Below are 138,871 nucleotides of genomic sequence, written 5' to 3'. Positions count from 1 at the left end.
CGAGGGCCGAGCTGCCCCGGACACGGGGCGGGGGCTGCGGTGCCGCACCGACTACCCACGAGAACATGGTGCCACAGCTGACCCCAGAGGCCCAGCAAGGGGGACGCAGGGAGTGGCAGGCAGGGCCGGACAGGGCACCTCTCGCCGCACTAGGCCAGGCGGCAGGTGGACGATGTGACCCGCTACAAACGCTGCTGCCAGGATGGGAGACTCACCATTGACAAAGCTGTTGATCAACCAGGAATACCAGCTGGAAGGCAAGGGCAGTGACGGGGGCGCCGCTCGGCCTGTCGTGACCGAGGCCCCCCTGGCCCCTCCAGTGCCGGGGCCGCAGCAGGGGCTGCTCTTGGCGGGCTAGCCCGGGCCACCTGCGTGGACGGTGGGCTCCTTAGAGCCCCCACCGAGGGGACGGCAGAGACTGGGCACTGACACACTTCCCCTGACGACCTCCAGTGGGACAGAACCACGCAGCCTGGGGGCGGCCCTGAGCCTGGCCCGCACACCGGTGCCGCTGGGGGTCGCCCGTGCTGGGAGGATGGGGCCACGACAGTGCAGAGGCCCCTGCCCCTCTGGACGCGGGCTGTGTGGCCAGCAGTGAGTCTGCTCCCACAAGTGCTCCCCAGCCTGCTGGGACCAGATGGCCGCGAGGGGCCAGCAACGGGCAGCCAGGACCCAGGCTGAGGGCGAAGCTGCGCTGGACCCGCGGCCGTCAGCAGGGTGCTCTCACCTCTTGTACTTGATGTTGAGCAGTGAGTAGATGGCACCCCCGATGCAGAGAGGGTAGAGCAGGTAAGACAGGTACTTCATGGCCTGGGGGACAGAAGGTGCCCAGTCAGGGCCCGTCCTCCGAGCCGCCTAGACCCACAGACCAGAGGGCACAGTGGCAGGACGTCCAGGGCAGCAAAGCTGGGCTGCGTGGAGGATACAAGCTGGCAAGCATCTGCCCACAGGACATCCGCCACGAACGCGTGATGGATCCACGCCGGCCCTGACACACAGCCAGACTCAGCGTGACTGGGGGCAGGCGGGGGACCAGACGTCCAGCAAAGGACTCTGAAGAAAGGGGTCCTCGATTCCCATCTGGGCTTTACCAAACCCGATGAAGACTGGGATGCGGCCGACGCCCGTGAAACCAGAACACAAAATCCCTGCACGAGGAACGTGTGAACCAACCCGAGAACCACGCGGGAGGGGGCGCCCCACGGCGCGGAGCGGGCCCGGCTCACAGCCCCACGGGCGCCCACGAGCAGGAAGACGCCTCCCAACAGGACAGCACGTGGAGCAGGCACCCACAGGACTGGGACCCGGGAGCCCCCAGCGCCCCCTCCTGGGTCAGAAGACCAGCAGGCAGCTTCCCAGGGTCGAGGTTAAGGCGGGCGGGTCCCACACCCAGGATGGGCCTCCTCCCGGGCAGCCACAGCCCGGCCCGTGCCTGCGGGTGAGCACGCTGCGCCGCCGCTCACCTGGGCGTCGTACTCCTCTGTCCTCCGCTCAGACTCACTGTAAGTGCCAAACTGCAAAGGAGTCCACACAAGCACGTCACCCCAGGGGCCAGGTTGGCGCCCGGGCTCAGCCTGGCTGCAGGCTGAGCGGGAGGAACCCCCGGCCAGGCACGGCAGCCCTGAGCGCACCGCCCGGGACGCGAGGCCGTGGCAGGCCCGTCAACCCAGACGTCATGCGGCACGGCCGCTTCCTGCCCCCGTCCCGCTAGGCTTTCAGTAAACGCCCTGCTCCCCCTCAGCCAGGGCAGACGCGCGGGGTGACGCGGACCACGAGCTGCACCACGCCGTGTGACCCGCCCTTGACCTGCACGCCTGCACCCTCAGTCCCAGGGGTCTGCACGTGAGGCCCGCCACACGAAGCGGAGCAGCCGTCCGGCCGTCACCTCCCACTGCCGCCCCAGGAAGCTCGACACCGGAGAGCCCCTCAGGGTGTGGTCAGGGCAGGACCCCACCCTGCGGGAGGCTGCACTTGAGATGGGACAACCAGCGTCCCGCCTGGTCGTGGGGTGGGGGGTTGCTGCTCCTACGGCTGGGGACGGGGGATCCCAGGGGAATCAGAGCCCAGGGGGCTTGAGGGCAGAGCTGCAGAGGGGTGAGCTGCCCCGCCCACACCAAGACACCCCTGCGTGTCCCCGCGGGCCTACAGGTGACCATGAGACGGTCACCCGCCCTCAGGACTGTACGTGGTGGGGTGCAGCCAAGGGACGCATGCAGCGGCTGGCCTGTCCCACAGGTGGGCTGCGACAGGACGAAGTGACAGGTCCCCGAGAGGACATGGGGGGGCGTCCCCTACCTGAAATGTGGGCCACAGGCCTCTCCAGATGACGGTCATCTTCAAGGCCTTTTTCACTTTCCACAGCTGAGAAAGGAAACCACACCTGAGGTTCCAGGACCCAGAAGAAGCCACAGCCTGCTGCTTGGACGGTGACCGATCAGGACACGGGCCACTCATGCCCCGCTGCACCCCAGCTCAGCCTGACCACTCGGCGGGCCCCTGACCAACGCCCGTCTCCAGCACAGACCCAGCCTGTCCGCCCTTGGGGACCACCAATCCCCACCTAGTTCACCTGTGCCTGGCCACCCCCACCACCTCCAGACTTGCCCTGGCACCTTCTTCCAGCCCCCCAGGCAGCACAGAGTCCCGTGTCCTGCCACGGCTGGGTGTCTCCAGGTGGTCGTCCCCCTGAGGTGGGGCCAGCACAACAGTGAAGTCGGTGTCCACATGACTTGTGGCTGCAGGAGGGCCCAGACAGCACTTCCCAAGGGGTGCCCACAGGCAAAGGCCTGAACAAAGCCACTCTGAGGGTCCTGGTGAGGGTGGTGCCGGAGGCCCAAGGGGCCCTGGACTCCAGAGAGAGGGCATCCTGGCCCATCATTCCCACATCGCCCATTACCCATCCTGCTCCACACAGCATCAGTTCAGCGACAGCCACGGGGTCCACCCACCGAGCTACCACATCTCGCGGGCGGACAGGACAGGAAGCGTCCAGGTGGAGACACACAGGGCTGTGTGAAGCTCCACTGGAGCCAGGCAGCGGCGCCCTTGCCCTAGCCAGGCCGGCCAGTCCCCAGGCAGACGCCAGTCCCGACCCACGATGAGCACCCGGGCCCCACGACCTCTGAGGCAACACGCAGATCAACGCCCAGGTGGGCCACTCACCTCGATGGCGGCTCCAATGCCCGCGGGCACCAGCACCAGGAGGCTCGTCTGCTCGTCCAGCAGGAACAGGAAGATGACCACGGTGCTGAAGCAGCGCCAGAGCACTGGGGACGGGCGGGTGGGGCTGAGTGCAGGGTGGGGCCAGCCAGCTGCACCCCACGCACACCCACACAGGTGCACACACGTGCACACAGGCACTCAGCCCCGGGGTACCAGCACCTTCAAGCGCGTCTCCCCTCTGCCCACTGAAAGGGAGCCGTGGAGCCATGAAAGGCTGGGACCCAACAGAAAGCCACGTCAGCCAGGACGTGTGTGAGCCACACGCACTGACATGACGCACGGACGGGATGCGGGGGACACGGTTCCTGATGGGGACCCTGCGCCGGAGCTGGGCCTGTCTTCCCAGCGGAGACTCAGGAGCCACCATGGCTGTGGGAACGTCCCCTGCAGGGCAATGCCTGCCAGGAACGCAGGCCCAGGCCCCACAAACGCTGCTCACACCACAACAGGAGAGGCCAGCGGAGGGCCTCAGAGGGGTCCTCCCCTCCGAGTAAGTCAGAAGCGAGGACAGAAGACCCCGAGACCTGGGACCTGGACGCAGGGGCCACCCAAGCACCCCAGGCCCCGCCCTCAGAGTGACTCCACGGGAGCTGAAGAGCCACCTCCTGCTGGGAAGCCAGCCTGGCGGCCCGCGGGACCACGAGCCCATGCAGACGAGTGCCGAGAACCGGCCCCCGAGCCCCCTGCCCCAGGTGTACGGGGTGCTCCCCACGGCCAGGAGGCTGCCCTCACCCTCCCAGGTTGCTCTCACGGGGACCTAAAAGCCCGTCCCAAGCAAGAGCCGCGTGGGTCCCGGGCGAAGACCCCTGTGGGCGTCAAAGTGAGCTCATCACCCGCCCACGTGGCCCAGCGGGAGGACACGAGCGAGTCCCGAGCCACTACCTGCTTTGGTGGACATGCCGATCATGCTCTTCTTCTTCTTCCAGAAGCTGATGTCGTTTTTAAACGCCAGGAAATCAAAAAGTAGCTGGAAGAGGACAGGACAGCAATGAGCCCCCATGCTGTGTGGGCGAGCACGGGCTCGACTGGAGACACTGTCCACTCAGGGAGACCCCAGCCCCAGCGCGGCCCTGCCAAGTTCTAGCTTCTCTGGTGGCCGGTGCCCTGGCCTGTGGACCCACTGTTACAGCCGGGAGCCAGGCCTCACCCCCGCCCTCTGCCCTGAGCACAGCTCCATGCAGGCTTTTCTGGCAGTCGCCAGCCACTGCGTCTAACGGGGACCCTCCCGGCAGGACCCGACCGTAACTCTTGGAATCACCGTGCCAGACCTCACACAAGGCAACACCTATTTTGCTAACCTCATTTTGATTTGTTTTCAAAACGGCTCCAAACAGACGAAACCTAGCCCTTCAGCTAGTTAAGCCTGAGTGTAGACCCCTCTCCTGCGGGGCGGGGAGAGAGGAGGCTGCACTGGAAAACCAGGAGCACTCACGTGAAATGCAGCCACGAAGAAGGTCAGCGCCAAGAAATACAAGTTGGTGTCGACAAAGATCCCCTTTACTTCGTCAGCATCTTTTTCTGAGAATCCTGAAGGGGACCGAGGACCCGAGTGAGGGGCGACATGGACCCATGCTACAGAGCCCCGAGGGGTCACCTCGTCTGCAAAGGAGCTCCTCGGACCCCACAGGGCCCAAGGGGGACAGCCTCACGGGCGGACGGGTGCCGAGTGCCGGGCTCCCCCGACTCCCCACTCCCGGGGCACGCCCGGCGGCCTCACCGAACTGCTGCAGTGAGTACACGGCGTCCTGCATGTGGATCCAGAAGCGCAGCCGCCCCAGCGAGATCTTGTCGTAGGACACGGTGAGCGGCAGCTCAGTGCTGGAGCGGTTGATGACCTGCGGGGGAGCGGTGGCGGTCCGTCCCTGCGCCAGGCTGGGACCCCGTGGGCCCGGCACCACACCGTCCTCTGGTGACCTGCAGGCACCTCCTCCAGGAAGTCCTCATTCCTCAAGCTCCTCTCCATCAAATGAACCCTATGTGTCTCTTGTGACCACAGCCCCGGCGCTGGCGCCTCCTGGGCAGGCGCGGGGACCCACGTTGGCAGCTGAGTCGAGCAGAGGCCCACGGGAGTCTGAGCCCCTGCCCGGGGACCAGATGCCAAGGCTGCCCTGAGAAGAACACGGCGGGGCAGCCACACTCACGGGGGCGGCGGGAGCTGCAGGGAGGGGTGGCCCCTCAATAGGGCCCTCGAGGACACTTGGAATTGACGTGTGACTGTGTGTGGAGGGGAGGTGTCCCATGACACCCGACCCTGCGGCCCCCATAGCTGAGCTCTGCCCAGAGACGCTAAGCAGCAGGCCTCCGTGGAGAGAGCACCTCCCTGACCCTAAGTGAGGCCCTGCAGGTCGGAGACACGGTGACACAGCGGTTTGGGTGCTGCGAGGTGCCCAGCACGGTGCCTGCGGCGGTAAGCAACCTCAGGCGTCAGCTGTTAGTGCTGCTGCCAGCCCAGCCCACCCCGGGGGCGCAGGTGACCGGGCGCCAGCCTGGAAGAGGCAGGCTCTGCTCCAGATGCCTCCCCACCAGAATCCCGGGCCCCCGTGGAGCCATGGCCACAGCCACTTGAGGGATAAGCAGCCCTCCCAGGGCTCCGTGCTCATCACGGGTGGGACCCGCTGCCCACTGTATGCAGGCTATGCTGGGGTCGGCGGCAGCAGCCAACTCACCATGAGGTCCTTGACACGGTTGCTCAGCTGGTCAATGAACAGGATGGGCAGGTACTGCACCGTCTTCCCCAGCTGGATCCTGGGGGCAGAGCCGTCTCCAGGTCACTGGGGGGCTCCCGCACCCAGGAGGACGGAAACCCCAAGATGCTGGGTCTACCTCACAGACCGCTCCCCCAACCGTGACCCCAGCGCTTCTGGGTGCCAGCAGGCCCAGGACGCGCATTCCCACGGGGAGCGGAGGGGCCCGTGCGCCACGTTCCCCCCTCACAGCTGCCACTGGAAAACGCAGTGAGGCTGGGCACCGGGCGCTCAGCGGGACGCCATTCAGGACACAGAACGAGGGGCTGTGCGTGCGCCCACATGAGTGTCCGGGGTGCAGCGAGACGTGAGGGCCACAGGCTTGGGAGGGGGCGGGCAGGGGCCTCGCACCCCGCGGCCCTCACGCTCCCAACTACGAACGCACCCAGCATTAAAAAATGAGAACTTGACAGAAGGCAGAGTGCCGTGAGCGCACCAGAGGGGCCGCTGAGAAGTGTGGGAGGCGACAATTCTCATCCGCGTTTCCGGGAGCTACGTGTCGACCTGGGACTGGGCCAGAGTCGGGGTTAGGGCAGGGTGCCCTAAGCCGGCTTCAACGGTTATGCTTCTGATGGCAAGTGATGGAGAGAGGGTGACCTAACAACCAGCATTTAAGCTGAGGGAGTGGCGTGTGAGGTCGCGGGACACAGACAGGGGATTGCCTCGAGGGTGCAGGGTGACTCGGCCCAACCAGGTTCCCCACTGTCCCTCTGAGAAAACACCCGCTGTTCCCTTCTTCCCTCCTGGTCGTGGTGGCAGCTGTGATCAGCGAGACCTCCAAGAGGCAGGATGGCCGGGGCACTCCAGGCAGCCCCCGGCTCCCTACTACGGAGGTCTCAGGGGTGCAGGTGCAGCCCATCTGCTCCTGGACTGTGGCTGGCCACGATCCCGGGGGCTCCCCCACCCACCGGATCCACCCTCTGCTGTCCGCTCAGGGAGTGCACGAGTGGTGCTCAAGCTGGGCGCGGGACCTGCAGCGGGCCTGCCCCGGGGCCTCAGCGGCACCTACATCTTCATGTAGCGCTGCACGTCCGCAGGCAAGGAGGCCCCGTCAAAGACGAAGTTGTCCACCATCACGTTTAGGGTCAGCCTGGGCCTCCAGTGAGAAACGGGCTCATCCAGGGCACTCGTCGGCCTCTTCTCGGCCTCGATCTGCTGCTGAACATGAGCGCTGACTCAGCAAGGAGAGGCCGGGAGGGGCAGGCCCAGTGGGTCTTGGGGGCGGGGTGCGGAACCCTTACCTGGGAGAGAATGCAGCCCCGAGCCGGCCCGAGAGGGACCCTGGCGGCCCTCGCCCAGACCCTCACTCCCCACAGCCTGCTCATGGCAGAAGCCGAAGGCCTGCTGTTCCAGAGCTCGTGATCCTGGGTCTCACGGACTCCTGCCCCGGGAAGGCCGAGCCCTGAACAGTCACAGGAAGCGGGGGCAGTCTGGAGGTAAGAGCCCTGCAGCCTGCAAGGAGCCTGAACTGAGACGCTTCTAAAGCAGCTCTGCCCAGCCTTCTGGAAGGGGTCTGTCCGCGCCTGGGCAACAAGCCTAAATCCACTAAATTCAGAACAAACCCTTCCTGACGGGAAGACCTTAACGTTGGACCTGAGCAGCCCCGTGAACAGACAGCGACGCTCTATTTATCTCCGCCCTCCAGCTCCAGTTCAGCTCTAGCGGTGACACCAGAGCCGTCTTCCCAGAAGCAGCAACAGCTGACGCTGACTCAGCACCCGCACGATCCAGAGCCGCCCTCCACCCTCCACCCTCCGCAGGCCCCCAGGAAGGCCCTGAGGCAGTGCTGTGCGGTCTGCACGGGACGGGAACCCAGGGCCTTTCCAAGGACACAGAGAAGACGACGTGCACACCTCCCGGAGAGCTGCCGCCCCTGGCCGTGAAGGGCTCTCCTTCCAGGGCACACGGCCCCGAACACCAGGCTACCTCTGTTCTGTCCTCCCCTGCGGTCACGGCCAAGAGTGTGCCCACCAGCCTTCCCTGAACGTGTGGTTTTCTAGGTGTACGAGCCACACTTTGTACTCCTGCCTTTCTCCTAATTTAGGTCACATCCTTAGAGTCAACGCCCCAGCACTGCCTTGTCCTGCCCCAGCACAGCGTCACCAGCTCCAAGTCTGACCGTAGCTGAGGTGGGCCACCCCGCACCAACTCTCTGCCCTGCACACACACTCCCAGGGCTCAGAGGCCCGGTGACCTGAGAAGGAATCCAGGTGAAGAAAGTCACCGAACACTCAGACTGCGCACCACTAACTCAACACAGATAACGGCACGTGCAGACGCGTGTGGACCCCAGGGGCCAGCAGGCTGCCTCCCGCTGGCCCGCTCACCTGTGCCGCGGGTCCCCCGGCGAGCAGGCTGACCTCCTCCGGCCTGGGGACCATGTAGGTGGTTAGCGGGCTCACCAGGTGCACCTGCTTCGCATCATTCCAGGGCAGGACGCCGGCGTGGTGGAGGAAGACGTAGGCGTACAGCGTGCCATTGTTCCTCGTTTTCTTGGGGACAGAGACGTTGACTGTCCTGAAACCACATAACCGACGACAACGCCGTAAGCGTTTTGTTCTGGGGAAGTGGAGCCCACGCGAGCACGTCCACAGAAAATGCCGTTTTGAACCCAAACCGATTACTGTTGGCTGAGAAGTACTAAGAGTGAAACCCACCTGCCTAGATGTCACTGGAGTCCCGAACGTACGTTTACGCAACGCACTCTGAGGGCACGGGCAGCTGCTGCAAAGCCTGCATCCCCTCCGCTAAGGTCGCAGGCCAGCCCCAGGCACGCGTGACCCACCCCATCCCCACAGCAGCTCTCCCACAGGACTCGGGCTCTGCCGAGTCACACACCCCAGTACTCATCTTGACGCCTCCCAGACAACAAAGACGGAAGAGGAGGGCTCGTGATGAGCACATCACTTTGAAAATTACATTTCTTCAAACTTAAAAACCTAGAATCATCAGTTACATGCAGCTTTAAAAAGCCGCACTACATACTTCCATATTTACACTGCTTGCTCTTTTCTGTAAAGCTGCACTTCACTTAATTTTGATTTTCTGCTAAATTCTTCCGTGCATCCTTCTCTTTTCCCTTCTAGATGACAGAACTGAATCCCTTCTGTTGGGAAAACACAAGGTTTGCTGTCGGAACTGCGTAAGCTCTGTTCAGCAGGTCTGCACCCATCCCCACCCCTCCGGAAACTCCCCACGGCCGAGCTGCATCCCACAACTGTTAGAAGCTGGGTGAGCTACTTCCTAAGTGACAAAGCTGGTCCTTTCAACTGAAACGAAGTTTGCTGCCTACGTTTCACACGTTTGCAGCTGAAACACTCCACCGTGCACGAGAGGGTCGGTAACGCCACTTCTCTGCGGTGCGCTTCTCTCACACTCTCTCTCTCTCTCTCTCTCTCTCACACACACACACACACACACACTGACTCTTCAACAATCTCAATGGCCACGGGGCTTGCCTGTCACCTTGCCCACATCCGTACCTTTCAAATTTGGACTCCACGTCAAAGTCCTCCACGTTCAAGACCAGATCCACGTTGTTCTCAGAGCCCAGGTTAGACCGCGTGGTGGTATACACACTGAGCTGGAAAAAGGACCGTCAAGAAAATCAAGCCTGCGAGGGCCCTGGCAGAAAGCGCAGGGCGCTGACAGAAGAAGACCTGAGCGGCCGCTGCAGGGAAGGTGCCTGCCGTTCCTCAGGGGACAGGACTCGGCGGTGACACGATGGCTGTGAGGGCCAGGCCTGCCACAGAGGGACACCTGCTGGAGCCTGAGGCTGGCCGCTGGACGGGGCGGGGCACAGGGGCCAGCTGCGGGCCGAGGGTCGTCGGGGCTCGGGGCGGGGAGGCGGCCTCACCTGGGTCAGAGTCTGGCGCCCGGCTCGGCCCGCCCGGCCCGAGGGTGGAGGTCGGGCGGGGGGCAGGCGCTCACCTGCAGCTTGGGCCTCTGAGCCAGGTAGGGCTGGATGCAGCGGCCGTGGCCGGAGCACGGGCGGGTGTAGACGATGCCGTACATGACCCAGCAGGTGTGCACCACGTACACCACGAACACGCCCACGACCAGGCTGGTGAAGGAGCTCCGGCCGCTCCACATGGCGCCGCCGCCGGGCCCGGCGGGCCGCCTCGCAGACGCGGGCACTCCGCCCGCCCGGCGCCCTGCCGGACGCTCCGGCCGCCGCCGCTCACGCGAGAGCCGCCGCGCGCCGCCGCCACCGCCGAGGAACGAACGCACCGCGCGCCGCGGGCAGCCGGCTGCCCCGCATGCTCGCCGCCGCCGCTGCCGCCGCCGCCGCCGACCTGTCGCCGCTGGATTCGCCGCCGCGCCGCTTCCGGGCCCCGCACCGTCCGCCGGAAGTGGGCGCGCCGCGTGGCCCCCTGGGAAGGGTAGTTCCACCGGCCTCGCGCACGCGCCTGCGTCGGGGGCGCGGTGTGACGTCACCCACCGCGCCGTCCTCCCGGCGTGCCCCGCGGTTCCGGCGGGTCGAGGGCTGTCTCGCAGAGGGGAGGCTGCGGGGCTGGGGGCCGGGCTGCGCGCCGCCTCCTCCCGAGGAGCGGGCGAGACACCTGGCCCAGGGCTGGCGCCGAGTGGCGTGGAGCCGCGAGAGAGCGCGCGGTCCCTCAGCCTGAGTCTGGGGTTGGGTGGACGACGTGAGAGGCGGAGGCGGAAAAAAATAGGCGCGCGAAAGGCAGCGACCGTTTCGTGTTTCTTTTCGCTGTCTTTAGACATGAGCCCCCAGATGGGCGTCGTGTGAAGAACGCAGCCTTTCCAGAGAGGCGGGGGCCCCCGTCAGAACCAACAACAAACAGTCTACAATCAGAAAGGGGTTTGGTTTGAGCCAAACTGAGAACCAGGCCGGAGGCCCACTTCCCAGGTTTCTCTGAGAAACCGCTCCGGAGAAGCGTGGTTTCAGCACAGTTTTACATCTTGTCAAAGCAAAGAACGTTAAACAAGTCAGGGATACATTTCTTTAAGGTTTAAACAAACAAAAACAGGCTAGCACGCAGACGGCGTCAACCTGGCCTTGCATCCGGGAAGGGAGTCTTACCACAGACGGTCCCCATCCGGGTCCCGGGAGCAGCGGCTTTTAATCTTTACTTTTAACACGGGCGTTCCTTCTGGTCAGTGTGCCCCTCTCTAATAATTAAAGCAAGTGTACAATGTATGTTTGATAGACCACAAATAGGGCATTTTATTTAGTTAGGATCAAATTCAAGTGAATTGATGTATAAGCCAGAGTGACCTCTTTTATCTCAATATGTGAGCATTGAAGAAATTTTAAAAAATCATTCTCCACTGCGTCCTGGGAGCCGCCGTCGTCAAGGGCTGAACCTGATCCTCAAGAGCTCCCATTAGAACCCACCGCCTGCCGGAGGGACAGTCTAGCTGGGGCTCCAGGGAGGGAGGGAACTTGTCTGGTGTCCACGCTTGATGGTGCTCACGTTTTCCTGTTGAGAGCTGCCCTGATGGCCTCTGGAAGGGCATGTGTTCTTGCTGTTTCCATCTGAGAGCCTGTGGAGTCAGGACCCTTGGTTCGCTGGAGCTGCCCATGCCCAGTTCCCTGTGACAGCGTACCATCTGCGTTCCTGTTCACATCTACTCTCTCTCTTTTCCTTCTGTCTCAGACGATCAAAAACATTGCTAACCATTTACAGAAGTGGTTCGGTTCAATTCAGTTCAGTTGCTCAGTCGTGTCCGACTCTCCGACCCCATGAATCGCAGCACGACAGGCCTCCCTGTCCATCACCAACTCCCAGAGTTCACTCAAACTCATGTCCATTCAGTCGGTGATGCCATCCAGCCATCTCATCTTCTGTCGTCCCCTTCTCCTCCTAACCCCAATCCCTCCCAGCATGAGAGTCTTTTCCAATGAGTCAGCTCTTCACATGAGGTGGACAAAGAATTGGAGTTTCAGCCTCAGCAGATCCCCTTTAGGATGGACTGGTTGGATCTCCTTGCAGTCCAAGGGACTCTCAAGAGTCTTCTCCAACACCACAGTTCAAAAGCATCAATTCTTCAGTGCTCAGCTTTCTTCACAGTCCAAATCTCACATCCATACATGACCACTGGAAAAACCATAGCCTTGACTAGATGGACCTTTGTTGGCAAAGTAATGTCTCTGCTTTTGAATATGCTATCTAGGTTGGTCATAACTTTCCTTCCAAGGAGTAAGCGTCTTTTAATTTCATGGCTGCAGTCACCATCTGCAGTGATTTTGGAGCCCCCCCAAAACAAAGTCTGACACTGTTTCCAAATTTTGGAGCCCCCCAAAATAAAGTCTGACACTGTTTCCACTGTTTCCCCATCTATTTCCCATGAAGTAATGGGACCAGATGCCATGATCTTTGTTTTCTGAATGTTGAGCTTTAAGCCAGCTTTTTCACTCTCCTCTTTCACTTTCATCAAGAGGCTTTTTAGTTCCTCTTCACTTTCTGCCTTAAGGGTGGTGTCATCTGCATATCTGAGGCTATTGATATTTCTCCCGGCAATCTTGAGTCCAGCTTGTGCTTCATCCAGCCCAGAATTTCTCATGATGTACTCTGCATAGAAGTTAAATAAGCAGGGTGACAGTATATAGCCTTGACGTACTCTTTTTCCTATTTGGAACCAGTCTGTTGTTCCATGTCCTACAGAAGTGGTAGATGCTGTTAAAGCCTGGGTGAATTGCTCAGGGTTTCAGAGAAGCAGGTGGATGGGAGAGCTATTTGCTGAATCAGGGGCAGTGGAGGGCTGGAGGCCTCCCAGGAACAAGGCATCAGGGCGGAGCACAGCAGTGGCTCTGAGCCATGCCCCTGGGATACGGGCCAGGGACCCTGAGGACGTCAGAGACTTTTCCCTTTCTCTTATATACTCATGTAGCATCTGCTGGTGGCCTTGCTGGCCTCAGCCATTGGAATAGCATGTAGCCGGACCCTGTTCTCTGTCTTCCCCTCCAGCCTGCTCTCTGTTCAGCACACCCACCCGCCTGTTGGAAACCCTTTGCTGACCCCTGTTGCCGAGTATAAAATCCATCCTCCTTAGCAGCGAGTTGTGCCCCAGCCGTCATGCCCTGAGCTTCTGCTACACTTGGGGGAGCCCCTGCAGAGCCAGGCTGCTCCCCACCCCGAAGCTTTGCCCCCACACTGCTCTGCAGTAGGAGGAGGTACACTGTAGACCTGTGATCTGCGGGGAACACAGACCAGCCGTGGAAGCCCAAGGTGGGGTGGGTGGGAGAGCGGGGCAGGGCTCATGGCCCCCAAAGCCCGGGATGCAGGCGGCCCTTGGGGATGGGCTCTGGGTGCAGCTTCAGAGCCCTCTCCGAGTCTCATCCGAGGTGGAGCTAGTTATTGGCACGCAGGGAGAAGAGCTGTCCTGCACAGCTAGGTGTCCTGATGTCTGTGCGTCAGCTATGGCCTGTGGGAGCTTGGGAGCCACTCAGCTTCCAGACTCCAGGTCATGCCCTGTGTTGATGCCCGGCCCTTCTGGTGAGGATGTGGTTCCCACATGGTTCTCTTTCCCATCCAAGAAAAATGCCCACTGTTGGAAAATCATTCATAACAGCGCTTATGTATCTAAGCATCTCCTGGTGCTGGTTCGTAGGTGATATTTGGAGAATGAAGCTGGTGATATTTGGAGAAGGAACTTGGTGAGCCTGGACGTTTGGGTGGGTCCTTCAAATGCAAACCGTTCTCCAGAGTGAGGCTCATTCTCAGGGCCCCTCAAATGTTGGCTCCGGGTGCTGTGTGAGATCAGAACTCCTCTGCGCGTGTGCCGGCCACGCAGACCATCAGGGGCTGGCGCTCTGCACTGGCTTCTCATGGGGGTGGGGTCACCAGGGAAAAGGGGGAGGCTGCAGCCATCCAGGGCCGCAGGGAGCGCCCTGCTTCCCCAGGGGCCTCTCTATACTTCATTCGCGGTCAGCCCCAAGCAGAGAGGACTCTTGGTGTGATCCCAAGTTTTTACCGTATTTTTTGGCCCCAAGAACTACTCACCACCACCCATGAGGATGAATACCATGGGCAGCTCAGGGTGGAGGCTGTGGACCCGGGCTCCCTGCAGCGGGCGCCCCCTTCAAGGAGAGAAGCCACCTCGGTCCTCACTTGCTTCTCGGCACCCCATCAGTCCACCATCGTTTTTGCTTTCAACAGTCCATTATTGTTGAAGTGAATTTACTTCTGCTCTCTTCGCTCTTTTGCGGAAAGCCTGTCTTCTCGCTGCTGGTTACTCCTTCAGCCCCAGTAACTTCTTAGGGTTTTCTTGTTCGGCAGATCAGCTGGTGGTGAATTCTGTCAACCACTGCTTGAATGAGACTGAATTTAATCTGCCTTCACCTTTTTGAAAGATTTTCACTACGTATCAAATTCTAGGTCGATGGGCATTCTTCCAGTGAGTTGAAGAATATTGTTTTATTATCTTCCAGTTTGCACTGTTACTGATGAGAAATTGGCGGTTATCACTATGTTTGTTTAACTGTGCATAGTCTATTTTTTCTGGCTGCTTTTAGAATGTATATAACAAGTCGCTGATTTTCAGCAATTTGCTGTAGTAGTTTCCCTTGTCTGTTCTTGTAAGGGTAGAGCAAATTAGCCAAGATGGCACGGTCAGGCTCTCCCGCTCCACATCCTCTTCCTCTTGCCCCATGTTCTGTAAATAATGATTATGTAACAGCCAAGATCACTTACAGCACTGCACGTGTGCGTCACGATGTTCCCGCTTGGTCACGGGCAATCTTCCATAAGCATATGTAAGCTCCACCTGGAAAGTCCATGTGGCTCCAGATTGGGAAAGGAGTACATCAAGGCTGTATATTGTCACCCTGCTTATTTAACTTGTATGCAGGGTATATCATGTGAAATGCCAGGCTGGACGAAGCACAGGCTGGAATCAAGATGGCCGGGAGAAATATCAATCACCTCAGATATGCAGATGACACCACCCTTATGGCAGAAAGTGAAGAGGAACTAAAGAGCCTCTTGATGAAAGTGAAAGAGGAGAGTGAAAAAGCTGGCTTAAAGCTCAACATTCAGAAAACGAAGATCATGGCATCTGGTCCCATCAGTTCAGTTCAGTCGCTCAGTCATGTCCGACTCTTTGCAACCCCTGACACTGTTTCCACTGTTTCCCCATGTATTTCCCATGAAGTGATGGGACCAGATGCCATGATCTTAGTTTCTGAATGTTGAGCTTTAAGCCAACTTTTTCACTCTCCTCTTTCACTTTCATCAAGAGGCTTTTTAATTCCTCTTCACTTTCTGCCTTAAGGGTGGTGTCATCTGCATATCTGAGGTTATTGATATTTCTCCCGGCAATCTTGATTCCAGCTTGTGCTTCTTCCAGCACAGCGTTTCTCATGATGTACTCTGCATAGAAGTTAAATAAGCAGGGTGACAATATACAGCCTTGACGTACTCCTTTTCCTATTTGGAACCAGTCTGTTGTTCCATGTCCAGTTGTAACTGTTGCTTCCTGACCTGCATATAGGTTTCTCAAGAGGCAGGTCAGGTGGTCTGGTATTCCCATCTCTTTCAGAATTTTCCACAGTTTATTGTGATCCACACAGTCAAAGGCTTGGCATAGTCAATAAAACAGAAATAGATGTTTTTCTGGAACTCTCTTGCTTTTTCCATGATCCAGCAGATGTTGGCAATTTGATCTCTGGTTCCTCTGCCTTTCCTAAAACCAGCTTGAACATCTGTAAGTTCACAGTTCACGTATTGTTGAAGCCTGGTTTGGAGAATTTTGAGCATTACTTTACTAGCGTGTCAGATGAGTGCAATTGTGTGGTAGTTTGAGCATTCTTTGGCATTGCCTTTCTTTGGGATTGGAATCACTTCATGGCAAATAGATGGGGAAACAATGGAAACAGTGACAGACTTTGTTTTCCTGGGCTCCAAAATCACTGCAGATGTTGACTGCAGCCATGAAATTAAAAGATGCTTGCTTCTTGAAAGAAAAACTATGACCAACCTAGGCAGCATATTAAAAAGCAGAGACATTACTTTGTCGACAAAGTTTCATCTAATCCAAGCTCTGTTTTCTCCAGTGGTCATGTGTGGATATGGGAGTTGGACCATAAAGGAAGCCGAGTGGTGAAGAATTGATGCTTCTGAACTGTGGTGTTGGAGAGGACTCTTGAGAGTCCATTGGACTGCAAGGAGATCAAACAAGTCAATCCTAAGCAATCAGTCCAATGAAGAATATTCACTGGAAGAACTGATGCTGAAGCTCCAATCCTAATGCGAAGAACTGACTCACTGGAAAAGACCCTGATGCTGGGAAAGATTGAAGGAAGGAGGAGAAGGGGATAGCAGAGGATGAGATGGTGGGATGGCATCACCGACTAGATGGACATGAGTCTGAGCAAGCTCTGGGAGTTGGTGATGGACAGGGAGGCCTGGCGTGCTGCAGTCCATGGGGTTACAAAGAGTCAGACATGACTGAGCATCTGAGCTGAACTGAAAGCTATGTGTTTAAGCTTCTTGATAAATTTCTGATGTTTCCAAACCGCTGTTAAGCTTATCTTGTGAATTTTCATTTTAAATGTTATATTTTTTACCTCTAGAGGTCCCATTGATTTTTTTAAAACTTTCTTTAAATTGAAGGGTAGTGGCGTCACAGTGCTGTGTTGGCTTCTGCTGTACATCAACATGAATCAACCAGGGGTATACACATGTCCTCTCCCTCTTGAGTCTTCCTCTCCATCCACGCCAGTGAGTTGTTTTTTCCTGCATCTGGAGAAAACGCCCTACAGCAAATAGTGATAGCCCTTCTATCTCTTCACAGCCACACACGTCTCTGTTCTGTGGTTCTGAATACACCACAGTTTGCCCAATGGTCTCCACGTGTTGACAGACAGTTGGGCTGTCTCCAGCCCTCAGTTACTGAAACGAGGGCTGTAATGTGCACCCGTGAGCCCGCATTTTCTCATGTTTCCTGACTGTGTCTGAGGTGGGTTGTAGGAGCTGGTGGCGTGGATTCAGATGCTTAATGCCCAGTGTTCTCACCAGGCGCAGCCTCATCCCCTCCTGGCAGCTCCCTGCTCAGACCCCCAGCACCTGGGTGAGCCTGCCTGCTCTTCTGGAGCTCCGCCTTCAGGGTCCGGGGTCCCCGTGGGGTGGGCGAGGTGTGGTCGTGCAATGGGAGTTTTTGTGGCTGTTTCTCTGAAGAGGAAGGATGATGCGCTCGCTAGAGCAGAGCCGTGGCTGTTTTGAGCCCCATTCTATGCTGACCTTCGGGTGTTTCCTGAGCTCAGGGAATGCCCCGCCCTGCACCCACTCAGCTCAGCAATTCAGAGAACTGTGCAAGGCCCCAGCAGGAAAAATGAAGAGAAACTCCCAGAAGTGCGGTTGAGGCGCCGCAACGGGCAAACGTGGGAGTAGCAGGCACCCAGCAGTTCTGGGTGACAGGGCGGTGATGGCCTCTGGGCTCCTCCTGCCCTGGCAGTAGGTCGGCTCCTGTTACTGGGTGCGGTGACCTCCAGAAGGGTGAGGCTGGCTGTTGTCGGGAGAGAGCAGATTAACCAAGATGGCAGTGCTCAGGCTCTCTTGCCCCGTGGCCTCTCGCTCTGGCCCCACGTTTTGCAAATACACAGTTATGTAACCACCAAGATTGCTTGGAGCACTGTGAGTGCAGGTCACAAGGTACTCGCTTGGCCATGGGCTACCTTTGTTCTGGGAATGTGTATAAGCTCCACCTGAAAAAGCCCTTGAGGCTATGTCGTGGCTGCATTGTGGTACTGAGGCTGTTACAGCTGTGTCCGCTGGGTCAACCACGAGAGGAGAGAATACAGCGTGTCTGCTGGGCTGACGTGCCAGCCCAGAGAGAACAAACGTGTCTGGTTCCCACAGCTCCTCGCGGTTTCTTCCAGCTTCCCCGCGCGCCCTGCCTGCCCGGGTGCAGCGGACAGTGAGCACAGTGAGACACAGCGAGACAGCTGGCGCAGTGAGCAGGGTCAGTGGGCAGCCGTGCCCAGTCAGTCCCGGATGCTGGGCACCAGGGGAGACATGGGACCCCACCTCATGGTGCCCTTGGTGGGATCGGGGTCATTCACCTGCCTGGGGAGCTGTCAGGGAGAGCGGGTGTCGGACCACAGTTTGTTGGACGGCTGCCCGGGGAGGCGGCGTCAGGAGGGCCTTGGGTCCCTGTGGCAGCTCCAACATCAGACGCTCCTGGGCTGAGTCCTGGAGGCCGTCTGTCACTGTGAGCACACCCGCCCAGCTTTTGTCCCTGGCGGTGTCCTGCCCCCTTCCCCTTATGGTGACAGCATGCAGGCTGGATTAGGGCCCTCCCTGATGACCTGTTCAGCTTGATCACCTTCTCAAAAACCATCCTGAGTCTGGGGGCTGGGGCATCCACGTGGGAGTGTGGAGGGAAGCATTTCATCCCGTGCAGCCCTCCTCCAACTCCATTGCGCATCCTCGGCCAAACTCTGCTGCTTTGGGGCTTAGAGGAGCCGGCACGAGGGGCCTGGGGCCAAGGAAGGGTGTGGGCCAGCGGAGCGGCCGCTCTTGCCCTCTGTTCCTCTGACCGCTGCCTTGGCCCTGGCCCCGGGGGGCTGTCCCCACCTGCGGGCAGCAGGGAGCGTCCTGGCCGGGTGGGGAGCTGGGGAGGACAATGCGTGTCCTTAGGGGCTCGGGGGCTGGGCTGGTTGACCCCTCTGCCCCCAGGGAGGCGCTGGCTGGCAGTCCACTCTGGCTGAACCCTCATCGAGGGACCAGCTTCCCAGGAAGCTGGAAAACCGATGCGATGACAGGCTTCAGCCCGGGTGCACTCAGCTCTGTTATTATCACACAAAAAGCCAGGCGGGCCCCCCCTGGTGAGCGGCTCACACGCCCCGGGTCAGTACTGGAAACCTATTTTTGAGCAAATAATAGATTCTCTTCCCTGGAATGCAAGGGGAACCCAGCAGCTTTTGAAGGCCGAGAAGTTTGAGGGGGAAGCAGGAAGAGGCCGCTCGGAGGTGGCGAGTCTGGTGCCCTGCCTGCCTCCCCGAGTTCCAGCGTTCTGTCCGAGCTCCAGGCCTGTGCCTGGCTGCTGTTTGATCACCCCCCTGACTGACCGAGGCCGACATCGCAGCCCCGACCTTCCTTGGGGAAAGTCTGCCGCAGGGGTGCAGAGCCCGCCCGGGAGAGGACAGGGTGGCCCCGCAGCGGGCTGCAGGGGCAGAGACACCAGCCTGGTGCGTGGGGAGCCGGGCTTGAGTGCAGAGAGGCTGGGGGCCCGAACAGGCACGGCCCTGGCTGAAACGGTATAAGTGTGTCCAGCGACGCCGTCCCCGGGACGTGGGTGTACATAAACGAGCTCAACACCCACAACTGCCCCAGAGAGAAGCAACATGCTGACCAGGAAATGGAAGCCAGAGGTGCCTGGGGCGGCAGGCCGGGCGCTTGCCCACCCCGAGCCACCCACGTGGCTCTCGTGCCGCCCGCCGCTCCCCTCCCCGCCCAGTGTGTGAAGGGCTGGGTGGCGGAGGCCAGGCAGGCCTGCGAGGAAGGCGAAGGTGGGAAGGAGGCATCTGAGGACTTGCTGAGGCAGTGGGCCCCTCAGAGCTGGCAGGCGCAGGCTATGGGCCTATGGGTTTCCCATCTGCCCACAGCCCTGCAGGGCACAGGAGGGGCTGCACGCACTGCGCCCCAGGGGGTGAAGCAACAGGTCCCAGGTCCCTGGGCACAAGAGGCCCTGCACACGGGGCGTCAGTGGAGGGCAGCGGCCCCGGCGAGCACGGCTGGGGCAGCGGCATCCCCACGTGAGACCCCCAACGGAAGAGGGAGCTATGCGGGGCGGGGGGTGGGGGCCTGCCAGTAGAGGACAGGGTGGGGGCACAGCGAGGCCCGCCTGGCAGCTGGAGCAGGGCTCCTGGAGCGGGGTGGGCGTGGTCCTGCACACATCCCTTCCTGGCCTCTGTGCTGCCCCAGGCCGGGCCGGCTCTGAGCCCGTTAGAGCCGTGAGCAGGGCTCTCCCCCAGGCCAGTCAGGCCGGGTCCATGTCCACATCTTATCACAGAGAGGATGCAGCCCTCACTCGACGGATTTTGAGTCTCCAGGGACGTCGGGGTTCACCGTGTGTGTGTGTGTGTGTGTGTGTGTGTGCGCGTGCAGGGGACGGGACATAAACATTACTTCAATCCTTTCATACAACATTCAGAACTTGGAGCCGGAGACAATCTGCTCACGAAATAAACACAATTCTCTCTGAATAAACTGCATCTGTGTGGCACTGTCCCCAGACACGTCACCCAGCCACACCTCCATCCGAGCTTGTGCTCAACCACACGCCTCAGGTGGGGCCTGGGCCTCCAGAAGCACCTCGTTCCGTGCTGGGCCTGCAAGCAAAGAGAGGCCCGGCGACCTGGGGAGCCTCTCACCACCTCCTCCAGGCAGCCTTCCTGCTGTCCGCAGCCGTGCTCCTCCTGCTGGACTTTCGAGGCTGCTCTGTGCAGCCACTCCTAACCAGATGCTCCACCACCCCACCCCCGCCCCTGCACCCAGGCATCTCTAGTCCCCTCCGCTGGCCACGCAGTCCTCTCGTTCTGAATGGTTAGCTTTCTCTAAGTCTCTCTTTCCAGGCTGAGTTGAGGGCTGAGCTTGTACAGTTCTTCCCTGGTGGCCCCCATTTTCACCTCTCTCTTAATCTGACCTCAAGTTTTGCTTCCCTGGAAGCTGACTCAAGGCCCCTCCTTCTTGTGTGGAGCCAAATGTCTCAGATTTTACTGTCTTTCCTCCAGAAGGTCAGAAGCCCCAGGGGCCAGTCCCTCGCCCTCACTTGAATTAACGGAGAATCTGACAGGACTGTCCACACCGCAGTCTCTGTGGGGCAGCGTCTCCGGGTCTAGCACGTAGTGGACACCGAGGCGGTCAGCCGACGTCCACGGCACGGCCTGTCTGGCCCCAGTGAGGTCTGGCCCTCCGCCCTTGACTCCAAGCCCTGGAATGTGCCCCTGATGAGAGCAATTTGTGCTTCTGGGGCCACGTGCTTACAGAAAAACCCTGGTGTCCGGGGCTGGGCCTGGGCGCCCAGGCGTGTCCTCCCTGTGCAGGACTCCTCCTGGCCTCAGGCCCTGGATCTGTCTCCCCTGCACTGCAGGTTGTCACAGGCCAGCTTTGCTGAGCTGAGCCCCTGAGCTACTGCACCTGAGGGGTGCTGGAACCCTCATGCTGCAGAGCCAACAGCTTCAGGGCGTCACCGGGACCCCTGTCCCCAGGTGCCTGGGGCCAGGCCAGCTCCCCCCTCCCCACAGGGAGGGTATCACGTGACCCAGGGGCCAGGCTGGGCAGCTGAGGGCCAGGCTGGTGGCCATCAGAGGCCCCACCGCTCACGGCTCCGCTGCAGGGAGCGGTGTTGAGACGGAGGGGGGTGGCCCCAGGGGTCCCTGGGGAGGCCCTCTCTGTCCCTTGGAGGGGGCCATGGCCCTGGCAAGGGTTGCGTCCTCCCGCTGTTGATGATTGGAGGGTGTGTTCTCACCCCTGAAGGAGCAGGAGACTGGTGCTGGCGAGTCCTGGGGCCGGCGGCGCGCCCCAGGGAGGAAGACCCGGCCCCGGGAACACAGGGGAGGCGCCGTGCGACGCGGCCACGTCTGATGGACTTTCCCTGAGCAGGGCCCGCTGCGGGACACCGGTGGTGCTCAGCTCTCACGTCTCCCGGGCCTCCTCCCAGGGGACGGCTCCTTAACCTCGGGACGGCTCCTCATTCTCCTCACGTCTCGGGGACACCGAGCCTCTCAGCCGGGGCTCGTCGCTGCTGCCCCGCAGCCACACGGAGGACGCGCCCGTCACGCAGGAACCCGTGGGTGCTGCGGGGCCTTCCTGGGCCTCCCTTCTGTGCGGGCACGGGCGAGGGGCGCAGACTGTTCTCCGGGTTGTTCTGCTCCCCTCGAAGCCCCTCCCTCCCCTTGAAGCCCCTCAGCTACTTGAAGCCCCTCCCTCCCGTCGAATCTCCTCCCTCCCAGTTGACAGCCACGTGGGTAGGCCAGGCCGACGCCCATCTCACTTTTCAGTGTCATTTTCCCCCAGGCAAATTGCTGTAGTGTTTGCCAAGCGGTTGCTCTGCGTCCTTTGGCCCCTCTCTGTGAGCCACAGTTCTGCTGCCGGGATGTGGGCTGCGCTTCTCCTTGTCTGGCATGTTTTCCCAGCTGGTATCTGTGAGCCCCGCACCTGTGGGGTGAGGCCCTGACCCCGGGGGCTGTAGGGAATGACGGCGTTAAGTCCTGACCCAGTGGGGTGAGGCCTGACCCTGGGGGCTGTAGGGGATGTGGGTGTGAGCCCCGCACCTGTGGGGTGAGGCTCTGACCCCTGGGGGCTGTAGGGGATGCGGGTGTGAGCCCCGCACCTGTGGGGTGAGGCTCTGACCCCTGGGGGCTGTAGGGGATGCGGATGTGAGCCCCGCACCTGTGGGGTGAGGCCTGACCCCGGGGGCTGTAGGGGATGTGGGTGTGAGCCCCGCACCTGTGGGGTGAGGCTCTGACCCCTGGGGGCTGTAGGGGACGCGGGTGTGAGTCCTGACCCCACGAGGTGAGGCTCTGACCCCCAGGGGCTGTAGGGGACATGGGCCTGGGCAGGCCTGTTGGGGCAGCCTGGGCTGAGTCAGAGGGTCATCGTTCCCATGGTCATTACTGTGGTTCTTCGGTCATCTGTCCCATGTCTGGCCTTCGGGAGCTCTCTGGGGGGCTCTGTCCCTCCCCCAGCCCGCCTCCCCTTTGCAGCCCCACGAGACACTCCCACTCGCTGACGCCTCCTGCGTCTGGACTCCAGAACCGGCAGTTTCTCCAGGGAGCCCTGAGGCCTCTCACAGGACCGGCGCCTTTGGATCTGCAGCCTGAGCTCTGGGAAGGCTCAGGGCCCAACTGGGTGCCAAGCCTTTCAGACCAGAGCTCAGACGTGCGTCCCCCCACACAGGGGCCCAGGTCCGTCCCTCCTACACGTGTGTGGACACACGAGTCTGTGTTACAACCCGGAGCACATGGGGACCCCAGGCGGGGCCGCAGCCTGTCCCCATGCCTCCCCAGGCCTGACTTGTGGCCCCATCCCCAGATTCTCATTATCCAGGCATTGTCCAGGGCCGCATTCGGAGGGACCTGTTCACAGCTCTGCTGATACCATCCTGAAATTCTTAACAAGTTTTGAACACGGGCCCCGTGTTCTCATTTTGTACAGAACCTGAAAATTATGCAGCCATTCTGATTACCCCTGCTCTCCCAAGTCTAGAATAAACGCCAGGCAATTTCAGGGTTGCTAACTCATCTCTGTGCAAAACAAACAGCCTAACTAGGGCGCAGTTCTACGTCTTCTGGTTCTCGGTCAAAACCCCGTCTTGCAGAGACTCGGGCTGGCTGGAGTCCGGTGTCCATCCACCCACCCACCCCGTGGGCTGCCCGACATGCCCTCAGCCCGGTGGACGGTCAGCCAGCCCTGCAGGGAGGGGCGCGGAGCGGGGCTCAGGCCGGGGTCGGGGGGTGCTGGCCCCCACCTGCTGGGGCGGGAGCAGGTGCTGGGCTCCGGGCTGATGGCCGGGCTGCGTACACTGTGCTTCACCTGTACCCGGTCAGCCAGGCCGTTCAGCTTTAACTGAACCGACCTCGCCGAGTGGCAGCAGCTCAGTGGACTGAGGGCAGACAGCAGTGCAGCCCTCCCACACCGGACCAGCGGCTGGCAGCCTGGTCAGGCTCCGGCAGTGCGGCCCTCCCACACCGGACCAGCAGCTGGGAGCCTGGTCAGGCTCAGACGTGACTGCCTGGACGCCTGCCCCGCTGGGCGGCTCTGTGGAGGCTCCCTTGGCCCGTGTGGCCCTGTGTCCAGCCCATTGCCGCGGGCGGGATCTGTGGAAGATTCAGGTCCTCCCTCCTCGTGGGCACGTCCTGTGCAGACTCAGGCCTGGGTGGTCTGTGCTGTCTGCACGCTCCTTGTTGGGGGGGGCACATGGATGTGCGACTGAGCCTGGGGTTCCCCATGGGGCTCAGGGCATGGAGGGGAGCCCCTGGGGGGCGGCAGAAAGGGAGCCGAGAGCATAGTCCAGACTCAGCCTTGGGTGAGCACCAGGTGGTCGGAGGACCTTCTGGGTCTGGCCCCCGCGGAGACGGTGTGGGAGCGGAGGCCAGCGCTTTGGAGCCCCCTAGTCGGCACCACAGTGGTGCAGACACGCGCCCCGCACACCTGCACACGCTCACGTGCGCACCCTCGCTCACACGTGAGCACACATCCACATACGGGTACACACACCCTGCACACTGAGGTCAGCCCTGTGCCGTTGCTCAGGAGGACGATGGCCGTGTGGCTCCAGAGCTCTGGCCCCGCCGGCTGTGAAAGGCTTTGGGACCGTCTTGGGCCCAGGTGCAGCCACTGTCCCAGGAAGGACACGGATGTGTGCGTGAGTCACGCTGACCTGGTTCCTGGCAGGGCCAGGGCCTGGTGGCACCTGCCAGGAAGCAGGTTAGTTCTTAGCCTGGTGCGCGCAGGACCCGCGTGTGGGTAATTGAACGAAGTCTCCTGAAACGACCTTACCTCGTGCACGAGCACACGTGGCGTTTTCTAATTTACTCAAAGAGTCGCTGCCCTCCTGTTGGTTCCCGCACCCACTGATGGCCACGCCTGCAGGCCGGGGCACACAGCCCTCGACCCCTGCTTCGCAGCCTGTGTGTTCCCGGCGGGGCTCCCAGGGTGGGCAGGAGGGGATGTGCCGGCCACACCTGCCCCGTGTCGGCGCCAGCGCGGCCTCTGCACTCCGGTGTCCCTCTCAGTTCAGCAGGTCACTCCAGCATCCCGTCCTGGGCCCGCCTGCTGTCCTTGGAGCCCCCTGCCACCCTGCAAGTCCATCGGCCTCTTTGCACACCAGCGTGAGTACGTGTGCCATGACTGTTGGGCTGAGGGTCTTCCTGCTGAGCCCCGGGGCCTGGCCGGGCCTGTCTGCGGCCCCGACGTCTCTGCAGCTCCTCGCAGGTGCCTGGCGCCTGGCAGGAGGTCGTGTATGTTCCCAGGACAGAAGGATGAGGGGTGGGTGTCCCGTCCCAGTGGCTGGAAGTCCTAGGCCACAGTGTCTGTGCAGCGGCTTCCTTCTGCGGCCGAGGGGGGGCTCCAGCCCAGGACCCCTCCAGCCTCTCAGCTTGGCTGGCGTTGGTGGTGCCTGGACTCGGGGAAGCATCGCCATCTCTGAGCCCTCCCCATGGCGTCTCCCTGTGAGTGTGTCTCCAGTCGTCGGCTTCACAGGACACCAATCCTACTGGACGGGGGCCCGGCCCCTGCAGGGCAGCCTCAGCTTCACCGGGTCCAGCCACAGACGCCCCGTTTCCAAACAGGCCACACGCCCGGGTGCCGGGGGTTCGGTCCTCAAGACGAGTTTGGGGGAACAAGCGCAGCCCCAGGGGGAGGACTAGAGGTGGGGACGGGGTCTTAGAAATCCCGGGAAGCCAGTGTCCAGGCCCCACCTTTCCACAAGGCCCCTTGTCTTTCTTCAGCCCCAGCTCCATACACCCACTGCGTGCTGAGTCCCTGGGCCAGGGGCTCACGTGCTCTCAGGATCCAGCCTGTCCCTGAGCCCACGTGCAGGAAGGGTCGCGGGCCCCCCCTGGGTCCCCTCAAAGGCACGACCCTCCTGCCCCGGGAGTCCTTCCCCTGCTGGACTCGGAGCACCCCAGCTAGCCTCCCCAGAGCTCTGGGGGCCAGCTCAGCTGCTGGTCTGTGGCTTGTCTGCTGCTGTTCAGGAGGGCTGGGGGCTGGGGCAGGAGAGGGCCTCAGGCCAAGGCTTGCTGGGGAAGGACCGTGTCCAAGCCCCCTGGCTGCCCTCGGAGCAGGGGGCTCAGGACTCGGTTTGCTGGTTGCTGGCGCTGGCTGCCCACCAGCCTGTGACCCTGGGCCAGCTCCATTCTCACCGTGGAGGAGATTCCAGGAAAACGGGCGTCGTGGCCTCAGTGGTCTGTCCCTTCATTTTTGCTGTGTCCTGCCGATACAGGAGACACGGGTTCAAGCCCTGGGTCAGCGGGCTACAGTCCGTGGGGCCCCAAAAGAGTCAGGCGTGACTTAGCGACTGAACAAACAACGACCGATCTTACGGGGGTACGGGTAGAGGGGTCGCTCAAGGGCATGAGCTCCGGGAGGTGGGGTGTGGGCATCTTGCAGGGAGCAGGTCTCACGGGCACCTCTGGCCTTCGACCTTGAGCCTGGGGCAGCCCGCTGGTCCCAGGGGGTGGGTGACGTGTCCCCGTCCTGGGGTCGGGCTGCATCTGGGGGCAGCTGACCCCACGGGGTGGAGGGCCGGTGGGCAGCCCTGCCTCTGGGGGGTGTCTGGGAGAGGCTCCTGAGCGCTGGGCCAATGTCTGGGTCCCGCCGTGGACCTCGCGGTCCCCGCCGCCCGCCCTGCCCAGGACGGCTCTGGCCGGGGCGTCTGTGTGGCGGGATGTCTCTGCAAGCCAAACCGTCAGTCTGTGGATCCTCCTGGGGTGGTGGGACCCCTGGGAACAGAGTAGGCCTGCGGTGTGGGGAGGCCGGGCCTGGCCTGCCTGGCCTGGGAGGGTGAAGGCCTCTGCAGGGCTGGGGCGGGGGCTTGGTGGGGGAGCCTGGGCAGTGGGAGCCACTCCCTCCTGGGGGGACAGTGATGAGGCCCCTGGCAGGCCAGGTAGGTGCGTGTCGAGTCTGGTGATGTGAGGAGAAGCCACACAGGGACCCCAGCGGCTGGACGGTGGTCGGCGGCTCAGAGACAACCAGGGCCTTTCCGGGGGAGCTCCGGCTCTCCACCCTGTTTGCTCCTGGGCCTGGGTGGGAGGCCTGTGCAGGCTGGGGGCCTCGTCCGAGGCTCTAATGTAAAGCCTGTTTCCAGGCCAGAGTCGCCTGGAATTTTCTAGTTTTGCTTTCACATGAATCTCATTTTGTGCAGTTTTAATTTGAAAGCCTCCCCCCCACCCCCCGCCGGTAAAAGTCTCTTGTTTTGCTAAAGCAAGGAGGTTTCCTGACTTGAGTCCAAACACAGGGATATTTTCTTCCATCAGAGAACCAGGAGGTCTCAGGTTTTTCCCAGCTGAAGAGTCTCAGCACAGAGAGCGGGTGTTTAAACCCGACTTCAGACCTGGGCCCAGAGGCCTTGCAGGGTGCCTCGGGGCTGGAGACCCAGGCTGGGCTCGCTGCGTCCTGCCCCCGGCGTCACCTCCGGGCCTTTCCTAGTGCCGGTCACGGTGTGAGGGGTGCTCTCTTGGAGGCAAGGCGGTGAGTGGTCAGTCTGCTGAGTGTCCGCGTTCTCAGCACAGGGCAGAGTGGGGGCCGTGCCTTGGACCCGCGAGCACCTGGCCTCACCTGCTCCCTCCTCCTCAGTCCTGGAAGTCGCTGGGGACGATCCACGCATGGGCAGGGCCCTCCTGTCCAAGGCTGTGCCCTCGCCCCCAAGGCCCCAGCCCTTGCGTCCACATGGGCACCACAGATGCCGCCAGAGTGCCCGGCGTCCCCACACACCCACAGGGAGCGGTGCTGTGTTCAGAGGGGGGGGAACCGGCAGATACGGGTTGGATCCATTAGAATTTCCGGCATCAGACAGAACCATAAAAGCGAGCTACTGACTGGATGGAAAACAACTTTTCTCTGTGCCTGCCATAACCGGGAAGCAGTTAGAAAGCGTCGCCTCACCGTCTGGGGTACTGAGAGCTGCCGAAAACAATGCTGCCCACCAGCCACGCTCAGGCCGAGCTCCTCAGCACCTCCCTCATCCTAACACTTTAATCCTTTTGGCGGCCACCCAGCCAGGCAGGGGGAGCCCCTGCAGCAAGTGGGCAGACCGAGGCCCAGGAGGTCAGGACCCTCACCTGGGCTGCGTGGTGGGGCAGCCCTACCCTCACCTTCATCTCCAGCTTCCTCCTCAAACAGCCACGGTCCCTGCCTGGGAGGTGAAGGGTGAGCTGGCCTGGTCCCATCCCCGGAGCTGGAGCCTGGAGCACCCAGGCCAACAGGGTCATCCTCCTGGGGGTTTCGTTGGCTCCGCGGGGAGCTGGACCTGCAGGAGACCTCCGTCTCCAAGGTTTCTCTGTGTTATAGAACGGTTTAGAACTTTACATTTAGTCTGTCTGTGTGAACAAAGGATATCAGAGCATTCAGTAGCTGAGGAATCGTAATACCATCTCTGAATATGCTTCTTGAAAGACTGCTCCAGATATTAACCTTTGATCTAGCAGGATCAAGCCAGTCAAGCGCACTGCTGTGTAAATACAGAAGCAGGTGGCTTTTAACCCAGAGAAATGTCCCCTCTGACAGGACTCTCACCTACACAAATGACTTGGAGAGAAGAGGAACTTGGGCTTCCCAGGTGGTACTCGTGGTAAAGAACCTGCCTGCCAAAGCAGGAAACACTGAGACAGGAGTTTGATCCTTGGGTCGGGAAGGTCCCCTGGAGGAGGGCATGGCAGCCCACTCCAGTGTTCTTGCCTGGAGAGTCCTGTGGACAGAGGAGCCTGGAGGGCTGCAGTCCGTGAGGTCACAAAGAGTTAGGATGACTGAAATGCCTTAGTACATACAAGAGGAACTTAGCTCCTGGAATAAGTAAAATTATTCAAATTCTAGGTAAATGTGTTCAGCGTCGAGTCGATACGGACTCGATTCTTTAGCTCTGTTGTGTACATGGAAGCTGCCCGCCATCCCTCGAGGAGGGCCGCAGAGGGGCCGCAGGGGGCTGCAGACAGGGCCCTCCTGGAGGGGCAGGTGACTGCGGGGGTCGCTACCCCGGCCCAGGGCGGGACCCCGACTTTCGACTCTGGCCTGCGGGGCCTGCCTCTCTCCCCGTCCCACCTCTGTCTCTGATGCTCCATCGGGGAGATACGGTGCACGCCTGAACACGTTTCACAAAGAGGACTCGCCCCTCAGGGGCACTGACTCTGGTATTTTCTATTTTGTTAAAATGAAAAAAAAAACAGTGAAGCCAGAGCCACTAAATTGGAGTGGTTCGATGTCCCCACCCTGTGGAGTGGCTGCGGCCCCATGCGGGGCAGCCCAGTTGCCTGGCCCTGTCCGTCACCCAAGGTCAGAGGGTGGGGAGGTGGCCGGGTGACCGGCAGCTCTTGTTTTGTTTTCCAGATGTGAATGGACCTTCGGTGTGGCCAGCTGGTGCCCGTGCGCGGGCAGGGGTGGGTTTGCTGGACCCGGGCAGCTGGGAGGTTCCGGTGCCTCAGGCTCTGCTGGTGGTTCTGGGGCCCTGGAGGTCCTCAGGGATGAGGGAGATGGGAAGCAGGCAGGTCTCCCAAGGTCAGGACGTGGCAGCATCTTCCGGGGGGGACCACGGACCGTCTCAGAAAAGGTGACCTCTCCTGCTGTCCATGACCAGGAGACGGGTAAAGATGCTGGCCGGGTGCGTCTACGGAGATTAAGTGGGGATTGTGGAGCGAAACCAAGGAGAGCCAAACACGGAGGAGTCTGTTTACCCTTTAAATCACTTATTTCACTGTTGCCAAGCCTTTATTGAAATGCTCCTCTCAAAGGAAAAATCACATGGCTTTCCTGGGCTGTAACACCTAGACTGTTTCTAAAGGTCACTGGGCAAAGAGCATCTGTCCGAGGGCAACGTGCAGTGTGGATGGAGGAGCCGAGGCCCCCATTGACAGACCTGGGGCGCAGGCGGCCTCTTCCCCCCCAGGAGCTGGTTTCCGCACCCGGTCAGAGCGGGAAGAAAACATGCACTCAGGTGTTTCAAAATCAACACGTTTCACTTGTATTAAAGAGTGTGGCCTCCCCTTGGAGAAGAGACATCAGACACAGCATTCCGGTGGCCGCACCGGGTGTGTGAGCCTGGGCCGGAGTCACAGCCTTGAGATGCGACACAAGACCTCCCACCACCTATTGCCACCCGTCCACCTACCTGTCCATCCACTCACGTGCACACACATTATCCACCCATCCACCTTTCCATCCATCCACCCACCCACCCATCCATCCATCTACTCACCTATCCACCACCCATCCACCTTTCCATCCATCCAGCCACCCACCCATCCACCCACTCATCCATCCACCCATCCATCATCCTTCCATTCACCCATCCACCCACCCATCCACCAATCCACCCAGCCATCCATCCACCCACTCATCCATCCATCCTTCCATTCACCCACCCATCCACCTTTCCATCCACCCACCCATCCATCCATCCACCCACCCATCATTTATCCATCCAACATTCATCTATCAATCTAACCACTTGCCCATCAGCCCTCCATCCATCCATTCCTCCATCTCTCCCTCATCTGTCATCCATCCATCCACCCATCCATTTCCTCTCTTCCTTCCTCCTTTCTCCACTTCCTCCTCCATCCACCCATCCATGCCCCTCCCTGTTGGCTCACTCATCTGTAAATGTAACTTGAGTGCCACTGCCCACTGCGTGCCAGCTCTAAGACGCTGGCAGAAACACATGAGACGAGCTCAGCCCCTGCTCCCGGGGGAGCTCCTGCTCAAACTGGGGAGCAGTGAGCACTCTCCCTTCCATGGGAACCTGCTGGGGAGAGTGGGGGTTCCTGAGCACTGAGCAGGGGTGGAGCCCAGAGGCAGAGGTCAGAGCAGACTCCCAGAGGTGGCATCCAAGCAGAAGGATAAACCACAGGGCTCTTCTCTGGGCTGTGGCCAGAGCTGATGGGTGTCTAGAAGGACCTTTCTCCAGAGTGGACAAGAGACCCTTAGGGAGCAAAGGCAGGGAGCCACTCAGGACTCTGGTGTCGTGTCCCCAGAAGAGGTGCTTGGGCTGGGCGGGAGCTGCGGTCAGCCCGCCTGGCCGGGGTCCGGGCCCCCGGGGAGCCTGCAGGGGAGCTGGCTGGGCAGAGGAGGGCTTGAGAGAGAGGAAAGACAGACGGGAGGACTGGGGAGGACACCCAGGGGGCCACGGGTGGGTCGGGCTGAGCCTGGCAGACCTGGGCGGCCGGGGCTGCGTGTGCTCGTGGCGGGCGGGGGTGAGTGAAGGGGGGTCTGGAGGGAGGGGTCTGGGTGCCCGAGGCATCGCCTGGACGAGACACCGTCGGGGAGGAACGTGGCCACACAGCCCCGGCCGTCGCCCCGCGGGTTTCTTTATTGTTGGGGACAAGCACACGAGAGACCACTGTGAATGCAGACGGACACGGACACCACCGGCGTTGTTCACGAGCGCTCAGCGCTCCCGGGAAGGACGGGGGCCCGACTCCTCTCAGCCACACCCGCGCCCGAGCACCAGTCCACCTGTGGCTCCCCTGAGCAGCCGGTTCCACGGGCCGGGCTGAGGGCCGCTCCCAGTGACGGCTGCGAGGGCTCCACGGGCCTGGCCGGCAGCCTCCCGGTGGCCCTGGGCACACGGCCAGCAGGGCGTCCCCGGACCATGGCCACGAGCCCTGCGGACGGCAGCGCCAGAGGCTAATATCCTCTGCAGCGACCTCAGTAACATTGGCCAACGGGCTTCAGAAACCGGCCCCGCCTTCCGAGCACGGGTTTGACTCCCGGGTCAACGCGGCTCTGAAAGCCATTTCCTAAGGAAACCAGAGCTGCGGCTGCTGAGACGGGCGCCTCCGAGAACCGAGATTCCGGCGGGGCCTCCCTCCTAAGGTTGGGGGGTCCAGGCTAAGCCGCAGGGGCACCCCTGCTCCTGGCAAGCTCGCCTTCTCTGTGGCTGGGGGTCCGCGGTGAGGGGACCGTGAGCTGACAGGGATCCGCGTCGGCGGGACCAGTGGCAGCCCACACAGATTTTACCGTTTTCCCTCAGCGACAAGGAAACAGGCAGCACTCTGCCCCCAGGCCGCCCGCCCCGGGGGCTCCACTGGCCCATTTGACGTGGGGATGCGTTTTCACCTTCGGTGTGGCCTCCTCCATTTCACGGCTGTACAAGAAGGCCAAACGCGACACTTGGCTTTTTAATGGGGGCAAAACAAAGGGTGTAGGAAGCTGTTGTGAGCGCCGGGGCTCTCGGCAGAGAACCTGTGACCTGTAATTACTGTTCTCTCTCCTCCACACGCGGGCCGGCGGCCTCCCCGAGCTCCAGGGGCCCTGGTGGGCCGATGCGGGTGGAGGGCAGGCAGCGGCTCTAATACACGGAACACAGCCCAGTTGATTCTACCTGCGGGATGAGCACAGACTAGGGGAGGTACACAGCGACACGTGGACGGTGGGGTCAGCTCCCGGGGCACAGGGGGCGCTCCCGTCCAGGGAAAGGCGCGTGTGTGTCCGGCGAGGCGGGGGCTGGGGGTGGGGGGCCCTCCTCGCCCTGGTCCTCTCGACGGCACCCAGCAGCTCTTCCTCTTCCTCCATCTGCCTACACCACGAGCCAGTGGTGGAGCTGCAAAGGAAACAGGCTTTGCTGAGACACGAAGTGAGGTGCCCCTTGGATACAGGCGGCTCCCGGGCTGGGGCCCTGCCGAAGCCGGGGGCAGGCGGAGGTGGGGACCAGCGTGGCTCCTGGGCACCACAGAGCTGATGCCCCAGTCGCTTCCTGGAGGCAAGTCATCGCTTCACAGAGTCAGAGCACGGTGGCCTCGAGGGGCCAGAATGCAGCCCAGCGGCCCCCGCGGACCCGGGTGCTGTGGCCTCTGCTCTGGGCAGACACTGGACGCCGCAGGCCTGGGAGGGTCCCAGAGCGCACGCCGCCAGCCTGCCCGCAACCCGCAGTGCCCCCGGTCCCTGGCGGCCTCACTCCTGGGGCCTCCGATCCTGCCCCGGGGCAGCCCCACACCCCACAGCCTCACTCCTGGGGCCTCACTCCTGGGGCCTCACTCCTGGGGCCTCTGATCCTGTCCTGGGGCAGCCCCGCGCCCCGCGGCACCAGCTGCTCTGTGCGACCCCGCAGGTGCGGATGTGGCCTCGTTCCCGGCTTGGGGGACGGGCGAGGTGGACAGGCCCCTATTTAGCTGTCCACAGGTGTCATCGCCTGTGATTACCCAGCTGTTAGCTCAGCCTGTTTTGAGCACAAGCCATTCGATCGCACTAAATGGCAAGAACCGAGTGTTTGTAAACATTTCCAAAGCAAGATGTGCAGGGCTTGTTTTTGATACGGCCGTCCAGGGGTTGGGGGATGGGGGGAAGGTGGCCCCCCTAGGGGGGTGGGGGGGAGGCGGCCCCCCCGGGGGGGTGGGGGGGAGGCGGCCCCCCCGGTGGGGGTGGGGGGGAGGCGGCCGTCCTGGGGTTGGGGGGATGGGGAGGAAGGCGGCCCCCCCAGGAGGGTGGGGGGGAGGCCGCCCCCTCGGGGGGGTGGGGGGGAGGTGGAGTGGCTCCCCTGCAGGCTCTCCCTCTCCCTGCCCTCCGAGGACCTGCCTAGGACACACTCCACGGCCCCCAAGGGCAGCTGGAGGGCAGGGCCTGGCGGGGCCGGAGCAGCAGGGGCTGGGGCCCGGGGTGGTGGCTGCGTGGTGACTTCAGGCCAGTGCTGAGGCTGGGGCGGGGGGCATACCGGGGACCCCAGCTAGGACCCAGCTCAGGCGTGAAGCGGCCCTCTGTCCCAGCCATGGACGAGCCCAAGGCAACCTTCTCGGGAGGAAGAGGAGGCCTCTCTCAGAGGTCCCACAAGGGGAGCTCAAGCCATGAGCTGGCGACCAGGAGACCAGAAACAGCGGTGGTCAGCAGGAACCTGAAACTCCAGTCCAGGCCCCTGGACCAGAGAGGTGGAGACCTTCAGGTTACTGGGCAGCTGTGTAAGAAATGGCTTAGAAGGGGACACGGGCCACAGAGATGCACAGTTCAAAGGTCAAAGGCTGCTTCCTGAGAAGAAGCGAACAAGGTCCCTGTCAGTGAAGGGGGCACAGGAAGGGGGTGGGTGATAGAGCTTTCATAATGGGGGGCTACGGGGGCATGGGCAGGGCAGTGCCAGAGAGACAGACAAAGAGATTTCTGGGCCAGGGACTCCCCGGCGGTCCAGCAGTTAGGACCGGGGCTTTCACTGCCGAGAGCCTGGGTTCAGTCCCTGGTTGGGGAAGTAAGATCCGGTAAGCTGCACACTGCAGCAGAAAACAAGGAAAAACAATGATATTTCTGGTCCAGATGGAGTAATGGGGACCTAATAGACTCTACCATTCAAAACCACTTAAAATGAACAATAAGTATATGATAATGCATTTTCAGACAGCAGGAGATTGGATGACAAAGGACAGAGACCCTGAGAGAGACCAGGAGGATGAGGCATCCAGCTGCCCCACTCGCACCCACTTTCCAGCAGCAGCGTGGGGCGCGGAGCCCAGGTCAGGTGGTGAAGCCTGGGGCTGGCGAGATGGGGTGAGCGTGGGAGAGCCCCAGGGTGTGGCAATTCACAGGACGGAGCTCCAGAGGGGCGGGCGCAGCACCCAGAGCTCTGAGTATGTACATGGGGACCCAGGGTCCAGCTGAGCGGTCAGGCACTCGAGTCCAGAGAGACCCTCCCAGCAGGATTCAAGGAACATTCTCCAAACCTAGAGACTGGGAGCTGAGGCTGCCCCACAGCCAGGCAGGAGCATCTCTTGGGTCTCGGGGAGCTGACTAGAGTGTTCCCCAAGGTCTTGCTCCAGCATCAGGAGCGCGGTGAGCCCCACACCCAATGCTGCTGTGGTCCCAACTTAACAAGTCTTCACAAGCAAGTCCCCCAGAAATCAAACTGTCTCCAAGTAATTCAATGATGACCCAGAAGAGAGCTCCAGAATATCTGGTGGTGGTTTAGTCACTAAGTTGTGTCTGACTCTTGTGACCCCAGGGACTGTAGCCCTCCAGGCTCCTCTGTCCATGGGATTCTCCAGGCAAGAATAATGGAGTGAGTTGCCATTTCTTTCTCCAGGGGATCTTCCCGACCTGGGGACTGAACCCAAGTCTCCTGCATTGTAGGCAGATTCTTTACCCACCGAGTCACAAGGGAAGCCCCCAGAATATTTAAGGTAACACAAATATATCTAGGCTTTAGCATGGTAAAACTCACAATGTCTAGAATTCAGTTAAAAATGACTAGACACGCAAGGCATCAGCAAAAGTCAGCATCTTATGAGAAAAGTCAACTGACGCTGACCCAGAAGAGAGAGAGATGTTGACACTGGCAGATGGGGGCCTTGCACAGGGATCATTACTGCACTGCACGTCCAGACAGGTAAGCTGAGGCATGACTGACAGAATGTCCCGCGTGGACTTCTAGAGGTGAAAACTGCAGTGTGTGAAATGACAGATCCGCTGGGTGGGCTTATCTGTAGATTAGGCTTTGCTGAGGTGAAAAATTAATGAACTAAACAAAGCAGCAGAAAGCACACAAAAATAAAACACAGAAGAAGAGCATTAAAGAGCCTAAACTGTGTGACCGGAACCCCTGAAGGTGATGAGGCAGGAAAAATGGAAGGAACAACAGCAAGTATTTCCAAATACACTGAGAACTGTAAACTCAGTTTCAAGAGGCTCGGGGGACTGTGGATATAAGAAGCACGAATCCTGGTGCGTAACCACACACAGTGGAGAGACGAGCTCAAGGACTCAGCGTGAAGCCCTTTCCATAAAGTTCAAAACGACGGAAACCAAACAGTCCTTCTCAGGAATTTAGCGGTACCTACAGATGCCACAGGAGAAGGCAATGGCACCCCACTCCAGTACTCTTGCCTGGAAAACCCCATGGACGGAGGAACCTGGTGGGCTGCTGTCCATGGGGTCGCTGGGAGTTGGACACGACTGAGTGACTTCCCTTTACTTTTCACTTTCATGCACTGGAGAAGGAAATGGCAACCCACCACAGTGTTCTTGCCTGGAGAATCCCAGGGACGGGGGAGCCTGGCAGGCTACAGTCCATGGGGTTGCAAAGAGTCAGATACGATTGACGTGACTTAGCAGCAGCAGCAGCATAGATGCCACAAAACTGCCCAGCAGAGAAGGCTGCATAGATGCTGGATCGAGACGGTGCTGACTCTGGGGACAGGAGGAAGGCGGACGGGGAGGCGGATGTGACCGCTGTCAAGGCGGAGCTTGTACGGTCGTTCACAAGGGTGTACTTTGTCACGTGGTTAAATAAATGAGAAACAGCCACGCGTGGGCCAATGCACAACGGAGAACCCGGACGCAGAGCCTGAAAAGACCCCTGACAGAGGGTGAGACCTGGAGGGCGACGAGCACACACAGAGCCCAGGACGGCCGCAGAGGCGAGGGGCGAGGTTTAACTCTCAGCTGCACAACTCCCAGAACTCACTAAAAACAAGAATTTACAGACCCCGGACACACAAAATATTCTGGGAGGGATAAGTAAATAAAACTACTTATAACAGTTTTCTAATAATACAAATAACAGAAGTCTGTGCTCAGACACAGGGAGACTGCAGCCAGCCCCAAAGGTAAAGGAAGCTGGACGGGTCCCGGGAACATAGAGACCCCACCCCACAGGACATGGAGACCCTGCTCACAGGAGACTCTGCCCCACAGGACCTCCCGTCCCAGCAGGACTGTGGGGCGGCAGGTGGAGAAACCCTGTCATCAAAATGCCGAGAGACGGTGACAACAGAGAACCTCGTGCCTGCAGAAACTCTGTCATAAATGAGGGCAAAGACACTCACAGATACACAAAGTTGGTAGAAACCAGCACAATACTGTAAAGCAATTATGCTTCAATTAAAAATAAACAGATTAAAAAAACACTCCCTTAGAGCAATGTCTGAAGGATACTTTTTGAGAGTCAAGAAAGTGATCTTTCCAGGAAAGATGCAGATGCCAAAAAGTGCAGTGAACAAGTGAACACTGGACGCGAGCTCGTCCAGGGAGTTTCTGGAGAAAACAGCGTAACAACAATAGTAATGGAGCCTAATTCATGGGTTAAAAAAGACATAAATGCAACACTAGCTAATAATAGCTCATTATTATTTAAGAGCTGACTCGCTGGAAAAGACCCTGATGCTGGGAAAGGTTGAAGGCAAAAGCAGGAGAGGGCAGCAGAGGACGAGATGGTTGGATGGCATCACCGACTCAACGGACATGAGTTTGAGCAAGCTCCAGGGGATGGTGAAGGACAGGGAAGCCTGGTGAGCTGCAGTCCATGGGGTCACAAAGAGTCAGACACCACTTAGCGACTAAAGAACAAAATTATTAATTATTAGTATCATTAATCAATAGCAGGAAAATTAAGTCCTTGTGATATTCAGGATGGGGGTTCACATAAAGCTTAACTTCATAGTTGAAGTTAACTTTATACTTGAAGTCCCCATATGCTTGGTACAGGGACTTCCCTGGCGACCCAGTGGTTAAGAATCTGCCTTGTAATGCAAGGGACGTGGTTCAATCCCTGGTCAGGGAACTGAGATCCCACAGGCTGTGGAGCAACTGACCTGGGGGCCACAGCTGCTGAGCCTGTGCACTCTGGAGCCCACCTGCCACAACCAGAGAGTCCATGCTCTGCAGTCAAAGACCCCACGTGACAGAGCTGCGTCAGCAACTAAAGGCCACACACAGCCAAATACATATTTAAAAACTTAAAAATACTTAAAAAATGGTCAGCATCAAAAAACCTTAAAAGAAATACACACAGTACAATTTTAAAAACAAGAATAAAACCAATAAAGCACATAAGTTCCAAACAGACAGAGTAGAATAAGAAAACAAACCCTCCAAAATCTGTCATGAAAGGCAACAGAGGGGAAGAGTAAGCATCGCAAAGTGGAGCAGAGTCATGAAAGGCGACAGAGGGGAAGAGTAAGCATCGCAAAGTGGAGCAGAGTCATGAAAGGCAACAGAGGGGAAGAATAAGCATCGCAAAGTGGAGCAGAGTTAAAAAGGTCGCAGAGTCAGGCCCAGCTGTATCAGTGATCCCAACAAAGGTAAAGCAGATTAGTCTGCCCGATTGCCAGACTAAAACGCTTCAGTGTATTCGAGGACTGCAAAGCGCGCCTAAACTTTAGGATGGCTGCAAAGTGGGAAGTTAAAAGATGACAAAAGACGTTTCAGGTAAACTCTGAAGAGAGCTTGTGCAGCTGTAGCCCTCTAGATGAAAAGGACTTTAAGAGCAAAAGCATCTCAAGGCAAGAGGACAGGCTGGGTTACAAGGAAGACTGATCATCCTGAGCTCGTACGAGTCCCAGAAAACGCGCAGGTCAGATAAAGCGGAATCCAGTAGAGCTACAGGGAAAACGGACAAATATGCTTTCACGGTAGGCTATCCCGCACACGCCTCCTGCGCGGTAGGCTATCCCGCACACGCCTCCTGCGCGGTAGGCTATCCCGCACACGCCTCCTGATTGCTGATGGCTGAACAGAGTGGAAACGGGCGAAGTCGTGGAAGATTTGAACAGCATAGTTACCAGCCGGATCTAATGGACAGAAGGAGAACTGTGTGTCAACAATTAGGGAAGACATCTCATCTAAGGACAGAAGCGACACTTATAAAAGCTGGGTAGGTACTTGGCCACAAAGGAGCATCAAGAGACTTCAAAGAAGGGTAAAAAGGTGTCTGAACACAATACCATTAATTTAGAAACGAATAACAAAAAATAGAACATCCCCATGTATTTAGGGATTTCAGAGTTACAAGCAACTCGTGGGTGGAAGAAGTCACAACGAAAATTAAAACACGTTTAAAACTAAATAATAAACAAAACGCTATGTTAAAAGCTATGGAATGCAGCCACCAGGGTATTCTGTGGGAAATTCTTAGCCTTGAATGCTCATGTGAGAAAAGAAGAAAGGTTGAAAATTAACAATCCAGGGTCTAAATTAAGAAGTTAGTTAAGGTGTGACAGAGTAGACCAATGAAAGTAGAAGAAATAAAGACATCAGAGCTGGAAGGAAGGAGACAGAAGGCAAAGCTCGAACGGCGTGTTCTGCACCAAGTCAGTGGCCCTTCAGTCTCCAGAGCGGAAGTTCTCTGTCCGTTAGCCCCGCCCAGCCATGCCCCTTACAAGGTGTCTGAGTCAGTGCCCACTTGCTGGGGGACTCGCCAGGCAGCGCCTGTGGCCACGGCTAGCGTCCTAGGGCGGGAGGAGCCCCCGCGGCACTCACCGTGAACTGGCGCACCTCCCCGCTGTCCACCCGTCCGTGCTCCGTCTCGGGCGTGATGGCGTAGGCCAGTTTCTAGAAGAGAAGGGGCCGCCATGGGCGCCGGCCCAGCGTGGTGGGCGGGCCCAGGGTGACCACCACACAGGTGGGGGCTGATGGCCAGGTCTCCTTAGACCCTGGAGCAAAGTCCAGGCCGACCGGAGGGAACAGGATTGGGTGTGGAGTCTCGGTGGCGGGCCCTGCAGGCAGGGGAGCCCACACGCTCCAGCAGGGCCTGCGGGTCCCTCGGGGTGGGGGTCCGGGAGGTCCTGCTGTCTCTCACAGCCAGAGGGGAGGCTGGTTCCCTCCCACCACCTCCCCCTACCCCTCGGACAGCTCCCCCCCGGCCTCTCAGCAGCTGGCCCATGGACTGTCTGGGGCCAGGCGTCCCCCCCAGGTGTCACTGACCCCCATCTGAGCACTGAGATTCTAGGGAGTGAGTCTGGCTGGCGGGAGGTCCAGGCCCTGCAGGCCCCCTCCCCAGCCCACACAGAGGGGTCTCTCCCAGGGCCAGCAGTCACCTGCTGTCTGCAGGGCTGTCCCCCGGAGGCTGTGAGCACGGGGGCTGTGAGCGGCGCCTACACTGCCTGACACCGTCCAGCTCTGCTGGGGGCCGCGAGGGCCTGGCCTGGGCTGGGCCTGCTTGATGCTGAGGGACGGGCTGGGGGCCAGCCTGCGAGGGGACCCCGCCTTTGCGTCCAAGCCAGAGAGACGCCACGTGGCCCTCGGGGGATGCTTGGACCTGCTGGGGTACAGCCAGGGGCTTCGCTCCCCTGAGAGACTGGAATCGGGCATCAAGCAATGTCTGAGGGCTCCGGGAGAGCGTGCGGGGCTACGACCTCCATCTCTTTTTCCAGGAATCCCAGCACCGCAATGGGGGCAGGGGGGAGCCCCTGTGCTCAGGTCACAGGTCACCCCCCCACCGCCTGCTTCACAGGGGACTCAGCAGTGGGCCTGACTCGGAGGCCCGGAGCCACCTCCGCCCTCACGGGGGTCCTGCCTGGCGGCCCCGCTGCCCCGGCTCAGCCCCGGGTGGGCCTGGTCCCCCGAGTCCACCCCCACCCTCAGACCACGGCGTCCACACGGTGCACAGCAGGCGAGCTCACACCCAGATACCCGCTGGCAAGCACACACGTGCATGCCCACGTGAGAACACACAGGCTCACACACACAACACGCCCAGACACACACGTGTAGACACACACCCAGCCCTCGTGCCTGGCACAGTCACCGCCCATCCAGACTCTCCTGCTGGTCCGAGACGAGCCGGTGGGAGCAGGCCCGGGACTCCCACCTGACCTCGCCGGCGGCCTCGCACTGGGCAGAAGGGCAGGAGGGGCCGTGCAGACACGCACCTCCCGCGAGGAGCCGGGCAGGCTGCACAGCTTGTAGGCGGCGTAGATGGGGACCACAGACATGGAGGACGCAGCGATGGCCCAGCCCAGCGCGGTGGCCCACTCGGGGAAGACGTAGGCTCCGTAGTGCGGGGGCCTGAAGGTCGCGATGCTGACCACGACCACAAACTGAAACCGAGCGGCAGGGTCAGGGGCAGCTGGGGCCAGGGGCTCCCGAGCGGCGGCTCTGGGGGAGGGCCCCCCACACAATGGCCTGAGGCTGCGGGCCCCGCGGTGGGGGCACATGCCCCTGAGTCTCAGGGCTGATGGGAGGGGCTCTCTCGCTGTCCTCCAAACCCCCGGGTTACCACGTGAGGAGAAGCAGGGCACCTCACTGACTGGAGGCAGGAGGGGTGACCAGAAGCCCCTGAGCGGGATTGGACCAGAAGCCTCACCCCGGCTCCACTTCCTCTCCTGCTGGCCCTTGGGGGTCGGGGCTGCCCGCGCCTACTCGCACCCGGGGGGCTGGGCTGGCTGGGTGGAGGCGGGTGCTGAGGGCCCCAAACAGCCAGCCGGGGCCGTTGGATAGGGGGGACAGTCAGGGGTCCTGAGCCACTGGGACTCGGCCACGGCCACGCGGCCCTGCAGCCGTGGAGTGGACTTACGGCCGGGTTCCAACACAGCAGGCCGCAGGTGGACTTGCCCACCGGCCAGAGCTTGCCCAGCCCAGACCACGAGCAGCCACCGGACGTGCCGGGGAGCCCCGGGCCCGTGCTGTGGGTGAACCCTGTCTACTTCCGTCCCGCCTCACGGCCGAGCACCCGCTGACCCCGAGGCTGACTTCCCTCCGCGGCCTCCAGGCAGAGGCACTGTCGGGTGAGGACCACCCTGCCGCCCACGTGGGTGTCTCGGTGGGCCCAGAGTGGGAGCCATGCTTCCAGGAGACCCGAGGATTTGGGGGGCCAGCCTGCCCTCCCGGCTGAGCCCGTGACCTGCTGACTCCCGCCCCTAGGGACCCGGTCAGGTAACGGCTGGGGCGGGGCGGGGTAGAGGGCGGGGCGGAGGGGGCGGAGGGCTTCACCAGGAGGAAGCAGGGGCTGACGAACTTCCAGCACAGCCGCCAGTAGAGGCTGGGCCGCCGCCCGGTCATCTGCTTGATGTCGTCGCTGAACTGCCACACACCTGCAGCAGAGGGCCAGGCAGGGCGTCAGTGCGGCCCGCCTGGAGATGCGGCCCCCACCCCACCCCCTGCCCCCCGCCCCCGGCTCCCCCTGGAGCCCAGGGTGCACGGTGCTGCCCAGGCCACAGCGGGGGGTCATGCCGACTGGAGCCCGTGCACGTCCCCAGGGTGACCCTGGCATCACTGACGACCGTAAGGGAGGGCCTGTGGGGCTCCCACCCTCCTCCGCGAGGCCCACGGCCACCCCTGCCTCCCCTCTGTAATGAACATTATTCTTCTTTGCAAAAATCATGGTGAAACATACATCACGTGAAGCTTTCCGTTTGACCGATGCAAGCACACAGCCCAGCGGCTTGAAGCAGGGTCGCACTGCTGTGCAGCCATGCCCGCCACCCTCCCCAGGCCTTCCTCGCCTTCCCCAGCGGAGGCCCCGGCCCTCCCCATCCTGCTTCCAGCCTCTGTGACCCTGGCTGTCCAGGGACCTGAGGGACTCCCGCGGGATCTGTCTGTCTGTGCCTGGCTCATGTCCCCAAGCACAGCGTCCTCTGTGCTCATCCAGGCAGGAGCAGGTGTCCGAGTGTCCCACTTTTTAGGGCTAAACTATGCCCACATGCATACAGTCATTATATTGTAGGGAAAGCTCCTGCTAGAAGCTGGATGAGCCAGTTTCTCCAGGTCTCACGCTCATTTCTCCCACCCTGAGGCCGGGTGATGGCTGGCCGCCTGAGTCTCATGTCACATGTGGGGACATCAGAGAGACAACTCCACGCAGGATTCCCTCTTCACACTCAGCCCCATCACCAGACCTCAGATCGGAGAGAGACTGAGGAAGCGGGGTGGAGGCTGAACCTAAAAGCCCGCAGAGACGGGGTGTCCCCGGGGCCCCTTGGGCAGCTCTGGGGCAGGCAGCCCCTCCCACACTGGCCCATCCGGAGACCAGGGGCCTCAGGGCACTGAGAGGCCAGGCGTGCTCTGGTGTGAACTGCTGTCTGCAGGAAGTGCGGTCTCTGCATTCAGAGGCTTTGGGGAGCGTGTGGTCGCCGCAAGGCCAGCTCCCCTGGGCCTCCACCAGCTCTGCGATGTTCATGGCTGCTGGATACATTTGAGGCACTTTCTCTCTTTCTCTGAGGTTTTATTTTCGGACATTGTTGTTGTTCAGTCGCTCAGTCATGTCCGACTCTTTGTGACCCCATGGACTGTAGAACACCAGGTCTCCCTGTCCTTCACCATCTCCCGGAGCTTGCTCAAACTCAGGTCCATTGAGTCAGTGATGCCATCCAACCATCTCATCCTCTGTTGCCCCCTTCTCCTCCTGCCCTCAATCTTTCCAATCTTTCCAGGGTCTTTTCCAGTGAGTCAGCTCCTTGCTTCAGATGGCCAAAGTATTGGAGCTTCAGCTTCAGCATCAGCATCAGTCCTTCCAATGAATATTCAGGGTTGATTTGGGGAGATTACAATCTAAAACCGTAGACTAGGTATTGATTCCAGATGCCAATGAAAGTACAGACAGGCTGATACTTCCCTTTTCTTTTTTTTTTGATACTTCCCTTTTCTGTAGAAAAGGAAATGTAACTGGAAAAATGTTTTTGGAATACGAGCTATTTGTCGGTTAAGCCTCTCAAAGCTAGAGTGCTTTTCAGGTTATAACTTCAGGGCTGAAGCAGAGGCCGTGACCCCTCATGTGGCACCAGGGCTGTCTCCAGATTGCGGTTCTCGAACAGCACAGACCTCTGGCTTTGGCCGGAGCACACACACGTGCAAGAAGTGTGCCTGTTATATCGGGCCCTCATGGCGAGCGTCGTCAAGGACGCCTGGTCAGGTGAGCCAAGCAACACCAGGACCCAAGCCCCAGGAGAGACACGGAGAGCTAGCACGGCGGGGGGGGGGGTGGGGTATGGTGGCGGGAAGGACGGCAGAATTCTGCAGGGCGGCCTTCCGCTGCTGTCAGACCTGAATCAGGACATGCCGGGAAACGTGGACACGCAGGAGGGGCAGGGGCACACAGCCGCAGGCTGGGCCCAGCCTCTTCTGGGGACCACCTGCCAACCAGCTGGCCCCCCACCCTGAGGGGCTCCCAGTCCCAGCGCCCGAGTGCTGGACCTGGTTGAGGGGGGTCCGGAGTCTGGTGGGGCCGTCGTGCGGAGTCGGGAGCTCTGGCCTGAGACTGAGCCGTGGTGCGCTCACCAAACGTTCCTGTCTCTTCCCTCCCATCAGCTGAGGGCCCTAGAGACATGCCGCCTCGGCCAGTTCCCCTGCCTCCCTGGTGCCGGGACTCTGTTCAGCGGGACGCAGAGACCGCCTCCACCAGCTGGCGGCACCCAGAGCGAAGCACACCCTCCTCCTCCAAGGCCAGCCCAGGGTCACGTGGCCACACTGAGTGCCCTGACCACAGGGGTGACTTCAGGGTGCTGTCCAGGCTAACTGCCTTCACAGATCCAACCGAGCAGCGGTGGCCAAGCCCCGCTCTGTGGTGCCACAGTGCTCACAATGCAGGGCCACTGGGTGCCACAGTGACCAACCCCGAGGATGCTGGCCTGATCGGTCACGATGCCAGCACAGCAGCTCTGTCCTGCTGGTGGGAGCGCGCCATCCCAAGGAGGACTCGTTCTTACCATAGAACCAGGCCACCCCGATGACCTCCATGAGCACCCCGAAGAGGATGGACGTGCCGGCCGCGAAGTGATCCAGCAGCGTGAAGACATAGATGCCGCCCTGGGGGGAAGGAGGGCACACCCGCTGAGCTCGGGGTGCCTGGCTCTCATGCCTGCCCACAGAACTGCTCTTCCCAAATATCAGCCTGGCCTGAGGCACCAGCTTACAGACACCTTCTATTTTACTCTCTATGGAGCGTCACTCAGGAAAGAAACTAAAGTTCAGTCCACGAGCAGCCACTTGGGAACCCGGCTATTACAAAAAAACCAACCTCTCCCCGCCTTTCCAGGGCTCCTGATACAGTTAGGAATGAAAGCCAGGAAATGCCGACCATGGCAGAACCTCTGTGAGGAGGGGGCCCTGAGCCCTGTACCCCCACCCCAACCCCGGACAGACCTCCCCGAAACCTGAGTGAAAGTGAAAGTCGCTCTGTTGTGTCTGACTCTTTGCCACCCCATGGACTATACAGTCCATGGATTCTCCAGGCCAGAATACTGGAATAGGTAGCTGTTCCCTTCTCCAGGAGATCTTCCCAACCAGGGATCAAACCCAGGTCTCCCACATTGGAGGTGGATTTTTTACTGTCTGAGCCCCCGGGGAAGCCCAAGAATACTGGAGTGGGTAGCCTTGCCCTCCTCCAGGGGATCTTCCTGACTTAGGAATCGAACCGGGGTTTCCTGCGTTGAAGGCGGATTCTTTACCAGCTGAGCCCCCCGGGAAGCCCAAGAATACTGGAGTGGGTAGCCTATCCCTTCTCCAGCAGATCTTCCCGACTCAGGAATTGAACCAGGGTCTCCTGCATTGCAGGCAGATTCTTTACCAGCTGAGCCACCAGGGAAGCCCCCCAACCCTCTTGCCCCACAAACCCAAGGGCACCTCGCAGGGAGCTATCCAGGTGCTGAAACACTGGAGACCGAGCCCTCACGTGCCCAGGTGCTGCGTGTGACCGCGGGGACTCTGAGTGACCGTTGGTGCCATCCTGCCTGATTCAAGGCCACCATGTGTGTGACCACCTGTGTGTCGTTACAGGTCACGGGTTGTTTGTGGGGGTGGGGGGCGCCCCTGCTCCGTCTGCCCTGATGGCAGCAGGTGCTAACGAGACAGTGTCCGGGGCAATGTGGGCACTCACGTTGGTGACGCAGAAGAGGGACAGGAGGAAGGTGGCCAGGACGACGAGCAGCGTGAAGAGCTCCCGGTGCCGGTGCAGCAGCTGGAACTCATCCGCGAGCCCGGTGATCACGGACTCCATGCCGCCCATCTGCAGCCGGGACAGAAGGGGTGCTGTGGGGCGGCCCTCTGCCCCCCCGGGGGCCCGCGTGTGGCGTCTCCACCCACGTGCTCAGTCGGGAGCCGCACGGGGTCCCGGGGGGCAGAGGACACCCCCAGCGAGGGCTGCTCCCCCGGCATGGCCACTGGAGACGGAGGACCTGGGTGGGCGTCCTGCCCTCTGGTGGGGAGCTGACGGAGGACCTGGGTGGGCGTCCTGCCCTCTGGTGGGGAGCTGCATGGCCAGAGTCGCGCTGTCTCCTGTGTCACCACAAAGGCTCAGCTCCGCCCGGCTTCTCTAAGCAAGTGTCTGCCCCACCGCACAGCTGAGCTCTGTTCCCAGGAGGCCTGGCTTGGCCACTGGCCGTGTCCCCACTGACGTGGCCTTCCTGGCTCTCAGCACTGTCCAGAGAGGGTGTCTCCAGGAAGCCTGGCCTCCAAGGAGCCTCTGCCCTGTTCAGTTGGGACCACGTCCTCTGGGAAGTGCTGCTGGCGGGACTCATCTACCACGGGTGCGGTCCACCCAGGGGGTGGGTGGGAAGGCGGACTGGGAGAAGCAGGTGGAGTGGCCAGCTTTCACAGGGGAGGGACTGGGGGCTCCTTCCTCTTCCAGGAGGCTCAGGGGGCGCAGACACGGGACCTGAGATCTCAGGTGCTGGTCTCCAGCAGGCCGCGTGGAGGAGGAGCGTGAGGAAGTCTGCCTCCCAGGGGCCCACAGGGCCACCACAGAATGGATGTCTAGTGGGCCAGGCGGGAGGCTTTGCCCCCTGCTACCTCGAAAGGGCACCCACTCCCGCCGGCAGCTGTGGGGCAGGGAAAGCTGGAGTCAGGCCCGGCCTCGCTGGGTGCTGTGTGGACCCCATTTCCTGCAGCACCCTACTCCCGCCTCCCTCGCCCGGGACTCGCCATGCCCCTCAGGGGCGGCAGGGCAGAGCTGGTCTGAAGAGCCCTCCCCAGGAACTGTGGGGCCCCGCCGCCCTCCCACTCGGGGGCTCTGCGCAGGCACATGTACGTGTGGGCCCCGGGTGTCTCCAGGCTAGCCAGCCTCCGAGGGCGGTGGGTGAGCTGGCTGTCCCTGGCGGGGGCCCAGAGCATACAGAGATCACTCACGGCACTGTCGATGCCCAGGGTCAGCAGCATGACGAAGAAGACCACAGCCCAGACGGACGACAGTGGGAGCGTGGCCAGCGCCTCGGGGTAGATGATGAAGATCAGCCCCGGCCCTGAGAGCAGACCCTCCGGTTACCCCGGGCAGACCTTCCAGGTACTCCCCACCCCCACAACCTGGCCCTAAGGCAGTGCAAAAACTGCTCTCCTTGCACAGCCCTCCATCCTTGAGTTCAGGGCCCAGGACTTGGGAGAAGGGAAGCCAGGTCCTGGAGCGAGGGCTCTGCTCTGTCCCCCAGCCCTCGGCCATTCCCACACCCCGTGCCCCCAGAGGAGGGGGCCCAGGAGAGGAGGGGGCACACCAGCAGGGAGAGAGCAGGACAGGCTTCCCGGGGGACACCCTGTGCTTCCTGCCTCCAGACCCTGGGGGCCTCCTGGTTGGTTTCCTGTGCCTGTCGCTCACACACTCACACTCACACTCACGCACGCTGCTGTGGTCAGGCAGCCTACATGGTAGATGCTTTTCTGTGCCAGTGTACGACTCTTTAAGTGTGAGCTTTAAAAGCCACGTGCTGTTACAGAGATGCCACAACTTAGCGTGCGTTCTCCACGTGCTCCCTGCAACGCGCGTGTTTCTGTCCCCTCTGACTGTCTCCCAGACATACTCCTGGGGGTGGGGATACAGGGGGCCACGCCAGCTCCCTCACCCCAGCAGGTGGGATCTGGGTGGAGGTGGGGAGGGGTGGGAGTGGTCAGGCACTTTGACTGCAAATGACCCCAAAGTAAAGAATATCCCCACAGGAAGCTGCTAGTTGAACACTTTCAGGGTTAGTTTTACAAGAAGTGCCAGGCAGCTCGCTGGCACGGCCTCTGAGAGCTTGCTCATGGATGTACAACTTAGCACTTTCCTGGTTCCCCGTCCTCAGCGGGGCCTGGGTCAGGCACCAGCCGGTAGGGACAGGAACGGGGCAGTTACTGATGCTTCTAGAGAATTAAAGGCCGGAGCCAGCCTCCACCTCCAGGATCTGTCAGGGGCCCTAGTGTTGACCTGGGCTCTGGGACTCCCAACACTCCAAGAAGGAGCACGGTTTCTGATGCGGGCAGGAGGGGCAGATGGTTTGAAAAGCCCTGAAATCTAAGCGCCAGGACCTGGAAGATGCCCATCAGTTTGGCTGAACTAAAGTCAGTATCCTCACTTTTCATTTTTGCTCCTGGGTTAATATTTCCCCCCACCGTTTTCTTGAGAATTAGAGCCATAAATGACATTTACTTTGCTTTTCTGGGAAATGCAATGAAGAGGGTCAGTAACTTTCTGGGGTTAATGGGGATTCTTGCAAACTATTGCTATTTATCATAATAAAGGGCAAAACCCAGTGAAAATGCATAAATGCAACAGTGAGTAAATTCCACTGCTCCGTCCTTATTTGCATTAGGTTCCCTTTCCTGCCTTTATTGGATTTTTTTTTCCTGGAGGAAAGAGTGGATCTGAAAGCACGTGGAGATTCATCTGGGTCCCCAGCTTTCCTGCCAGACTTGGAGGGGCTTGTCCTGCCGGCTCCAAACTCAGCTCCCTGCTTTCCAAGCAGGGCTTCCAACCCTCGACGGGTGGACTGATGGGCTGACCCGCTGAGAGCTCAGGGCGCCAGTGGGGTCAGCCCTCTGTGCTCCTCAGTTGCTCTGCTAACGTCATCCTCCCGCTCGAGAGTAAGAAGACCCAGGAAGAGAGGAACTTGGGTGAGGGGGAAGGAGGGGCCGCCCCTGAGTGGGATGGTCTCAGATGAAGGGGCTCCTCCAGGCGCAGGCGCAGGACAACCCTCAGGCCGGTGGGGCCAGCAGCGATTTGGGGCCCAGGCCCTGGACTGACCCAGCTCCAGACTGCCTCAGCCACGCCTTCCACCCGGGATCTAGCACCAACAGACCCTCCCCCTGCACGGAATGCCCAGGGGTGCAGCAATCAGGGCTCCCCAGCACCCTGTTCTGGGCCAGGGCCCCTAGTCCTCTCCTGCTGGCCCAGGTTGCTCCTCTACGTCACCAGTGCCCACTCTTCTGCTGCCTGCTCCCGGCCTCTGAGTCCTCATCTGCAGACACTCCTGTCTGCGTTGGCTTGGTGAGCAGGTTGGGAGCATGGGTCTCTGTTGCCACCGTGTGCCAGAGACTCCGGGGGTTTATCCGCTATTACCCCACTCCCACGTGTATGCGCCACGGCCCTTGGAGGGCTGGGGGAAAAGCTTCGGAACAGAGTAACTGCTGGCGTCCAAGCCAGCCCAGCCTCTTTCTGGCTGACCACATTGAGGTCCGGCCATCTGTGCCACTTGGAACGACTCTGAGCCCTCAGCTGCACGTTCCCCACCAGGTGAGGGGGACCGGACCCTTGTCCTGCAGCCCGAGTGGCTTCCATGAGGAGCCCTGGGCCGAGGGCCAACCTCAACCTGGCCTTGGCGTCCAGCAGGAGGGCCCGAGGGGCAGGAGCTGGGAGTGCATGGAGGCGGTGGGTGCATTGTGCCCAGGTACCCTGCTCTCTGCCGTGTCAGCTGCTCCTGGGAAGGGCCCTGGGTGCCCGTGCACTTCCCTCTCAGCTTGCAGGGAAACACTTCTAGAACTGGGCGGCCCGGGAGCGGGCGCGTGGGGACCTTACCACTCACCATCCTTGGCCACGTCCCCGATGGGGACACTGTGCTTCTGGGCCATGTACCCCAGGAAGGAGAAGACCACGAAGCCGGAGGAGAAGCTCGTCAGCGAGTTGACGGAGGTGGTGATGATGGCGTCTCTGCAGGAACAAGACACGCTGTCCCAGCCCGGCTGGGCGCCACTGCAATTTCCCGTCATTATTCGTAATTGGCTGTGTCTGGTGCGGGCGGCTGGGGGCGCTCCCCAGACAGGCAGGCCGGCCCCTCCTGTGACCCCAGAGCCTGTCCCAGGCTGCCCTGCGGGAGGGAGGCTGGCACCCGCTGACAGTGGTGAGTGTCCCACTTGCACCCCCCGCTGAGCAGCTCTGGGCACTGGCCACGCCCTGGCCAGGTCAGGCCTCCGGTGACCAGCCATCTGCGCTTGCCTGGGGACCAAGGGACTCTCTCCTGGGACTCTCGACTCAGCACTGATGGCGAGATGATCCCACAGGCAAAGCTAGGCTCGGGTGGGCAGCCCACTGACCACGGGGTCCCCACCCTGACCCACAGGGCTGCCAGGCAGGGCTTGGAGATGCCTCCCGGGGAACTTATTAAGATGCAGGTGCTGACGGGGTGGGTCTGGTGGGGCCCAGATGCTGTGTTTCCCCTACGTGCCTGGGGGCCCAGGGCTGCTGGCCCGGGGACCCCGCTCTGAGGGCCGAGAATTCAGAGCAGGGAGGAGGGGCTGCGGGGCCAGCCCTCTGGGGTGCCTGAGTGCAGGACCCTCACAGACTCAGATGGGCACAGGGTGGGCTCGGGAGCCGCTGTCTGGCCTGCCATCCAGACGCCAGCTCTGTGTGGACCCCTGGGTAGGGTCGGTCGGGCCATTCTGCTGCGCACACCGCCTTTGTATTTTTAACCGCATTTTTATCCTCATGATATGAAAGAAAACAAACACTGGCTCAAAGGTCAAGGAAGCAGTCCCGGAGGAAACCCCTTTCTCTGTCTTTAGAACGACATTTCGGGCCGGCAGGGGGCTGCAGGTCACCCAGGTCCTCCTGGGCCGGGCAGCGCCGGCGGGCAGGCTGCTGGGGCTCTGGGCACGTGGCACGGCCGTGCTCCCACCTGTCCTGGCGCTGAGTCTGCGGGGGGCTCCGTGGGGCCAGGGCGCGCCTGGGGCCCCCGCTCCCTCAGTGAAGGCCAGGTGGGGACACGCACAGGTCCTTCCTCGTGGGAGACAGGTGTGAGGAGCCTGACCCCGGATGCTGGGAGGATGGGGTGGCCAAGCCAGGCAGAGGAGGGGCCTCCTCCCAGGGAGGGGGCAGCGTCTTCCTGCCTCAAAGCCTCCCTTAAGCAGGAATGCGCGTTGGCCTGTCGCTTCCCTGTCTCATTTTCACGTGCGGTTAAGGGGCTGTAAGCACGGCTCCTGTCCCCTCCCCTCACCCAGGGGCACACCCGCCAGCCTGACGCCACAGGCCTCTCTCGGCCGGGACTCACCGGTAGCAGTTGTTGGTGAACTTATTATAACTGGAGAAGGCGATGAGCACCCCAAGGCCCACGCCCAGCGAGAAGCATATCTGGATGGCCGCATCTATCCAGACCTGCAGGAGCAGAGACAGAGTGAGCGCTCCCCACAAGGAGAGGTACCTGAGGGGAGACAGAGGGGGTGAGCGGCCCCCGAGGGGAGACAGAGGGGGGTGAGCGGCCCCCAAGGGGAGACATCCCTGAGAGGAGACAGAGCGGGGTGAGCGGCTCCCGAGGGGAGACAGAGGGGGTGAGCGGCCCCCAAGGGGAGACATCCCTGAGGGGAGACAGAGCGGGGTGAGCAGCCCCTGAGGGAAGAGACAGAGGGGATGAGTGGCCCCCGAGGGGAGACAGAGGGGGTGAGCGGCCCCCGAGGGGAGAGACAGAGGGGTAAGCGGCCCCCGAGGGGAGACAGAGCAGGGTAAGCGGCCCCCGTGGGGAGACAGAGGGGGTGAGTGGTCCCCGTGGGGAGAGGTCCCTGTGGGGGCATGGCCAGCCTGGGGAGAGGCAGGGTCGTGGATTGGGCCCTCAGTGCCACAGGCTCTGAGGAACAGAGTCACACTTAAACTTGGCATCACTGTCAGTGAGCGAACGTCACCTCAGGGAGTAAACCTGAGGGGCCTGAGGAGAAGGGGGCTGCATCCTGGTGCAGGACCTGAGGTTACTTCATGGGCCCGTGCCCCGGGGAGAGCAGGCACCGTGACGGTGCTACAGGACATGGTGCCTCCGTTCCACACCCACCTCCCACCCCTCCTGCGGCAGCGTACGGCGAGCGCACGGGGAGCCCACCGCGGCACACGCAGAAAGGCCCATGGAGCCAGCGGTGGCTCCAAAGCTCTGCACTCGCTGGAGGTGGCACAGGCGCATCCCGGGCGGCTGACACATGACGAATGGGCCGTGCGGTCGACACTGGACCAAGGCGCTATTTCAGACTTCGGACACGACCTGCTCAGGTCAGGTGGTGCAGAGACCCCCCTACGACCTGGTGATGATGACGTGGGCGCCCCTGGGCCCTGCACAGCCTAGGGCGGCGATGAGGACAGCGGACACCCACCCTGGGGGAGCAGCCAGGCCCGCTGTGCGAAAAGTGGGGACGGGAGGGTCCTGGGGGCTGTTCCCAAAGTCCCCCAGCCTGAGATGAGGCCTGTGGGCCAGGTTCCCCAGCCGTGACTCCAGAGTCCCCAGCTGGGGGCACAGGGAAGCTGACCTGACCATGAGCCAGTGAGGGGGCTGGACACGGAGCCCTTACACCAGGACCAGGGGGGCTCAGTCCTTTGGGCAGCACTTCCAGAGGCTCTGGGTCACCCCAGCACTGAGGACAGGACGAGCAGGCGTTAGCTCGAGGCCTGGAGTGGCTGGGTGGGCAGGGGGTCCAGGTGCTGGTCGTTGGCCAGCAGGCTTCTGAAGGCAGGGGCTGGTGGCGTGGGGGGAGGGCGCTCCTGCCTCCTTGCAGTCCCAGGTCCTCTCAGTGGCCAGTGGTCACCCCAGAGCCTTTGCATGTGTGGGTCACTCACCCAGAGGCACCTCCCCGCCATCTGTCCAGGCCTCTGCTCACCGCTGCCCCAGGCCCCAGCCCGGGTCCTGCCCACAGCCCACCCTGAGACCCGCTGGGCAGCCTCTTGGGGCCGACCTAGACCGGCCCCCCATCCCAGGACAGCACAGTATCTGTCACAGCCCAGACCCCACCTGCCCGGCAAGGCGGCTCAAGAGCCGCAGATGAATGGCCAAGAGACTGGACCCCACCGAGGGCAGGGATGCTGACCTCAAAGAGGGTCCCTTCGTCCCCACGAAGACCTACAAACGGCCCAAATGGCCCTCAGGATGGAGTACCCTGCCGGTGATGGGAGGGACAGGAGCGGCTCTGCCCTCTGAGCTGGGGGCACAGGGGCCCAGCCTCTGGGCCCAAAGGCTCCCAGGAACCCAGCGGTTCCTGACTTTGTCCCTTCCTGCCCAAGCCGATGGGACGTTAGAGGAGGGGACACCCAGGGCACGCCTCACTGCCTGCCACCGACGCTTGTCATCCACCGTCCACAGTCTGCCTGTCTGCTACCTGCCATCCATCCACCTGAACTCTGCTGTCTCATCTGTCTGCCTAGCAACCTCTCCTGTGCCAACCTCTGGTCTCCACTTCCTTCTGCTTCACAGACACATCTGTTCACACGGTTGATAGCTGTTCTGCACATTCTTCCCCCTGACACCTGACTCTTCTCTGATTTCCGGGTCATGACCCACCTGGCCTTTGATGCCACAGCCACCTCCTCCCACCAGCACACCTCGCCCGCCACGGGCTTTCCTGAGGACGACACTCCGCTGACCCACCGGCGCCCGGGGCCTGGCTCTGCGGTGGGGCCCCGGGATCCCCACTGACCTCAGCTCCCCTAGCCATCCGTGTCCATCTCCCTTGGCTCCGTAGAGACACGTGTGTGGCTCTCACGGTCTCACGAGTCCTCCGTGAGCTGCCTGGCGGGCTCTACGGCTGCCCTCCCCTGTGCGCTGTGGGCCCGTGGCCATGGCGCCTTCCTCTCTCTGCTGCTCAGTGTCCGGCCTCTGCTCTGCAACTCCCCCTCCCCTGGGGCTCCTGGGGGCTCACAGCCTTGCCAACCTCCCCTTCTTCCACTTTGCTCCCATCGCCCACCCCTCTCCCCACTGTGGAACCTCCTCCTTCCCCATGAGTGCTGCCCCCGACTCACAGGCTGGCAGCGTCGGGGCCCCCACACCCCGGCCGGGACTGCTCCGCCCAGTGACCCAGCCTCCCTGGGCGGCTGCTGGGGCCCCATGTCTAGGCTGCTCCAGTGTGGTCCGCCTGGATTTCCAATGGCCCCTGCTCCCTCCAGTGACCACCCTCACCCCCGCTCTGCCTCCTTTTCCTCTCTCTCTTCCTCCCGCCCACCCCTCTTCCATTGCCCTGCCAAGTCCTGCTCTTTCAACCCAGGTGACGTCTCCCTTTGCTGAGGAACCTGCAGCCGGGCAGTGGACTTTGTCTGTCCACGAGATGGTCACATCACCACCTGTGTGGGCACCGGGGTGTCTGAATAAAAAGTCTGGCTCCCTGAGGTAGGCCTGGTTCATGCAAGCCAGCACCTCAGCCCAGCTCTGAGGATACGCTGTGGCCAGAGCTTGGGCTTCGGTCCAGCTGGGCGCCAACACCCTTGGGCACACTCTGGCGCCCCCACCCCCACCCTCAGGTGCTTGTCTGAGGACCCAGGAGGACTCCTCCAGGGAGTGGACGGCCCAGGTGAGGAGGTCGAGGGGCAGCTGCCCTGGCTTCTCCCTGCAGAGGCCAGGGCGACTCCTTCTCCTAATCCTCTTACCCTGGTCCCTTCAGACCCATGCTGTGCCCACATGGTCCCTTCTCACCTGGACAGTGAACTCTGCTGGGCAGGGCAGGTGACCCCACGTGAAGCGTTTCCTGCCCAAGATGCAGAGAGAACAACGGCCCGACCTGCCAGCCCCGGAGGATGGGCCGAGAGCGGAGGGCGCACTCACCGAGGCCTCGCAGAGCCGATGGAAGTCCACGCTCAGGTACGCTCTGATGCCGTCCACGGCCCCCGGGAGAGTGATGCCTCGCAGGAGCAGCGCAAAGAGGACCACGTACGGCATGGTGGCCGTGATCCACACGACCTGGGGAGAGCACGCGTCGCCCGACCGTACCAGCCGCTGTGGGCAGGGCTGGGCTCAGGGCCCCCTGATGGCTTGTGCTCAGACAGAGGGCCTTGGATTGGTAAGCCCAGTGTCCCGACGTCAGCTCGGCAAATGCCCCCCGGAGTGGGCCCGCCCAGCACCCTCTTTCCTGTACGTCTCCCCAGGGATTGAAGCAGGGCAGTCTGGCAGGGCAGGGGCCCTCTGTCTGCATTTGGGCCATGGCTGTAGGCTCCAGTGGCGGGACTTCCGGTGCGTGAGAGTCGAGCGATCTGCGTCTCACTGACTGTGCGGATGTGCACTGGGGGTCAGGTGTGACAGACGGGCCCCGGGTCACAGGCAAGGGCAGAGCCGCTGGGGGCCTCCGGGCGCTGGGGCGTGGCTGCGAGTGCCGGCCCGAGCGGGGGTGCGTCTGGGCCATCGTTGCTTCGGGCACCCAGACAGTGACCGAAACACCCTCATCAGCACATATTTTGCTGTGATTCCCCTTGTGCTGAAGCCACCCTCCTGACACCATTCCCCAACCCACCACGGCCCCGTCCACTCCCCAGATGGCGAGCCCTGCCCCTCACCTTCCCGGACGTCTTCACCCCCTTCCACAGGCTGAAGTAGAGCAGGACGATGACCAGCACCAGGCAGGAGGTGAGCTGCCAGCGGGGAGGGCCCAGGTCATCGATGCCCTGGCTCTCGTGGAGGTGCAGCACGCCGCGCCTGCAGAGGGAGGGGGTGGGTCCCGGGGGCTGCCTCTCCACCCGGCGGCTGGCTGGCCCAGAGACCTGCCCTCCCCTGCTAGGCTCGGCAGCACCTGGCCTGACGGCCTGGGGACCCCTGTCCCCCGCTCCAGGAAGGCCAGGCCCCCAGCCCTAGTGGAGACACAGGCCTACCCTCTCTGTGAAGAGAAACAGGGAAATCCACAGCTACAGTTTAGAATTCAACATGCCTTTCATAGCGGCGGACAGAACAAGGTGAGGATAAGGATGCAGGAGCAGACACAACCTAGCTGACACGTCCACCCATCAACGGCACGCATGCATGCATGCTAAGTCGCTTCAGTCGTGTCCAACTCTGTGTGACCCCATGGACAGCAGCCCACTAGGCTCCTCTGTCCATGGGATTCTCTAGGCAAAAATACTGGAGTGGGTTGCCATTTCCTTCTCCAACCCATCAACGGCAGGATACACATTCTTTTTAAGTGTATGTGGAACACACAGGGATAAACCGTACACTGGGCGATAAGACAAACGTCAGTGTATTTAGAAATAACGAAGTTTTAAAATATGTTAGTTCAGCAAGTCAGACTTAAGTTACACGTCAGTAACAGAAATACATCTAGAAAATCTCCCAATATTTCAAAACCAAAGAACAAACTTCTAAGCATCTCCTGTGAGTCAAAGAAGAAATCACAAGGCAGACAAGGGGATACTTTAGTGAAAATGAAAACATAATGTATCAAACATGAGGGAGGCAGTTAAAGTGGTCTCTTAGAGGCTAGTTTGTAGCTTTAAATATATAGCTTTCTAACCATTCAATCCTAAAGGATATCAGTCCTGAATATTCACTGGAAGGACTGATGCTGAAGCTGAAGCTCCAATAATTTGGCCACCTGATGTGAAGAGCTGACTCGCTGGAAAAGACCCTGATGCTGGGAAAGACTGAAGGCGGGAGGCGAAGGGGGCGACAGAGGATGAGCTGGTTGGATGGCATCACCGACCCAACTGACGTGAGTTTGAGCAAGCTCTGGGAGATGAAGGACAGGGAAGCCTGGCGCACTGCAGTCCATGGGGTTGCAAAGTGTTGGACACGACTGAGCTACTGAACAGCAACAAATGTATATTAGAAAGTAGGTGAAGTTGGTTTTAAATTTAAGCGTTTATGGAGTTGGAGTTACATGGGCTTATTTTGGGGTTTCTGAAGTCTGCTTGCACTTCGTAGGACTTACAGCTTTACAACTTCGTGATTGTATTAATAGCTATCTTGGCCTTAATGGGAGCCCATCTGGCTTTATACAGTGAGTTTACATTCCAGAAAACCTTTTCAGACCTGACAGTCACTGGAGCTTGTCTCAGGGAAACTCAGTCTTCACTGCCAGTGGAATCACCTGGGGGTGTTCTTGGCACAGTTTAATAATTGATTGTGTCGTTAACGATCTTTGACTGCGTTGTAAACCTTCAAAGGCCGCGCCTCTGTCCTGGGGTCACCTCCAGATACGGTTGGACATCTGCTCCTGCTGACAGTCCTTCCCAGGGAGGGGCGGGCAGCCTTCCATCTCAAGCCTTCTCTTCCAGATGGGAGTTCCAAGCAGACTGCCCTGGTCAGCTCTTTTTTTAAAAATCCATTTATCACATATATTCTTTCCTTTTAGCATTCTTAATAATAAATCACTGACTGGTCAGTTTTTCCCCCTCTATTTTTCTTATCTGAAAATCCTTAAGATAAATCAAGTTTTTCCAGACCTCCCAAACAAAATGTGAAAGTGAAGAAAGTGTTAGTCACTCAGTCATGTCCGACTCTTTGCAACACCATGGACATAGCCCTCTGGGCTCCTCTGTCCGTGGAGTTCTCCAGCAAGAATACTAGAGTGGGTAGCCATGCCCTTCTGCTCCGTGTCCCCAGATGGCCTCACCTGGCACATTCCACATCTCTGACAGCTTTCTGAACGTTCTAAATGGCACCAAAATCCACCTTAGAACTGTAGAAAACAACCCGGCTTGGAAACTTAGCCGCGGTTTTGTTGGTGAAATGACAAACCCAGGTCTAGGGAGAGCCGTCTCCAGACACCTGTGAGTGGTGGGATGGGGGGCGCTGGGGGCGCCCCAGGGACGTGCCTGTCGCCACGTCTGCTCTCCCCTTCCTGGTGCAGGGCCCCCTCCCTCTCTCCTTCTGGTCCCTTCTCTCCCATCACAGGCTAACACTGAGGTCAAGGCTGGACCGGGTCAGGGCTCAGCGGGACCGCGGGGGAGCACGCGTGGAGCCCAGGCCTTGCCCTGTGGGTGAGAAGCTCCTAAGTTTGGGACCCGCGGCAATGAGCCGGCCAAGGGCAAGCTGCTCAGGGGGCGGAGCGACTGACGAAAGCTCTGCCATCCTTTCCTGGATGAATCTACCGCCTCTTGCTTGCTTGTAGCTCTGAGTCCTGACCACACACTCAGGTGACAGGGTACTGGGTCTGCGTTTCCCACGGGGATGCCCGCCCTGGCGTCTCTCAGGCGGATCTGATGGGGCCGACCCCAAGTGGACTGCCGTTTCCAGCCCTGCTCTGAAACCCACTGGCCGCTGCTGAGAGCTCCCGAGACCAGGCCCTCACCTCCCTGTTTTGGAGCCCCCTCCTCCAAGCAGGCAGGCATTCAGTAGCCCTTTGACCTCCCCATCACAGACACCCCTCCCCTCCTTCCAGACGCCTTCACCCGCTAATTCCAAACTACCAAAAGGAGTCTCTTATGAAAAACTAAACAGGTCCCACCGCACACCAGCTGCGTGCTAGCCACGCTGTTCCTGGAAACTCCTGAGGAAGGCCCTGGTCCCCTCTGGCAGCCCCACATCGCCCCCCACCTAAACCCTTGGCACTGTGTCCCTGCCCATCGCTGTGGCCTTCTGCAGCGGCCGGTCCTAGAGACACGTTCCCTACGTGGGGCCCCCAGAGCTGAGCACGAGACCCCAACTATCTGGACACACAACCTCAGACCCTAGACGCCCGCAGGTTCTGTGGACTCGCTGTCCCCTGGGCGGGGTCGTTGCGACACCCACACGACAGATGCTCACGGCTCCCGAGGGCTCGGTCCCACCCTGCACACCTGGGGTCTCACCCAGCTCCGCTGACTCTGTGGGACAGGGCCCACCCCTCAAGGACCACCCCGGGCCGCCGGCTGCTGATAAAAGGCGTCCTCTGGAAGCCCCTCTGCCAGCCGGGCAGCGGCTCTGCTCACACCCCCGGACGTGTGATCACCTCCTCCGGGACCGACTTTGTGACTTTCACAGTGCGATGGCCTTCGTGTTTATGCTCATGGTTTCCTACCTCAAAGCAAGTGTTGAAACTGTGCCCACCTGCGATTAAAACCGGAATTATATTTTGGGCTGAGGTTCAGTCTTCTACATTGTCGGTGGACTCATTTCCACCCAGAAACACAGCAGACTGTGCCCAACCAGGATTTTCCCAAAGGAAGATCGCAGCCACCGGGAACTCCAGGAGTCCGCGGCAGGCGCTGCGAATGCGCTTCTCAAGAGAAGTGGCCTCTGTCAGGACGTGGGGAAGGGCAGCTGACCCGGGGTTGGGGGGGCCTGTCCAGTTCCCCTTCCTGCGAGGTCTCCCCCCAGGAGCAGAGCTGAGCTGCTGGAGGTGGGGTCAGAAAAAGGCCCCTCGAGAGCCCTGGGAAGCGGGACGAGACACAGCCCAGGGGCAGCACAGGCCGGCGGGTGACCCGGGCCGGCGCCCTCCCCTCGCACGGACGTTGGCCCCGAGGAGACCCCACTCACTCGAAGTACTCAGCGGCGGGCGTGGTCCTCGAGGTGCCGTTGGGGCCCGAGCTGGCGTTGGGGGCGCGGGCGTCCGAGCAGCGGGGGCTGTTCCAGGAGTGGTTGCAGTGCGTCCAGGGCAGTTCGGTGGTGAAGGAGGAGAGCAGGTAGTGCAGCGCCCAGGCGATGATGACGTTGTAGAAGAAGCCGATGTACAGCGAGATGAGGATGGCCGTGTAGCCCACGCCTGGGGAGAGCGTGCCCGTCAGTGTCGCCCCGCCCCGCCCCCCACGGGATGCAGCTGCCCCGGGGCTTCCTGAAACCAGGCAGCGCCTCTAAGCACGTCAGGAGACGAGGGAGAGGGTGGGTCCCGCCGTCACTGAGGAGGGGCCACCCCCTCCCAGCACCATCCAAAGCCTACCAGACCTGCACGGCCAGTCAGGGACACCCCAATACAACCAGGTCACGTGCAGACACGTGGAGGAACCGAGGGCCACCTTGGCTGCCCACCACCACTCACAGCCAGTCAGGGTCACCCAGGCTCGCAAAAAGTCACCTAGGACCACCCTGGGTCACCAGGGCAATTTGACCCAGGGGTATCCAGGGCCACCAGCCAAATAAAACCATCAGAAAAATTCACCACCACCCAGGGCCATCTAGGAAGACCCAAGGATACAAAACACCAAGTCAACGAAGGCCACCCAAAGCCACTCAGGGTCACCCAAGGACATCCCAGGCCACCCTGCCAATAGGGCCCTGAAGGCTGTCCAGGGTCACCCAGGAATACTCCGTGTCTCCCAGAGCCAAACAGGACCACTAACAGTCATGAAAGGATGGCCAGGATCTCCATGGTCGCCCCCAGCCTCCCGGGCTCATCCAGGACCAGCCAGGCCTCCAAGACAAGCCCCACCTAGCTGGGCTGCCTACAGCCACCTAAGGCCACTCATGGCCACCTCACTAACCATCCCTCCCCCAGCCCAGCCAGGGCAGACAGAGGCATCTGGGTCCACCCAACATCACCCAGGACCATGCTTGACCACGCAGAGCCCCCTGGGCCTGTCAGAGTGCCCTGTGCAGGGTCACAGGACCTGGAATTTGGGAGAGCCACTGAGGGGCTCCTGACCGCTGGGGCAGAACGGAGAGCCACGCAGTCTTTGGCGCCATGCCACCCTGACCATGGTGGACGGCTGGTGTGCAGTAAGGCCTCTGTCCTGTTCGGTGCTGGACAAGCACTGCTGCGTTCCGCTACTGTGGTTAAGTTTACCCAGCTCCACACAGACTTCCCTCATTTCCACATCCTTTCCTGGTTTTGCTGCTGGGACTGGCTTGGGCATCAATATGCTGGAAGCTCGTGGGCACCGGTCCGGTCCTGCCTGCCTGTGGCCAGGAGGAGCTTGTCTTCACGGTGACTTTTGCAGGGAGCGCGTTGGCTTGTTTTTTGTGGGTCTGGCCCTCCTTGTTTGTTGTTGTTCAATTATTAAGTCATGTCTGACTCTCTCAGACCCCACGGTTGAGCACGCCCGGCTCCTCTGTCCTTCACCATCTCCCAGAGTTTGCTCAGGTTCATGTCCATGGAGTCGGTGATGCCATCCAACCATCTCTGCTTCCCCCTTCTCCTCCTGTCCTCAATCTTTCCCAGCATCAGGGTCTTTTCCAATGAGTTGGCCCTTCACATCAGGTGGCCAAAGTACCGGAGCTTCAGCTTTAGCATTAGTCCTTCCAATGAATATTCAGGACTGATTTCCTTTAGGATGGACTGGTTTGATCTCCTTCCTGTCCAAGGGTCTCTCAAGCATCAATTCTTTGGTGCTCAGCTTTCTTTATGGTCCAACTCTTACATCCGTACATGACTACTGGGAAAGCCATAGCTTTGACTATAGGGACTTTTTAGGCAAAGTGATCTCATTGCTTTTCAATAAGCTGTCTTGGTTTGTCATAGGTTTTCTGACCCTTAGGAGAAGCTATTTTCCTGCTCAGGACACTTCATTAAAACTCTCTTCCTACCCTGAAAGCAGATAGAGAGTGACTCCAGGTTACTTACGCGCAGACATTAAACAGCTCTAGTATCAGGAATGATTCCCCTGGTGGTTCAGCGGTAAAGAATCTGCCTGCAATGCAGGAGCCACAGGAGACTTGGGTTTCGTCCCTGGGTCAGGAAGATCTCCTGGAGAAGGAAATGGAAGCCCACTCCAGTGTTCTTGACGGGAAAATCCCGCGGACAGGGGAGCCTGGCAGGCTATATACAGTCCTTGGGGGCACAGAGTCAGACACGACTGCAGTGACTCAGCACATGGCACAGACAGGTCCTGGAACACGGCCCTTCTTGGAAGACATGCTCAGCAGCAGGAAGGCCTCCTCTGGGGTGGACCCCGTCCTTGGGGAATAACTCCTCACTGCACGTCTGTCCCCTGCGCTCCTCGGGAGAAGCTGGCTCACGGTGGACTCGTCCGGCAGCCGCAGAGTCGGGCAGCCGTGGCTTCCGAGTGCCTCTCATAAGCTTCCTGGCCATGAACTGGCTGTGGGTGGCTGCTGGAAATCTCTGGAAGGTGACAACTCTGTACACCAAATCCTCCGCTTGTGGCTTGGGGAACTCAGAGCCGCCTTTGACCAAACGCCAGAGCAGATCCAGCCCCGTGTCCCAGGGAGAGAGGCCTGAGCCTCTAGTCCTTCTGACCCCAGGGCTGCGTGCACAGCCAGCCCCCAGGCGGGCCAGGTTGCTCACGGTCACAGCAGAGTGACGAGGGCTCCTGGGGCTGACGCGGCTCGCAGGGGACGTGGGCTTTGCCCCCAGCAGCAGCACAGCTGCCCGGAGGCAGAAGGGCGGCAGATAGGGAAACAGAAGGCAGATCGATAGACGCGGTAAGTCAGGTAGGCAGGCGGATGATAGACGGCTGATACGTGACAGCCAGACAGGTGACAGACAGATGACAGGCAGACCCGTGGATAGAGTGATGGATGGGCACACAGGTGGGAGACAGACAGCGCTATGGGTTGGACTGTGGCCTCCAAAACCCATTTGTCGAAGTTTTAGTAATCCCCAGTATTTCAGAATGTGATCTTACTGAAGGCAGAGTCTTTACAGAGGAAAATCAAGTCAGGGTGGGCCCTAGTTCACTGCGACTGATGTCCCCATAAAAAGGGAAGCCTGGATGAAGAGATACCCATGAAGACGCAGGGAGAAGACGGCCCCCCACGACCCCAGGAGCGAGGCTGGGAGCAGGCCTGCCCCTCCCCCCGGCCTCAGAAGGAACCAACCAGCACCCTTGAGTTCAGACCTTGGAACTTCGACACAACAAACATCTGTTATTTAAGCCACTCTGTTTGTGGCGCTCTGTATGACAGCCCCAGCAAACTAACCTAGATGACAGACAGTAGACCACAGAACTAGGGACAGGAGGCTGTTATCTTTTCTACCGTGTTAGCACTTTGACGAAACACCACCACCCAGGAACTGCAGGCTGCGAGCAAGGACACACACTCGCAAACCCTCGGTCATGACAGGTCTTTAGAGCAGGACCGGCATTAAAAGGGTGTGTTCAAGGGCCCAGACACCCAGCAAAGCAGCACAGAATACACACCGCTGGGGCTGACCTGCTGTGCAATCACCCCAGCCGTGGCCCGCCCCCGCCACGGCCCTGGCCCACGCCCCTACCCCATGCCCCGCCCTGGTCCACACTCTGCCCTAGTCCACACCCCTACCCCACGCCCCGCCCCCGTCACGCCCCTACCCCATATCCTGCCCCCGCCCCCGCGGCCTACGCCCCGCCCTGGTCCACGCTCTGCCCTAGTCCACGCCCCTACCCCACGCCCCGCCCCCGTCACGCCCCTACCCCATGTCCGGCCCCCAGCCCCCGCCACGCCCCCGCCTCGCCCCCTCCCTGGCCACACCATGCCCCCGCCCCGCCCCGCCCCGCCCCAGCCCCGTCCCTACCCCATGTCCCGCCCCTGCTCCACGCCCCACGCCGGCCCACACCCCGCCCTGGTCCACATCCCACCCCGCCCCACGCCCCGCCCCGGTCCACACCCTGGCCCACACCCCGCCCCGCCCTAGCCCACGCCCCTGCCCTCCGCCCCGGCCCACGCCCCACCCCTCCCCATGCCAGCCAACCCCGGACCCTGGCCCACACTCTGCCAGGCACGTGGGGCGTCCCCGCCCGTTACCTCTCAGGATGGGGCAGATCTTCCAGACGCCTGCAGCCCCCTCTCTGTTGAACTGCCCGAGGGCCAGCTCCATGTAGAACAGCGGCACGCCGGCGACGACCATGAAGAACAGGTAGGGGACCAGGAAGGCGCCTGGGGACGCGACAGCACACTCAGCCTGGACCCGAGGACGCGCCAGCCCGGCGTCATCCCAGCAAGCGCGCCGCCGTCCGCGTGCGTCCGGGCACGACCGCTGTAACCCTTCTTCGAAGCTCCCCGCAGGCTGGGGGCTGGGCCTCCTGCGTCTGTGCCCGGCTCCCGCTGTCACCGCACCCTGACACACCCCTCTGGGGACCGCGGTCACCCCCTGTCCGCAGGTACGCGCAGGCCCCGAGAGCAGAGCGGACCAGCCCAGCCCGGGGCGGCTCTGCTCCTCACTGCTGTCTGCTCTCCGCCTGCCCAGCCCTGGGTCCCCTCTCTCTCCTCCATGCGGATGTCTGTCCTCGTGAGCCGTGCATCCTTGGGGTCCAAGGCAGCCTGGCCCCCAGGACGCCAGCCTGCCTCCGTCGGGGCTGCAGCAGAGCTCTCTGCTGGCAGGTGCCGCCCCCGGCTGGGGTCTCTCCAGGCTACGGCACTGAGCACAGAGATCGGGGCCCCACCAGCTCAGCCGTCTTCAGCCGATTCGCTCTGCCTCATGGGAGGTTGGTTCTGCCATGGCTCTTCCGGTGTTTTGCCGGCGGGGGAGGCAGGGAGACCCCACAGGGCTGCCTGTCTTGGGTCGACTTCTGTACCTGCTCAGAAATGCCCAGCTGCTCATGGGCAGGCCCTCCCCAAGGAAGTTTCCCGAAGCCCCGAATGCGGGGCATGGAGTGACCCCGATGGGGTGGCAGCGTCTAGGAGACTCACAGGAAACGAGCACCAATCTAACTGGCTTCTCAACTTGGACTCTGGGGGGGTGACCTGGGCCCATTTCTTAGTTTTCTGCCTTGAATGCAGATGGAGCAGTTCTAGGGCTGGCTGTGCAGGGGAGGCGGGGCCGGGGAGGGGCGGAGACACATTCCCTGGACATCCTGGGGCTCCAAGCACAGGGGCTGCCGCACACTTTGTGAGCACTGGGCAGGCTGGTCAAAGAAGCCGTTCTCCAGGCCTTGGAGAATTTTCTTTTCCAAAGTGAAGGCCACTTTGGGAAGCAGAAGGCAGAGTCACGGTGCCTCCAGCCACGCCCCTGCTTTCCTGGCCTCGGCGTCCTCCCGGACAGAACCAGCAGGGGAGGAGACCATTCTGAGTGCTACCACGCAAGGTTCCGGGACGTCCATGCGCTCCGCTCCGCCGCGTCCCCCCGGAGCCCGGCCTCCAGCGCCCTCGGGGCCCCAGGCAGGAGGGCAGAAGGCAGGGGGACAGACTCACCCCCGCCGTTTTTGTAGCACAGGTATGGGAACCGCCAGACGTTGGCCAGGTCCACGGCGAAGCCGATCACGGAGAGGAGGAAGTCGGCCTTCTTGCTCCAGGTCTCCCGATCCTGGGCCTCCGTGGGGCTCTGCGGGGGGTTGAGGAGGGTGGAGTTCGTGAGCTGCACCCCGTTTTGCTCCTTGACCAGGACGAGTTCCACCGCCTTCGGGCCCATGGCATTGGCCTCCTTGGCCGGAGCCACCACGGAAGACATGTGGGCCACAGAGCACCTGCCCTCACTCATGGCCTCCTGGACTCAGGAACCTGTACTTCCGCCCTCTGGGTCTTCAGCCAGCATGAAAGATAAACACACACAGGGATGCACAGGTTTAGCAGCCAGAAGTGTGGTGCACCGGGCAGCGTGGGCAGGGAGGGGTGGCTTTCCAGACGTTTCTGTGGGGGCAGAACACAAGCTGTCCCAGCACCTAAGGAGACAGAGCTGGGATGAGCAGATGACCTGCGCTCCTCGTGGGGCTGGGAGACAGGCCATGGGGACCTCAGGCCCCTGCCCTGCTCCCCCTCCCCTAGTCCATTCCGTAACCTGCAGGGTGACATCGCCTCTAATGTGGTTTCAGTCATAACGCAAGAGGCTACCTCCACGCTCTCCCCTCTGCCGTGGTAATGTGACGATCTTCAAATGGCTTCCCACAACAGTGCACACGCGTTCTTTACACTCAGCAACCAAAGTCAGAGGCAAAATTTTAAAACCAGGGTCACCCACAGGAATTCAGAGTTTCAAAGTAGTGATTACAAAAGCCTCCTTCAAGGAACGGCTGCATGTCCACATCCACTGCGGGCCCTGGACGGCCCAGGCAGGGATGGGAGCTCACAGGACTAGTTTCCGCATGGAGCGCTTCATCTGGGAAATCACCTCCTAGTCACCTTCACGACACTCTGGGCAGTGCAATCAGGGAAGACGGAAGAAATCACACAGTCAAGCCGGAGGGCGAGGTGGGCCCTCAAGGCTGTGGGCAGCTTCAAACATGACTTCTAGCGTCTGGGTGTTTCAACTGCACACGCTCGCAGGTGTGCGTGCGCACGCACACACACACACACACACACACTCTCTGAAGCAGAAGGCAGCAGGAGGCAGCGGAAACGGGGTGACTTTCCTCTGCATCCGAGTTTGAACAGAAACTCACAACACGACTCATCACAGCACGTTCCTGAGACGAATGAAAAGCACAGAAGGGACTTGGGGGAGGAGCAGAGGAACTGGCCTGCAGCAGCGTCCAGGGGCGCGGGCAGGGCTCGCGCAGACCCCAGCGGACTGCTCTGACGGCGGCCCTCGAGGGCGGGCCGGAGACCACCTGCTGGGGACTCCCGGCTCAGCATGTGGGGTGAGCCCACCTCAGGCCTGAAGCCACGGCCTCACAGGCCAGCTTTGGGTACAGAAAGCAAAACGTGCTGCTTGGGCAGCGTGGTTCTGAGCCCAGGACAGAAGCAGAGCTGCAGTCTGCCCTACAGCCAGCCTGGATGCCCAGAGCCTGCACACACCCCCACCTTCCCGGGCATCCTGCCCCATCTTAGACAGCAAAGACTAAGCCCTGCGAGAAGAAGCCACACTGAGAAAATCACCCGGGTTGGATCTGGGGGCCGCTTGCCCAAGTGGTCCCCACCAGGCACAGGTCTAGTTCAACAGGGAGCAAGCAGCCCCCAGTCTCACAGGGCCAGCTGGGCAGGGAAGCCAGGGCCAGCCGCCCCCTGCCCAGCGCCCTCTCCTAGCCTGGGGCAGGGCAGGGGCAGGGGACACCGGGATGCACACACAATCCCCGCGCCCCGTCTCAGGCTCACACCTCTCGGCCACCTCACCTTCAGATGGGCAGCTGCCCTGTTGCAGAGCGCTGTGCATCCCAACTGTCGGCTACTGTTACCTGTGGCCTCCCCCGCACCCCGCCCCGACAGTTCCTGCCCGGGCCCCGCGCCCTCGGCCTCAGACTTCAGGGGACGCCGGTGCGCGGCGCGGGCCACAGGGGTGGCCCGGACTCACCTGCGCGCCCGGCCTCTGCGCCGCTGGAGACCCGCCACCCGGCGTCCGCCAAAGCTCCAGCTCCGGGCCCGCGGCGCTCAGGGCTCTTATCTTGTCGCCGGGACCCGCCCCGCCGGCCGACGGGGGCGCCCGCCCACCCTGGCTCCGCCTCCGGGCCGCCCCGGGTGGGCGGAGGGTGAGCGGGGCCGCGCCCCGCGCCCCGGCACCCCGCCCCCGGGAACCCCTGCAGAGTCGGGGCTGCGGCGCCAGTCCCCCGCCCGCAGCGCGTTGTGCCAGCGCTCCGGGGCCTAGGGCGCGTGGGACCCGGGACGCCTCTGGTCCCAGGCCTCGCAAGACCAAGTGTGAAAGTCGCTCAGTGTGTCCGACTCTTTGCGACCCCACGGACTATACAGTGCTTGGAATTCTTCAGACCAGAATACTGGAGTGGGTGGCCGTTCCCTTCTCCAGGAAGGGCTCTTTTCCGTGTCTTTCCCACCCCAGCTTGCACCCCAGAGCTGCCCCGAGCACCGGCATCTGCTTGGAGCTTGGGGCTCCCTCGGCCCACCCACTGCTCCGCCCCAGTGAAGCCCGGGAAGGGCAGTTGCGACGGGAAGGAGGTGCGCGGCGGGCGGGGATCGAGGCGGGTCTTGCCTCCCTCCGCTTCCTCTCCTCCATGCCACCTCCACCCTGACGCTGTACCCACCCCGCTCCCCAGACCAGTCGTCTGGAACTCTCTCGTCGGTTCCGTCGCCTCCTCCCCCCGCAGCCGCCCCTCCCGAGGTCTCTCTGGGGCTCTGGGGACATCTCCCTGACCAGGAGCTGGGGCGGCTTGGGAGCGGGGGTCCTGCCGCGACCCCGGCCTCGCCCTGGTGGGCAGTTTCAGACCCCGCCCGGTCTCCGTCCTCTCTCCTCCGGCTGTGCGCCCGGGCGGCAGAGAGGTACCCGATCCTCGTCTGGGTCCGGGCTGCGGAGACGCGCGTCCTTCTGTGGCCCGAGAGACGCCTGTGCAGGACCCAGGGTCCGAGCGTCGGGCAAGGAGCAAAGCGTCCGGACGCTTTGCCGACCTGGAGCGCGAATCGATTGGAACCAAAGGGCTTGAATCACACTCGCATTGGAAAACGATTTCCCTGGATGGCCGGAAACCACAGCGGTCAATACCCGCTCCCTGACCAGGCGGACTGGGATCTTTGCCGAGATGACCCCCCGCAAGACTGTACATTCGGGACGCAGAGGGATGCAGTTCCCAAGCCACCAAGCAGGCCCAGGACCCTCAGATGCAGGACGGTGTACAGGTAGGTGGCACCCTGGCTCTGCACGAGGAGGAGCCCGGATGGCAGCCCTCCCCCCCGCTCCGTGTAAGCTTTGATTTTCCCACCTTGCGTCCCTTGCAGGGGGGCGTCCACACCGCGCTCTCTGCTCTGAGCCACATGCTTGGCAGTGTCCCTCTGCCAGGGCCTGCAGACCACCCTGGCTCCTCAATACCACCGTGCCCAGGGCTCCAGCTTTATTCCGGAGACCACACCTCCCTGCCTGTCTCACAGCCTCCCCACCAGGGGCTGGTACCTGGTGTCCGGCAGGAACCACCGTCCCAGGCAGGACTGGGGTCCAGGGAAGAGCCCAGCACTCAATGTCCCAGCCTCTCTGCTGCTGTAACAAAGATGTTTCAGGCTGGGTGGCTTACAAAGTCGAGTGCCCACAGGACAGAAGAGCCTAGAAGCGCTCTGGAGCCGCCTTTAAAAGAGCACTGGCCCTATTCCTGAGGGCTCAGCCCCCGCCGGGGCCTCATCACCTGCCAGAGCCACCCTCCAGGACCATCCCGGGGCGGGGGTGAGGGCATGAGCATGGATTTGGGGACGTGCACGCAGGGAGGTGACAGGGATTTCACGAGATGGTGACGTGCCACCTTGAACCCGTGAGGACCAGCGGCCATCCCAGCAGGCTGTCTGCCCACAGACGCTCCACGTTGTGAGTTTCGAGAAAGAAGAGGCGTACTAGGTCGGGGCTCGATGCACGGTGTCATAGGAACACGGAGTGGAACCAGCCAGCTCAGACGTGTATGTCTGCAAGCACACACACCAGATGGAAAGGCCTGGGAAGGCAGGCGGTCCCCGCAGGGGCCAGCCATGGCCCGAGCCCACCCCAACGGGACTGCCGCCTCCGTGCCAGACAGACCCAGACAGGAGCAGCCCATCACGGCGTCACTAACCTGCACGAGGAGAAGGGTGCTGTGGGTATCCAGGGGTGCTGCCGCCCGCCCGGCCTCAAGATGAGGGACCCAGGGGTGCTGGAGAGCAGAGACCGAGGGAGCTGGACCCGTGGCCTGGCCGCAGAAGCCCAAGAAAGCCGGCTGCCTGACGCTGGTGCGCCTGCATCATCCTGGGCGGGGCTCCCCCCGGCCCGCACCTGTGCAGGTAGGACCTATGGGGTTCAGAGCCGATTAAACAGCCAGCCTTCACGGGCTTGGAATTCGGCCCAGGGTTTTTCTTCAGAGTGGCTGCTGCTGGCTCGGAGGCCTCCACTGGTGATGGTGACTGAGTTCCGTCCTGCTGACCTCGAGCGGTCGCTCACTGTCCGCTGTGGACCAGCTGCAGCCGCAGGTCCGGGGCGGGGTTCGGGGGGAGCCGTGGCCGGGCCGCTGTCCCCACTGTGGCTCTGCCCCACTGGAGGTCGCCGCTGGGTGTGGCCCTGTCTCAGCACCCCGACTTCAGGGGGCTGCGAGCATGTCCCCCACAGCTGCCCCACCCACAAGAGGACGAAGGCCACGCGCTGACATCAGGGTCGTGCCTTTGAGGTTCCCGAGAGGCTGGAGCCCTGGTGGGTGAGTGTAGCATTCTATCTGAGCATCAGAAAGCCGCCTGCAGGGGAGGCTGGCGGAGTGGGGCGGGATGGAGCAGAGCAGGTCAGCAGTGCAGGGCGATCCACACAGGCCAGCAGGAGCCTGGCTGGAGGGATGTGTGTGTCCTCAAGCTCGGTAGGAAGACCTGGAGGGCTCAGGAGTCACCACGCAGGTGACGGGGTTGTTCTGGCCGCCAGGGCTGACTCTGGAGCCAGAAGTCTGAGATCAAGGTCCCGGAGGGGCTGCGTCCTTCCGAGGGTTGAGGGGGCGTCTGGTCCAGACCCCTGCAGCTTCTGAGGGTTTGCTGGTGTCCCGGGCTTGTAGAAGCATCACCCCATTTCCACTTGTGTTCTCACAAGGTATAATGTGTGCGTGTGCGTGTGTGCGTGTGTGTGTGCATGTGTGTGTGTGATGTTGGATCAGGGCTCCCCTAATGCCTCCTTTTACCTTGACAACCCCTGTAAAGAACTCATGTCCAATTAAGGCCACATTCTGAAGTCTTGGGGCTTAGAATTTTGACATCTGAATTTGGGGGCACAGTTCAACGCACAACAAAGAGGAACCTTACCAGGCCCTGGCGTGCTGCAGCCCATGGGGTTGCAAAGAGTCAGACACAACTTAGCGACTGAACAAGAAGAAGAAGAAGCCCATTCTCCAGGGGAGCAGCTCAGAACTCGTCAGAGCCTCCTACGTTCCGTGGGGTTGCAAGAATCGGACTTGACTGAGCAACTAAGTGCACACACACACACACACACACACACACACACACACAGGGCGTGTGGTCCCGCAGCTCAGGCCAGGACGTGCAGACTTGGAGGCAGACAGAGCCGGTGCAGGAGAGCTGGCCTCTGGTGAGCCCATGTTCTCAGGAAGAGAGGACTCTCGGGGGTGCTGCCTGTGGAGGGCAGAAGAGGATGCCCCCTCCCAGGGCGCTGGCAGGACCTGAGGGCCCTAGCTCAGGCCTCCTTCCCTCCAGCCTCGCTTTAGATGTGAGGGGCCAGCAGCTCTGTGGCCGCACCTTCCTTGCGGCCCGGAGCCCTTGGGTCATCTGTGCATGGCTCCCCCGCCCCTCCTGACCCTTTGCCCCAAGAGTCGGTGCCCATGGGGCTGGCAAGACTCTGGGTGCCCGCCTGAGGCCCGATCCCAGGTTCACGGGGTCGCAAGGCCTTCGTGAAGTGTCCTGGCCTCTGTCCGCCCCCCTGCTCACCAACCACCCTGACACGGTGCAAAGAGGACCCACAGAGCCACGGCTGCAGGCGCCGACCCTCAGGGCGCCTCGGGGTTCTCTGCTCAGCAGCCTTCCGCCCTCGGAGGCTCCCGGATGCCCAGGCCCACCTGCCCCTCGTGTGGGGACGGAGGGATGTGAGCAAAGAAGGAAGAGCTGCGCCGTAGCCCAGGGGCTCTGCGTGGGTCTGCCAGAGTGAGAAGTCGCCGCCCGGTCCCCCGCCCTGGGTTTCTCGGGACTGGCGCCCATACCCCCGGGTGCCCCTGCCTCCCCCGGAGCCCCTCTCCGGCCACAGTGCCCGGTGCCCGTACCTGGCCCCCCCCTCACATCCCCGGGCACCCCCACCCCCCACACACCCCCAGGAGCACCCCTTCGGCCACACCCCTGGACTCCCCTGGCCCCACCCCCGGGAGCACCCTGCCCCCCACACCCCGGGCGCCCCCAGCAGGAGGCTGGGAGCCCAGGACCACGCTTTCCGAGGGCTCAAGGAGGCCCGGCTTGGAGTCTGCGGTGGAGAGCTGGCCGAGTGCATGCGGGCAGCTGCGGAGACCACACAGGAGGCGGGTGGGTGGGTACATGCCCGAGTTATTCCCAAGGTTGAGTGTTGAGGGGAGCCCAGAGCCAGCGGCTCCCCCAGACAGCACCGTGGTCTAGAGCAGCATCCCCCCTCGCCCCGAGGGGGGCTGCGTGAACCCCAGCCGCACCTTGAGTGCAGAGCCGGGGCTCACCCTGAGAACCTGTCAGCTGGGCTGGGGAGACCTGGGTGGCGGCCTGCCTTCCTAACAACTTCCCGGGGGATGAGCTGCGGCTGGTCCCCGGACCACACTCTGAGAAGCACAGACCTGGCTGGGCCCATGGGGTGTGGAAGGTTCTGGAAGACAGGGGTGCTGCGTGGAGCCTCTGGCAGCCCTGCAGGGACTCAGTGCAGACCTTGGGGGGTTTTGGAGAATAACCAAACATTCTTGAGAAAACCGATGTTCTCCTTTGGGGTGAGTATGCTCCGAGCTGCAGCCCCGTCCGCAGGTGAGCTGAGCCCCGTCAGTTATAATGCTCGCCCACCTGTCCATCTCCTACAGAGACTTTCTGTGAGCTGAGGAGCACGTGCCCCCCGCCCCCATCCATGGCACTCCCTTAGCCCATTCCTGGGCGTCACGGGCACATCCCACGACCATATGACCGCAGAAGCATATGGATACCACAGTGTACCGACCCTGCCATCAAAGCAGCTACACTCAGAAGGTAGGGGAATCTTCCTGGGGGGCAGACACCCCAGCAGGGCACCCTGAGCTGAGAAGTGGGGAGGCTCAGAGGTGCGGGCCTCAGTGATTCTTGCCCATTGGCTAGTGTATCGTGGAGATGTCACAGAAACTTGAGAAATTAATGATAAGAGCTTTACCTGCAGATGACATAATCACCTATGCAGACAATCTGAGTGAATGTAGAAGACAAACGCTAGCATTAACGAGGGAAGTTAGAAGGGCACCGGATGTACAAACATCAGCTGTGTTCCTGTGCGCCAGCAGCAAGCTACCGTAAAATAAAACTCATAGTAATTTCATTTAGAATAGGTTCCAAAACTGCCATGTGTGTGCAAGAGACAAATGTTGAAAACATTGCTGAAGAACTAAAAGGTTGAAGGAAGTGGAGAGACCAGGTCCATGATCTTAAGTCTTAGTGTCATGAAGATGCCAATGCTTCTCAAACTGAAATTCTAACCGGCTTTTTTGAAGACCTCAACCAGTTGGTTCCTAAATGTATAGGGACCCAGGATAGCCAAACACTGCTGGAAAAGACAAGATTGCAGGACACTCTGTGGCCCCGCCTCCCACATAAAGCTGATCTTATTTTCTGTCATTATCTTGCCATTTGTGTCCTTGCTTTACAAACAGCTTTATTGGTGTTTAATTGATGAACCACAAACTGCACAGATGTGAAGAGCGCCGTCTAGGAGGTTTCTGTGGTCACAGAACACGCGCCCCGTGAGGGTAACATTCCTTGTGTTCAGACCCTCCTCGTGCCCCTGCAGAGCCTTCTCTATCCCGCCCCACCGGCCTGTGGCCTGTCTGCCAGCCATAGATCCCTTCATTCTTCCTAGAATTGTACGTTAACGGCACCACACCGTAACCGGCATATTTGAGCTGAATCTGTGCTGTTGCACTCATATTCCCATCAGTGGAGAAGGCGATGGCACCCCACTCCAGTACTCTTGCCTGGAAAATCCCATGGATGGAGGGGCCTGGCGGGCTGCAGTCCATGGGGTCACTAGGAGTCGGACATGACTGAGCGACTTCACTTTATTTTTTCACATATAGATAGAGCATCATCTATTCCCCCCTTCACCGGTTGATGGACGTTTGGATCTTAAAATAAAACCCCTGTGAACACTTGCACACAAGTCTCTGTGTGGACATGCACTTCCACCTCTCTTGACTAAGAGCTTAGCTGTGGGATGGCCGGGCCATTTTGCTGATGTGCGGTTAACTGCTTTTTAAAACTAGTTGTTTTGCAGAGTGGTGATGCCATTTGCCATTTCCATGGGCAGTGTGTGTGAGCGTTTCTCTTGCTCTGTGTCCTTGTCAACACTTAGAATGGCCCCTTGATTTCAATGTTTACATGCTAGCCATTGTGGTAAGTGTGGTAGAATCTGGTGACAGATTAAATGGCATTTCTCTGGTGACTGAAGTGTTCTGCAGTCCTCGTGTGTGCTTGGCATCCTCATCACTTCTGGTCAAGTGGCTGTTTAAATCTTCTGCACATTCGGGTTGTTTGTTATGTTATGAGAAAGTGTTAGTCGCTCAGTCGTGTCTGACTCTTTGTGACCTCATGGACTGTAGCCCGCCAGGCTCCTCCTGTGTCCATGGGATTCTCCAGACAGGAATACTGGAGTGGATAGCCATTCCTTTCTCCAGGGGAATCTTCCCAACTCAGGGATTGAACCTAGGTCTCCCGCATTGCAGACAGAATCTTTACCATCTGAGCCACCAGGGAAGCCCACTCATTGTGTTAGATTCTTACACAACTGTTGAGTTTTGAGAGTTCTTTGTATATTCTGGATACAAGTCCTTCATCAGATAGACGACTTGCAAATATCTTTTGCGATCTTGGATTGTCTTTTCATTCTCTTAATTGAGTCTTCTGAAAAACAGAAGTTATTACTTTTGATGAAGCCCAACTTACCAGTTTTTTAAATGAATCCTGCTTTTAGTGCTGTATCTGAGAAATTTTTACTTCACCCAAGATCGCAAAAATTTTTCTCCTAAAGTTTTTCTCTAAGAGTTTTAAGTTTTAGGTTGCGCCTTGTGTGTGGGACCCATTTTACACTCCCATGGTGTAAAGTGTAGGTTGGTTTCGTTCCCTTGTCCTGTGGGTCACGCAGAGAGACATGCTGAGAACTTGGGGCACAGCCTTGTGGGCGGCCCCTGCGTCCCTGGGGTCCTGCTGACGTGTGTCGTTCACCGGGAAGCCCTCTAGTCAGCCGCACGCCTTAGGGTCACCACGTCCTCCCGGGAGCGACATCCTCATCATGCATGACCTCGCTTAGACCCGCTGACCAGCTGGGCTCTGAGACTGACGTCCACCGCACCTTCTCCTGATGGAGTTAGCACCGCCCTTTCCCTTCGGCCTGTTGTATCCGTGTGTGGTGTGCTTACTGGTGTCGCGGGGTCAGGTCTCACTTTTACATCCTGTCTGACGGTTTCTGCAGGTCGCTCCCTGTGGTGCTGAAATGCCTGGGTTCAGTCCCCCAGGCGCCGCACCGTGCCCTCCACCCCTCAGCGGCGTTTGCCGACCTGCAGGCCGGGGGTTTTGTTTCTGCGTCCACGTCCGCCTCCTCTGCTGGACTCTGAGCCGTGTCCCTTTGCTGTGCTGTTCTGGTGTCTCCTTCGCATGATGCACACTGCTGCCCGCTGCCTCTGCACCGACCTGGGCCGCTGCTCGTCACCCCTCCCGGCCACCGTCGCACCGTCTTCACCTCTGTGTCACGAATCCCAGGATGCGTCGTCGCTTTTGCGTCAGATAATCATCCTGGACAGAGATCTAAACAACGAGCAGCAGTGGTTCCGTTCCCCCATGTGGTTCCGGCTGAGCCCCGCAGGCCCGGGTCCAGAGTGGAGCCCCTTTCAGGCTTAAGGACCTGCATTCTCACTGTGCTGTGAGGTGTGCCGGCCGGCTGGCGATGAATTCCTTCAGCTTCTGAGCTTAGAAACACTGTTGTTTCCCTTTGGGGTTTTTTTTTTTTGCGTTAAAAAAATTAAAGTTAAAAGAAAATGCACACTGCAGAAGAGATGCTTTTGCTGCGTGAAGCGTCCTCTGTTCCGTGGACCCTGCAGGGTGCAGCTCTGCCCTCTGCTCACCCTGCTGCCCTGAGCCCTTTGCTCTGCTGACTCTGTTCCTCGTCTGGTCTAAGCATTTGATTACGATGCTCCTGGTGTGTCTCCTCCGTGGCACTCCTGTTTGGAATCCTTATGCTTCTTGGACGCAGGGTTTATAGTTTGTATCCAACTTGGGAAAGTATTTCTTCCAATGTTTTTCAGTCCGCCCTTCTCCTGGGGGACTCCAGTGGCGGGGCTAGCGGGCGACGTGAAGCCCCACCGTCGCTTGTCTCTTGTCTCTGTTTTGTTTTGGGTGGTTCCTGCTGCTGCCCTTCGCGTTCACTTGCCATCTCTTCTGTGATGTCAGTCTCTTTGTGGAGCGTCTGTTGTTCTGGATCATGGACTCTAGGGCTTCAGTGCTTGCAGCTCCTGGGTTCTAGAGCATGGCTCAATAGCTGTGCAAAGGCTCAGTTGCTCCGTGGCCTCTGGGATCTGCCTGGACCAGGGACGGAACCCATATCTTCTGCGTTGGCAGGTGGAGTCTTTACCGCTGAGCTGCCAGGGAAGTCCAGTTTGTGTCTTTTAAAAGACACCTTTTGCATCTCCACCATTCATGGGCAGCCTTGCTTCCAGCTGGCGTTTGAACACGGAGTCCAGCGATTTTGCGTAGTGATCGTCAATGCTCTCATCTGCTAATTCCGTCATCCGAGTCACTTCTGGGTCTGTTTCTGTTGATGGCTGGTCATCTTTCCTGGAGTTTTGCACCTACGTGACCTCTGATGGGAGGCAGAGTGTTGTGAACTTGACCCTTTGGGTGCTGGGTAGTTTTATATCCCTCTGAATATTCTGGAATTTTGGGCTGCAGGCAAGCTCCTTGCAAAGAGTTTGGTCATTCTTTCAGGTCTTGCTTGTGAGCTCTGTGTACTGGGGCCAGTGTTGTGTTTGGCCGAGGGGCCATGATTTCTTCATGGTTCAGGCAAAGCCCACCTGAGTTTGCACTGATCACACCTTCCAGGACAGAGGTGAAAACAGCCACTATGCCTCCATCTTGACCAGAAGTGAAACTATGGACTCATTAACTTTTGTTAAGTTGAAAAGAACTAATCAGAGCCTGAGCAGCTCTTGGTGACCCTGTGACAGAGACCGGCCCTCGGCTGGCAGACCCGGCCAGACCCTCGTGCAGTCGGAGCGTGGAGCTGGGCTCTGCCCCTGGACAGGAGGCTTCCTCCGCATCAGAGGACAGACACCGTCGGTCGTAAACGTCTCGGGTTTATTGAGCGTTGCCCTGACCCGGGCAAAGAGTCTGTTTTGTCAACTGCTTTCTGTGCATTTTTAATGGCAATTAAGTCAGTTTGGTAAAAAAGGTTGTTCACATTATCTGCATAATTGTGCTTCTGCCCTTGGTGGGTCTCTCGATTACTGAGAGCGTTGTGTGAAAAATCTCCAGCTCTCTTTGCTGATCTATTTGCTTCCCCTGTTCGTTCTGTCAGTGTTTGCTTAGCACGTTGCGAGCTGCGTGACGGGGGCGCTGAACGGGAGATGGCTGGTCCTTGGGGGGGCTGAACCCCGCGTCAGCCGCAGTGTTTGCCCTGACACGTAATCCTCCTTGTCTTAAAGGTCACAGTGCGGTATTAATCCTGCCGTATCTACTGTCTCAGAGTTGTGTTTGCATATTACATATATTTCCTGTTTTTTAACTTTCAGCATGTGTTTAAACAGCATATAGTTAGAATCTTTTGTTTGTTTTTTCGTTTGGCCGAGCGACTGTCCTTTAGGAGTTCTGGGTCCGTATTTGATGTAATCACTAGTATCGTTGGATTTAATTTTACCGTTTGCTGTTCGTCTTCGATTTGTATTATCTGTTCTTTGTTCTCTACTGTCCTGCTTAGTTTGGATGAAATTATTATCCAAAAGCATTCCATTTTATTGCTGCTTATTAGTTATACCTCTATGTTTTTAAAAAATTATTTATTTTTTGTTTATTTAGTTTTGGCTGTGCTAGGTCTCTTGTTGCTACACAGGCTTTTCTTGAGTCTGGGTGAGCGGGTCCGCCCTTGAGTCAGGGCGAGCGGTCTGGTCTCGAGTCGGATGTGCAGGCTTCTCTCTGCACTGGCTTCTCTCGTTGCAGAGCCTGCTCTAGAGCACGGGCTTCAGTATTCCTGGTGCATGGGCGTAGTTGCCTAGAGCCTGTGGGATCTTCCCCGATCAGGGATTGAACCCATGTCCCCTGCAATGGCAGACGGATTCTTAATCACTGGACCACCAGGGAAGCCCTACCTCTGTGTTTTTCTTCTGTTTTCTCTGGAGGCTTACCATACATTTTAAGTTTTCACAGCCTCCCTTCAGATAACACTTTCCTGCAGTCAGGTTCCCACATGCGTCACGCTCTTACCTTTTTCCACAGCAGTATTTTCTTTTTCTCTGGCTGCCTTTAAGGCTCTCTTTACCAGCTTCCAGAACATTGTGTGATGAGCCTTACGGTGTTTTTGTTATGTTTCTTCTGTTTGTGGTTAATGGAGCTTCTTGGCTGTCTGAGCCGAGAGATTGGGGAGAAGTCTGGCTAACGTCTGTTCGGTGTCTCTTCTGTCCTGTGCTCCCCGGTCTGAGCCAAGAGATTGGGGAGAAGTCTGGCTAACATCTGTTCAGTGTCTCTTCTGTCCTGTGCTCCCCTCTGGGAGTGGCATCTCCGTGATGGGACCCTTAGTGCCGCTCTGGGTCGGCCTCCCCTCCGTGTGTGCTCCGTCGGACACGCATGTGGCTACACGAGGGGCTCATGGTGTTTGCTCTGCAGCGTGCATCTCAGGTACCCCGTCCGGGGTGGGACCTGGGTGGTAGCTGTGGCCTCTCTTTCCAGCCAACCCAGCGAGTACAAGGTGACAAGGGACAGAAGGGTTAGGGGGACACACCCAGAGCCGAGCCAGGAGCAGCCAAGGCTGGCGTGGCTGTGGCCAGACCCCGCCTGCCCCCCCGGTCCCTCCCGTCCTGGAGGGGAAGGGCTTGTTCTGTCGTAATGCAGTCCCTGTCCACCCTCCCCCCTCCCCTGCCCTGTCTCCGAGTCTCCACCAGCACCGAGGGCAGAGCTCACCACTGCTGACCGCCCACCTTGTGTTACGTCAAGAAGGGGTTTGGTTCACTGCAAGGGAAGCCTGGCGCTCTGAGCAAGTCCCCACCAGAAGCACTGGCCTGACGGATGGAGGGTCAGTGTCTGCCACCTCAGCGCCAGGGTCGGTCCTAATGGGGTGCCCATGGCACGTCGGATGTGTGTCAAGTTGGTCTCGGCGGGGCCAACGTCTGTGACACGGGGTGGCGGGGGGTTGGGAGGAGCTGAGGGAAAGCTCTTCTCACCCTCGCCTGGTGACCCTGGGGGCCTGTGTGGCTCTGTGTCTGGGGATGTCCTGGCTCGCTGTCCGCTGGACACGTGTCTGGCCTGTGGGACTTGGGGGCCAGGTGGTGCACAGTGGCTGGGAAATGTGAGTGGGGCTGGCGTTGTACTTCTGCAGAAGCGTCAGCGTCTTCTCTCTTCCCCGAGCACCTGCCTGGCAGGTCCCAGGAGAGGGGCTACGTGGGCATGGGGACGCGGAGATGCGCGGGGTTGGGGGGTGCCTGGGGACAGTGATTGGGGTCACCTGTCACTGCCCTGAAACTTCTCTGCTGCTCCGGGCTTGTCTGTCTTAAGGGCTCAGTTCCCCCGGATGGGATGCTCCTACTTAGGGACACAGTGGAGTCACTGCCCTGCAAGCTTAGGTGGTCACAGCTGTTAGGGGTCCTCCTGCCAGTGAGGCAGCAGGATGGGGTGCTGTTACAGATGCTAATGACAGCAGAGAGGGGGCAGGGGACCCTCTGGGTGCCTCTCAGCTCTTTCCTAGCTGATACTGTGACCAGTGGAGGCAAGACCACAAAGGCTCCAGGTGCTTTGGAAACAAAATGTGACTCCTTTCTCTTGGGAAAGACCCGACTGGTCAAGGTATGTAGGGACTGTGGCCTGGGGGTGGGGAGGAGGGGAAGGAAGCAGAGAATACCAGCCTCAGCCGCACACCAGCCCCCGGAGGCAGGAATGCAGTGCCCTAGCGACTGCCTTCCTGACTGGCATGTGTGTAAGTATGTTTGTGTGCCTATGTGTACACATGTATGTGCATGCATGTGGGCACATACGTATGCATGCACGTGCATGTGTGTACAAGTGTACGCATGTGCGTATGCACGTGCACACATGTGCACACATGTATGGACATGAGTGTGTGCGTACATGCACGTGCACGTGTGCACAGGTGTATGTGCACGTGTCCCCGTGCACACATGTATGCATATGCATGTACGCGTGCACATGTGCACGTGCATGTCCGTGTGTGCATACATGTACGTGCATGCACGCACGCACCTGTGTATGCATGCGCATGGATGTGCATGCATGTGCACATGCCTGTGTGTACGTGTGTGTGCACATGCACACATGTACCTGCATCTGTGCGTGTGCCTGTGTGTACACGTGCATGCATGTATATGTGTGTGTGTGTGCATGTATGTACACCCCCCTCTTGCTTTACAGTGGGGACAGCAGTGGTAGTGAGTGGGAACTTCACCACCTAGTCTCCCGCGTGACAGAGCATCCGATGTCCACTGGCACTAGAACTAAGCAGAGGCGGTGGGACCCCACTTTCTCGGAAGTGAAGCTACGCGTGGAGGAGGGGTCATGACATCACGGGAGTCACTGCCTCACGGGGAGGTCAGGATGGACACTGCGTGGCCGCAGGGATGGACAGTGTGGTCACTGGCCACCCGCTGCTCTCAGCAGAACCCTGTGTTCACGACTCACGACGTTCGGCTTTTGGGGCTGCAGTACCTCAGCTCTTCCTTCTATTTCTAAATCCTTTACTGAGTCGATGGGCCCGAATTCAAGATCCCTGCTGGTCTCTGCTCAACAGCGTGTGAGGAAGGTATGGGTTTCACTGAGAAAGAACAGAAACTGACACCACAGGTCTGCAAACAGCCTGGGAGGTTGAGTTCTGGGAAACGTCAGCTGCTGTCTATGTGAGCATGAAATATCCAGACCCTCCTGTTATCCAGAAAGTGTTTCCTACGGAATTTCAATGACTGTGCTTTCCCAGCCTCCTAGAAAAGCAGCAAGAAACCATGCAGACGGTGCTCCTGTGACAGGCTGAGTCACGCCTGCTGTTGCCTTTCTAATAAAAAAACACACATAACAAAATGCAATCTCAAGCATTTAAGACGCTATGTTTTATTCGTTCTATTGAAAACCTCTGGCTGTTTTGGAGCTGCCCATTCCCTCCCCCACCCCCAGCACCCTGTGGGGCCCCTGCAGGCGGTGGGCCCCTCGCAGCTCCTGGTCCCACCCAAGGGGGATTCACCCCTGAGCTCTGTACATTCACAGCTCTGAACCCACGGCCCTAAGTCACTACGAAAGAGAAAAGAGAATCAGGAGGAACAAACATCCATTCAGGGTCTGTTTATCAGAGATTTTTTCCTGAAAACGCATAGCAGCGTTTCATTCAAAACCCCTTCATCCACAGACGCGGGCCGAGGCCCCTGCTCAGAACATCTCGGCTCGTTCACCTCCTTCATGGCCGGGCGCGGGGCTTTGTCTTGTAAAGATGAACCTTCATGCACTCTATGGTCATGACCTCAGTCCTGTTTGCTGCCAAGTCTGTGCTAGAAGTTCTGTGTCCTACAGGCCAGCGCCCTGGAATGATGTCCGGTGCCCCCTGCCCCACACGGGGCGGGAGGGGCTCTGGAATGAACGGAAGTGAAGGGGGTTTCCTTTCCTGACGCCTGTCCTTCTGTCTGTCGACATGTAGGTCTCCGAGCCTCAGGAAGTCAGTAAATATTTGTTCTGCAATTCCAGCTCTGGTGGCCACTTTCCATGGCCCTAAGACAAAATCCAATCGCCTTGGAAATTAAAAAAAAAAAAAAAAAAAATCCCAAACAAACCCAGAAGCTTTGCTCCAGAAACACACTGTGTGGTTGTCATTGTGCTTTGAGGACACGTTTCTAATCATGTCCTGAGGAAATGAATCAAGGTCATTTCGTGAGCGTGAAGGAGGCCCCTGGAGCCCCTCCCTGAGCCCGGAGCTGCTGCCCCCCACCTCCGGGCATAGACAGGGACCCCAGCCCCCAGGTCTCCCTGAACCCCACCACCGGCTCCCCACACCTTCCTTCCCTGAGGCTCCCCTGGCTCCTGATACCCCGGGAAACCTGGGGCAAAGGAGGGTGCTGGGGGGAGTCAGCGGCTGGCGGAGCCTCCTGGGGACTGACTGTGCCCTCAGGGTGCCAGCCGGGGAGACAGGAGCCCCCGCCGGTTTCCACCGCGGCCGGACTCCCCTCCCCACGCTCTGGGCTCTGGTCCCAGCCTGCACTCGCTGAAGTGGATCCGGTCACCCCGAAACAGAAACCCCAAGCTGGTGTAAGAGCAGCGGGGCTGAAGAGGGCTGAGGCGGCACGAAGGCGGCTCCGGACGGGGCGCCTGTGGCTCCCCAACGCAGGGGCGGGGCAGGGGGGCTGCCCGGATGGAAGGGGCTGGAGAGAAGGTCAACTCAAAGCCCCAAAGAGCCCCAGGATCTACCAAAAAAGGGCCTATAAATAAATATCCTCCGACCCTCAAAGGAAAACGAAGTAGAAAAACGATTCTCTTCTGGTAAAAAAAAAGGCTGAATGTTTCCTGAAGTATCTAAATGAAGTTTACAAAAGACTCATGAGCTCCTGCAAATATAGAAACGTTTAAAAATCCGACGGCGGCCCCGCCCGCGGACTCCGCGGAGGGCGGCGGAGACTGTGCTGGAATCGACACGCGGGCGGGAGTCACACCTTCAAGTGCCCGTGGAGGCCGCCGGCCCGCACTGCCTGGACCGGACCGGAGGGCCCGAGGGAGAGGATGGGGGCAGAGCCGAGGCTCGAGGTGAGGACAAAGCAACTGGGGGGCCCCCGAGCGCCGCCTGGAAGCGGGCGGAGCGGCCCCGCGAGCTGCTGCGGCTTTCCGCCCAGGACCCGGCCCGAGGGCAGGGCACAGGCAGCTCGCGCGGGAGTGTGAGGCCGGCTGAGCACAGGCCTGGTCTCTCCAGACCCTTCCGCCCTAGTCCAGCTTCTTGCGAACAGGCTCCGTCCCAGTGGCCGAGTTTTCGGGGCTGAAGTCGGCGCAGAAGCCGTTGGGGGTGGGAGCCGGGGGCGTCCGGGCGCAGCTCCGGGGGCGCGTCTGCTCGGGGTACAGGTATTCCTCCGCGAAGTCGGGGTTCGCTTCCGCGAACCTCTTGAAGTCGGCTGGAGAGACACGGGCACCTTGGTTTAGAGCGTGGGGGGCAAAGGTCTCCAGCCTGGCGTCTCTCCGGGCGCCCCCCTCACACCCAGGGGCGTCTTGGGATCGACGTGCACGCCCAGGAGGATCGACGTGCACGCCCAGGAGGCCCCGCGCCCGTTTTCTCTGTGGCGCTCCAGTCACCGCGGAGACCTGGGCGGCCGCCACGCAGCCTCGGCCACGCCCTTCCGGGAACTGAAGGCTCAAGTCCGTGGTGTGTCCTGAGTGCTCAGTGTCCTGAGATGGACTCGGCTGTGCCCTGGGGACACCCAGTGCAGGGTCCCCCTGAGCCCTCGCGGGGCCTGTGCTGTGTCTGCCGGTGACTCTGAGACCTGGCTTCTGGGTGGGGGACGCCCTGGGGCTTTGCTGGGGGTGCCCTGGGGGCTCGGCGATGCTCTGAGCCCCAGGTCGGGGCGCCGCAGGCTCCAGGCGGCTGCAGAGAAGCGCCCGTGCTCCCTCGGGCGGCAGGAACAGCCTCCATAGGGTCTGCAGTCTGGGGGCTCAGAGCAGCGGTAGCCCTGGCTCCCCGCGGCCCCTTTACCGCAGGCGTGCACATCCAAAGCGAGGCGTGGCGGCTCCTCCTGACATTTGGATGTGATTTTAAAACACAGCCAAACAAGGTGACCTTTCCTGAGCAAACTCAGCGCTCATCTCAGGGAGATTACGGCTCATCCTCTGATGAGCCGGCTGCCCTCGGGGCTCCTGCTGCCCTCGTCAGGGTGGATTCCCGCCCGAGGCGCGCAGCCGTCAAGTGCCAGGGCCAAGCCCCCCGGAGAGGAGGTGCCCTAGGAGTCAGGGCGGAACCCCTCCTGGCCCCAGGGGCCCTGATCTCCGCCCAAAGGCAGCCCCTGGGGAGGGCGTCTGCTTCACTGCCAGACAGACCATGCAGTGAACCACCACACAGAGGAGACTGGGAGCCCTGCCCCAGCCCTGCCAGGCCCCAGGTGGCGCAGGGGAGCGGGGCGCCCCACCTGGCACGGGGGTGTCCTCCCCGGCTCCCGGCCACTCACCAAACGCGATCCTGCCCTTCCGCTCTTGGTCTATGGCCCGGAAGAGGTCGGTCACTGTCAGCTCCGCCACCCCCAAGGCCGTCTTGAGGATGCTGGACAGGGCGTGCTCCTCGACGCTGCCGTCCTGGGACCCAAACATCTGCGGGGCAGGGCGGGCGTCACCCAGAGGCCTCCCCTGCCACACAGTCCGCGGCTGTTCCGCTCTCAGGCTGGGCAGGAGCCCAGGTCCACGACCCAGCCCTCGGGCCTTGAACTCCCTGCTCTTACGTCTTAAATCCACCAGACACGGTGCTATGGACACTGCATTGCAATGGCCTGGCGTTCGGCCGTTGCCTGCGAGGTGCCCACTTCAGACGTCCCCCTGGGTGAACACACCACAGCCGTGACCTGTGGTCACTGGCAAACCGCAGGGTGAGGAGCAAGGCCGGCCCCCAGCCCCCAAGGTCCCCTTCCAAGGAGCCCTGGTGGCCCACTCAGTGGGCCACCTCAGTGATCCCCTCTCCCCTCCTTCTCTAACTTTCCCCCTTCTGCTTTGAATTCACCGCCGAAGAGTGAACCCCGAAGCCCCAGGCCCCACCCTCACCCCCCCAAAGGCAGAGCCCAATCCACTCTCTGCCAGTGACCTTGCTATGCGGGGGCGCTGTGGGCCCTCCAGGACCTGTGAGTGACAGGCCTGTCCTCTCAGGGGTCCCTGACGGTCATCGCTGCTGAAGTCTTGCAACCACAGTGAGGCCACATGGGCCGGTGCACCCACAGCCTCGGTTACCACCGGGCTGAGACCCACCCGCAGCCCCTGTCCCTGTGCGGCCCACCTTCCCAATGCCGCCCCTCTCACCCGGTTCTGGAGGAGGCCCCCTGGCCCCCCGAGGCTCTGGCAGAGCTGGGGGCTGCCCACCCCCGTGCCTCCTGCGGGCTCCGCTCCCCACTCTGTGACCTGGGGGCCCCCAGGCCCAGCTGCTCCCTGACCCCATGACCTCTGGAGTATCCACTCAGTCCTCCTGCCTGGAGGCGGGCTCCCCAGGGCAGGACACCTGCTCCCCGGGTCGGGCAGAGCTCAGGCGCCGCCCGGCGCCCTGGGGGGCTCACTGAATTCTGTCAGCAAGACGAACCGGCCACCTGCACGCACAGCTTTCCGGAAGTGGGAAACCTGCCACCAGGCGCTTCCAGCAGCCTCCACCAGGTTTCCGTGTTGGGGGGCTGCCTCCACTGCCTCCGGGGCCCAGCCCGCTCCCCGTCCACGGCCTGGGGCTATGGGGTGGACAGCTCCCGAATCCCCTCGTATCTCGCTTCCTCTTTACGTTTGTCAAACCAGGTTATCTGCAGACAGACCTCTCTCGTAGGCTCCAGAGCCCCACAGTCCAGCCCAGCCCGTGGGCGCCTCCCACCCACCAGCGCTGAGACGCTTTGGGGAGACGACCGGGCCTGAGGCCTGAATCTGTGATGCCAAAAGTGAGGGGACCTGTCTCTACATCCAGAGACGACCCTGCTGTCTGTCTGAGAAAGGCCAGGAGCCACCGGGGCTCCCCCCTTCACCTTCCTGAGCTGATGGTGTTTGCACCACGACCGTATCCGCAGGTCACATGATGATGACCATAAAGAAAGCTGGGCGCCGAAGAACTGATGCTTTCGGACTGTGGTATTGGGGAAAACTCTTGAGAGTCCCTTGGACTGCAAGGAGATCCAACCAGTCCATCCTAAAGGAAATCAGTCCTGGGTGTTCATTGGAAGGACTGATTTTGAAGCCGAAACTCCATACTTTGGCCACCTGATGCAGAGAGCTGACTCATTTGAAGAGATTCTGATGCTGGGAAAGATTTACGGCAGGAGAAGGGGACGACAGAGGATGAGATGGCTGGATGGCATCACCGACGCCATGGACATGAGTTTGGGTAACCTCCGGGAGTTGGTGATGGACAGGGAGGCCTGGTGTGCTGCAGTCCATGGGGTCGCAAAGAGTTGGACACGACTGAGCGACTGGACTGAACTGAACTGACAGCAATAGAGAAAGAGGAAACGAGGGACCCAGAAGTACGTTACGCTGCCCGCGAGTACCGCTCTGGGGAAGCCCCAGGTCAGCACGGGTCTCTGGGAGCCTGAACTCCACGGTAATGCTGCATCTCAACCATCGGCCCGGAAGGACTGTGACCAGCACGTGAGGAAGGCACAGGCGCGTCTGCACCCCGGGCAGGGCACCTCGCAGACCCCCGGGCAGGGCACCTCGCAGACCCCCGGGCAGGGCACCGTGCAGATCCCCCAGGCAGGGCACCGTGCAGACCCCCCGGGCAGGGCACCTCGCAGACCCCCTGGGCAGGGCACCGCGCAGATACCCCGGGCAGGGCACCTCGCGGACCCCCGGGCAGGGCACCTCGCGGACCCCTCGGGCAGGGCACGGTGCAGAACCCCTACACCGCGTCTCGGGGCCGCCTGCCCGCACCCGCTGAAGCGCGCCACAACCCTGGTCTGCGGGTGGGGACGGAGGAAGAGCCTGTGAGTCGTCAGCGTCATGTGGGGCGGCCCGTCCACATGAGCAGCACACGCGGGCGCCCTGTGGGGACACCGGACACGGGGCTGCCCACTGTCTGGGGGGCCCAGGAGGGGCGGTTCTTGCAGGGGAGGCCATCATGGAGAAGCACCGGGAGCCTCGGGGCAACTGCACAGGCAGCCCTGCCCCCGCCGGCCGGTGCGCCTGGATCTGGGTGGGCGCCCTGGCGTTCATGGTCGTGCTCGGCGGCTGCACTGAAAGCAGGTCGCCCGCCCCCCACCAGCCGCCATCGTGACGGCAGATTCTACCCAGTGGTGTCCGTGCAGCTGCTGCTGGGCCGCCTGCCGGGGCGAGGCTGGCACAGGGGCGATGAGCCCCAAGAGGTGCCTGCCGAGGCTGGAGGACGCGGGTAGGCTTTCCGGCCTGGGTCCACCAAGCTCTGATGCCGCCCGTTAATGCCTCTGCTGTGACTAGCAGAAGCCACCCTGTGCCGTGGGGGACCCTCCCAGCCGTGGGGAGGTCTGCTGGGGCTGGAAGGCAGAGGCGGCGTTCTCCACCCCTGAGGGACAAGGGTCCCCTGACCTGCACACAGTAGGTGCTCGTGAGTCTTGCTCATGTGAGCTGTATCTGAGAGATGGAGCCTGTCTCTTGGTGGCAAGGCCTCGCTCCGTCCTGGGGGGCTGACCCCACCAGGCAAGGCCCGCCTCACTCTGTCCTGGGGGGCTGACCCTGCTGGGCAAGGCCCACCTCGCTCTGTCCTGGGGGCTGACCCTGCTGGGCAAGGCCCACCTCGCTCCATCCTGGGGGACTGACCCTGCCGGGCAAGGCCCGCCTCGCTCCATCCTGGGGGACTGACCCTGCTGGGCAAGGCCCGCCTCGCTCCATCCTGGGGGGCTGACCCCGCTGGGCAAGGCCCGCCTCGGTCTGTCCTGGGGGACTGACCCTGCCGGGCAAGGCCCTCCTCGCTCCATCCTGGGGGACTGACCCCTCGAGACCAGCCTTCAGGACTGCTGGGTGGATCTGGGTGGGGCAGGACTCCAGCATGACCCTCTCCCCGCCTCCCAGACTCACTGCCCCCCTCATGAGCAGCCTGGCTCGGAGTCACACTGGGGCAGGTGGCTCTTCAGTCCTGAAGCCCTGCTTCCTTCTGGTCAGCAGCCAACGGGGAGGCCATGTGGGGAGAGACAGCCCAGCGGCCCTGCTCGGCACCAGCAGGACTCAGGAAGGGGAGCGGGGACTCTCATCTAGGAGGAGCCGGGCAGAGGCACTTCTGGGCCTTTCTGCAAGCAATGGCTGGTACAAGCTCGTGTGAAAGGAGCTGCCGCACGACTGAGTTCCCCAGCATCCTAAGGGACTATTAAGTGTATCAAGGTCAGACGAGCCTGTGTCTCCCCGACCCCACATGTTAAAGTCGCAGAAGCACCGCACTTGCCTTGAACGCCAGCTGGATGGTGTCCAGGGTCCGGGCCGGCCGGCAGACGACAGACAGGGCGACCACGTATTCGCGCAGGTCCACCTCCCCGCCGCCGCCCTGGGGAGAGACGCCTTCAGCGAGGGCCCCGCCGCCTCCGAGGGCACAGGTGGCATCAGGGGTCTTCGAGCGACCAGCTTCAGTTCCCCAACTACAGGCGTGCTGGTCGGCAAACACTGACTTAAAAGCCAGATTTCTATTTGCGTTTGAGAAGCTCAGGAGAAGACACGCCAAAAGACAGGTGGCTAGGGAGACGGGCAGCAAAGGCTGGTCTCTCCTTTGCTTCCAAAATCGCCCCCAGGGAAAAACAGCTGTCCCTACCCCACCCCACCCCACCCGCTACCTCATCAAACAGGGAGAACAGGTCCTCCAGCGACTCAGACTCGGGGACCCCCAGCTGCGCCGCGAACTCGGGGAGCGTCACCCTCCTGCCCTGCGTCATTCTGGCGCTTTCTGCGTGCCTGTCCAGATCCTGTTCAAGTTTTTCTGGTTTTAGTCTAAAGAAAAAATATGAGGGGAAGATTGTTTTCAATAAAGTCACGGAATGCTGAAAATGGAAGCTTCACTGTTACGTCTTAAGACCCCGCAAACCATGAAGGTGATTCCGAGATGGAGCATCAGTCAGTCCTCGGGAAGAGGGGCTCTTTTGGAAGCCCGAGGGCCGACTGTGCCCTCCGCAAGTGCTGGGACCCCGTGGCATGCGGGCCCACCCGGGGACAGGCCCTCCCAGGATGCGGGGCGGGGCTGGGGGGCGGAGAGGCCGTCCATAAGGAGACAGTCAGGCCAGCCATTCAGGGTTTAAGACACTTGTGCGTGGAATGACGCTGGCGTTTGAAAAAGAAAAAACCCCGAAACCTCAGAAGGAGCACCGTTAATTGTCTCAGCTGTCCTCCGCCTGCAACCTCCGGGCTGTCATCAGTGCCCAGGCGGGGCCCACACGAAACCTGTGCCCGCTGAAAGGTCTCACTCCTTTGCCCCAAGTGCCCATGAGACGGCCGTCCCGACTCAGTACCCACGAGCAAAGGGCCAGGGGACTCACCCCAGGCCCCGGAGAAGCCTGGCAAACTCCAGAAGACAGGTGTCAGCGGGGAGACGGAGCTGGCCTTCCGCCAGGGCCAGCTGGCAGTCCTCGAACGTGTAGTCCGTCACAGCGACGCCCAGGGCCCTGCGGGAGAGGACGGGCCGGGTCAGCCGCCCCCAGGGCAGCAGGGTGACTGTCCCAGGAATGCAGCGGCCAGACAGCGGCGTCACACGCGAAGGCCCCGAGTCCTGGCCCTTCTCGCTCCAGGCTCAGCTCTGACGGCAGAGAGCCATGCGACAGTGACGCCTGCCGAGTCACACGCCCTACTTCCTGCTCCGGGACCTGTGGGTGCAGCGCCCTGAAGCGGTCTGTCCCCCGAACGTGTGCGTTTTTAATAAGGGACTGCCCTCCGCACGACCCAAGCTGTCTGCCCTGTAAGTGGTGCTTCTGCTTAGGTTTCCATGTTCTGCAGCCTCAGTGAAGCTTAGTTACACATTAAAAGTAGAAGTTGATAAGGATACAGGTGGCGTTCAGGGTGGAGAGGAGTCATGGAGAGAACCAGCTCCCCAAGAACAGGAGCGACCCCCTGGGTGAGACACGGGGCACGGGGTGCTGGAGAAACAGGCGGCTTCACCGGCAGAGCCCCGGGCACGTCCGCGTGGCTCGGGGTCTCCTGCTGGCTTCACCGGCAGAGCCCCGGGCACGTCCGCGCGGCTCGGGGTCTCCTGCTGGCACGCAGCCTCGGGGAAGGACTCGGGGGGCAAAGCCCCGCAGCGTCAGAGGGTGTGGAAGCCGGACGAGAGTCTGCACACGCATGAGGGGACCAGCTGCTCTGGGGGGGCCCCCCGCCCCCGGCCTAGGAGGCAGGACAGGCAGCGCCCTGTGAGTCCTCCCACCCAACGGAGAGGGGCAGGCTCGGCTTCCCTGGGCCGTTCCCACCTGCACGTGATGGGGGGAGAAGCCGCAGGCCTGCCCCCGGCCCTGCTGGACTGAGGCCCCTCCTGTCAGTTCCCCCCAGAAGCCACGTCTGGGGGGCCCTGAGCAGGGTCTGGAGGGAGGAGGGAGCCCCTGACCTCCCCCTGGGCTCCCCCAAGCCTGCAGGATGGGATGAGGGTGCCCGTGGAGCCCACAAACACCCACCACCTCCACGTAGGAGCCTTTAACAGGAGCAGCTGGGCGCTGAGTGCTCTGGATGCCGAGGCATGTAAACCGCTGATGTTTAAAGAGCATATTTCAGGGAGCTCCCAGGTAGCCTAGAGGTTAGGACTTGGCGCTTTCACTGTGGCGGCCTGGGGTCGATTGTTAGTCAGGGAACCAGCCTGTGTGCCAAGCAGTGCAGCCAAAATACAAAATAATGGCAATGATAGTAAGTACCACGCTCGGCACTAAACACAGAGGCTGAACAGCTGACCGCAGACTTCAGTGACTGGGGGCCTGGGGCTGCCCAGCTGCGGGCCAGCCTGGTACCTCTGCAGTTCTGCCCATGAGGGATGGAGCCCGCATCAGCCGCCTTCAGGGACAGGAGGCCGCCCTCAAGGTGCAGGGCACCCTGCTCTCCAGGCTGGCACTGCCCTGAGGTCAGAGGGAGGCAAAACCGATCATCCCACAGGCTGTCTCAGATTTCACGGAAAACACCCTTCTCCTGACGTTTATGGAAAGTGCATTCATGGTAGGAAATTTACCAGGTATCGAAAACGACCCTGCCAACCCTGTCTCCATAACCGAGTGGGCTTTCACTCGTCTCGGCGGGACAGTCGGCCCTCCGGATCCAAGGCTCCATACCCGAGGACACGGAGGGCAGCGCACAAGACCACCACACATGAGGCGCTCCAGCCTCCTGGGCTTTGGTCTCTGAGGGCCCTGGACCTAGTCCCTGGCAGGTAGGAGGGCACAGCTGTGGTTCCTGGTCGCCGTGGCGATGACCCTGAAGGCTCTGTTCCGCGGCTGCTCAATTCCCCTTAAGAGCATGCAGTCTGGCCACGTGGGGACGGGAGCCAGAGCCGCAGCAGGAGGTCCAGAGTGTCCCCGGGCCGCCTGCAAGGCCTGTGGGACCCTGGGTGGGACCCTCATGGTTCTGGAATCCTCCTGCACCCGTGAGGCAAGAGGAGACCTCATGGGTATCTGTCCTTTCCCACTGGGCCGATACAAACTGTGTGACAGCATAAGTTTCCTTAGGGCACATATTCAAGATTTTTAATAGTTAATTTACTTGAATATAAACTAAACAACAACAAAAAAATCACATGCAAACTGTCAGGCCTTTGACTCTGTGGACAGTGCATCTGTCCAGCAGTTGGTCAGGGTCCCTCACCGCCCTGACTACCCAAAAGGTGAGAGTCGAGTGCCTCCTGCTGCCCGGCGGCTCTGTCCCAGAGTCAGTGTTGGGGTGGGGTGGGGCGTGTCCTCCCCAGACTCTGCTCCCAGCACCAAGGCTCTGAGGCACGTGGGCAGACCGAACACCTGGGGTCTGGGATGAGGCTGCCGGGGCCTGAAACCAGCCAGGAGCCACAGGGAAACTGAGGGGGGATGCTCCTGGCTGCAGGCACGCCATCACATAAGCAACACAGGATTAAGTGCACAAAACCCACGCTCAGCAGAGGAAGAACCTCAGTAACGCTCTCGGGGAGGGCAGCCAGGACGTGCCGGCCCAGGCCCTCCAGCGCGCTCTTGCTCACGGTCCCGCTGCCTGTCTCCACAGGGCACGCACGGACACAGCCCCGCAGGCACTGCTGGCTCACAGGCAAGGCTGCAATGCAGAGAATTCGGGGGCAGCGACCCGTCCTCCGAAGGCTGAACAAGCAGAGGCGTCCTCCAGCGGGACCAGGAGACAAAGTGCGCGGCCAAGCACAGTCTGGCTGACGCTCGGCCAGGCTGGTTCAAACCCAGCTCCCCCCGCTGCCGGCTGGTCTACAGCGAGGCCAGGACACCGGCGGACAAGGACACCGAGTAATGAGTGCCTGGCGAGGCCAAGGGCACTGGGGCGTCCAGGGAACCCCCACCCGGCTGAGCTGGGGGTGGGGCGGGCGCGGGGCTCACTCACTCTGCCATCACACGGCGCACGTTGCTGGCGTACAGGGCGGGGTCCCTCTTCTCCTCCTCCGAGGGCGTGTACACGGGGAGGAACTGCGGACACAGAGAAGCCGGTCACCTGCAGGAGCGGACTCCCCCCGCCCCGCCGCCATCACCACAGCGCGACCTCCACCCTGGCAGATCAAGGGCGGTCAGGGCACCTTCCACAGGAACTGTCTTTGGGGCTGTCACTCCTGCTCAAGCAGGGGCACACGTGTGCACACACAGATGCACACACCCACACGTGTGTACACTCCCAAACCCCCTTGCCTCACCAGGAGCACCACTCCCTCGACGCCGGAGCCAGGGCATGGAGCGATAACTTCACCCAGGGGCTCAGTCTTTAGATGCAGAAGAATCAAACGTGTGCTCCCGTTTCTCACGGTCTCAGTTCTGTGTTTCCCGTGAGAGGCTCTCAGCAGCTTTTGGACAGCTACTGTATTTGGAGGGCAGGGTAAATCGCCCCAGGAACTCGGGTGTCTGTGTGACTGAAGCTCACACAGTGCTTTATGCACGTAAGGCCCACACCTCGGGCCAGGCTCCATTGCAGAAAAGGGAAAAAACATCACTGCACCCTTTTAACACGGATACTCAAGAATACAGGAATGCCCGCCACCCTATCCACTCTCATCAGGTAAGTCTGGTCTCTCACTCACTGCTACCTTTCTAAAAACTCTGCAAGAGCAACAGCTCCTCCTCAGCACTGGCGCCTTGTAGGGGTGACACAGGAAGGAGTTCAGAGCGACGTCACAAAGCCACACAGTTTCAACTCTTAATTAGGAGCCAGTGTAAAACAGGGCATCCTCCCCGGAGTCTCGCCCCGCTGCTGCCTCCTGCCACCAGCAGATGAGCCACAGCAGACGTGCTGGGCTGTGGGCCGGCCGCCCCTGGACTCGGGCCACGGCCCTTTCAGCTCAGTCCTTTACTCAGTGGCTTATTTCTAGTGAAAAGCCTGGCTGAAGGCCGGGACCACGCGTAAATCCAGCCTTACTCTGCAGCGTTTACTGGAAGGTCTCTGGGGTCGCACAGAGTCGGACACAACTGAAGCGACTGAGCAGCAGCAGCAGCAGCAGCAGCAAATGAAAAGCTTTACGTTGCGTAAGACCAGCCTTTCATTTATCAGATGTAGGAGTAGCAAGTGAATTCCACTTTTAAGAAAACAGACTATTCCTCATCTACTCGATTAAATTTACAGGCTGCATGAACGTGGCATGTTTGAGCAGAGAGGACGGGTACTGGGACTTTGGAGATGGGCTGGAGACTGGCCGGCAGTCCGCCTGTCTGAGCGGGTATTCAGCAGAGGACAAGAGTGTGGTAAGTTTGGTAGTACGATGCCAGCTGTGTTAGCATCAGGTGAAAATACAAGCCAAGAGAATCATTAATTGCTTGTGTGCGAACTTTATATGCTCTTAAGCTAAACTAACCATAATAAGGGAACAATGGGCTTAGCTTCCTGTTGAGATTTAAAATTCCATCTGAACGGATAAAAGGTCATACAAGAGACACAAAGTGACGGAACCACTGGGAAGCCCTCTAAGAAGCCATGAGAAACGGAGCGTTCAAAGCAAGACAGATAACCTGTAACCTTGTAGAGATACCAGCAGGATGTTGTGTAACATCACGTCCACAGAGATCTGATATAACACTGCATCTGTGTAGACGTCAACCTGGTAACACGCTGCCCATGGAGGCCCTAACGGGGCATAGGTAGCATTCATCGACACACACGGCCCGACACCGTGAAACATCGCGCCAGTAGAGACCCCGCAAGACGCGCACGCCGCATCTAGACAAACCTCAATTTCCACTTGACTGTGAAACTGGCACAGGGTGAGCCACAGGATTTTCAACCTTAAACATGAGCAGATTTACAGCATGGTTAAGTCTCAATTCGCTGCAGCTCTGAAGCCGAGTCTCCACGCCCCGCTCCCCTGCAGAGGGCACCCCTGAGCAGGCCGGTCTCCGGGAGGCGCTGAGCCTTCCTGGACCCAGCCCTGAGGACTAGGCCGAGCTCATCAGAGACGCCCATGCCTGCCTGCTGTGGCCCAAGGCCGCAGCCCTGCTTGCCCTCCAGCTCAGGACGGCTCGTCTCCGCAGCATCAGGGCCCTCCAGGCCCCCCAGGCCTGAGGTCATGGCACCCCTCCCAACAGCCACCTCTTCATGGCCCGCTCTAAGCCTAGCTGGCCAGGACCCTGAAGGACCCCTTTCCCAGACCCTCTCCCAGCTTCCCCCTGGCTCCTCACCTCCCACTCCAGCCTTGGTGATGCCACCCCTGCCACTCGGGCATGCCAGGGGCCCTGGGAGGACCACCCCGCCCCCAAACACCAGCACACACGCCGGCACCTGGGCCCCCGTGTGCCCCTGCAGCTGCAGGGGTGGGGGCCCCATGCGCCCCCTTCCTTTCCAGGGTCAAGCTGTGCACTTGATCGCTGAGTGGACAAGACACAGGCGAGAAGAGGAATTCGTTCCCCTCCGGCTGAGGGAGGACCATCAACTTCAGTCCCGGGATCCTGGGTGCAGGGAAGGCTGCCTCATGCAGCTGGACTCCTTGGACTGAACTGAACTGCTGGCTGGCGTGGCGACCCCTAAAGTAAGCAGCTCGGGGGCCCCTGGAGGGGAGGACAGGGCGGGCTCTGACTTACGCTCCCGGGCCTTGCCACGTCCACGTGATGGTGTCCTGGGGGCAGGAGAGCAGCCGTGAGTCCCCACAGAGCCCCTCGTCCCCACAATCCCCCTCCTCCCAGGGCCGCCCAGTGCCCTGCTTCAAACGAGCTGACAGAACAAACTGAAGAGGGAGAAATCTAGAGCTCTACAGGCTGGTGACGGATCCTCATTCTCAGAAACCGGCCAAGGAGCGCACCTCTTCAGAGCCGTAAGGACGGCTGCACCAGCCCACGTGGCTGCCGGCTCTACAGGCGTTCAGGCCCCGGGTCTATCCACACCGGCAGGCACAGGCTCAGCATACAGACCTGGGGCCCATGGACCCGGCTCGGAAGCAGGGGCGCCGAAAGCCTCTGGGGCCCACAGACGTCAGAGGGATCCCAGCGTGTCTGTGCCAGCCCCCGCCCCCGCCATGCCCCATCATGCCGAGGCTCCCGAGGAAGCTTGGTGTGGCTTAGTCTCGGTTTTAAAAGGTCCCGAGTGTGAGCGGGCGGCAGAGAGGCTGAGGAGACGGGGGTCTCACACCAGTGGGCCTGGCTCAAGGACGGGCCAGGACTCTGTGACCCACGAGAGCAGGGCTTCAGGAGCGAGTACGGGGGGACACTCTGGAACACTCGCTGGACCTGCGTGCCCGGGAGAACTCACTCACCAGTTTGTTCGGGTACCGCAAAACCACAGGCTGGACGGGAACCCCCGGGATGAAGGCACCTGTGGAGGGAGGAGGGACACCTCTCGTTTCCGCAGTGGCACGTCCCCCGCCCGCACGGCCCGGCTGGGTCTCGGAACAGAGTGGGCTTCCCGGTCAGAGGCCATTGGGCGCCGGCCGTGGACACCCCGTGCCGGCCACGGACACTCAGACCAAACCCCAGGGTCGCAGGAGACAGACAGGAGAACACTCCGGGCCAAGGCACTCTGCCGGGGGTGAGGGGCTCCTCCACCTTCTTGCAGAGAAAGAGAGATAACTAAGACACTACCTACCAGGCTTGAAGGTGATTAAGCAGGTCCTATTGGTACACGTGCCTTCTGGAAAAATCATTATCTTGAAATGAGAGGAAAAAAAAAAAAATCAGCATCAAAGTGCAGGTTCAGGGGCCAACTTCCCAACCTGCTAATTCTGGGCCCGATGTGGTTCAGGCACTTCAAACACATTCAGTGGAGAAAGGTGAGAGGCAGACAGAAGCGTCATGAACCCCCTCTAACTGCTGGTTTTACTAAACTCTGGAAATGACAGAAATACAAACAGCAGGCACCTTCTGATAACGGGACACGCGGTGCCCACTGGAGCCGCCGCGTGGGCCAGACATGGGCCAGCCCACGGGCACAGGCAGGACAGGGGCGCGCGGGCGGGGAGCGTGAGGCTGAGGACGGGGCCTCGTGGGCCGGGGCCAGGCCCACAACGCAGACACCCTCGGAACCAGCAGCGGAGTGAACACCCTGTCACCGGGATCTCCCGTCTCTCGGACTCGTACCGACTTCGGGCAGGGGGTGGAAGCTAACGTCCCCCCTGTGCTGGAAAATATTAACACCCTGTCACCAGGATCTCCTGTCTCTCGGACTCGTACCGACTTCGGGCAGGGGGTGGAAGCTAACTCCCCCCCGTGCTGGAAAATATTAACACCCTGTCACCGGGATCTCCCGTCTCTCGGACTCGTACCGACTTCGGGCAGGGGGTGGAAGCTAACGTCCCCCCCGTGCTGGAAAATATTAACACCCTGTCACCGGGATCTCCCGTCTCTCGGACTCGTACCGACTTCGGGCAGGGGGTGGAAGCTAACTCCCCCCCGTGCTGGAAAATCCCGCCCATAGGCTGCTTTCAACCCCGGGCCCTGGAGGAAAGACCAGCTCCAGGGGGCTGGGTCCAACCCTGGGTCGGGCAGGTGAGCGGAATGGAGGAGGGGGGTCATGCCATTCTTGTGGGGGTGGCAGCCGGGACCCTGGAAGCACAGCCCCCCAGGGGCTGCCCATCCATGGGCAGGGGGCCCACCAGCAAGGCCATCACTGTTTTCTGAGCAGCCAGAACCCAGAGAGTCCTGTGGGCTCCAGCTTCTCAAGGCGGCTCAACAGAAAAGAAAAACTAGGTATGTAAAAAGCAGGGGTCACACCACACCCACGCTACCGCTGGGTGAGACTCTGCCCCACAGCCCAGGCCAGCCTTCCCGGGGCCCCAAGGGAACCGAAGCGTGCCAGGCAGGCTCGAGCTTTGAGAAGCAAGGGGATGCAGCCCTGTGCAGCATTCGGACACCGCTGACCCCGGAGCCAGGCCAGCCCGCTAGTTCTGACGCAGAACTTAAAAGATTACTTGGGAACTTCAGATGCATGTGAAAATTATTTTCCCCCATTTCTTATTTTAAAATGCCAGAACCAAAAATACCTGATATATAAGCACATTTTTGGATTTGCATTTATCAAAAATAATATGAAACACAGTGTCTCCAGGGAAGCCAAGTTCTGGCCCTCAGGGCTCTATTTCCCCTCTGACCCCTACGTTCATGCCTTTCAGAATAAATCCGCACAGGACAGAAGCAAGGCCGCCCACCTGTGGCCACTTCCCTCCAGACTGTGCCCGCCTCTTGATTTCCTCCACTGTCTTCCTGCGGGAGTCCTGGTCTGTCCGGGACACGAACACCGGCCGGATGTACTTTATCAGAGCTGAAAGAGAGGGCGGGGTGCTTGTGGGGGGTGGGGCCGATGGGCACTGCCCGTGGTGCGGTGAGCCCCCCACAGGTTCCCCGTGGGTGCCGACCACAAGGGATAAGGGACAGCACTGAAGTCTTAGAGGACGGCTGGGAGCCCCCCACCTGCGGGACCACCCATGACAAGTCAGGAGAGAGAGACAGGGCTGACCCGCCGGTCACCTGTGTCACTGGGGGAAGAGCCAGAGAGCCCAGGGTGCCTGGCTGACCTCCCCAGGCCCGCAGGTGACCTCCCCGGGCCCGCGGCTGACCTCCCTGGGCCCGCGGGTGACCTCCCCGGAAACGCAGGTGACCTCCCCGGGCCTGCGGCTGACCTCCCTGCGTCTGTGGGTGACCTCCCCGGGCCCGCGGCTGACCTCCCAGGGCCTGTGGGTGACCTCCCTGGGAAACAGGACTTCTGCAGATATGGCCAAGTCAAGATGAGGTCACGCTGCACGGGGTGGGCCCTGTTCAGGGACTGGTGTCCTCTTAAGGAGGACTGATGGCCAGGTGACGATAGAGACAGGGACGCGGGGACACGGCCACGGCCGGGGGGGGCCCAGGAGGGCAGGAACACTGGATGCCGGAGGGGCGCCTGCGACGGGTTCTCCTTCAAGACCAACCTGCTGACACCTGGGCCTTTCACTCTGGCCCCCAGAACAGTGAGAGGATATGCATTTCGGTTGTTTTAAACCCCAGGCTGTGCGATGCTTGGTCACCACTCAGGACACAGACACCCCCTTCTTAGGAATTCCCTGGGGTCCAGTGGTGAGGATTCTGTGCTTTCACTGCTGAGGGCATGGGCTCAACGCCTGGTCAGGGAACTACAGCCCTGCAAGCTGCGTGGTTAAAAACAAAAGAAACAGAGACTCCGTTCTTAGCCCCCAGCAAGTGTGTGTGTGTGTGTGTGTGTGAGGCGGGGGACGCTCAGGACTCCCACGACCACAGCTGACGGCCACAACCAACACGCTGGTCCTTGAATAAGCATTTAAAGGTGGGAAGATACTTCTTAGGAGAGAAAACTCTGACCTGATGGCACGCGGAGGCCGTGGCACTCGGTTACCCTCCGGGCTGGTGAGGCCACAGTAGTGGGTGTCCACCTGCTCTGCCCCAGGCCCAGTCCTCACTGGGCCCAAGATGGGCTGTGAGCTGCTTTTCTGAGCATTTTGCGACTTGTAAACAATAAAATTTCATGACCTTTATTTCCTGGAGGTCTTACAAAAGCGAAAAGAGAACGTTTTTAAGAATACAATTCTCCCAGCTGGATCCACGGCGCTCAGAAAATCGAAGCGGCTCTCAGTGACACTGTGTCCTGTCTGCTTTTTCATGCAATTGAAACGATTTCCTCCTTCCTCACGGATTATTCCTGACGCTACTAAAAAGGACCACGAGGAGATAGGGACGTTTGGTGGAACCACCCGGAAGATTGAGGCAGGGGAGCCCACCAACCAGTAGAGCCCAGCAACTACCCTCCGGGACAGATACTGAGCCAGCCCCAGCTTCCAGCGCTTCTGTGAGCTAAGGGAGCGCTGTGACACCTCACAGTTGAGGGTACTTGTAATATCAGAAGAAATCATAACACAGAGGTCAAGGTCCAGGGCCTAGTTCGCGCGGGTGGGACCTGTGATGTGTCTACCGTCATGTGACCTGGACCAGCCAGCAAGGCGGGTGTGAGTGCCCCCAGGATGGGGGGCAGCTCAGTACTCCCACCACGATGGGGGGCAGTCTCCCAGCAGGATTGAGGGGGTGGGGCTCACTGACTCCCTGCAGGAATTGGGGGGCTGATCACTGTGACAGGGATGAGGGGACTGGGGGGGGGGTCACTCCCCCAGCAGGATGGGGGTCACTCTCTCCAGCGGGATGGGGGTCACTCCCCCAGCAGGATGGGGGTCACTCTCCTAGCAGGCTGGGGCCCACTCCCCCAGCAGGATGGAGGGTCACTCTCTCCAGCAGGATGGGGGTCACTCTCCCAGCAGGATGGAAGGGGTGGGGCTCACTGACTCCCTGCAGGATGGGGGGTGCTGATCACTGCCACAAGGATGAGGGGATTGGGGGGGGTCACTTCCCCAGCAGGATGGGGGTCACTCCCCCAGCGGGATGGGGGTCACTCTCCCAGCGGGATGGAGGGTCACTCTCCAGCAGGATGGGAGTCGCTCTCCCAGCGGGATGGAGCGTCACTCTCCAGCAGGATGGCGGTCACTCTCCCAGAGGGATGGGGGTCACTCCCCCATCAGGATGGGGCCCACTCCCCCAGCAGGACGGGGCCCACTCCCCTAGAAGGATTGGGGGTCACTCCAGCAGGATGGGGGGTCACTCACTTCCCCATATAGGGATGTCTCTGCTCTCTGCCTTCATCACGACGGAGGACATCGTCATGGTGACGGGGATGGCGTCGAAGTAGGAGGAGTGTGGAGCCAGGGTGAGGATGGCAGCCTCGGTGGGCGGTGCCCGCCGCCCCTTCACGGCCACGTGGTGGAAGCCGCCGGCGAGCCACATGGTGCGCATGATGGCCCTGAGCAGCACGTCCACGACCCTGCAACAGACACGCGGCCGTCGGGACAGCGCCTTGCGGCCCACGCCCGTCGGGGCGACACCGACCCCAGATGGTGCCAGCACCCCTGTTCACGGGCAAGGGCACCCGTGACACTGGAGACGCAGAGCTTTTCCAGGGAGCGGGGCTGGCAGACAGATCTACAAGGGCAGGGGCCCGCCCTCCCCCCACCGTCCTCCCTTCGTCACACTGTAGACACCTTAGACTCAGGCGTGTGGGCAGAGGAGGAAGGTCCGAGACCCCAGGGCAGGCATCAGAAGAGACGTGGAAGAACCCACCCACGTCAGTACATTACGGAGCCAGGTGCTCTGAGATCGTCCAGAGAACAAGAAAAAGAAAGCATGTGTGAAAATCAATTGTCTCCTGCAGAAATGCCAGCGCCCCAGAAAGGCTGGAAAATGGAGAGGGAATCGCCCAGAACATGCCGGAAAAAGCCCGGACGGAACCATGAGACACGAAGAAAACAGCTTCTCAGACTGAAGGAAGGCACAGGTCCCGGCACCATGTCAAGGCACTGACCACAATGTATTTTGTTAAGAAAAAAAAAAATACTCATGCAATCTCCTTTCAAAAGTTTTCAAATTTCCAACAACAAAGACTTCAAAACTTTCCAGAGAGGAACAAGTGGGCTTCTAGCATCTAGCTGCAGGTAGTCAGCGGTGCGTCACGAAAGCGCTGAGTCAATTCTGCACCTAACCCAACTACCCACCAATGCACAGAGCAGAATAAAGACACTTCCAGACACGAAAGGGGAGTGAGTTCCTTCCGCATATCTTCTTTCTGAGATGAGAATCCGACATTCCAGAAAATCTTGGATGAAAAACAAAAGGAAAAAGCAAACAGGAAGTGCAGACCACGCCTGAGACAGCAGCAGAGGAGGGATGCACCCCGGGTGGGATCAGGGCCCCAGGTCCTGGGGACAGCGACCCCCAGGCCGCGGCGTGGGACCTCAGGGACAAAGAATTTTGAGGCTATGCTCAGGGCTCATCATTCTATTCATAAAAGGCAACATAAAATTGGAAATTCCATAAAACGGAAAAAGACAATACAGGAAGTAAAGGTCGGACTTCACACAGCAGGCGGACCTGCAGGTGACTTCAAGAAGCCACGTGTGAGGGAAGCCCATGGTGACCCTGACTGCCAGCATCGCCCAGCCGGGGCCCCAGACCCGCCGGCCACCCGGCGCCCCTCAGGGTTGGGTTCTGACCCCGACAGGCCGACTCCTTCCCTGGGTGATGGAAGCCATGGCAGAGCCACACAAGGTGGGTGTGTGTGCCGCTGGGGTACACGCCAGTACACAAACGCGTGCATGCACACGCACACACACTCTCATCTGTACACACTCGTGTACACTCGTGTACATGCACGCATACACTCAAAACGACACTCATTCTCTGTGGACACGAACGCCCAGACCTCCCGTGAAACTACCCCATGTCTCTGCAGGTGGGACACGTCGTGTGCCTGTCTCTCCCTCTCTCTCTCACTCACTCACACACACACACACCACACGCGATGCTTCTGTGAAGTGGGCCACTGGAACTAGACTTTGCTGTGGTCCACTTATCACCCGATGAGATCAAGTGCATCACTGCAGACAAGAAAAGCCACAGGAGTCAGAACAGGGAAATCCAAGGAGCCCCAGGTCACCTGTGTGAAAAGACAGACTCGGAGGCCGTGCGAGCTTTCCTCCTTCACGGGTGAGAACAGGAAGGAAAGGAGCCCAGCCCGAGCAGAGGGCGGGAACAGGGAATAAAGACACTTTTATCAAATCACTCCTCCTGGGTAAAAACTACAAAATCTCTGCTTTCTGTGGATTCTTAATCTAGAGAAACTGAAATTCTGATTCCTTTTTGGCCTGGATTTATTTTCCTTCATTATATATTTGGTACCAAATTCACCTGGGTTCCATCCCTGGGTTGAGAAGATCCCTTGGAGAAGGGAGAGGCTACCCACTCCAGTATCCTGGCCTGGAGAGTTTCATGGACTGCATACTCCATGGGGTTGCAAAGAGCTGGACACAACTGAGCGACTTTCACTCCCTACTCCCTCATATTTTAGTTAAAAAAATCTTTCGAGGTAAAGTACGATTTCCAAAGAGAGTAGAAAGCCCAGCTCCCTCGACCATCTGGTTCGCTCTTGTCCCCTCTCGCTCACTCACTCACGGACCCGCTCATTCATTCTGGACAGACTCCGTGACACCAGGCAGGCTCCGTGACCCAGCTGTGCTGGGACACATCCGTGGAGCCGGCCACACCTGCCCCAGTTCTGAGGGAGGAACAATGACCATGGTTCACTAGAGACTGGGGACGGTCTGAGGATGAGAAACACCGTGAGGGGGTGAGGGGCCCCCGGGCGCAGTGCTCACCCACGGCTAAGGAAACCCTGGCCTAGTAGCCGGCTCTCTCTGCCTGCATGTGGTAACTGCCACTCTGACCATGGCACGCGGGCAGCAGAGAACCACGGGCCAGGAGGGACGCTAGTTTTGCAGCCTCTGAGGGCGCCATCGGACAGCAGGAGAGAGGGGGCACCTTGAGCTGGTCTGTAGACCTTGGAGGCGGGGCGGCAGGCAGCTGAGGCCATGTGGGCCCTTGGCCTCGGCCACAGGAACCCTCAATGCCCAGCAGCGGCCCAGGCTGGTGCACGAATCAATGGGCAGCACTGCATCCCAATAAAACCTCCTTCACAGAACAGGTGGCAGCATGTTTGGGCTGTGGGCTCATCTAAACTAGTAACATTTTTATTATTAGTTAATGATAAAACTGAACTAAACTAATAACATTTCTATTTTGAATAAACCATCCCAGGGTCCTCAGGATGGATAAGAGATGTAGACAAAGCAGATTATGAGTGCCCTGGTTTTAGGACAGGAACAGTGTCTTTTAAGACACTGAAAATGCCCAGGAAAGTCCTTCCACTGGCTCAACACTTCCCTTCACTAACAGCAAAGAATTAAAGAATAGCTTTTGCATGTGTGCACTCAGGCTGACTCTTTGTGACCCCGTGGACTGTAGCCCGCCAGGCTCCTCTGTCCATGGGATTCTCCAGGCAAGAATACTGGAGTGGGTTGCCATTTCCTCCTCCAGGGGATCTTCCCGACCCAGGTATCAAACCTGTGGCTTGGGCACTGCAGGCGGGGAACCACCAGGGAAGCTCAGCAAAGAGAGTTAAGGAACAGCATTAGGTACTTAACACAAGAAAAGGCTGTGACTTCATCTGGTTTTGCCGGATCCCTCTGGGAGCTTTAGTTAAGCTGCATTTACACATCCATCTATGCGAAGCCATGGTTTATCACTGTCCATGGTGTAAAAGCAGAGAGCAGACCCGGGGCAGCAGGCCGACACACGGCTTCGAGGGCTGGGGGCAGGGAAACACTCGGGAGCCTGTGCTCAGGACCCAGCACAGCAGTCAAGTGGCTCGCGGAGCCCTGGAAGGAGCCTCCGAGTAGGACAGCAGCAGGGGCGGCAGGGGTGCAGAGGGGGAAGGTGGCTTGTGCCTGGGACAGGGAAGAGAACTGAGCCACGGAGAAACGGCCCTGGGACACGCCCCCACTACCCCGGAGCCTCCGCAGACACAGACTCACCTCCGCCACAAAGCTGGCGGCTGCTCCGGTTCCCGCCCGGCGGGTCCCAGCGAAGACACGAGCGCCAGGGGCCAGGCGAGCAGCATCATGAGGACGACGACCAGTAGTCGGACAGGGAAGAGCGTCAGCGTCATGACGGCCACCTGCGGACAGGGCACAGTCACTCGGGGGGCTGTCCCCCAGGCTCCTCACGCCAGGCCCACCCTTCCCCAGCTGCCCGACCCCTTCCTGGTGCCTCCTGCAGCCGCCGAGGGAACGACCTGGAGATGGGGGCTCTCTCCTGGTGGACGGCGCCCTGCCCAGTCCCAGCACCCTAGTAGGCAGCCTGCCCACTCCCAGCACACAGCCCCGCCCACCCCAGCAGACAGCCCGCCCACTCCCAGCAGACGGCCCCGCCCACTCCCAGCACACAGCCCCGCCCACCCCAGCACACAGCCCCGCCCACTCCCAGCACACAGCCCCGCCCACTCCCAGCACACAGCCCACCGGAGCCCCCTGCTCCCAGCGCCCCCACATGGGCACACTTTTCCTGCCACGGGAGGCACAGAGCCGCCAGGACTGGGCTTGGACCGCAAGGAGAGGGGGACCCGAGGACTTCCCAGCCCCAGAAAGTCAGGGATGGGGTGTCCAAAGCCACAGGTCTGGTCCAGAGAACACAGGGTGCCGGGGACCAGCCCCGGCTGATCCAGGGTATTCGAAGGGGAGACGGCGACGGCGACCTATTCAAATGGTAATTAGAGATATAAAGAGTAATAGAATGAGGATAGCTCAGTAGGAAAATTCAGTGGAGAAAAGAGGCTGAGTAGCTTGGTTTACGCGGAAAATCAATATAACCCGTGACACCAGGTTAGCTCTGACCACGGAGGCCGCAGGCGCCCTCTCGAATAGCGGAAGGTGCCCCACCTTAGACACCTTCTCGAGTGGGTCTTAGAAGCCCAGGCAAATAAGTGGTCGCAGAGGATATCCACGCTCCAGATGGAGACTTCAGCCGGAAGTTAAAGGAAAGAATGACATGGGGAGACCAAGCATTGGTGAGCAAGGCCCATAGCTTTATTTTTAACAGGGGCTTTTATACCCTAAGTCACACATAGAGGATAATAGGGGATGCAAAGTCAGCAGTCTTTGATTCTTATCAAAAACCAGGGTTTCTTTCCTGCAAATTTATCGTATACAAATGGTTTAGGTGATTTACATCATCTTCTGGCCAGAAGGCCTATTAACATTTTATGACTCTTGACAAGGACTTAGTAACAAAGACTTATTTTCTCTAAGAGTAATTATTTTAAGGTTTGGCGCCATCTTCCGAAGATAAAATTGCATTCCTATAGGGCGGATGTGTAATGAGTTTACAACAAAGAAAAGAATTTATTACCTTAAGGGTCTAAAGTTACTAACACCAAGGCCACTACTTATTTTTTCTACATACCAACTATTAATTAATACATATTCAAGGATACAATTCAGGGGATGTGAAAACTTGGCAACAAGCATTGGCTCATCAATGAAATCCTTTACTAGTTTATTCTGACAGTTTCTAACTCTCTGCGAGGCTCTAAGCTATTTGAATATCTTAAGCTTCCCGTGCCTCTTGAGGCTGGGAGACTGTAAACAATCGTATGCACAGCTGTAGGAGTCCGGGTAAACTTGTTAGGTGAGTTAGAGAGCCATCTGAGGGGTTTGGATTTAAACACTCCTAATTGCCCAGGAACTTTATTAATTGGAGCTGTAAGTTAACTCTGACAGAGAGAGCAAGATGGTGGTAGGGGACAGCCCCCAGTAAAGTCAGAGGTGAGAGCACAAAGCAATAAAGTAGGCAGACTCTGGTTTTTTGGGGGGGAAATGCTCGAGAATATCCGGGCGGACTCCTGAGGCTCGATCCCGCCTTTGCGTATGCCGAGCCTCCTTCCTCATGACCTTTGTCACGAGCGGAATGCCTCACCGGCTCCCGGCAACAGGGAAGGCTGGCTCGGGCTTGTGGGGAGAGGAGGCCCTGCAGGAGAGGGGGACAGCCACAAGTCTGTGGGGGCTGGTGAGGGTGGACCCACGGGGTCAGCGGAGGCCGAGTGGATGGGCAGCTGTGCGGGAGGTCCAGTACAAAAGACGCTCTGGTTCCACGTGGTGGGGGGAGGGGGATGCTCAGGACCAGTGAGTTTTGTGATGAACTTGAAATTCTGATTAGAAAATGGGGAGGGGGCGGAGTGATGAAAAGACTCAAGACTCACAGAGCCTCATGACCAATAGGTGCAGTTTTTGATGATTTTCAAGAATACACACATGAGATACATAGGTTTGGTGCACAGGAGACAGAAGAGACAGGAAGAGAGCCAGGTCTGAGCAGCTCACTGCTGGCCCCCACCCCCGCCCCCGCTGGTCTCTGCCACTTGCAGAGCCGCAGCCTGACAGATCCCTGATCCCTGAGGTCTCCATCAAGGCCAGCAGAGGAATACAACGCGAGCCAAGTGAGTCATTTTACATTTTCTTGCAGCCACATTTAAAAACACAAAGGTGATGAAACCAATTCAGCAAGCAGTTAATTTAAGCCAACACCCCTGAAATTCCATCATCTGAGCGCTCAGGACAAAGTGCATGAGCCGCTTTACTCTCTCCCCCGTCATGTCCAGGGATCCAGACACAGCGCATCTCAATCACACACGCCATGCAGCCACAGTGGCCTATGCTGCCCGCGGCCAGTGTGGGCCGTCTCCACACACTGCTGTTTTGGGAGCCAATCCTGACTCCTCGTTGGAATTGTTTTATTACTTTAACCTTTGCTTCCTGTTGCTTTTGTTCACTAAAAGGATTCTGTCCATATATAAGGGCCTGACTCACAGAACCCTGCCCACCTGTGGAAGGTTACAGGAAAGAAGGAATTAACATGGCCCTCCCCAAGGCTGGCCCTGCCAGGAGATGTCTGCAAGATTACTGGCCTTTTCACTTTACCTCCTTACCTCCCCGCTGTTTCATAACAACAGAAGCAGGCATGGTAACTTGCACTCGGTAACCACACAACTTTGAACTGTCTCTCCTCCCCTGCCCTCAGGGGCCAGGGTCCCCAGGACGACCCTCCAGTTTTAGCGCAGGGTGGGACAGGGGCGGCGACTCCGGCTCCGTCGTGACGCGCTTCCTGTGAAGCGGGGGTGTGTGTCCCACTCCAGGACCATGCTGGTGGGAAGGCGCCCCCCATCCCGGATTTCTAAGGGTCCTGTTCTGGGGTCAACATGAAGGGGTCACGTTGCCACACCTCATCCCTGTGTCCTGCGGGGAGAGGATGTGCTCGTCTGTCACCCAGTCCTCATGACTCACGCTTTTCTATCACAGCCTCGGCTCCAGCAGTGGGAAGCACCTCTCTGAAGGCCTCGCTGAGTCTGTCTGTAGACACGCCTCTGGAAGGCCAGCCTGGCCACCGCCTCCACCTTGCCGTCCTCAGGGGAGTCCTGCAGCGAGGACACCACACCAGAAACCAGCTCACCTTGTTGGGGGACTCCTGCGGCGCTTTCTGATGGCTGTTCCCATGCTTTCGGATTGTTTACCTGGGTTTCCCCCCTTCTGGAGCCATGCCTCGTTTTCGCCTGGGAGGAAGTTTCTGGGGGTCCTTGGTCGGTGCTCTTCCCGTTGGGCTTCCTGTCATTCACCTTCAGGGTCATCGCGTGAAGCCGCTGGCCTGGAGTTACACGAACCCTGCCCTGACGCCCGGGCTGCGGTTCGCGTGATTTGTGTTTCTCACATGTTTCAGGCTGAGAGGACACACGGGCCCCTCCTCTACCAACCTGCTCACAGAGCCACCCGTGCAGTTTGTCGCTCGTCCCTGCTGGGACCGTTCAGCCGCACGAACTCTGGATCTCACAGGCGCCTCTCTCTTCCACTCGCGTTTACTCTGCTGTTCTAACTTCTTGAGGGAAGAGCCTGGAGCGTTATTTTCAGAAGTACCTTATCTCCCCCAATTCACACGGAGAACGGCGCTTTCTGTAAGTACTTAAATTCGACTCCACTAGTTCTGGGGCCGGGGGAGCCTGGTGGGCTGCCGTCTATGGGGTCGCACAGAGTTGGACACAACTAAAGCGACTTAGCAGCAGCAACAGCAGCAGTTTAAAACATAGCCTTTCCTTCCTGTTAAAATTTAGGTTAAATGGTATATCTTTTTGAACTCTTACTATTATCTTGTAACTTTGTTGCAAAGAAATAGAGGGCAGACACCCCGCCTCCTCGGCGGCTGACCCCACCTCTCAGGCTGCCTGTCTAGAAGACCGTCCAGGGCCCACCAGGGACCGTGCTTCAAGCCTGCTCCGCCTACGGCCTGTGGCTGCCAGCCCCTCCAGGGAGAGTCCCCTGTGTGTCCCTACAAATGGACCCTCAAGGCGTGAGGAGCTCCGCCTGTGGCAAAGGTCATGAGGAAGGAGGCTCGACATACGCAAAGGCGGGATCGAGCCTCAGGAGTCCCCCTGGAAATTCTCGAGCATCTACCCCCATAACCAGAGCTTGCCTACTTTACTACTTTGTGCTCTCACCTACACCTCTGACTTTACCGGGGGCTGTCCCCCACCACCTCTTTCAAAGAAGCAGTTAACTTAGAGCTCCAGTTAATAATAATTCCTGGGTGTGATAGGAGTGTTTCAACCTACAAACTCCTCTGAAGGTTCTCTAGCCTGCCTGACAGGCTTGTCTGGCCACATGTGATTGCTCACATCCTCCCAACTGTGAGAGGCACGAGATGCTTTAAACCTTCTAAAAACAGGTTCTTTAGAGAAGTTAGAAAACTATTAGTATAGTATAGTAGGCTGATTAGAAATTGTATTGGTGAAGGGTTTTTCATTTGTTGAGCCAATGTTTACATCTCCATATCCCTTGCCCCTTATACACATTAATGAATATAACTAACATATAAGAGACATAAGTATTAACCCTTGATATTAATCACATTAGACCTTAGGCTAAGCAAATTCTTTCCTTAATTAAAACCCACTACACCCTCACCCTATAAGAATGTAACTTTATCTGGTACCTTCGGAAGGTGGCGTCTGTTTTAAGAACAAAACAGAGAAATAAGTGTTGACTGACCACTGTCACAAGGAGAGGCTCATAAATTGTCAGCAGGCCCCCTGGCCAGAAGATGATGTAACACCCCTAAGACCTCTGTATACATCTGTATGGAGCACCTGATTTTAATAAAGTCAGGACTGCTGACCCCACGTGACTTTTGTATAACATCTCAGTATAAAAACAGACCCTGGAAAATAAAGACTTGGCATCAGTTCCTCGAAAGACTGGTCTCCCCATGTCGTTTTTCTCTCACCTTCTGGCTGAATTCCCATCTGGAGCATGGAGGCTCGTCAAGCCTACTGATTTTGCCTGGGCTTCTAAGATCTGACCGGGGAGGCCTTAGTGTCTCCTCTCCTTCGGGAGAACGGGAGGACGCCTGCGGCTAGGTGACGTAAATTCCTTATTTTGGAATTTTATTAGCTTTCCACATAAACCAAGTTATTCAGCCTCTTTTCTCCACTGAATTTTCCTACTGAACTATCCTTATTCTATTACTCTTTATATCTCTAATTAATATTTAATTAAAGCTATCGTATCCTGATCGCCAAAGCCGTCTCCCCTTCGAATTTCCCTGGATCCACTGGGGCTGGACCCCGGCACTCAAGCTGCTGCCTGTGTCAGAGCACAAGCACACAGCGGGGTGGACAGGAGCTGTGGGGGCCGCCACGCTCAGAGCGCTCACGGGTGCACAGTGACACGCCCCGGGCGGCTGCTCCTCCAGGTGACAGAGAGGAACGACGCAGCTCAGGAAGAACAGCAGTGGCCAGCGCCCCGCCCCAGGCCTCGGAGGACTGAGGCTGAAGGGGCTCGGAGGCAGCACCTCAGTCCATCTGCGCCAACAGGGAGTGGTGAGCAGGCCCGGAGGGGGAGCCCCAAAGCTGGGACAAGCACCACCGCTGAAGCTGCAGGTTAACGAGCGGACAGCATCCTGAACACAACAGGGCTCACCGGTCACTCCCATGGACGTGACACGTGACCGTGTCTGCCCCCCGGGGAACGCACCCTGTGCCCACTCTGTGTGCCCCGGAGACACGGGCCTGGTGTCTGAGCTCTGCAGCCAGCAGGGGGAGGACACGTGTGAGTGATCACGCAGCCCTGACCCACAGACAAGGACAGGCAGGTGCAGAGAGAACGAGGCCTGAGCTGTAGACCTGCCCGGGGTCCGCAGAGGGTCGGGCAGGCAGGAAGCACGCTGGGCTGTGAAGGCTGCCCGGAGGAGGCGGGCACCTCTGGAGCTCACGGGGTGCAGAAGGGCCTGGCTTCCTGAGAAGCTGGGACCCGCCTCCCTCCTGAGACACAGCCCACAGTCTCGCCCCCGCCGCCATCATCAGGAGCCCACTATCCTCAAAAGTGCCAGGTTGACTGTGTGGTCACCCTTCTCGGAGGCCACGTGAGGGCGACACTCAGGGTTCTGGGCTGAGCTACTCAGTGCAACTATCAGAGGTCGCTCACGAGAAACCATCCAAATGTCACGTACACACTGCTGTATTTAAAACGGATAACCAACAGAGACCTCCTGTACAGCACATGGAACTCTGCTCAGTGTTATGTACCAGCTTGGATGGGAGCGGGGTTTGGGGGAGAATGGATACATGCACACGGATGGCTGAGTCCATTCACTGTTCACCCGAGCAACACTTAAGCGGCTACACCCTGATACAAAATGGTTTTGGTGTAAACAGAACAAAATGGGCTCAACAAGAACAGACTTGGGCGTGTGTGTTCCCAGCACGTCCATTTTGTCAGTCAGTCGTTTAACCCAGAGTGGTAGGCGCGCCACCCGCTCTCAGCCAGCACACTTCACCACGAGTCCCCGGCACAGCGGGTTCCAGTAGTGATCTGTCCAAGCCCGGTGCCCCGCTTCCCACCGAAAGGACCCAGGGCTCCACGCAGATGGAGCCACAGGAACAGTCCACGTGTTGGGGGAAGCACACAGGCACACGCCCACGCCCACACACAGGCACCCCAGCCTCACCAACTGCCTCTGGACGACTCTAGAAGACTCATTTCTGATTGTGGCACCAGCCAAGGGGCGTGTCTGCAGACGTGCCCGAGAGGGGCTGGCATGGGCGTCCAGAGCCCTCCCTCCAGACCAGCCCATAGCCTGACAGAAACGGAAGCCCTCCAGTTCTAGGTCAGGCCACCAGCTTCCAGAAGACACAGAAGACAGGACACACCAGCAAACACAGACACCCCAAACTCAGTGCGAGATAAAAATCAAACCCTCTGGTCAGAGTGTGCGTGCAGGTGGAGGCGGGTGCAGACGCAGCCAAGACCCAGAACCGGGCACCTGATGGCTGAGCCCAGCGCCCGCCCCCAGTGCCAAGGAGCAGACTGTGCCTTCAAGGGCAACACAGCCCGCATGGTGACCGCTAGATATTCTTGTCCTTGAGATGCAGATACACATGGGATCTTTATGGGCTCAGTGATGACATCTGGGCACTGCTTCCGGATCACTGCTGGAAGGGGACATGGGGGCGGGGTCAGTGGGTCCAGAAAGGCCATCGGGGGGGCTGTGGAGGTGGGGGGTGTTAGGGGCTGAGCTGTGACCCCCAGCACCTTACAATGTGACAGTCTTTGGAGCTCGGTCTTTAAAGAAGAGATTAAGGCAAACAAGGTCACGGGGCCAGCCCTAATCTCATGTGACTGGCAAGCAGGTGCGCACGGAGGGGACGCGGATGGAGGGGGCGCGCACGGAGGGGGCGTGCACGGAGGGGCAGCCGCATGAGCACCCGGGAAGACAGCTGAGCGCTGCGCCCAGGCGACAGGCCGGGAGGAGCCAAGCCTGCAACACTGGCTCTCCGCTTCAGCCTCGAGAGTACGGAGGGATGAACTCCTGCTGTTGAAGCCACCCCCCTGCGGCACTTCGATCCGGTAGCCCAAGCAAAAACACTGGCTGTGTTTAAAACATCTCGTGGTAAGAACCATGAAAATGGCAACGCTGGTTCTGGACGGAAAACGCTCTCCAGCTCACAGCGAGCGTGTGGAGCCCACGGGTCTGGAGCGCTCCACGTGCAGCACCCGCGGTCCGATGCCAGGCTCAGACCTGCCCGGCAAGCACTCCCCGCCCCATCCAGGCCACCGGGGTCACTGGCATCACCCAGGTGCAACCGGCCCAAGTGCCTTGTGTTTCACAACCAGCATGGAGGCACCCGCGTGCTACTGAAGAGCCAAGACCTCTGCAGAGGCCCACGCCCTGTCCTGGGGGAGGACGGGCCCCAGGGCGCCCTGCGGCCTGTGTCCTCCAGCGCCTGCCCCCCACCCTGGGGACCCCAGTCAGCCGCGCAGGACCCTGACAGGACATGCGTGGGCCGGACGCACGGGGGGGGGGCTGGCGCCGCCCCAGACGGTGGTCAGCGTGCTGACCGTGGGCACAGCAGACTCTCCCGAAGGCCTCTTCCCACCCAGCACCATGGCCGCGCAGGGAAATCCCGCCATCCCAAGGGAAACGCACCTCCAAGAGGCTGGAGGGAAATGCACTCACTCCTCCCACGATGAGAGGAAAACATCAGCGAGACCACACGCGGGCCCGATGGCCGCGGACACTGGTACTCGGCTCACGTCCCCGGTCCTCCGCACTCAGCGGTTCTGAGCGGCATGTGACAGAAACAGGAGCAGACGTGCCGGGCACTCGACCTGCCCATGGTCACCACAAACCATCCTCGGGCGGTGGGTCAGGTCCGCGAGCCAACAGGCGGGTGTGGACCACAGACATGCCGGCCCTGGACTCACGCGGCCTCGCTGTGGACGCCGAGCGCTGAGGCGGGGCCACAGCCGCCGCCAGGTCCACGTGTTCCTGGGGCTCCAGGAGCAGCAGCTCAGGGCCGGCCCCGGGCTCGAGGACCCTGGGGCCTTTGTGCAGCGGGTGAGATCTCGGGATGGGCACCTGGCCAGGTGCACCGCACGTCACCCGCATGATGGATGCCAGGGACCAGCCTGGGGAGGAGCCACCAGATACATGGGCCTCAGAGGACACCCCCTGATGTGACACTTGGGGGAACGGGAAAGAGACAAACAGGACCGACCTCTGCAAGCCAGCTGGATGGCTTCACAGCCTGGACTGGTGTTCACAAGGACAGCAGACCTCAGTGGACAAGCAGAGAGGGCACCAACCTCTCCTGGCTGGGGGGCCCTGGGTGGGCAGGTGGAGCCTGGATGAATGGGGGTGGCCGGGCGGGCCCTGGGCGGGCAAGTGGAGGTGGATGAATGGGGGTGGCCGGGGGGCCCTGGGCGGGCAGGTGGATGAATGGGGGTGGCCGGGGGGCCCTGGGTGGGCAGGTGGAGCCTGGATGAATGGGGGTGGCTGGGGGGCCCTGGGCGGGCAGGTGGAGGTGGATGAATGGGGGTGGCCGGGGGGCCCTGGGCGGGCAAGTGGAGGTGGATGAATGGGGGTGGCCGGGGGGCCCTGGGTGGGCAGGTGGAGGGGGATGAATGGGGGTGGCCGGGGGGCCCTGGGCGGGCAGGTGGAGCCTGGATGAATGGGGGTGGCTGGGGGGGGCCCTGGGTGGGCAGGTGGAGGGGGATGAATGGGGGTGCTACCTGCACAGGCAGCACAGGGCCCGGGACACACTGAGCCCGCTGCCAGGGTGCTTGGCTCCAAGGCGCGGGGGACAGAAGCTGTCCTGACCCATGGTCTCCCCAGTCCAGGAGGAGGCCAGGACCCCAGGGCACGGGCGCCAGGAGACACCAGTCAGTCCCCCGCTCCCACACGGTGAGGGCACCACGTGCGCGACGCAGGCAAGCAGGCTTGGCCCCCACCCAGGCTGCAGGCCACAGGGGGAGCGGGGCTCAGAGGCAGGTTTTCCAGGCAGGCGGAGTGTGGACCACCCTCATGGTTAAGCACCCACAGTGCGTGGGCTCCGACGGGCAGGGAAACTGAGGCCAGCTAGGGAGGCTAGTCAGAGACAAGCCAGGGTCTGAGGAGCGGCAGGGGGAAGGAGGGGCCTCCCTGGGGAGCAGGGGCCACCGGCAGAGCCCAGGACAGGACCCACCCCCTCCAGCAAGCACTCGCACGTCCAGGACAGTGTGGGCCAGATGGGCACCACGCCCCTACACTGCCGTCCCAGCTGCCCTGGGCTCCAGCTGCATCAATGGGGTCACTGAAAACCCGCCCCAAACCAGCATCCTAGGCGCCCCCCAACTCCCCGCCAGCTCCTCACACACACACCTGGGCATCTATATTTAATACCCTTTTTTCCTACTCCTCCCAGCTCTGCCCCCAAATTCAGAATCGGCATGCCCCCACCCCAAGGTGCAGCCCAGGCCCCCTCCCCACCCTGCATGCAGAGCTGCAGTCACCCTCAGGCCCCAGGTCCCCTCCCCCATCTTGGTACCTCCTCAGGGGATGTCTTCCCCAAAGCGCCACAGGGGCTCCCAACCGCCACACCCATCAACTCCAGGGAAGGGCCGTGCCAGACCCCCGGAGTGTGAGGGGCCAGACCCCGGGCCCCTGCCCTTCTCCAAACACCAGAGGAGTCGCCTTCCACCCGCCACACGGATGGGCTGTGGTCTGGGCAGAGGTCACCCAGACCTGACCAGGGGTCAGGCAAGGGAGCTGTGGATTCCGGGGCTGACCATGCACTTCCCCGGGAGCCGGTCGTGGGCACCTCCAGGCTGTCCCGCGAGGAGCAGATTAGATACGAGACTCACGAATTCTGCAGAAAGATCTCTGAGGCACGCAGGACAAACACACGAGCCTTATCTGGAAGTCCACCTCTTTTTTTTGCTGTCACTTATAATAAAAAGGGCTTCCCTGGTGGCTCAGACGGTAAACAATCTGCCTGCATGCAGGAGAGCCGGGTTCAATCCCTGGGTCGAGAAGATTCCCTGGAGAAGAGAATGGCTACTCACTCCAGTCTTCTTGCCTGGAGAATTCCATGGACAGTGGAGGCTGGGGGGCTACAGTCCATGGGGTTGGAAAGAGTCAGACACAACTAAGAGACTAACACTTTCACCTTATATTAAAAAACAAGTCAAAAACGATGAAGCCAGCTGTCCTTGAGACTCCTGATTCAGAGTGGGCAGAAGACACTGGAAGTGCCAAGGCAAAACTGATGTCCTGGCAGCGGGGGGCTGCACCCCAGCCGTGCGGGGCAGGAGGTGGGCAAAGCCTCGGGGAAACACTCTTCTGCAGCAGTGAGAAAAGAGCGACACGTCTACCTCATCTGTTTTCTCCTGAGAGGGGGCACAGTGACAGTGATGGTCCCATGGGTCCCACCAGCTGGCACTGCCCAGCCCCAGGCCCCTGAATTCATAGCAGCAAAGGAGGAGCACCAGCCGGGGGCCCAGTAGTAAGGTGCAAACCCAGCCAACCGACCTGGAGACGCCTCCCCTCCGCTTGCCCCATCTGCAAAAACACCTTTATGAAAGGTAAAATGCCTTTCGGTCCAAACCGTACACCGTCTTCAAATAGCAAACAAGCACTCCTTCTCACAAGTAGCTCGAGTAGTTCAGACGCGAAAGCAGACTGAAACAGGGAGAGCCGGCCGTCGGAACCCCGGCTGCGGGCTGCACCTCGTCATACACGCCTGACCGCGAGGTAAGGCTCCTCTTTGCTGTCGGACAACACGCCGCGTGTGGCCAGAGGCCCAGGGTCAGTAGTGAGCGAGGGCCGCTGGGAGGGCCGGTGGGCTCCAGAGATCCCGGTCCCGCCCCCTGCCAAGGGGGCACCTTATGCTTGCTGGGATCTGGGCTTCCTCTGGGGTCTGGCATTGAGGGAAATCCTGTGCCCAAATTCACACCGGGTTCACTGTCTTTTTCTTACTAACGTGTGAGTGTCTTCTGACCTTGGATTTTCCTCCCTGTTGTGTGTCTACGGGGATAACCTGTGCCTCCACTTGGGAAAACTCTCCTTTCAGAGCCCATGCTGACTGCATACAGAAGCTGTTTCTTCTGAGTGCTCCCACTCAAATCTAAAATTAAATATAGCTTTTCTAAAAGAGCTATTTTTTTCTTTCAAACCATGAGGCAGGCTCAACTTCCCCACCATCCCAGTCTCTATTCAAGAGCTTTCAACTCAAATCTTAGCGCGGATCGCCGAGGCTGCAGGCTTCCACAGAACGGGTGTCTTTCAGTAATTCACCAAGTTTACAAACCTGTCCCACAGGAGAGAAAACCACAGAGCGACTTTCCCGGACGACCACACGCACCACTCCTGGCACATGGCAGCTGATGGTGGGGTCGTGGAGGGGCAGCCCTGGTCATCACACCTGGGGGAACAGACCCCTAAGTCTGAGACTCTGCACAGCCACCGGTCTGGGGCAGGGGGCGGGAGGGTCACACCTTCACATTTGCCAATCCTGCCCTTCTGGCCCACGGCCCCCACAACGACGGTTTCAGAGAGCCAGCGCGTACAGGTCCCAAGTTCCTGGACCCCGTAGGCAGCCGGGGGCAGCAGGGCCCATGGTCCACAGGGGAAGGGGTCAGGAAAGCAACAACAGGGCTTGTGGTCAGCGTGGTGGGACCACTGGGGCCCTCCGGGGGACTGCAGCAGAGACGGCAGCGCTGGACGCACGGAGGGGCCGGCAGACCCTCGGGACACAGGAGCCTGCGTGGGGGCGAACCCTCAGGCACCGCGAGCCAGCAGCCTGCCACGTGGACTCCACATCTCCAGGGCAGCTGGGAAAGGCCTCTAGAATTATAGTGGGTAGGATTTAAGCGAAGACGGAAGGAAGCATGTGAGGAGCAAGGGGAGAGCTCACCACGTGGGGCTGGGCCTGGAGGAGCGGGTGGGCCAGTGGGTGGGCAGGGCGGCCACCAGGCTGGCCTCCAGGCTCTGCCTGCAACCTCTCAGGCCTTCTTGCTCTCCCAACTCACTCAAGTTTTGTACAAAATCTCAGCTCCTTTGGGTTCTCAGGACCCATGTCCCGGGGTCCTGGTGACTGTGACCTCAGCCCCTGTCCCCTTTGGGCGTGACATTCACAGTGAAGCCAACCCCAGGCTGGAGCCCTCCTGCGGCTGCCTGGTCCCCTGAGCCCAGCATTGCCCGTGCCCAGGAAGATGGCGTCCTGAGCCCGACGGTCCCCCAGAGATGGGGCTCAGAGATGCAGCAGCCACTGAGCTGCTTCCATAGGCAGCTGGCTGGTGGGGCTGGGACATCCTGGATAGCAAGTCCACGGTCCTGAGCACCTCACCTGCAGAAATGGACGCAGGAGGCCACACTTCTTACAGACAGGTCAGAAGCTCGGGCTCTGGGTGTCCCGCCGCCTCAGGGATCGTCTCCCTGGGGGGACAGGAGCAGGGGACTGGGGGCAGCTGAGGCACCTCGGGGTCTGAGTGCCAGAGGCCATAGTTACCAACCTGCAAGGCCCTGGCAGTGTCCCGGGAGCCCTGCCCTCGGGGCTCTAAGGACACGCGTTCCACACGTTCACGGTCTGAAGCGGGTGCCCTGGCAGGTGGCCAGCAACAGCAGGAGCCATGGGAATGGGGGGTGGGGAGGGTGGTGCGGAGAGAGCCCAGCAGCAGGGCTGCCTGCAGAGGAGGGGCCTGACAAGCTCGGACCAGCCCCCACCCCCATCTCAGAGCCGCCCAGAGCCAGGCCATGCTAGGGGGGTGCGGGACATGCCTGCTCCACAGGGCCCTTTACTGCAGGGTTTGAGTAAAAGAATCTCGAAGTTCAAGACCTGCAGCATTTCCTGCGGGTTTCACCTGTTTAGCAAATACCTGCCCAGAGCAGGAGGGCAGGGGTGGGGGCCCGGGCTCCCAGCTGGGCACCTCCTACACCAACCCACCCTCAGGTACCGGGAGTCCCCTTCACCGAACCTCTCAGCTCAACCCCACCCCCACAGGCTGGAGAGGCCCTGAACCAAATTTCTGGGTTCAGGCCCACATCCTGTCCCCACCCCCAAATGCAAGGAGTTTCCCCCCAACCACATCCTGGCTCTGATCGCAGTGGCGGGACACCCCCTCCGGGTGAAGGTGACCCCCAGGCGGGGACTTCCCCAGTAGCAGACAGAACCCCCCCACCTAACGTCCCCACTCTGCCCTCTTGGCTGCAGGCAGTGCCGCGCCCACTGGGCACACTGCAGTCCTGGTCACGGGCGTGGGAGGAGAGAGGTGTTCGGGCAGTCTGTGCCCCGGCCAGGGGGTCAATCCTCTGTGGACAGTGGGGAAACTTGAGGGGGGGTTCCCGTGTCCCACAAAGCTGCTCCACGCTGGGTGATCGCAGGCCCCCCGACCAGCAGCATGAAGGGAGCTGGTGGGAGGGGGGACAGGCGTCCAGCTGGAGGGCCTGGTGGGCCCGGGGCAGGGTCAGGTGGAGAGTCACAGGTAGAGCAGTGACAGGGACTCCCCGCTGGGGAGAAATGCCCGCTGCTATGGAGAGGGCTCGCGCCGCTGCTACGGAGAGGGCTCGCGCCCGCTGCCAAGGAGAGGGCTCGCGCCACCTGCTATGGAGAGGGCTCGCGCCCGCTGCCACGGAGAGGGCTCGCGCCACCTGCTACGGAGAGGGCTCGCGCCCGCTGCTACGGAGAGGGCTCGTGCCCGCTGCTACGGAGAGGGCTCGTGCCACCTGCTACGGAGAGGGCTCGCGCCCGCTGCTACGGAGAGGGCTCGTGCCCGCTGCTACGGAGAGGGCTCGCGCCACCTGCTCTGGACGGGGGACTGCCGTCCTCCGGGGCTGGCCAGGGCGGCAAACGGACCCCCAGAGCAGAGGCCCCCACCTAAGGCTGGCCACCTGTCAGCACCCTGTGGTCCTGGCACCAAGGCTGCTCTGCCAGTGTGGGCTCCGAGGGTGGCTGGGGTTGGGGTCCGCTGGGTGGCCCATCCTCCCACTCCAGACCTCGGGACCCCAAGTACAGCCCCCCATGGCGAAGCCCAGCTGTGTGTCCCCACCCCCGGGGACAGGAAGGTCCGGAAAAAAGTGTTTAAACAACACTGGAGTGGCAACTAACTTTTTAGAGAAAAGAAGTCACGTGTACCCCCGTGGCGGGTTCATGTTGACGTGTGGCAAGACCACGACAGTAAAGTCATTAGCCTCCAGTTAAAATACATAAACATATTAAAAAAAAGAAAAAAAGAGCCTCTATCTCTGAGACGAAACGGGGACTGTTAAGGCCCCAGACCACCGGACGTGCCCCCCCTCCCGCCCCCCGCCCAGGACCCCTGCAGAGCACCACAAAGGACACGGCGCCCAAGGAGGGAGACCCAGAGGCGGGAGGCCGAGATCGCAGTGAGGGGGCGCTCGGCCACGGTTACAGACACACAGACGCACAGACACACACACAGACACACACACACAGACACACAGATACACACAGACACACACACACACAGAGAGACACAGATACACACACACAGACACAGATACACACACACAGATACACATAGACACACACACATACACACAGACAGATACAGATACACAGACACACACATAGATACACACACACAGACACACACACATACACACAGACACAGATACACAGACACACAGACACACACACACAAAGACACACAGACACACACACACAGACACAGACACAGGCACAGGCACACATACACTGGCTCACAGGCTGGAAGGTGGTTAAAACTCAGAGTCGTGTGTGAATGAGCAAAACACTGCGAACGTGCATGAACGTTTGGGCGGCGAGGCGGGCTTCAGGGGAGCACAGCCACACCATGTCTCAACAAGGGGTTTCCAGACACACACTGCCTTTGGGCTCCTTTCAGAGTAACTCACACCGAGTCAGGGATTTATGGGACACAGAAAGCCCCGCCCTGAGGCCGCAGCGAACCCGCGAGGACTCCGCTCGGGCCTGGCCGCTGGGGAAAGGGGCCGTTGTCCCGTCCGTGTGCTGACGGCCCCGGGCGGGGGGCCCTGTCCTGTCCATGTGGTGACAGCCCCGGGGTGGGGGGCCCTTGTTCCATCCGTGTGCTGAGGGCCGTGAGGCGGGGGGCCCCATCCTGTCTGTGTGGTGACAGTCCTGGGGCGGGGGGCCCTTGTTCCGTCCATGTGGTGATGGGCCCCGAGGCGGGGGGCCCCATCCTGTCTGTGTGGTGACAGTCCCGGGGCGGGAGGCAGGGTCCAGCTGGGTGACGGGCTCGTGGGGGCCCTGCCGAGACCCCCGGGCACCGCCTCGGACGGGCCTGCCTGTGGGGACGGGCGGGCGGGGTCCGCTCTTGGGGACAAAATCCTGCTTTATCAATGAGGAGTGAGGCGGACTGTGCTTAGCTCCACGCTCAGAGATGAGAGCAGGGGTAAGAGAAAACCGTGTCCACGTGCGCGTCACCAGGACAGAAGAGCGTGGTTAGGGAAAAGCCCCGGGACTTCCCTGGTGGTCCAGAGGCCAAGACTCCACGCTCCCCACGCAGGGGCCCAGGTCCAGCCCTGGGTGGGAACACACGCTCCCCACGGAGGGGGCCCAGGTTCAGCCCTGGGTGGGGACATGATCCCACGGGCTGCAACCAAGACCCAGCATGGCCAAATAAATATCTATAAACAGAAAGAGCGGAGGGGGCCCGCCACCCTGAACCCCCTTCTCAGTCCCCATCATTAACCACAGCTCAGTTTCACTTGCGGACCCTTCCAGAAGATGACACTAGGGTCACAGGAGGCTCCCGGCGGGTCGGAGGAGAAAGCGGGTAGGTCAGACATCCACCCGGAGCCAGCCCACGTGGCCTGGAGTCCAGGGACAGCACGGGGCCTGGGCCTTGGCCCCTCGCCTGGATGCGGGGACACGGCCTGGCTGTTCACCTGCCCGGGTCCCAGGGCTGTGCTCCTGGCCGTCAGAAGGTGACAGGGTCCTCGGGCCGAGCCTGGTCCTGCCCTGGGACACTCGCGCTCTCGGAGGGCCCCCAGCATCCGCTCCCAGCTGTGGTATTGCCAGCCCCCGAGAACACGGGCTTCGGGCCAGGCCACCTCCCCATTCACCCATCCTCCCTGCCCCACCAGGCAGGGCTTGTGGGTCCCAGGAGGGGCTGGATGAAGGGCTGCCCAGGGTGGGTGCAAGGAGCACCCAGACGTGGGGGAGAGTGTGGGGCCTGGTCTGTGTGCCTGCGGGGCAGGGCACTGGGGCAACCACAGATGTGAATCAGACTTCTCCTCGTGAGCGGCCGGCAGCGTCCCTGCCCCCTCCCGGAGAGCCCCCCTAACTAAGGCTGCATCCCGACGAGCCCCCAGGTGCCTGCTGTTGCTCTGTCAGCAGACCAAGACCACCCGCTTCTGGGCGATCAGGCTGCACGCAGGCCCCCTGGACAGGCCTGTCCCTGGACCTACCCTCCTGGTGACCCCTGCGGCCCAGTTCCAGGGTGTTCGGGAAACCAGGCTGCTGTCCAGGAAGTAAACTCTCCGTGACATCGGTGCAGGGGCTCAGAAATGGGGAAGCACCAGAGCTGCGGGGTGTGCTCGGCCCGGGGCTTCCAGCGGGAAGTCCCCAAACCCAGGGGGGACAGGAGACCACTGCCCAACTGCGAAGCAGCACCATCTCCACGCGCAGGCCCGATGGCCCAGGAGTCGCAGCTCCTGGATCTCAACTTGCTGGTTTCTGTCCCAAGAGATGCTTAAGCTCCTCACTAAATCTGCCGTTAAATGACAGATGGGCCCAGGGGTCATTAATCCCCAGATAGGCGCCAGCCCCTCCCCCCCAGCAAAGGCCAACAGGTAAACACAGGCACCAGACTGGTCAATCCCAACTCAGGATGAAGGGAGGCGAATTTCCGAGTGGCCCTGGATCGTCTCGGACATCGAGGGGTCCGTTTATGTGCTGATTTCGAGAGGAAGGCTGCCCTTGCGTGGACAGGCCAGTCGGCTCTGCAAACTAAGCACATGAAGGGGAGAAGCTGTGCAAGACGCTGCTGGTGAAAAGCAAAACGTTCCTGCGGACTGGCACGGGGACAGTCCGCGACCGCACACCCCGCGTCAGGCCTGGCGCCACAGGCCTCTGGACAGAAACATGGACTTGGCCCCAACCCTGCCTGGCGACCAGGGACGCACAAAGGATCCCTGCCCTGCCCGGTGGTGAGAACACGGCCCGCCTGCTCTTCCCTGACCTCAGCCACGTGCCGGTGAGAAGGGCTAGGGCGGGCCTCCAGTGCCCAGGCCCGCTGAGTTGGCACTTAGAGAAAAAGGCAGGCGTCCGGGGAAATGACAACCGTAGACTGACTTCAAGAACTTTTCGCTTTAACATTACTTCAGATGAATTACTCTACACGTTAAAAACCCCGATCTCCCTACAAAAAGCTCTGTCACAGACGGAGGTGTGCTCCCCACGGGCTACACCACCCAGGAGAACCAGGAACTCTCTGCTCCTCCTGCAGGTAGTTCTGGAGTCACAGACAGGCCGGCCTGTGGGCAGTCCTACAGAGACTCACAAGCTCACAAGCAGAGTCGGCGCGGTCCACTCAGGGGTCCCACCAGGGCAGAGAAGCAGCCCGCCAGGTCAGGGACAGCGGAAGGCAGGACAGACGGAGAGGGGCGCCCCCGAGCGCCTCCCAGTCAGGGCTAGAGCATCCCACAGACAGAGCATGCCCGACAGCAGGCGCCTGGACTGTTCACCAGGCGGGACCTGCTTGTGTGTAACCGATTCAGGCCCTAGATAAGCACCAAGATCCCCCAGAACAAGTTGAACCGGGGCAGGCCGGAAACCCCCCAAAACCCCTATGCCGTTACCCCAGGACCCCAGAGCCCGCCCCCACCGCTGCTACACTGACTCTGGGGAGCAGCGAGGTCCCACACACGAAGCGCATCAAGTGACAAACTCACATCCAGAGGGAGCCGCTGCGGTTCGGCGCGGGGCCTGCACACGGCGGGAGTGGGCGCCCGGACCGCGGACCGCGCGGCGCCCATCCACCAGGGAGTGGCTCCGAGGCCGGGATGCAGGGGTTAGGGAAAAGGGATACGGGGGTGGGCGGGAGGGGGGGTTCCAGGGATCGGGGAAAGGGGGACGAGCCGGGTGCGAGGACCTGGGGAAAGGGGATGCGGAGCCAGGTTCTGGGCGCTGGCGGCGGGAACCGGGGATGGGGCGCGGACGGCGGGGGATGAGCGCTGCGGGTCGCAGGGAAGGGTGGCGGTCGCGGGCCCCAGGGAGCGCTCAGCTGGGCCGCGCCCAAGGTCCCCCTCCCGGCCCCCTCCGGCCGCGCATCCCCGAGCCTCGGCGCGGCCCCGGGCCCGGGGCGGCCTGGGCTCCCGGCGGACACCCACCTGGGCCTTCTGCAGGGCGCCCAAACGCAGCTCGTGCACGAAAGGGTTCCGCCCCGGGGGCGCCTGCCGCCGCGCGTCGCCGACCCCAGCGCTGGAGGAGGGGGCGGCGCGAAGATCGCGTCCCCGGAGCCTCATGGCCGCGCCGCCCGCCGCGAGGGGCGCGGGGCGCCGGGCCGGGTGCGGAGCGGGGCGCGGGGCGCGGGGCGCTGGGCGAGGATGCGCGGCGGCTGGAGCGGGCCGGGCGCGCGGCCGCGCAGGCGCGGGAGGGGCGGCTGCATGACGTGGGCGGGCGGGGCGGGGGGGCTCACGGCGGGCGGGCCGGGGAGGGGCGTGTGCTGGCCCCGCCCCGCGGGCGCCGAGAGGCCGCCCCCGCGCCCCGCCCGCCCCGCGCCGCGCGCTGCGCCCGGCGCCCCGCTCCGGGTCTGATCAGCGAACCGCTGGGGGCGGGTCCCGAGCGGCGCCGAGGCCCTGGCCGAGAGCCCGTCGCGGCGGCGGGACCACAGAGACGCTCCCCCTGGGTCCCCGCCACGTTGTCCCCTTCCGCTGCTCAGGGCGCCCAGCAGGGGCGCGGCCGGGAGAGGAGGCGCCGTGCAGCCACGTGGGGGCAGCCGGGGCGTCTGGCACTCGCTCCCGGGGCTGGGGGCGCCGAGCCTCCGGGCTGTCCGCTCAGACCCCGAGGAACACCGCTGGGCCGCGCCTGGCCACGCCGCGTGTGTAAGGGTCCACTGCATGCCCGCCGAAGACCCCGGTCCTCCTCAGATGCGCCCCGCCGCGCTGCTTGGTCCTGCCCTCCAGGCTCTGGGCGGGGGACCAGCGGCCGCAAGGGCAGGCCTCATCCCAGACGCCTGGGGTCCACCCCGATCACAGGGTCCAGGCGTTTGCTGACTGGGACCCAGTGGTTCGAGAAGGGGATAATGACTCTGGCTCTTGGCGTGGCCTTGTGGGCGAAGCGGGGGACACTGGGGTCTCTGGTTCGTGGTGGGCGCAGTGCTAACTAGGGCAAATGGAAGTGCACCCTGTTCAAAATCTATCCATTTCAAAGCCGCCTCGAACCCTTAGTGTCACGAACAGCTACATTTCTGTGGGTCTGTCCTTGCGGCCCAGACGGCAGGAGATGGAGAGGGCCAGGCCGTGGGTGTCCGCTGAGCAAGGATCAGCTGGCATGTGTACGCCTGAAACCACAGCCCTGCCTGGCTGGCCTTCTGCAAAGGCCTGGGCTCCGGGCCACTCTGGGCCTGGGCGGTGAGTCAGGGAGTGGTCGGCCGTCTGATGACCCAGCGGATGCCGTCACCAGGTGACCTGGTGAAGACTCGCTGTATTGAAGGCCCTTCTGTGTTTCCATGGAGAGACGTTGGGGGGAGAGGGTCCCCCCGAAGTCTCTGGCGTCCTACAGGAGTTGTTAGTACAGAAGGCAAAGTGCAGGCTGGGTGCAGGCTTCTCCGAAGCCTCACGCTTCGCCTGGGGGAGTGACCGCTCCGCAGAATCTCAGGAGTCACGTCTGTAAGAGGCCGGCAGAGCAGTGACCGACCACACCAACGCCCCCGGCGCCATGCCAGACCTTGTGTGCTGCGGGAAACTCTCTGAGGCCACCGGCCCTCTGCTGACCTCCTGAACATTAAGTTGCCTGTTGTTCTGACGGCGTGGAGGGCTGGTGGGACCATGCAATGGTCTGGGCAGGCGGAGGGGAAGGGAGCGGAGGCGCATCCCTGTTGACCACAGGCCGAAGCCTGCTTGGCCCCCAGTGACTGGGGAGGGTGGTGGGCCGTCCTCCGGAAGAGCTGGGCTGGGGAGTGAGGTGTGCGTCTGGGGTCATTCCCTTGGGAGGACCGGCCAGGATAGAGCTGGGATGGCCACTCCGTGGTTGTCGACACGGTGGAGACCCGCTTGCCGTGGGCAGTGGGGAAGCTTGGCTGGAGGAGCAGGAGGGAGGTGGAGGCCTGGGGAGGGGGCTAGGATCCAGGGGCTTAGGCTCCCTGGGGAGGGTCTGGGCGCAGGAGGCAGAAAGCCAGCCCCCTACAAGGGAGGTGGAAACCCTGAAGGGTCCCAGATCAGGGGACGGGGTCTGGGGGGAGCCTCTGGGGGCGAGGGTCCCCCGTGAGGGAGCTGGGAACTGGGTGGGGCAGGGGCGGGGGCCTGGAAGCTCACTGGTTCACACTGGTCATTGTTCCCAGGCTGGCTCCGATTTTCATGATGAGATGGAAGGTTGCAGAAGCTTGGTCAGGAGAAGCTGCTCTTGGTGGGCAGTTACAGCAGCTCCTTTCAGTGGACGAGGAAGAAAGGCTTCAGCTATCTTTGGGCCCTCACTTCTTGATTTTGGTGAAACCTCCTGGTGTGTCCTTGAACCATTGAAGCCCGTCGCCTGGGACCTCCAGGACCCTCGGACCCAGGGGCGCTGGCTGTGCTCCGGGGACGCAGCTCAGACCTGCCGCTGTCTGCTCGCGCCTGCTCGGGCTGGAGACGGAGGCGCTGCACCTCCAGCTCCCGGTCAGCGAGCGAGCGCGCGCGGGCCTCGCCTGCTCCTGGCTGGTGGGGGTGGTGGGGTTTGTGTATGGTTTGGAGTCTGGAGTTATTTAAGGAAGAGGGAGAGAGGCCCTTCATTTTGCTCCAGTGTTTGCTTTTAGTTCTGCCCTTCGGGGTTGTTTCTAACCCAGCTACAGATTTTCCTTCTCCGCGTGATACACTGACGCTCTCAACACCATTGATCAGTCTCTCCTACTGTTGTCCTGCTTTGGGTACAAGCAGAAGTGTTTATATAAAGCTATTTCTGGATGCTCTGTTTTACCGCATTGGTCTGTTTGCTCCTGTGCTGGTTCCACACTGTTCTAATCTCTATACCTGTGGGATATTGTGCCATGGTCACCAGGAGGAAGAATTCCAGTTGGTGTTTCAAGAACTGTCTTGGGACTTTCCTGACTATCCAGTGGTTACAAATCTGCCTTCCAATGCAGGGTACACAGGTTCGATCGCTGCTGGGGAAACTAAGATCCCACCTGCTGCAGAACAACTGAGCCTGCAGGTCATGACGAAAGAGCCCCAGTGACGCGGAGAAGATCCCACGTGCTATGACTGAGACCCAGGGAAGCCAAACTAAAAAAGAAGAGCTGTCTTAATGATTCATAGACCTTAGTTTTTCCATCTAAATATAGAATCGTTTTCATGACTGCAGCCACAAAATTAAAAGGCGCTTACTCCTTGGAAGAAAAGCTAGAACAAACCTGGACAGCATGTTAAAAAGCAGAGACATCACTTTGCTGATAAGGTCCCTATAGTCAAAGCTATGGTTTTTCCAGTGGTCATGTATGGATGTGAGAGTTGGACTATAAAGAAGGCTGAGCGCTGAAGAATTGATGTTTCTGAACTGTGGTGTTGGAGAAGACTCTTGAGAGTCCCTTGGACTGCAAGGAGATCCAACTAGTTAATCCTAAAGGAAGTCAGTCTGAATATTCATTGGAAGGACTGATGCTGAAGCTGAGACTCTAATACTTTGGCCACCTGATGGGAAGAGCTGACTCATTGGAAAACCCTTATGCTGGGAAAGATGGAGGGCAGGAGGAGAAGAGGGTGACAGACGGTTAGATGGCATCACTGACTCAATGGACTTGAGTTTGAGCAAGCTCCAGGAGATGGTGAAGGGCGGGGACGCCTGGCGTGCTGCAGTCCATGGGGTCGCCAAGAGTGGGACAGGACTTAGCTACTGAACAGCATAGAATCCGTTTATGCAGTCACCCAAGACTCCCACTGACGGTTTTGTTTTGAAGTGCGTGAAGTGTTTATGTTACTTCAGTAAGAATGTGTTGTAAGGGGACCCGGACTTAGTTTTGTATTTGGTAAGATACACAGATACAGGAAGATGGGCTTGGAAGAAGAAGCGGGTCCCATGGGTCCCCGGAGACAGGAGTGGTGACAAGCCTCGGGACCTCTGGGAAGTGCCAGCTGCTCAGGAGGCCGAGGGCAAGGAGAAAGTGAGGGCCAGCCCCTCCCCTGTGGTGCCCGCAGGTGGGCACGGGCCAGGTGGGGTGAACAGGCCCAGAGTTGGCTAGTGTGGGTCACCTCCCTGGCTCCTGGCACTCGTATCAGGGGACTGTTGCTGGCTGTGACAGCGGCTGGGAGTCTAAGCCCCGTGGTGGAGGGCTGGGTGTGGACTCTGGCTTGGCCCGTCTGCATGGGAAGGATGAGCCCCACGAAAGCAGGCCTAAGGGTGGTCCCTCGGGGTCAGCCAGGCCCCGAGACATCAAAGTGTGCTTAGTCGCTCAGTCGTGTCCAACTCTTTTGAAACCCTATGGACTGTAGCCTGCCAGGCTTCTCTGCCCAGGGGATTTTCCAGGCAAGAATACTGGAGTAGGTTGCCATTTCCTTCTCCACAAGACGTCAAAGTATTTGTGTTAAAACGTGATTAATGCAGAAAATAAGACACTTTGCGATTTTAAGCATTATCTTTCACCAATATGATTATGCTTCCATTTACATTGGTCTTCTTTTAATTCTTTGGTAGCATTTAAATTTTTTCTACATAAAGATTCCACATTTTCTTAGACTGATTCCTGGATATGTTGTAATTTTGCAGTTGTAAAATAAAGGAATCTTGTTTCTTATTCCTTTTTCTAATTGTTCCTGACTCACATGAAGGAACAGCACTGACTGTTGATCTTGAAGACTGAGTGAGGTCAGTCAGGGGAGGAGGGGCCCTGTGGGGGTTGCTGCAGCCCCCCACTCCCCCGCCGTCGCAGCTGAGTGAGGGACCCCAGCCTGTGCAGGGCACAAACCTCCCAGGAAAACCGCAGCCTTCCGAGAAGCAGTGAGTCCCTGAGTGCTGGTGTGGTTGCCAAGCATCAACAACGTTCCTCAAGAAGGACGGTTTGCATCTTGATGAAGCCTGGTTTACCTGGGTCTTTGGTGGATCATGCTTTGCTATCCTGTGAGGCCCCGTGGAGAGGATGGAGGCAGACGCTTACGTTCCTTTCTCTCGGGCGGCCCAGCACCGTTTCTTGATGAGACCGTGTCTGTCCCTTTGACGCACCTTGTGAGCTTTGTGGCGTGAATCTGGGGTTCATTTTCGGACCCCATGTCCCATTCACCTGTACGCCAACAGCCTTTGCTGTTACCACATTGCCTTGATTGCTGGAGCTTTGTGGTGAGTCTTGAAATTAGATCACGTGGGTCCTGCAACCTCGTTGCTCCTTGCCAGCGTTGTTTTCGTTCTTCCAGAGCCTTTCACTTCTGTTATAAATGTTAGAATCCATTTGTTAATGTCTCAAAACATCTGCTGGGGGTTTTGAGGAGATTTTTGTTGAATGTACCGATTAATCTGGAAAATCCACATCTGAGTAATACTGTTGTCTGTCCTTGAATGTGGCATATATGTCATTGATTTAGGTTTTCTTTAATTTTTCTCAGCAGTGCTTTATGACTTTTGCTTATCACTTACAGGTCTTGCCTGTTTCTCTAATTCTGCCCCTAAGTATTTTATGTTTTGGTGCCCTTGTAAATGGGATTTTCTTTTCTTTTCTTGACTGCCCTTTGCAGCTTGTGAAATCTTAGTTCTCAGACCAAGGATGAACCTGGCCCCAGCAGTGATGGTGCCGAGTCTTAACCACTGGGCCACCAGGGAAGTCCTGACTGGCGCTGCTTTTTAATTCCAGTCTCTGCCAGTTTTCTGCTCATACAGAGAAACACAGCTGGACCTTGCGTGTTTACTGTGTGCTGCAGCCCTGGTGGCCTCACTGACCGCTTCTGACGGCGTGTTCGCAGGGCTTCCCCTGTTCCCCGTCACGCTCCCTGGGGGTCGCGGTAGTTTTACATTCCCCTCCGAACACGGTGCCTTCTGTTCTTATTTTCTGTCACCTCACTGACTGTGGCGTCAGGTCTCGATGCTGAGCAGAGGTGGGGCCTTGTTGACAGTCCTGGGAAACGCATCCCATCTCGACTTCAGCCTCGGGTCTTCACGGCCACCTTCAGTGAAGTTCAGGACGTTCCTTTCTAGTCCCAGCTGGAGCTGGCTGGGGATTTTTGTCATTTTGTCAAAGATCTATCATCTAGCTTTTCTTCTCAGTCCTCTTAATATGCTGAATTGCTTCTGCTGCTGCTGCTAAGTCACTTCAGTCGTGTCCGACTCTGTGCAACCCCATAGACGGCAGCCCACCAGGCTCCCCCGTCCCTGGGATTCTCCAGGCAAGAACACTGGAGTGGGTTGCCATTTCCTTCTCCAACGCATGAAAGTGAAAAGTGGAAGTGAAGTCACTCAGTCGTGTCTGACCCTCAGCGACCCCATGGACTGCAGCCTTCCAGGCTCCTCCGTCCATGGGATTTTCCAGGCAGGAGTACTGGAGTGGGGTGCCATTGCCTTCTCCGAATATGCTGAACTAAAGGAGATGATATTCCAACCTTAAACCAACCTCGTTTTTCTGGACAAGCCTCTGCTTGATCATATTTATTCTTATTTTGAGTTCTGTCCTTCGTGGTTATTTTTTTTAATCCATCATTTTTAAGTGAGTCATGCATTTTAATGTCACACCTAAAAGCATCTGTGCTTGACAGATCTTACTTCCCCGCCCAGGGATCAAACCCAAGTCTCCTGCATTGCAAGACACGTTCTTAACCACTGGGCCCCCGGGGACGTCCCTATGAGCTCGTTTGTTATGTGATGACAGATGTTTCATTTTTTGCACGTAGCATCCATGATTCCATACGATTTATTGTAAAGGCCGTCCTTTCTCCGCAGACCTGCCTCTGTATCTTTGTCAGTATCCACTGCACACGTGCGCGTCTATTCCAGGACTGTCCTGCCCATCGTGACTGAGCGACTGAACAGCAATGGCAGCTGATGCACAATATTGTGTTAGTTTCTGTTTTTTTCCCAATTATTGAAGAATCGGCGCCTTTGAACTGTGGTGCTGGAGAAGACTCTTGGGAGTCCCTTGCACTGCAAGGAGATCAAACCAGTCAGTACTAAAGGAATTCAACACTGAATATTCATTGGAAGGACTGATGCTGAAGCTGAAGCTCTAATACTTTGGCCACCTGATGTGAAGAGCTGACTCACTGGAAAAGACCCTGATGCTGGGAAAGACTGAAGGCAAAAGGAGAAGAGGGCAGCAGAGGATGAGATGGTTGGACAGCGTCACTGACTCAATGGACATGAATCTGAGCAAGCTCCAGGGAAGCCTGGCGTGCTACCGTCCATGGAGACGCAAAGAGCAGGACACAACTTAGCGAGTAAACAGCAACAAAGCAAGATGATGAGCGTGGGTCCCTGTGCTGCCCAGGAAACACTCGTTGAAAGACGTCCGCTTTGATCGTTCATCGCTGGTATATGGGAGCGTGATCCGTTTCTCAGGCGGGTTCCGTGTCCTGAGCTGACTGGATCCACCTGAAAGGCCACTGTCTTTTTCACAGGTTCTGTGCTTTCCTAACAGAAGACCGTGTTCTCTGCGAATGAAGACAGTCTCACGCCTTCCTCTCGTCTTCCTCTCCTACCGCTGGGCCCACGCGTGTGGCTCTGGGTAGACATGGTGGCGGTGGAGGCGCTGTCGTTCCTCGCGTGGGCCGACGCACAGTCGTTGTCACGTTGTTCGCTTCTGTTTGCAGACATTTTAAAGGTTTGTATCCATATTCACAAATGGTGTTGCTGCCTTTCCTGTGACATTCATGTCTGGGTTTGGGATCAGAGCGATGCCAGCCTTTTGACAGGGTTTTCCGTTCTCTGGAAATTCTGGAAGCGTTTATATGGAGCTGGCATCATCTCTTCTTTAAAAGTTTGGTGGAATTTCCCATGAAGCCCTCCGAGTGTCCAGTTTTCTTTCTGTGAGTGTTTTTTTTAACTTGGATTCAGTTTATTTTACAGCTGCAGGGTACTGTCTGTGGGTCTCCAATCTCCCTCTTTCTCTTAGAAGGACACCAGTCATTGATGTATGGCTCTCTCTAAACCCAGGGGGGTCTCATCTTGATGTCTTAATTACATTGGGAAAGACACTGTTTCTAAACAAGGTCACACTTGTCCCATGGTACCGGGTGTAGGACCTGGATACGTCTTTCTGCGGGGGTAGGGGGTGGGAGGAGGGACAGTCCACCCCACTGCAGCCAGCTAATCTCGGGTGATTTTTGGCAAAATGCATGAATAGATGTTAAGGATGGACTACAGCCTGTGTTGGCTCCACGTGACCCCTCGGGCCATCCCCTCCATCACCAGTCGAGGTCAGGGCTTGGGACTCCGTGCCATGTGAGTTGGGCATTGTCACCTCAGTGGAAGCAGCTCAGCGAAGATGCCCACGTCCCAAAGCGAGCTTTCGGCACCAGCACCCTTGCGGGCGGCTCAGGGAGTCACAGGACGCGCCAGCCCTGGACGAGCTCTGCCGTGGGCCTGGGGGCCCCTCCTGCTCTGGGGCCTGGGGTCACCGCGGCTTCACCCCACCCCCAAACACCCTCTCCTTCTTTGCTTCACTCGGTGATCCCTTTGGAAGAGTTTTCCATACGCATCCGACCGTGAAATGCCCGGGCGCCCAGCTCACTGCGGTGTTTCTACTTTCTCCAACCCACACATCTCGCTGGCCGAGCTGCCCCGGGTACCCACCGGCCATCCTGTCCTGGCTGTGTTCTGAGTGAGGAGGTGTCTGGGCGGCAAAACCCCTGAGAGCCATGGGGACGCCTCCTCAGGGCCCCTCCCCAGGGCAGGGGGCGAAGGGGACGGTGTGGGCGGGTGTGCTTCTGAGGCTCTGAAGGAGCCCCTTTTGTGCTTCCTTATTCAACTCGACACTGATGCAACCTGAAGGAAGAAAAGAAAAGAAAATATTACCTACTTGGGGATTGCCACCTGTCCACACATGATGCTCATAAACGTCAGCCAGCCGAGAAGTCTTGCACGTATCTGCAAGCGTCTAGTGCTCGGTGAAGAGAGGCGTTTTCTCTGTACTCAACTCAGTCTCAAGAGCACAGTCCAGTGTGGAAACGCAAGGAAAGCACCGCTTCTGTGCTCTAAGGAACTGATGCTTCTGTGCTCTAAGGAACCGATGTGAACTGATGTCTCCTTAAACCGACACGGCTCCCTCGGTGTTTCCTAGGTTCTGGGTGGATGGCCTTTGGGCCCTTCCTACCCCGCAGACCTGGCAGAGATGAGGATGGGCCCGGGAAGCCTCTGTCTCGGGCAGAGCCGGGCTGCCCGGGAGGGGCCGGCCTGACCAGCATCTCGGTCCCACTGTATTGGTCTGCTGCCCGCAGCACAGCTGCTCCCTGATACCTGGGCGGTCCTGGGAGCTCTGGAGGCGGCAGGATGGTGGAGGCGCCTTCTCTGGACTGTGGGCCCCACAGGCTGGAGCCGCTGTACCCGGGAGCACCTGAACCCCCTGCCCGCCACAGGCTGCCCGCCCTCCCAGAGACGCTCCTGCCGTCCACCCGGCCCGCCCCGGTCCCTCAGCGCCTGGACACTCAAGGGCATCTCTCTGCTGACCCCCTCCTTCTCAGCCTTCCTGCTCAGGTCCCCAGACGCCCCTGGAGTCTCTGCCCACCCTCCCTGGGCTGGTGGCCCCCCGCCTCATCCACCCCCGACAGCACCTTCCCCAGTCTCCCTTGTCTCTCCTGGCCTCTCTTTCCCGCCTGCCCCTCCTCCACGTCCCTCTCACCTGGACCAGGTTAGAGCCATTTCATAGACAGGAAAATCGCAGCACAGGAGACAGCGGCTGAGATCCGATCCGGGACCAGTGAAGACTGAAGCTGTTTCCTCCTGTGGACGAGTCAGGGTGGTCCGTGTCCTGGGTCACCTGTCTCTGCAGGTGGCCTTCCAGAGAGAGGTCCTATCTCTACAACACGTGGATTCCAGACAAGATTGTTTTCCTCAAAGATAAAGACCCTGGACCTCAAGTCAGTATCTAGATACTTGACGGGATGCTACACCTCATGTGTAGTTTCCAGCTGTCATTTAATGTTCAGCCCACGTGGGGTAACCCTGAGGCTGTGGCTGGGGATCTGAAACCCCTTTCACGAAGACGCAGGCCCTGGGAATTTGGTCATCACCACACCCTCTTCCTTAGCAGCATCACCTGTTCCAGTTTTTGGCACGGAGCAAGTGTTCCCCGGTTTGGAACGTGAGCCGAGATGACACGCTCTTCTGTGGGCCTCGGCGCAAACTAGATTTTGAAACTCAGAGGCACAGCTTCTTCACACATTGCAATTGCAGAACAAATGTTTGCATGTAATTTTGCTTCCGAAAATGTCAAAAAAAGCAAAATATGAAAACATATTCTCAAAGGAGTGATCTTTTATGAAAAATTGCTTACGGTAATTCTTTCCAGTTGGCACTGAGAAATACTGTGTCGAAATATTTTTACAGTCGAAGTTGCGAAGAGAGACCTCACGTTTCAGAAGAAGGGTATGCTCCAGAAGGAGGCGATTCACTGTGAGGAGGGGGCAGAGGCCAGGCCACATCTATCCTCAGCTCCTTAGCAATAGAACACACACATTTCAGAGGGAAGCTTGGCCAGCCGGATAGACTGCATTCCCCAGCCCACCTGCCAGTTAGCTGTGATCAGTATAAGCTCTGGCAGCAGATGGGATGTAGGCACAAGATGTGTGGAACTTGAAGGGTGAATGTAATGAGAGAGTGTCTTCTTGCTGGCTGGAAGGTGAATGCAATGGCTGGAGCCACAGCCTCCATACTGGGACATGAGACAATTTTGGGAGTGGAAGGCATGCTAGCAGACCAATCCAAAAGAAGAAACCTGAGTCCTGGACCACATGAAGGATACTCCCAACCTTCTGTGGCTACTGCTGGCAGTTATGGTTGTGAGAAGAAGTAAGCTTCTCTATCTTTAAGTTATTGTTTGGGATTTTTCTGTTACTTGCACATAAACTTAATCCTAATGAATATAGAGGCCACTAGGGGTGCTTGGACTAAAAAACCCCAGGCCAAACACACACACACACACACACAGACAAAGCCTGAGCAAAACCTACAAGATGTGCTTTTGATCTTTTTGTATGGACATAGATCTAGGTACTGATCTTTGTGCATTGATGTAGAAGCCCCTTAAGCCCCTCTGAATATGCCTTCTCCTGCTTCCTCTCCAATCCCTTTGTTGTTTCTCTTCCCAGCTCCTATAAGACCTTTTGGCCTGGTTCCCGTCACCCCTTCCCATACCACTTCATTCCCCAAAGACCACCCTTCTCTCCTTCAGGAGGGCCTCCTGCCCTGGCTGGTCTGACATCTCCTGAACCTTTTTATCACTTCAAAGATCTAGAACGCTGTCAGTCTTCAGGAGACATATCTCAAAGATGCCACCTTCGCTCTCAGCTCCTGAGATATTTTGGTTATATAATATTATTATCTGAAAAAGGGAGGAACAGTTTCACTCGAAGACCCGAAAAGTTTCTTCTGGAAGGTGCAGTGACATGTATCTCCATATCTTGACCTAACTAGCATATAGTAGGTCCCAAGCTCTGGCTGGAAGGGGGAGCCTGGGGTGTGAATGTGGGTCTGCCCCCAGCCAGGGGGAACACCTGCATCGTCACAGGTGGCCAGCAGGTGCGTGTGGGAAAGAGGAGCCGGAAAGGTCCAGAAACTTGAGGAAGGGAGAAGCAACTCCTGCTGGCGGGTCAGGGAGTTCTCCGAGGAGGAGTGGACCCTTGAGGAAGTCTGGAAAGAGGCCCAGGAGGAGGGCAGTGAATGGGGAGGTGAGGACGCCGTCCACTCAGGCCCGGGGGTGGAGGTGGGGTCCATGCAAGCCGGCCCCCGGCCTCCCTGTACTCCTCTCACAGGCGCGTGAGTGCGGGGCGTCGGGTCCTCAGCAAGGCCTCTTGCACGGGGAGGTGGGGGAGGGGTGGAGCCATATTCCCTGCTCAGCCTGGAGGAGTGGGCGCAGCAGCTGTGCACCCGGCAAGTGCTGCTCACAACTTGAGCCTGTGCACACCTGTACCTGCACACTCCGCCCTCCTCACTCCCTTCTCCAGGGCCTGATGCCCATGGTGGCCCTGGGGTTCACTTTGTGTAAGAGGCTCTTGCTTCAGCAAACAGGGTGTCCTGCTGAGTGGAAGCGCTTGGTCTCAGAGCATCTCCCGAGCTGGCTCCTTGACGTCGGGCTTTCGGTCACAACAGGATCTGGGTTCCCATTATCAGCACTTAGATTGCTAAGCTGGGAACTTGACCTGGAGCAGAGGGCTTCTACGAGCCTCTTGATCGTCAAGACTCATTAAGGGGGTGTGGCTCCTGAGACAAGAGGTGGAAAGTGACTCCCGTGTTTGCGGAAGGACTTCTGAGCCAGGACTTGGAGCACGTGCCCGGGCGAGCAGCCGGCGTGCCGAGAAGTGCGTTGAGTCAGCGTTGAAGCCACACGTACTCCGTGTCATCTTGTGACTTGAGAGTGGCCTCCATCTGGAGTACGTGCTGAACACCCGGTCCTTCTGCTGTCGCCGTCCTCGGGCTGCACAGAAAGCTTCCTCACCAGCCGGCTGCGTCCGTCTGCTCGGCCAGGGTGGACCTCCCGGCGCGGGCAGGGCTGTCTTCTGGCATCCGTCTCAGCAAGTCACCCCTCCCCACCCCCTGCCAGGTTCAGAATTAAAGGATTATCCCGGAAATACTCTTGTAACCGGTGGTGACTCCACCGTGGGAACAAGTTGACACCAGTCCCGTCTTTTTCAGTCACAGGAGTTAACGTTCTCTGCTGTGAAGAGACAGCAGTGTCCATGAAGAATCCCTGCAGGATCCCAGCAGGGCCGTGGCGACGAGCCCAGCCTCTGAAGCTCGGGAGCCCCGTGCAGTGCCCGTCTGCTCCCCCAGGCGTTTCTGCAGTCACCACCGAGCCTCACGGGCATGAAGCGTGAAAACGGGGTTCCCATGCTGGGAAATGCAATGGGTCTCCCCACGCCCGCAGAGGGGGCCCAGTGAGTTTGAACTCCAAGGATGTAGAGCAGGGGCTTGCTGGGCCTGTTGTCTAAGCAATTACGTCTTCAGAGTCAGGGCTTGGAGAGTGGCCACCAGTCCCGGGCCTGAGGGCTTCCTGAAGGGAGCCTGTCGTCAGCTGACGGGCCTGTGACGGGATCCTCGGGGCTGCAGGGGACATTAGACAGAGCCCTGTGGTGTCTCCAAAGTCCAAATGTAGAGGCCCTGTGAGAGGGGCCGCCCTGTGTGTCCACCCTGTGACACCCTAGCCAGTCCCTCTTCTTTGCTTGTCAGCCCCGCCGTGCTGTATATGACACGTTTCTTAGGCTCTAACCTAAATCTGTTTCTTAATCCTTAAAAAAACTCTGTTAGCTCAGCAGTAAAGAAAGTTTCTAGCGACGAGAGATTCCATCGGATATGAAGTCTGTGGACATGTTACCATTTCATCAGCGTTGCAGGTTCTGATTCGATCGGCTGAGTAACAGCCCACGGAGTCCCGGATCTGCACGCTTCCGCCAGAATCTCACCCTCTGCATCAGCACATGACCACTTCCTTACCGTTAGGGACGCTCAGGCTGCCTCTGGTCCCTTTCAGATCCTCAGAGCCAGCGAGCTTCCTCTCCGCCAGGCCTGAAAGGGATGCTCGCAGGTCTGGTCTGGCTGCAGGACACGGATGGAATGATACAGGGCGGATGACGGCGTTCACAGAGGAGACACAGCCCCGGAGAGGAAGATGGAGCAGGCAGATGTTGGGGACACGGGGTTACCCCCAAGCAGGCTGCTGGCGCTGGACCCAGGGGTCGATCCGTCCCTTGGGACTGAGCTTGAGGAGATCGAGAGGAAGGACCTGATGGCCCCATAGGGGCTGGGGTCCCCGGTGAGCAGAGGGGAGTGGGCCTCGGAGCATGTGAGGGGGCTGCAGGGGGTCAGAGGTCTTCCCGCCGTGACGACGATGCCGTCCTGCACCGACAGCTGCGCGTTAACTGTCCACGCGCTGAGAGTGCGCCCCAGTCGGAGAAGCAAGCCCTCTTCCTCCTCCTTCAGCCTGGAAGCCGTGGGACTGGCCCCAAGGGTGCGGCCTCTGGACGGTGCCCACCCCACTGGCACAGCCTCCCTGGGAGGCGCTCGTGTCCATCGGCCAGGGACAGCGTCCTCGCCCCGGATGCCCGGCACAGTCACCCTCAAGCCTCAGGGCCCCTCTCCCCTCCTCTTCCAGAGCATCCTCTGCAGTATGGGGGCACTGGGGGGGGGGCGCCCCTCCCCGGGTGAGGTTCTGGTTGCTGCAGGACCTCCTCACTCCCAGACCCCAGACCCACGTAGGCCTCTGTGATGCCCCCCGAAAGAGGAAGATCCAAGCAAGCACTGTCTGCTGCCCGCGGGCACCCAGGACCTGGCCGAGCTGGAATCTGAGGCCAGGTGAGAAGGTCGCACAGCTGAGGTCAGAGGGAAGCCCTTCCCCAGGGCATGCGAAGCAGAAGGGAGCTTCCCTGGCCGGGCTTGGGGCCCCTGTGGCCTGGGCTGGGTGTTTCCTCCTTCATTCAGACCTTGTCCTGTGGCAGCTCCTCCTTCATTCGGCGGACCCTGTCCTGCGGTGGCTCCTCCTTCATTCGGACCTTGTCCTGCGGCTTTAAAACGTTCGTGACGTGCTGCTCCTCCTCTGCTCATTTTCAGCAAACGTTCAGTGTCATCCCTGATCTACTGTCGTAACTTTATACTTTTCCCTTAAAGAAAGCCCGTTGTTGTTCAGTCACTCAGTTGTGTCTGACTCTTTGCGACCCCACGGACTGCAGCACGCCAGGCCTCCCTGTCCTTCACAGTCTCCCAGAGTTTATTCAAACTCATGTCCATCGAGTCGGTGATGCCATCTAACCATCTCATCCTCTGTCGTTCCCTTCTTCTCCCGCCTTCAATCTTTCCCAGCATCAGGGTCTTTTCCAGTGAGTCCGCTCTTCCCATCAGGTGGCCAAAGGATTGGAGCTTCAGCTTCAGCATCAGTCCTTCCAATGAACACTCAGGACTGATTTCCTTTAGGATGGACTGGTTGGATCTCCTTGCAGTCCAAAGGACTCAGGCCCCTCCGTCCAAGGGATTCTCCAGGCAAGAATACTGGAGTGGGTTGCCATTCCCTTCTCCAGGGGATGTCCCCCACTCAGGTATGGAACCTGCATCTCTTATGTCTCCTGCGTTGGCAGGCATGTCTTTTCACCACTACCACCCCCTGGGAATCTCTAAGAAAGTGCCTACAGTTGTATGAATGCCAGGCCCCGTGAGACACGGAGCGGCCACCTCTCCCCAGGCCTGAGAGCAGGCATGTAAAGGGGCCCCTGGGACCCTGGACAGCCTCTCCTGGTGGGACAGGCTGTGCGAGGCCTCCACTGCTGCGGGGACATCTTCTCCATAGCTTTGTCTCCAACATCAAACGGGTCTCGTTGCTGCGTAGAAGACGCGTTAAAAACAGCGGTGCCTGGGGGCAGCCAGAGTGACCTGGAAATCGGGCTGGGTGTGGGCGAGGGGGCTGGCCGGCATGGGCTCTTCCTTGGCTCCCTGAGCTGATCCTGAGTCATCCCCTGACCCCGCACTTCTGCCCAGGGCATGTCCTGAGCCGGGCGGCCTCACCAGAGGCTGAGTCAGCCTCTGCCCGCTGGACGAGTCCCCGAGGCTGTGCCGTGGGCACGTGCCTGCTGTAGGTGGAGAGGCTGCCCGGGGTTTCTGCCCCCAGCCCCATGGTCCCCACCCCGGGACCCCAGGGCCGGGCTGTCCTGGCAGCTGGCCCTCCTGCCAGGGTGCCGTCCACACCCTGGAAGCCACTCTCCAACCGATCAGCCGTCTGCCCCTCGAGGTGAGTCCTTCAGCGCCGGCCAGCAGACCGTCACTGCCCACCTGCCCCCTTGGGGTGAGTCTTTCAGCGCTGGCACAGTGGCCATCCCTGCCTGCCCAGGGCCTCCTCACCAGCTCATCCACTTCTCGTCTCTGCTCCAGAAAATCAGGAACCTGCACTGGATGACTGCCAACATCCGGAGCGGATTTTGTCACCAGCGGCTCTGCGCGGCTTTTCTCTGGGGGAGGCTCCTTGAGATGACAGCGGCTGTCAGGACTCCCCACGTGGCCGGGGGGATGGCCCCGCAGCCCACCTCACAGCTGTGGGGGCACAAATCTCCGCCCTCGGGTGCGGTCCGCATCTCATCTCTGAGGGGGGCCCTCGGGGGTGGGCCCCTGAGGACAGGGAGGCGTGTGTGTGTCCTTCACTGGCTGTTCCCGCGTCTGCCAGGCCCTTGGGAGACGCTCGGCCAGGTGCGCTGAAGAAATGGATTAGAGGACACGTGAGCGGGGGTGAAGAGAGAGCCTGTGATGGTAGTCCCGCGCTGAGAACACACAAACGCCCCGGAACGGTCCACTTCACAATGGTTAAAATGGTGAACTTTATTTTATGGTTATTTTACCGAAATTTAAAAAAACCCACAAGCGAATTAGTGACCAATTGTGGCAAGTGTAACCCTGTGGCTCAGTCGGTAAAGAATCCGCCTGCAGCGCAGGAAACCCAGGTTCAATCCCTGGGTTGCGAAGATCCACTGGAGAAGAGAATGGCAACCCACTCTGATGTCCTTGCCTGGAAAATCCCATGGACAGAGGAGCCTGGTGGGCTGCAGTCCACAGCGTGCTGCAAAGAGTCAGGCAAGACTGAGTGTCTAACACTACTCCACTACTGGCCTTGAAGTTGAAAGCTGGGGATTACCTTCATGACTTTTGAGTAGGGAAGGATTTCTGAGTAAGTCCACCCGGAGCACCAGCCAAAGTGCCACCAGCACACTGAGACAGCGTCGTACGCGGTGGGGACCTCCCTGCAGGCCCAGCGGTCAAGGCTCTCCCTCCCAGCACAGGGGGCCTGAGTTCAGGCCCCGCTGGGGAACGAGACGCCACACGCCACAGCTGAGACCTGGCACAACCAAATGGATGAATAGAAGCAAACTATTAAAAAAGACAGCATGTTAAAAGTTTCACTGTAAACCGGCTGAAAATAAAAGCCACAACTCGGCAAAAAAAAAAAAAATAGTCACAGTGAGCATCGTGGGAAATGCCCGCACTCTGTGATAGCCTACAGACTGTCTGCGTGGCTCTGGGAAAGAAAAGTGAGCACAGGCCCTGCCTGGAGGGGGAACCCACAGGGCAGGAGGGATGAGGAGATGCTGGAGCTCATGGACGCGCGGGAGACGCACCCCAGGACATGCGTGAGAGGGGTTGATGGGGCGGTGCTGGGGTCTGACCGGCTGGCCGGGCCGTGGGGCTCGGTGGGAGGAAGGGCCCTCCGGAGCCAGCATGCAGACACCTAGTCGGTGGAGACGCACTGCCCTGCGATCCAGGAACACACAGAGGCGCCCTCGGTAGAGAAGCGTCTGGTTTGGGAACTGTGAGATGTGAGAGTCCGTGGAGGAGGGCGGTGGCGAGGGAAGATGCTGGCAAGAAGCCCTGAGCCGTCAGG

At 59.8% G+C, this 138,871-nt stretch overlaps 3 protein-coding genes across 4 annotated transcripts in view; all 3 read right to left on the bottom strand.

Moving 5' to 3' along the window:
- The window catches only part of CLPTM1L (CLPTM1 like), a 12,351-nt gene extending 2,076 nt beyond the window's left edge, over positions 1-10,275 (bottom strand). The window contains exons 1-13 of one of the 2 annotated variants that reach the window (XM_027520130.1): positions 9,897-10,275; positions 9,449-9,549; positions 8,294-8,483; positions 6,976-7,124; positions 5,889-5,967; positions 4,940-5,057; positions 4,655-4,749; positions 4,105-4,189; positions 3,163-3,266; positions 2,296-2,361; positions 1,464-1,514; positions 728-810; positions 216-250 (exon numbers count right to left, since the gene is read on the bottom strand). In XM_027520130.1, the coding sequence (XP_027375931.1) occupies positions 216-250; positions 728-810; positions 1,464-1,514; positions 2,296-2,361; positions 3,163-3,266; positions 4,105-4,189; positions 4,655-4,749; positions 4,940-5,057; positions 5,889-5,967; positions 6,976-7,124; positions 8,294-8,483; positions 9,449-9,549; positions 9,897-10,058 (1,318 nt within the window). In that variant the 5' untranslated portion in view covers positions 10,059-10,275. The remainder of the gene's footprint in view (positions 1-215; positions 251-727; positions 811-1,463; positions 1,515-2,295; positions 2,362-3,162; positions 3,267-4,104; positions 4,190-4,654; positions 4,750-4,939; positions 5,058-5,888; positions 5,968-6,975; positions 7,125-8,293; positions 8,484-9,448; positions 9,550-9,896) is intronic. The other variant, XM_027520131.1, reaches the window with a different exon arrangement.
- A 21,468-nt stretch (positions 10,276-31,743) lies between these two features.
- SLC6A3 (solute carrier family 6 member 3) lies at positions 31,744-66,255 on the bottom strand. Its single transcript, XM_027520442.1, has 15 exons — positions 66,185-66,255; positions 64,153-64,479; positions 62,767-62,898; positions 58,627-58,852; positions 54,732-54,870; positions 54,007-54,141; positions 50,494-50,597; positions 49,033-49,157; positions 46,394-46,506; positions 45,147-45,275; positions 43,978-44,077; positions 41,267-41,367; positions 40,207-40,374; positions 38,816-38,887; positions 31,744-32,186 (listed from the first exon to the last, which is right to left on the bottom strand). Exons 2-15 carry the CDS (start codon positions 64,436-64,438, stop codon positions 32,163-32,165), a joined length of 1,854 nt encoding a protein of 617 aa, XP_027376243.1. The 5' UTR covers positions 64,439-64,479; positions 66,185-66,255; the 3' UTR covers positions 31,744-32,162.
- Positions 66,256-79,745: 13,490 nt separating this feature from the next.
- LPCAT1 (lysophosphatidylcholine acyltransferase 1) lies at positions 79,746-121,701 on the bottom strand. The gene is made up of 14 exons (XM_027520029.1): positions 121,533-121,701; positions 102,359-102,501; positions 98,543-98,757; positions 96,089-96,201; positions 94,531-94,591; positions 94,202-94,260; positions 93,534-93,568; positions 92,687-92,741; positions 90,862-90,944; positions 87,840-87,965; positions 87,144-87,297; positions 86,762-86,860; positions 82,848-82,986; positions 79,746-81,803 (listed from the first exon to the last, which is right to left on the bottom strand). Exons 1-14 carry the CDS (start codon positions 121,665-121,667, stop codon positions 81,619-81,621), a joined length of 1,602 nt encoding a protein of 533 aa, XP_027375830.1. The 5' UTR covers positions 121,668-121,701; the 3' UTR covers positions 79,746-81,618.
- Positions 121,702-138,871: the final 17,170 nt, after the last annotated feature.

The sequence above is a fragment of the Bos indicus x Bos taurus genome, chromosome 20 (assembly GCF_003369695.1).
Source record: "Bos indicus x Bos taurus breed Angus x Brahman F1 hybrid chromosome 20, Bos_hybrid_MaternalHap_v2.0, whole genome shotgun sequence".
Lineage (NCBI taxonomy): Eukaryota > Metazoa > Chordata > Mammalia > Artiodactyla > Bovidae > Bos > Bos indicus x Bos taurus.
Note: the sequence above shows the minus strand (reverse complement) of the source record. Positions and strands in the feature narration are given on the sequence as shown.

Excerpts from the sequence above, each read along its gene's own strand:
- SLC6A3 (XM_027520442.1), bottom strand. The coding sequence starts at position 64,438 with ATGAGTGAGGGCAGGTGCTCTGTGGCCCACATGTCTTCCGTGGTGGCT. Across the intron at positions 38,888-40,206 it reads TGCCCGGCTCCTCGCGGGAG|AAACTGGCCTACGCCATCAC; the intron begins GTGCGTGTCTGC and ends CTTCTCTTCTAG. Across the intron at positions 32,187-38,815 it reads GGGAGGTGCGCCAGTTCACG|CTCCACCACTGGCTCGTGGT; the intron begins GTGAGTGCCGCG and ends TTTCCTTTGCAG.
- LPCAT1 (XM_027520029.1), bottom strand. The coding sequence starts at position 121,667 with ATGAGGCTCCGGGGACGCGATCTTCGCGCCGCCCCCTCCTCCAGCGCT. Across the intron at positions 102,502-121,532 it reads GCGCCCTGCAGAAGGCCCAG|GTGGCCGTCATGACGCTGAC; the intron begins GTGGGTGTCCGC and ends CCCTGTCCGCAG. Across the intron at positions 93,569-94,201 it reads TGCGGTACCCGAACAAACTG|GACACCATCACGTGGACGTG; the intron begins GTGAGTGAGTTC and ends TCCTGCCCCCAG.